General features: G+C 39.9%; 2 protein-coding genes across 2 annotated transcripts; both read left to right on the top strand.

Moving 5' to 3' along the window:
- Window positions 1-99,623: 99,623 nt before the first annotated feature.
- Window positions 99,624-112,638, top strand: srd5a3 (steroid 5 alpha-reductase 3). Its single transcript, XM_063043120.1, has 5 exons — window positions 99,624-100,207; window positions 106,992-107,143; window positions 107,820-108,011; window positions 109,587-109,718; window positions 110,981-112,638. The coding sequence occupies exons 1-5, from the start codon at window positions 99,639-99,641 to the stop codon at window positions 111,238-111,240; spliced, it is 1,305 nt and encodes a 434-aa protein (XP_062899190.1). The 5' UTR covers window positions 99,624-99,638; the 3' UTR covers window positions 111,241-112,638.
- A 3,812-nt stretch (window positions 112,639-116,450) lies between these two features.
- Window positions 116,451-143,056, top strand: tmem165 (transmembrane protein 165). Its single transcript, XM_063043119.1, has 6 exons — window positions 116,451-116,729; window positions 121,808-122,033; window positions 127,796-127,971; window positions 135,965-136,147; window positions 138,574-138,679; window positions 138,828-143,056. The coding sequence occupies exons 1-6, from the start codon at window positions 116,601-116,603 to the stop codon at window positions 138,902-138,904; spliced, it is 897 nt and encodes a 298-aa protein (XP_062899189.1). The 5' UTR covers window positions 116,451-116,600; the 3' UTR covers window positions 138,905-143,056.
- The last annotated feature ends 1,123 nt before the right edge of the window (window positions 143,057-144,179 follow it).

Here is a 144,179-nt window from a genome sequence, read left to right as displayed (position 1 = left end):
CGCCATCATCTGAACTCCACCAAAGTACTGCAATATTCAAAGACATCCTGGCAGGTTAACAAAAGTTTACAGGAAACAATATAGCTGTAAAAATTCTCAGAAAAAGTTCAGAATTTTAAAAAAAGTTGTTAATTTCGATATACTACCTGTGCTTCTAAATCTATTTTATGTATGTGTAGCTCAATTGAACAGATATTCATAATTATTTGCACAATATTATAACGTGAAGGCAGTAAATGGCAAGGGGGATGTATAAAAACTGGGTAGATATTTGCCATTTCCCAGTTATCCTCTGTCATATATGTTACTAAATGGCCAGTGCAAAATTCCTCCCCTGGCCTCCTGCCCAATCCAGGGCAGCATCTAGAGGTTTCACATTGGTCACCGTAGAACCCACAGAATCTGACTGGAAATGTCATCCATGACCTCAGTAGAAGGAAACAAACCTGCCTTTGAGCTAGGAAGTTTAGATCATATCATCTCAGCAATACCATGAAGGATCCCACTCACTCTGCTTAAGGGACTGTTTGTCCCACTCCTATCAGGGAAGAGACTGCACGTCATCCTCAACAGGACCAGTAGACTCAAAAACAGTTACATCCCCAAGCTGTCAGACTGATTGACACCTCCACTCAACCCACCCCACCAGCCGCCATCACCTAGCATGACTTACAATCAGTCTCTGTATATGACAGTTACTTGTACATTGTGCATTATAGGATTGCTTTTATATTTATGTTATATGTATATTTATTGTTTTTTTGTTTATTGTTGTGTTGTTTATACTTATTGTGTCTTTTTTATGCTGCATTAAATCTGGAGTAACAATCATTTCGTTCTACTTTACAGTGAAGAATGGTAATAAACAATCCTGAATTTTGAATCTAGCCCCTAGTCCAGGCGTCCTCAGTTAGCAGACAATGCACAACAGAGAAGTAGAATCCAAGCAACACACATCAAAGTTGATGGTGAACGCAGCAGGCCAGGCAGCATCTCTAGGAAGAGGCGCAGTCGACGTTTCATGCCTAGACCCTTCGTCAGGTCTCGGCCCGAAACGTCGACTATGCCTCCTCCTAGAGATGCTGCCTGGCCTGCTGCGTTCACCAGCAACTTTGATGTGTGTTGCTTGAATTTCCAGCATCTGCAGAAATCCTCGTGTTTAAGTAGAATCTGAATCAGATTGATTATCACTGTTATATGCCATGAACTGTGTTGTTTTCATGGCAGCAGTACAATGTAATATATTCAAAATTACTATAATTTACAATAAAAAATAATAAATGAACCGTGCAGAAGAAGATTAGTGAGATAGCATTCATGGGATCATGGACCATTCAGAAATTTAGTTCATAAAATGTTGTGTGTGTGACTTCAGACTCCTGTACCTCCTCCCCTGAAATTAGTCATGAGAAAAGGGTATGCCCTGGATGGTAAGGGTCCTTAATGACAGGTGCAGCTCTCTTAAGGCATGGTGTATGAAGATGTCCTCAATAGTGGGGAGACTTTAGCCTGTGATGGAGCTGGAGGAGTCTACAATGGTCTGCAGCCTCTTTCAATCCCGTGCAGTGGAGCCTCCATGTAACCAGTCAGAATGCTCTCCATGTATACCTGTAGAAATTTGCCTGAGTTTTTGGATCAAAAGTACATTTATTATCAAAGTTGTATAAATTATACAACCCTGAGATTTATCCGCTTACAAGCAGCCTCAAAGCAAGAAACCCAGAAGAACTCAATTAAAAAAAGAAAGGCCAACACCCAATATGCACAGACAGAAAAAAAACCATAAATCATATAAAAAAGCAGTTCCGTTTGACCATAGAAGCGAGTAACAACATTCCAAACCAAATTGAATCCTTAGATAACACCAAATCTCCTCAAACACCGAATGAAGTATTTCTGTTGGCATGTCCTTTTCATGATTTCATCAATATGTTGGGCCCAGATAGACCAGGTGAGATTTTGACACCCAGCAATTTGAAGAGCAGGATTTTGTTGGAACACACCGATGAGTGATAACAATAAGCATGCACCATCGGCATAGAAACGTCACAATCTAGTTTCAGAATTGCCCAGTAAGACTTTTGCAATTAACGTACAAAACAGCATGACATGGTTACAGATTAAGCCAGAATTTCAAAGTGATGGATAGCTGTGATTTGGCTTCTGTTTAAACCATGTTATATAGGAAACAGCTGTGATTTCATCTTACTCTTTTCATTATCTGATCAGATGCACAGCACGTTCAATTATAAATAATAGTCTACAGCTAATGGAAGAAATCTGTCCAGGTAGAAATAATTGTGAGAACAATTTCAGGAAAAAAAATTAGACCAAACCAAGTTTATTACAACATCTTACATCCCTATAATGTCATTATCCTGGGCAGTTCTTGATTCTGTGCCATAATTTTAGTGAACACCTTTCTTTCTATCTTATTGCTAAAGTGCGGAAAGTTAGGAGCTTTACCTCCAGTGTTTTGTTATTTTAAAGCTCAAATGATATATATTCAACAAGCATTAATCTTACCTGTTACAATAAACAAAGTTGACTTTTAACCTTCCCCATGCAGGTGTTGAGTAGATGTTTCTGTCTTAATCATGATTTAAAAGAATAACAGCCTGTGCCATGGGAAGGCCAGATTTAACTCATCACAATGCAAACCATTTGATTAGAAAGTAGACTTAAAGGAATCATTACATGCTCCCATTATTTTGAATGGGGAATGACTTCTTTTAAATTGTGAAGTGCTTTATGGCTGTATTTGGGGGTGAAAATACTTCCACATCACTTGGAAGCTTGTTGAATGCATGGCTGATCAGTTACATGTTATTCCAATGTGGCCTTATTCAAGGAGGAAGAAAGAGAAAGATACTTTTACTCTAGGGGGCCAGGAAGCCCCCAAGGCAGATAGTTAAACAGTAGAAAGAGGAGGACACAAATTCTAAGAGTAAAGTCCCAAGGCAAAGATTCATTAGAATAGAAGAATAATCACCTCATACCCATCATCAAATTTGGTGGATCTAATATCAAATCCTATTCCCCACTGCTATTCAAAAAGTTTCCCATGCAGTTTCACAGAATACAATACATTCTGTCATAACAATCAGGTATGGACTGAAGCATTCAAATGTCCAAACGCACAGTCACATACTAACACAGTAAATATGTACACATACACACACACACACACACACACACACACACACACACACACACAGATTCAATGAGATATTCCCCTCACTCTCGGTAGAGAAGACGCTGACACTGGCTGCAACAGGCCAGTTTAGAGGTTAGAGGAGGGAGTTAAGAGGCAAGCATAGAGCAATAATGATGCATGGAGCTGAGGTAATGAGAAGTCAGGGAAATGAAAGAGGTGACCGTCTCCATTTCAACAAGCTCAGACCCAACCATCATCATATACTTGATGACCGATCTCTCAACTTCGAATGCAATGCAAGCAGAAGCCACCAAGAGTCTGAGCATTACGGTCAAAACTCATTTCACACTACTGCCTGATATGTATGCCTGTACATCAGTTCAAAAAGTACCACAGCCCTTCAACAATCTGTCTTCTGACAAATTATTAAGACTAGATGCTCCAGTCATGGATTTCCTGCAGTTCATGGTAACAAATTAGCTGCTTTTTCTCACCACAACTGTTCAGCTGTTGATTTTGTGTTGTCAGTCAATCAGAATGCTTAGAATAATATTCCACCCCAATGTTTCTGATATGTTTCTTTTCATTTTCTTACACGGAAAATGCTCTCCATCATAGCTCACAGGCTTCTCAATCCCATTTCCTTACTATCACCTCTTTCCCACCTCTCCAGAATAACCGTGTTCCCCTTGATCTCACCTTCCATTCCACCAGCTTACATGTTCAACAGATCCTTTTCCATCATTTACTTTGCTTCCAGTGTGATGCCAGCAACATGTTACACACTCTAGTATCTAAATGACTTAGGAATTGGTATCACTTTATTATTGTCATATGTACCAGGATACAGTGAAAAGCTTCTGTTTCGTCTTCTGTCCAGGTGGATCATGCCATACAGTACATTGGCAGTACTTGATCTGCTTTCGTTTTGTATTTCTAGTACATTTATAATTGTTTAATGTATTTTGAATAGCTTTTGAATTTGTTCTCAAATGTTTAAAGGTGGATCTTGTTTGGGACTGACCACGAGGTAGAATTACATCACACAATGTTCTGTATTCACTCACCAAACCTTACCAAGCAAAGCTGGAGATAAACCTGTTTTAAGGTCCAGCATAAAGAAAATTGGAGAAAAGAAGGAAAGTTCTGTGATAAGGTAGGCAGACTAGAGAAAAGGAGTTAAAAGACAAAACTGACAGCACTTTATCTGAATGAATGCAGATTTCATAACAAGATAAACAATACATTGAAATAAAGAAGTATGATTAATGGGAATTCATCCTGATAGTCAGGCAGATATATAATTTTTGAAGTGGTGCACTCCTTCAAACACTAATGCAGGGCCTTTGTGTAGTCCCAGTGCATTGCCTCCTGGTTCTCAATTACATCCTGAATATTATGTGCCCATTTTGAGCCAAAGATTCCCAAGAGATGTTCCATTACTTTAAGGAGCCCATCTGATAATCTTTTTATCATAATATACTTAGGTGTTAACTGTCATTGTCTGAAGTTCAGGTCTCTTTCTGATTGTGCAATAATTTGAGAAATATACACTCAACAGAAAAGTTGTAGATCTTAATAATTGCTCATTGTTACCGACCTCTTATTTTTGTGGTTTCTTAAAGACTGAAGCTGGCATTACTTGCTCTTTGATAGTTCAGCTTAAATTCAATGTTTGCCATTGTATTTCTCCCCTGTGCTGGATTTGAGCCAAAAAATATTAAAATGATGAGTTAAGCTCCAGGCAGGGTGTAAACCATGGCCTTGATGTACTCCAGACACTCAACAATTCCAAATCATTATCTCTTGGTATTAACTTTCGGCAAGGAGAATGACCAATAAAATTTACCTTGCTTAAGGAACAGAGTGTTTGCTTATATTTTCCACACTATCGGATGACAGATAGAATATAACATCTGTTACAGGCACTTGCATTCACAAATATCCCTTTCTTTAAGTTTTATCTCCCTTTTGTCATTTTTTTTATAGATATGATTTGATCCTGCTATTTTTTTTTTTGGTGATTTAAAACAATCAAAACCATGGTGTTCTTTTAACCTTTTTAATCTGGCCTGGATAAAAAACATGGATGGGCTAGAATTAGTAGGAACATAAGATAAATCAGTTTTTTTTCTGCATGAATAAATTTTAAAATATGAAAACAGTATTATTTTAATCCAATGTCTTTAAGCATTATTTATTTTGGAAATAGAGCTATATGTTATTTTGTCCATCATAGTATTCACAGGTGACATGATGGAATTAGAATAAGAAATAACACGTTTTCAAGTGAAGTGAAAAAACTGACAATTACTTTCAAGAACATATCCCATTTTACGCCAACAAATGGAAACTTAAATAATATCTGATAACGGCAGCAAGACAGTTTGACTACTCTCCTACATTTAACAGTGCAAGTGCATGCTTTGAGAATTGTTGCAACATTTAAACAGCAGGATGCTAATACATTCTGTTTTGTTTCATTTTAATTGGTGACGCATGATCTCTGAATCTGGAGAGGGCAGACTGTCTTGTGTTGAGGTTGAATGTAGATAAGTGACTGTTGAGGTATGTTTTGATGAAGTGAAAGTGTGGTTAGTCTGCAGAAAAATCTAATCCCATACGTAAACTTTCTTAAAATTAACTAGAAGGCATCAGTTTTGAGTAATATACAATTGTTTCCAGTTAATTGGGACACAGCGGAACCAGAACATTTTGGGCCAATTAAGTGGCTGCCCCAATTAGCTGAAGTTTTATGAAAACAGTTAAAAAGGAATAATAAAGACAAAGTGTGATTATGTATTTAAATTAAATACAAAACAAATTAGAATACTACCAATAATACAGCAGTGCTATAAAACTGTGTATTAGTCCCGAATACTTATCAACAGAGGACTTCATCTGTGTTGTGTTCTTTTGATTTTAAATGAACAAAATCAGCACAAGCACCTAGTGTAGATAATGGACTGCCTTCATACAATGCAGTTGACGACTGCGTCTTCCAAATTTTCATATTCGAGATGTTACCTTCAAAGTAACATCTTGAATATTACTTCAATGGGCTGTACAACGCTTTATAGTACCAGCGACCCGGGTTCAATTCCTGCTGCTGTCCTGGAAGGAGATTGTATGTACTCCCCGTGACCGCATGGGTTTCCTCCAGCTGCTCTGGTTTTCTCCCGCAGTCGGAAGATGAACCAGTTGGTAGGTTAATTGGTCATTGCAAATTGTCCTGTGATTAGGCTAGGGCTAAATCGGGGGTGGCTAGGCAAAGCAGCTCAAAGGGTGTGAAGGGCCTATTCCATGCTGTTTCACAATAAATAAATAAATAGAAACTACAAAGAATATGATACCTTCAAATACTTCGCATTTTCTAACTTGTTCAAGTAGTAAAATCAGCCATTTCAAGCACCTCCAAGCCTGAATGGTTGAAACCACTGCTTATTTCTCGCTAACTATCAGTGACGAAAAGCACTGCTCTTTGAACATAAATGCACGCAAGTAACGTTATTTAAAACTGTTCCATCTAAGCACAGTGTAGTGTCAAACAGCCACACAATCTCCTGCCCCAATTCAGCGACATCGTGTCACAAATAAACGCAGGGAATCACAGCTATTTTCTTTATTTGTTCTCTAAAAGTTGTCCCATATAAGTAGCTGCATCGATTAATCAATAGCCCAATTATCTGGAATCCAATGTTATTTTTAAAATTGTTTCAGGAACTAAAGCTAAGAATAGTTCACTAATTCGGTATCTTTTGCGCTAAAATATTCACGTAATTATGATTTCATGCTCAAAAGTAAGCTAAGATATGTAATATAATTCACATTCTTTAATGTAACATGAAAATTTAACTATTTGTTTTACATTAGGCCTGCTCCTGACTTCTCAGTTTTTTAATGGTTACTCCTCAATTTTCTGGGCTATCACCTTTATTACATTCATAAAATTACAGTTTTAATTTATGCCTTCCTTTTCTGTTCCAAATTAATTCCTTTTATCTTTTGCTAGATAGCTGCTGCAACAAACAAAAATCCAAGTGAGAATTATGTGTTATAAATTATATCTTCTTAATGCTATATCCTCTGATACAACTGTAGAATTTTTACATGAATCACAGCTAGTTGAGATGAAATATATTGTTACTTTGTTTTGTTAACGGTACAGAAATGTGATAAGTTCCACTGTTCCTTGTCCTGAATTTGACATCATTACATATAGTCTCGTGTGAAGTTGAGATGGGTATAGATTTTCATTGGCCACACTTTCTCCTCTGGCCCCTCCAAATTCTGGGTCATCATTCAAAGGGCCTGACTGTTCCTTCCATTTTGCTGTCTTTTTTTCTAGTTGTTTACATTTGTTTTGCATCTGGACCTAAATTACAAAGAAAAAGAGAATTATGCAAATCCACTTTTACTGAGCTTTCTATAATAATGTGGAAATTTCTAATTTTAGTACTGTGGCAGTTGTCCCATCCAAATGACATTCTACATTTTCCAAGTGATGTTGATAGAAATTGCCTGTCAGAAAAGTTAAATAATGAGAATGAAAAGGATGCCAAATATCTCTGTCTGAGTGGGCTCACATACTTATCTAAAAGAGGTCCAAGAAAGCACTAAAAGCTAATTGTCCAAATGGTTTGCTGCTTCTGATTAGCAGGCAGTTTCTTGCATCAAAGTAAATCACACTGGGCCACTGAAGGAGAGGTTTTTTTTTACTCCTGTACAGGATGTGGGTGTAACTGGAAAGACCATCATTTATTGTGCATCCTTTAATGGTCCTTGCCAAACCAATTCAGAAGACAGTAAAGAGATAACCAGTTAACCATGGGAGTTGATTCCGAGCAACTTAACTGAGCAAAGATGGCAAAAATCCTTCCCTAAACAATACTTACAAAGCAGATGGGCTTTTGAAAGAATACAGTGGTTACATTCAAATTGTTACTGATATTAACTTTTATTCCAGTGTTTATAGTTTTGACTGAGATACTCCAGCATATGGTTTGAAATCAACAGCCTTATCATTATTTCAAGGCTCTACTACACCATATGCAGTACTGAGAAGTTTTGTATTGTAGATCACGTTTAATTGTGCAACTGTTTTACAATGCAACCTTGTTTTATAATGCAACTTTGTTTTATAATGCAGCTGTTTCATTATGCAGCCCTGTTTCATAATGCAGCCCTGTTTCTATTTGATGCAATTTATATTTATTTCCCCAGTCGCACTGTTGGGAGGATTCAAAGTCCACAATAAGTAAGAAGATTTTGTCACAGTGATCAGGGAGATATTTTTATGGGCAATATTATGGTTACAGTTGGTTTTGAAGAACGTTAGTTTGAATACTGATGCTCCACTATGTATACTTCCACTTTTGCTGACAGAGGCGGTCGAGAGGAATCAAAATCCTTGTCATCTAGCAACACACTTCCAATCCAAAAATTATCATCACGGTGACTATACATCCGTGTTCACTGGTAGTTTGAGTAGAGTGTTAATTGCATCACCTCAATAATCTATTAAACGTATCTTTACTCATTGATAACATATTAGAGCGTGTCAACTTGCCAAGCTAGTAGAGAAGGCAAGTCAAAAATTAAAATGGTCTAATCACTGTTCACTATTTGCATATTGCCTGAAGATAAGGCTCACGACTGCTTTGATATTTTTTAACTCTTCTCCTGTCATCATCCTCTCTTGAATTACCTGGACCACATACCCTCAGTGCCTGGTGTGAATGACTTAAGCACATCTGATTTTGGTGGAAGTCTTCTCAACCAGAATATTGCTTTTGGTTCTGGTTTGCCAAAAATGCAGAAATGAAAGCTCCAGGTGATCAGGTAGCAGATGTGTGTTCACTCTGGCTAATTTTACTCTCAAGTCCAACAAAGGATCAATCCTAAGAGTGGATGCAAAGTTTTATAAAAATACATTAAGCTGCTGGGAAAACTCATTTGATCCACAACCTCTGTCCACATTTTGCTTTTACAATATTAATCATCTAAAAGAGGTTCATGGGCTTTTAATCACATGTTCTTCAGGATGGCAAAGGTCAGTTTTGTGGTCATTATGTTAGAGAATCACGATCCATTTAATGGACACAAATCCTTCTTGGTATACATTACGTTTTCCATGTCACAGTTGATTGTAAACAGCAAATAAGTGCCACAAAGTGTACCACAGCTGAGTAGCACATTAGCACAGCTTGTCAGCATCTGCTGATCAATATTTTTAAGCTTGGATTAAAACTCTGATCTTGTTCTGAAAACATTTAAGAGTGAGGAAATTAAATGGAAGCATGTTTAATTCTTCATCAAAATAATTCTAGAATTTTTACCTTGGATTTGAAGGCTACTCCAGAAATGTAGAACATAAGGGATTTTATATTTTTCGACCAAACATGAAAAATTATTTATTCCTAAGTTGACAATTAGACCAACCAAAGTTGGGCACGTTCTGACAACCTCAAAAATCAAATCCAGCTGTTTTAGAATTGGACACCATGTTTAAATCCAGGCTTTCACCAGCAATCTTTAGCTTAATTATATTTTATACTGGCTGGAACAAGCCTGTGATTGACTAGGATTTATATCATATTTTTGAATATCCAGTTTGCACTTAACAGCATGTTGTTAACTGAAAGAACTATGAATGGGATAGAACCACCAATTTACAGCTTGTGACATGAAGTTTTTATGACATTCGCCACAGAAATAGGTTATTCAGCCCAAATGGTCAATCCTAGTATTTATACTCCACATAAACCTTCATTCCCATTCACTTAATATCAACTAAACAACATATACTGTACAGTGGATTCTGGTTAATTGGATCACCAAATAATTGGGACAACCACTTATTTGGGACAACTTTTAAAAAACTAACACTAATTGAGAAAATAGCGGGGACTCCCTTCCTTTATTTGGTTTATCATGCTGATTAATTGGGGCAGGAGAATGCTCAAGTTCAAGTTAAAGTTTAATTATTATTCAACCATACATGACTATGCCATGAATACAGCCAAATGTAACACGCGCTGATTTTGTTCATTACAGTCAATCAAAAGAATGCAGTGGCATACATGGAGTCCCTCCATCAATAACTATTCGGAACTAATACACAGTTTCATAGTATTGCAGTAGTATTGATAGTATTTTAATTTGTTCTGCATTTCAATTAAATACATAATTTGTTCCTCAGTTAAACAGTATTTTTATACTTTTTAAAATATTTCCATGAAACTTCAGCTAACTGGGACAGCTGCTTAATTGGCCCAAGAAATACTTGTCCCAATATGTCCCATTTAACTGGAATCCACTGTACTTCCATTTGTTTTATCCTCATTTTCTTATTTAGCTTCCTGTAAAATTGTTATCTGCCTATCCTGACACAAGGACTGGCCTTGGTTAAAGGAGGGTCAGTGGAATGCTCTCCCAGCAAAGCAAGCAATGCGACAATTAAATATGTTGACCACTTCAATGAGATTTATTAATATATTCTTGATCCAGTGCAGCTACAGTAATACTCCAAAGCATGACTTCCCAAAATCAGAAAGGCAGCATCTGTAATAAAGGTACTATGCCTTTATAAGATTCTCATCCCTCAGTATGTGCCTCGCTATCAATGAATCCCTCTTGCAGCCTTTTTGCTGTTATTTTAGACTCAAATCTCAAGCTAATCTACACAGCAAGCTCCAGACATAGCAAGGAGAGAAATGACCAACCTGGAAGTATTGGATAAATGAAGACTAAGCTAAGTTCCATGTTTACTTTTGGATAAAGCCACAGGGCCTCCTACTGAGTCAACCATGGTCTCAGCTCACTAAGTATTCATTCAAGTGTTACCCTGATTATTTAAGTCCTTGGATGGAACTTGAACTCATAAAGTATCTGAGTAAATGGCAGATCATCACTTCAGGGAGAAACTGGCAGTTTTCCTTGGATTCGTTGTATTCATTATAGCAGCAGGCAAAACAATGCATTAGAATTGATCAGTTATTGGGATATTGTCTTCTGTCATAGATGACAGTCTGTGAATCCAGCTAAAGTACTAATTTAGCTAAAAAGTGAAAATAAAGCCTAATGTGGTTTGTAACAACACAGTCTATGATTGTCTAACAGACTGCATTCACTTGTTAAAATGAGATAGGTCGTCTGCTTCAATTTTTAGCACGCTTGTTTGTGGATTCTCGATGCTATCCGGAAACTTGAGTATGGGCACTCCAGTGCTGCATAGAGGAACTGCAATTCTATGAGAGCTGCTGGGCTTCAGAAGAAATGTTAATCCTAAAACCTAAGTGTTTTCTCATGCAGACCCAAATTGATTTGAAGAAAAATATAAGACTGTTCACAGATCTCAGCCTTCATTAATCCTTCAGCCAGAGTCACATACGGGGAGATTGGTATGTACAGGTTGAGTGCGACTGATAGTAAATGTGTGAAAGTAACTACACCTCAGAAAACTACTTAATTAGCCAAACACCATTTTGAGATACCTTGGTTTCATCAAAATAAATAGTATGTGAAAGGGAAAGATGGACTACTTAGAATCTTTAAACCATTGCACCTATTATTTCTTACTACTTTCCCTTTATTTTCTTCACCAATTTAGCATCAATATTATAGGTGTCCTTTTGTCACACATTTCATGAACACTTACTGGATGGGAACCAAATTATATTGTTAATAGGGTTGAACAGAAACATTTTGGATTCACAATATGTTTATTTTTGCATTATAATTAAAGAAAGCTTAGTCCAAACTAAAGAGATGCAATCCACAAAGTAACTCGAAAATCTTTTCAAATGTTACAACATCATACACTGTCTGATAAAGATGTCTGGAGTAGCATATGCTTGATTCTGTCTAAAGAAATATTAGTAAAATGCTGTTTCTCTTTTTCAACTGAATTTATTTTTTCTTGCAAAATTGTCAGACTAGAGCTTTGGTTTTGCAATATCCTGTCTCTATATCACTGCGCATTTCTCAGTTTTATTATGTTATCCTGTACTGAACTCTAGGGAGGACATGAAATACAATCAAATTTCCTTTCATTGTACTGTGTAAGTGTAATTGGGAGTTTGAGTTATAGTTACTGCTGGCTGTGATGACACAGAGTGTAGGAGGTGCAGGAGAATTGGTTGTAGTTATCACCACAATGTGTCTGGCAGGAAGTCATGCAATGGGCCACTAATACATCTATAAACACACCGTTTTTTGGCACCTAAACTAGCCTCATTGCTGCTTGTCTCTCTTCATAGTGATAAAGTTGGCAATAAAATGTCAAAAAGACAAAATCATCTTTCAGCCTTCGTTTAATTTCAGTAAGGAATTTTACATTTCTTAAGGGGTTTTACATAACAAATCTTTCATAAATGGCAAACACACACAACTGTTTACTCTTTCACATTATTTTGTTACTTTATTTTAAAATTCTTAATATGTACAATTGAGACAATATATTTACTTCTCTGAGCAAAGAGCAAGGTGTCACTAGCCAGACTGGTACATGAGATTTTATGTTCAGTGGATAAAATGGTCTTGAAATTAAGCAGCAACAGCTTACTTATGTTATCTCCAATTATGTAGATACGGGGCATCATACAAGATTGGCTGGATTTGATAGGGAAAATCCAAGTTTTAAAATATTTCAGATATAATATTTTAGTTCATGCAAGCTGCTCATGCCAGAGTAAGAGGACTGGAACATGATGAATCCTCTGACAAATTTTAAACTAACCGAGTAGATTAAAGAACTAAGAAATAGAGATATGGACCGAGAAAGAGGGTGAATTGAACACAATAGAGAAATAGCAAATTAAGTTGTATGAATGGAAAGAGAGGGAAGAGATATTTTAAAATATCTAACATACCAACAGAAAATGCTCAAAATACTCAGTGAGTCAGGGAGTATTTGTGAGGAAGGCAGAATTACCAAACGAAGCAAAGGTACCAACTATAAAAATGCCTTCATCCCTAACGCTGCAATTCTGCCAAATAGTTCGGTTTTTCTAGCATTTTCTATTTAATTTCAGATTTCTAATATCTTGCTTTTTAAAATAAATAGAACTTGTAATATTTTAAATTGCTAGAAGTGAAGAGAAAGAATAATAAGGACACATGCAATTTTTCACTTTCTGGGCAAAAGAGGACAAGGGGGTTCTCATATCATTAAAAGGAGTTTACTCCATTGATTACTGAATGACAGGACAAATATAGCAGATGAAAAGTTTGCAGGGAGCATGGCCATTCAGGGTGAGGTGAGTGGGTCCTGTCATATCAGATCTCATTGCGAGGGTAGCAAAAGTATCACTAACCACTTATTACCAAATCCTTGAGGATTCTGTCAATGCAAGCACAGAATGCTTTTTTTTCATAATTGAAGCTTGAAATTGAATTAAAGACTCCCCAAAGATCCCCACTGCTCAGTGAATTCCAAACTTAGTGAATCAACTGAGGATGTACTAAACTGAGGATCTTCTGCTGTGATATTGCATCAGAGATAATCAAACTCCCATAGATAGAAATAATAGTTCTGGATAGGACACTAGACAGTGGAGAGTTCTCTCCTGAATATCATCAACATCAAAATCTTGATGCTATTCTTAATCAAGAGCTGTTATAACATCACTTCATGACGTGTAGAGTTCAGCCATTTTGTTCATTTTTAGACCAAAACTATTATGAGATCTGGGACTGAATGGCTCTTGACGATCCCAGAACATCAGAGTAACAGACATTCTGCTGGAGGAACACAGTTGGCTCTGCGGTATCCATCGGAGGAAAGGAATTGTCGATGTTTTGGATCAAACGGCTGCATTAGGGGTGTGGCACTTCTTTCTTCCCACAGATGCTACCCAACCTGCTGAGTTCCTCCAGCTGATTCCAGCATTTGCAGTCTCTTATGTCTCCAGAATTTCAGAGACAAGATTACTGGTACTTGTCATAGTGCTGTCAATTATGCTTTGTAGCATTTTGTTAAGAATTAAAAATATACTGTTGGCATGATAATTAGCCAGATTGAGTTTGCATATCAGAGTAATTTCCACCTGGTTAAGGGGTTCCTATTTTCATCTGTAGAGGAACAACCTGATAAGGATACATTAGTTTTGAAGACCTGGTTGTCACTGGTTTTGGTGGCTTCAGATTCATTAAGTTTTGTGACATGTAGTCCCCCCATTTGATTTTTGTTGAAATCACAGAGAAAGAATTGAACAAGCTAAATTCTAGCTTCTGTGATAAGGAAGAATTCAAGGTAGATTATCTAACTTTCACTGAAATGGTTGTACTTCCTTCATCCTCCAACTTTTGAACTAAGCTGTTCAGCTTCACCTTCAGTGAAGGTGGAGTTGTTTATAGAGCCTCTGTAACCACTTACCAACAACGGCAGAGCTTTGATCCATACAATGGCAGGGGATCATTTGGCTCTGCTTGTATCTCGCTGTTTGTACTGTTCAGCATAGACATGGACCTGTGTTCTAATGTCACCAGAAGGCTCCCTTATTCCTCCCTTCCTTACTCTGGCATGTTCCCTTTAATAAGCAAGTACTGATTGTGACAGCAGAGTGAACAAAGAAGCCTGCAATAGAATTGATTAAAAATATAAATATTCTGCAAAATAAAGACGTCAAATAAAAATCTTACCTAAGCTTGTCTTTTAAATAAAGGCTACTGAGCCAATCCAAGTAAAGTTGTCAGGCCTGCACAGGCAGGCACCTCCCAGTCTCCAATCAGCTAACAGGAGTCACCTGTCACTCATTTCCAAAGCAACACCTGCAACCTATTTAAACTCAACTCTCATTCACAGTCCTTTGTTTGTGGTCTAAAGTAGAGAACTCTAGGATATATTTGGTTGGAACACAAGAAGTCTAGCAGGTGGTGGTAATGCACAGAAAACTGGTTGCCAAATGCCATAAAACAAAAAAGAAGAAGAAGTAGACAGTCCTTTGTTCACCTGTTGAACCAGCCACCCTCATCCAGTTGCTCCTCGCCTTCAGTTGCCTTGTTGTGTTAAGTACCTATCTCTCTTGTTTCATGGCCCCTTGTGGGTTGTTATTTTGCAGAATATTAGTAAAATATTGTCTTCTGCTGAATTTTCTCCATTGCTCTGCTTTTGTGTCAAGCCTCCTCTACACCTCCTGATAAACCCATGGTTGACCCAGCAGAATTTGTTCACTGAAGGGAAGTCATTCATTGGCAGAAGCACACAATCCGGAAGTTGCAGGCAGTAATTGAGCATCTGCTCACCACTCTCGACCAACTCTCCGTCTTGATACAGCAACCCCACGCCAGTCAACTTCCTCACTCGGAGTGCCAGATTCCAGTATCCCTAGCCTGTTGCAATAACTTGCTGTTCCAGTGCACCTTGCACTTCAAGGTCCTGCCAACTCTGTACTTTATGCAACGAGCCAAAATTACCTTTGTTATCTCTCTCCTGACTGGGTGAATTCTGACTTGGGCTGCCACTAACTGGGACAATAAGACTACCATTTGCGATAAGTATGAGCAATTCACTGCTGAGATATGCAAGGTTTTCAACCAGTTGAGAAGTGAAAGGGGGCAGCGGATCGGATACCTCATCTGTGTCAAAGTCCTGCTCAGTGCACCATGGAGTTTGGGACCCTCACAGTGGATTCTGAAAGCACTGTTGGCCCATTACCATCATGGCCTTTCAGAACATTTGAGAAACAAGAAGCAGTCTTCCATGGAGATGCCCACTGACCCTGAAAACTTCATCACTCCGGCCTTCCGAATTGACATGTATTTATGCAACTGACCTCGAAATGATCAAACAGAACCCATTTCTGTTCCCAGAACCATTTTAGGCTGCAGGACCCTCTTCGTCAAGGCCTCTAGAACCGATGCAGGTAGGAAGAGCTTCTTTAACCTCCCACCATGATTGTAGATGTGTGTCAGCTCATTACTGCCTACCCTTAATGTGCCCAGTCCAATTCCTCCAACCAATGATCCTGTGGCCACTACTTATCCCCGGATGCCCATGGTCCAACATCACCATGGATTTCATTACAGGCTTCATGGGACCATTGTGATCATGACAGTGGTGGACTAATTCTCCAAGGCAGCCCATTCATTGCCCTCCCCAAACTCTGTCAGCTACTGAGATGACGGACCTGTTTCTCCCATGGTTTCCCTCAGAACATTGTGTTGGACAAGGTTCCACAATTTGTCTCCCACTTCTGGCGAGGCTTCTGCTCCCTCCTCGTCACCTCAGTGAGTTTGTCCTCTGGCTACCATCCGCAGACCAGCAGTCAGTCAGAAAGAGCCAATCAGCAAGTGGAGAAGTTTCTGTGATGCTTCCCCACCTCTAACCCTTCCACGTGGAAGAAGTATCTGCTCTGGGCCAATCAGTCCCACAGTTCACAAGCCACCTCTGCCAAAGGTATGTCTCGCCTTGAAATGCTTCATGGCTACCAACTGATGCTGCTCCCTACAGATAAACCAATGGTGAAGGTTCCATCCACCAGGGGACTAGTTTGCCAATGCCAGAATGCATGGAAGAGGGTGGGGGGGGGGAATGGTGAGGTCCATCCTATCTACCAACCACATCTACTACCACCAAGCTAACCGTCATCGGTGCCCAACTAGAGTTCTCGGACCTGGGGACCGTGCTTGGCTGTCCAGTCTAGACTGGTCCCTGCGCACTGACTTCCACAAACTCTCATCCCAGTTCATTGGTCCCTTTAAGATTACCCATTGCCTCAACTCAGTCATTTACTGTCTCCAGCTGCCACCATCCCTTGGGATCAGACCTACTCTCCATGTGTCCTGCCTCAAGGCCCTTGTCCATGGACCAGTCAAACCACCTGAGTCTGCACCTCTGGAACCTCGGATGGTGGAAGGTGGTCCAGTGTACACAGGTTGCCGATTGATGGATTCACATCATCGTGGACAGGGTGTGTGCTACCTGGTCGGCTGGGAATGGTACAGTCCAGAGAAGAGGTATTGGGTGCCATCCAGTTTCATCTTGGAGTCGTCACTTACCAAGGAGTTCCACTGCACCCATCCGGATCATCCTGGGGTGTCAGTGCCAGTCGAAGGAGAGGGGTCCTGTCAGGCTTGCACAGGTAGACCCCTCTACCCAGCTAACAGAAATCACCTGCCACTTATTTCTAACTCATCACCTGCAGCCTATTTAAACCTGTCACTTCCAGTCTTATCCAGTCATTTGTTCACCCTTTGAACCAGCCGGCCTCAACCAGTTGCCCATAGCCTTCAGTTACCTTGTTGACTTGGCGAGTTAATTATTCGTTTTCTCTTGTTTACTGGACCCTTGTGGCTTGTTATTTTGGAGTGTATTAGTAAAATATCATTTACTGCTAAATCATCTCCATTGCTCTGCTTTTGTCTCAAGCCTCCTCTACACCTTCTGACTGAATGGGATAGCAAAGTTTGGAGTCATGCTGAGGAGGCTGGTATACAATAAACCTCCCCCTCGATGCACCATCAATAACTCCAAAAGACTGGAAGTAAACTACTGAAAGGCATTTATTAGCAGTAAAATGTGACCTTCACGATGCTGAGTATTTGCCCCTGGACTGAGAGGAGGAGCCATGGCCCAATCACCTTTATTCAGGGGTCTGTGGGAGAAGCCACAGAAGCAGTCAGCAGAGGGGCGTGTCCAGACAGTTAACCCAGTTACAACATATATACATGGTTTACCACACCCCCACCTCAGTAGGATGCAGACCGGCTGGTACGGCGATGAAGTGAAGGCACTCAGTGAAGTGACACCCAATCTGCGACGGGAAGGAAAATCAGATCAATAAATGGTTGTACGTATTGGGTAATGCCTCACCTAAAAGGACTGTTTAGGGTGCTGGAGGGTGGTGAGAGAGGAAGTATAGGGGTAGATGTAGCACTTAGCCTGGAAAGGTTTGAGGTGATGCATTTTGGAAGGTCAAATATGAAGGCAGAATGCAGGGTAAGTGGCAGTATTCTTAGCAGTGTGGATGAACAGAGGGTTCTTCGGGATCCACAGCCATAGATCCCCCAAAGTAGCCACGCATTGATGGGGTTGTTAAGGAGGTGCAAAAGGTGTTGGCCAGTCAGGCAAGTGAGTTCAAGAGCCGCGAGGTAATGTTACAGCTCTATAAAACCCTGTTAGACCACACCTGGAATACTATGTTCTGTTCTGGTTGCCTCATTACAGGAAGAACGCTGAAGCTTTCGAGAGTGCAGGGCAGATTTATGAGGATGCTGCCTGGATTAGAAAGCATGTCTTATGAGGATAGGTTGAGTGAGCTAAGTATTTTTCTCTAGAGCGAAGGGGGATGAGAGGTGACTTGGTGGAGGTGTACAAGATGACGATAAGAGGCAAAGATCAGGTGAGTAGCCTGAGACTTTTTTCTACTGCAGAAATGGCTAATGTGACGGTACAGAATTTTAAGATGATTGGAAGAAAGTATAGAGGGATTTCAGAAATTAACATAAGAAATAGGAGCAGGAGTCAGACTTCTGGCCCGTCGAGCCTGCTCCGCCATTCAATAAGATTATGGCTGATCTGGCCATGGACTCATCTCCACCTACCTGCCTTTTCCCCATAACTCTTAATTCCCCTACTATGCAAAAATTTATCTAATCTTGTCTTGAATATATTTAATGAGATAGCCTCTACTCCTTCACTGTTGGAACATGTGATCTACACTTTAGTGGTGTGTTTTCGGGCCACTTGGCCAGTCTGGCACATTGCTGTCTCTGAGGGGTTCGGTGAGGTTTCGAGCTAAGTGTGCCAACTGAAGATCAAGAAGTCCAGAGGCTCTCTGTCCCTGTCACTCGATGCTGCCAGAGGATGGTTCCAGAGTCCTGGGCAAAGTTTAATCGACGCAGTTTGTATATTGGACTCTGTAGTTCACATTATGATATGTTTCTGGTTTCAGATCACTCCTTTTTTTTTGTTGCCATTTTGTGCGATTTTGATTGGGGCAGAATGACTCTGCAGCCTGTAGATAATGAACGACACAGTGCTAGATTAATCTGAATTGAGACTGAACAGAATATGCCTGTACTCTGCCGATGACTTTGTGGTTTGGTGTTTTCTATCCTGTGTTTATCGCTCGATTTTCACCATTTGTGCAATTTGTTCTTTTTCTCACATGTCAGCAGTTTGACATTACACTGAATGGGTCCATGGTTTTCTTTGTTTCGTGGCTGCCTGTGGGAAGACGAATCTCAGAGTTGAATACTGCATATATACTTTGATAATAAATGTCCTTTCAATATTTGAATATTGAAACACTTAGGCACACCCTTAATATAAAAATGGAGGGCTCTGTGGGGAAAAAAAAGGATTAGGTTGATCTCAGAGGAGGTTAAAAGGTTGACACAGCATCATTGGCTGGAGGGACTGTATGGTTCTGATATGTTCTATGGTAGCATGGTTGCAGGGATAAATGTCAGGAGGAATATTGATGGGGAAGGATCAGAGACCACACATCTCGCCATCCTGTTGCTGGCAAAGATGCCATTTCCTTTTCTCGTTTCCTCCATCTTCACCGCATCAGTTCTCATGATGAGAACAGTCCACTGAAGAACCCTCCGAGATGGGGGAAGATTTAAAAAGGACCTGAGGGGCAATGTTTTCATGTAGTGGGTAGTGATTATATGTCAGAAGAAGTAGTTAAATCAGTTTTGATAGTATCATTTAAGAAGCACGTGGATAGGTACATGGAAGGGTGGGGTTCAAAGTAAATTTATTATCTAAGTACATACATATCACCATATACAACCCTGAGATTCATTGTCTTGCAAGCATATTAAATGAATAATTCCACAGAATAATAGCCTTAACAGAATTAATGAGAGACCACACTAACCAATGTGCAAAAGACGACAAACTCTGCAAATACTAAAAGAAAGAAAGAATATTAATAAATAAATAAATAAATAGGCCATAAGTATTGAGAACATGAAATGAAGAGTCCTTGAAAGTGAGTCCATTGGTTGTGATGGAGCAAGTGAAGTTGAGTGAAGTTACCTCGAGAGCCTGATGGTTGAGGGGTAATAACTGTTCCTGAACTGGTGGTGAGAGTCCTGAGGCTCAAGTACCTTCTTCCTGATGGCAGTAGCAAGAAGAGAGCATGTCCTGGGGAGGGGGGGGGGGTGGAATCCCTGATGATGGATACTGCTTTCCTGTGACATCGTATTGTGTAGATGCGCTCAATAGTGGGGGGAGAGGGGTTTACCTGACATTGACTGAATGTTTCCACTGCTTTTTGTAGGATTTTTTGTTTAAGGGTGTTGGTCTTTCCATACCAGGCTGTGATGAAGCCAGTCAATATACTTTCCACTACACATCTATGAAAGTTTGTCGAAGTTTAGATGTCATTCTGAATCTTCGCAAACTCCTAAGGAAGTAAAGGTGCTGGCATGCTTTCTTCATAATTGCACTTACTTTCCGGGCCCAGGACAGGTCCTGTGAAATGATACCAAGGGATTTGAAGTTATTGACCTTCTCCACCTCTGATCCACCAGTAATGTCTAGGTCATGGACCTCTGGTTTCTTCCTCCCAACGTCAATAATCAGCTCCTTTGTCTTGCTGACATTGAATGAGAAGTTGTTGATATGGTACCACTCAGTCAGATTTTCAAACTGTCTCCTACATGCTGATTCCTCACCAGCTTTGATTTAGCCTCTGACAGTGGTGTCATCAGGAAACATGAACATGGCATTGGAACTGTGCTGAGCCACCAAGTCGTAAGTGTAAATTGTGTAGAGCAGGGAGCTAAGCACATAGCCTCGTGGTGTACCTGTGCTCCTGGAGATTGTGGAGGAGATGTTGCCAATCCAACTGACTGGGATCTGCAATTGAGGAAATTGAGGGTCCAGCTGCACAAAGAGATATTGAGGCCAAGGTCTAGGAACTTATTGATTAGTTTTGAGGAGTGATAATATTGAATGCTGAGCTGTAGTCAAAAAAGAGCATCTTGAGGTATGCATCTTTGTTCTTCTGCCTCCATGACCACCTCTTTATTGTCCTAATCTCTGGAGCTTTTCTCTTTAGCCTCTGCCTGTATGCAGGTAGGAGAAGGTTCAAACTGAAATAGAATAGAAAAATTGGGACGAGCTGGTTGGCACTGTGGTCAATATGGATTTGTTGAGCTGAGTGACCGATATCTGAGCTGATTGCTTCTGTGCCTCTGTGTCCTCTATTTTCCACCAGTGCAATGCCTATCCATTCCTCCCACTGACTTCCCTCTCCACCTCCTTTCCATTCATTTTGCCAGCTTACATTTGTTTTGATAAGAAATAAAGAGGAGTTTAAAATGCACATACGTCCTCATGACTGGATGCTGATAAACTGTGTTGATAAACTATGTTATCAGAAGTTACAATTATGAGCAGCTTGCATGACTCATATTAAATCTAGTAGATGACAGACTAAACTTCTTTAAGAAAATGTACAATCATGTAATCTTGATGCCCAAATGTTTTGACATTTGGTGTTTCCTGCAACACTTAAAATAATAAATACCTGTATATGGTATTTTATGGTTTGAGATTCTGGTTGTAAATATCAATGTATTATTTTATTCCTTCCAAACTCCCATTAATAATATTCTCCTGCATATCAGTGCAGTGTCAATGACAGCTAAGTCAGCAGAAATCATTTTAGCTGTAAAATGCAAAGAGTCGTTTTAGTTTCGATACCTGTGAAAGTTGGTTTCTGTCAGATTAAACACACATGGAAAATAATAATTCACGTATGTTAAATTAAACATCCCCTTTTTAATTACAGTTCCATTACTGATGTTTCTTGATGCTGTGAGTTTTGGTTATGAATTTGACTCAAAGTAATTTTTCATACTCCTTTTCCTTTAGCTAGTGTATAGTTTTTGTAATTATCAGTGCAATAATGGTGAAAAAAGAAAAAAATATTTAAGGATAGTTGCCTTCATGGATAAGTGTTCCTGGTGAAGTTTTTTGCAAATGGAAATAGCATGATTATATTAAGAACAACTTAATTTCTCAAGTGTTTTGAGATGCCATGGCAGTATGAGAGGTGTTTCAGGAATACTGTCTTTCCCCCCTCTGTGTGCCTGATTCAGAGTTAATACAACATTATATTCCACAGTTTGAATGGATCATTCAAGGTGCGAATTGAGAAAGTTACCCCCACACTGAAGTTATCAGTAAAACACTTTACAGCACTCATGATTGAAGTTCAACTCCCACCACTGTAGGTAAGAAGTTTGTAGAAGCTCCCTGTGACTGCATGGGTTTCCTCCCACATTCCAAAGATGTACAAGTTAGTAAAAGTTGGTCAGTTGTAGACATGCTATGTGTTGCTGGAAATATGGCGACTCTTGCAAGCTCTCCCCAGTACATCGTTGGGTTGTACTGTTCATTGACACAAATGATGCTTTTCACTGTATGTTTCAATGTAGAAATGACAAATAAAGCTAATCTTTAAAGATCTGTTTTCCATATAAGCAATGTTAGCTCAGCAAGCCTGAAAGAGGTAAAAATTAATGAACCTTCTTATAGCTGTCAGTCTTAGCTTAACAATAGTGTCCACCTGACCTGCCGAGCTCCTCTAGCATTGTGTGTATGTTGCTTGGATTTTTTTCCAGCATCTGCAGATTTTCCGTCGTTTGTGATTAGCAATAGTGTTCTTACTTTAAAGCCTTGAAATTATGAATACAAATCCTATTTTAAGGATTGCACCCATTATCTAGGCTGACACTGGGAGTGAAATCTTTCTGAATGAGTAGCCCAATCTGCCCTCACAGATAGGTCTGAGATCCTATCAGTATTTGGCAAAAGGTCAGGAAATTCTTTTAGTCTCCTGATCAAAATTTATCTTTTAAACAATAACATCAAAAAAGATAACCCAATGATATCTATCAGTGTAGGAGCTTTTAATATGTAAATTGACCACAATCTATTTCTGAACTCCAAAAATACTGTTTAGCTGCGGAGTGATTTGGACAGTCAATGCACAAGGCACAGTATTAACTGTCTAAATTAGTAGCATCCGAAGGGACTTAAAGAGTTCCATCCGCTTCCAGAAAAATAAAATCAATGAATCTGCATATTCCTTTGGTCCTGTCTTAATAAAATGAAAACGTCTCATGTACAATTCTATCTCAACAAGCAGATCTTTGAAACCTCAGAACCAGGTTTCACTATTTTTGAGGAGATTACACTTTGATTGACTCTTACTAAAGCAACTAAATCATTATTTAAGAAATAACAAATATATTCTTCAACTCCACGTTTTAGCATAGATTTTATTAAACCTCCTTTATCTTATTCGTTATCATAGGAATGGGTATTAAAAGAGAAATTAATGAACAATCTCTAAGATACTTCCCATCAGTCTGTTAACACCATAGAACAGCCATTTAATTTTGCATGTTTATATCATTTAAGACTTGTGTTCAATGTTCATTTTCAGTGAAGTTTGGCAGGCAATTAGCATGCCTCATACACCTCACTGAAGATATTAGCAAGCGACTAATCAATTATCATGAGTGAGCCTCACATGCATGGAGGGCATAGAAGACACAGAAAATGTTCAAAGGATTGACTGTAGATATGGCCAAAGAGGTGAGCATTTTAGGAGAAAAATGGTTAATCCTTTCTGTCCGATTTTTTTACCCCTCTTAAACTGAAATGCTTGAAAAATCAGAAATAAGAAATAGGTTCACATATGGCAGCTGATCCATGGATCTGTGCAAAAGGGAGTGAAATTTGATTTTAATGTTAAACCAGTGTGACCCTACATATGTCCATATTCCCAGTTTAATCTGTATATATCTGAGGAGTGAATGCCCATGACGGTATTAAATCAATAAAATGTTAACCCTTGGAATTAAGTCAATTTTTAATTTACAGCAATATCAACACCTAAATGATAAAGACCAGAGCTTTATTTTGTTTGGAATTTATTTTATTTTATTTTACAAAACACAGACTACATGAATGGAAAATGTATCCATGAATATTTCCAGTCCCATATATAGGTGCAGACTGACTGAAAACCAAGACATAAATTGTAACATCTCTGGTGGAAATCATGTCTATCTCGTGGGGTGAAACTAATTTATAGAAAATCTCAAATTCTGAACATGCAGGATGCTGCTACTGTAAACACACAAGGTAATCCTCTTGACTGGAATCTCCATATGGAGGTAATTAGTAATGCAAATGGAAGAGCTGTTTCAGCTGTTCTCTTATCAGTCTGTCACAATGAAATGAAGTCCTGCCGAAGGGTCTTGGCCCGAAACGTCGACTACTCTTTTCCATAGATGCTGCCTGGCCTGCTGAGTTCCTCCAGCATTTTGTGTGTGTTGCTTGGATTTCCAGTATCTGCAGATTTTCTCTTGTTTGTGAAATGAAGTTCTTTATGTTTTGTGCAACACACATGAACTCAAGATGTCAGGTAGTATCTACAGAGAGAAATAAACAGTTGACAGTCCTGATGAAGGGTCTTGGTCCAAAGTGATCTCCCTCCATAGATGCTGCCTGACTTTCTGAGTTCCTTTAGCATTTTCTACGTGTTTCTCAAGATTCCCAGCATCTGCAGAATCTCGAGTCTTCTTTATGTTTTGCAATAATTTTGTAGAATTAGTGAAATATTTTTGTTTATGCCCAATTGCCTATGCAGCAGGAAAATTCCAGCACATACTTCTGGGCAATGATAGTATACCAAAGTTGTGATGCTGACAAGTTACCTCAAAGAGTGGTCCTGACATGTACAGAAATGCATGAAGGGGAGTGGAGCACTGTAACCCAAACACAATATGGCAAAGCAGGACTGATGAATATAATGGTGAGGCATTTTTTCTTCTGTTTCCTGCCTGAGCCAACAGCAGGAACCCCAGCTGAAAACACTTGGAAGGAAAAATTGGATTTAGAAGGCGCCAGTCGCAAGAGGGGTTGTGTGTGGCACAGCGGTGATGTGGAACAGCTATGGTGAGCCAGGTTGATTCCTGTATCTGGTGCTATCAGTGTTGAGTTTACAGATTGACCCTGTGATATTTGCTTTGTTTCTGGTTGCTGTGGTTTCCTGCCTCATCCCAAAGTTGTGCATATTGGTGAGTTAGCTGGCTATTATAAGTTGCCTGCAGTGTGTTGCTGAGCTGTAGCATCTGAGGGAAAAATGGAACAGTGGGGACAATAGATTATGGAAAAATTTAGTGGCAGAATACGATCGCAATGTGAATGACATAGTTCACATGGACCAAAATGGTTTCCAATTTCATAAGGAAATATGGAATGACAGTCATCTGAGCTTACAGCAGATCTACATTTGTCAGAGGAGAGAAAAAGAGGTAATGATTAGCAGAGAATACTTGGTTGGAAAATTAAGGCACATTCCATCTTGGGCATAATATTCATGTAACCATATTTTACTTCAAGAATCCATAGACTTCAAATTAAACCATTATTCTATCATCAATCCACCTTTTCTATTTTTGCATGGGCACAAGTGGGATTGTTCAGATTTAGTTGATCTCCAGTGATGTCCTGGCCCAAGGTACAGAAGACTAGAATCAATAAAATGGCAACAATGACAATGTGACCAAGAAAGCTGATGAGGGCAGGGTGGTAGTAATGTTTTATATGGACCTCAGTAGGGCCATGGCAGGCTGCTGAGAAAGTCTAGATCACATGGAATCCAGGGAGAACAAGCAAACTGGTTAGATGGTAGAAAGTGGAGAGTTATGGTGGAAGGCTGTATCTCAGATTGGAGGCCTGAGTCTAGTGGTGTACCTCAGGGGTCAGCGCTGGGCCCATTGTTGTTTGTCATCTATAACAATGATTCAAATAACAACATATAAGGCATAGTCAGTAATTTGTTGATGAAGCCAAAAAGGAGGTAGAGTAGACAATGGAGAAGGTTGTTAAAAATTACAAGGGGATCTTGACCAGCTTAGTAAGTGAGCTGAGTGATAGCAAATGGAGATTCATTTGAATAAGGATGAGGCATTGCATTCTGGAGAGTCAGATCCAGGTAGATCTTTCACAGTGAATGGTAAGGTCCTGGGTAGTGTACAAGACAGGGTGGAGAAGAAGGCCTTTAGCTTGTTGAGTATAAAAGTTGGGAGGTTAGGGTGCAGTTGTACAGGATGCTGGTGAGGCCATACTTAAAATATTATGTCCAGTTTTGGGCATCCTGCTCTAGGAAGAATGCTGTTAAACTGGAAAGAGTGCAAAATAGGTTAACAAAGATAATACCAGGGCTTGAGGATCTAAGTTATAGAGAAAGGTTGGAGAGGGTAAGACTTTATTATTTAAGAGTGTAAGATACTGAGAGATGATCTTATGTAGTAGAAATGTATAAAATCACAAGAGGTTTTTGCCAGATTTGGGAACCAAGAATAAAGGACATAGGTTTAAAGTGAGAGAGGAAGAATTTCATAAGAACTTGAGGGACAATTTTTTTTACACTAATGATAGGTGGTACGAGCTCCCAGAAGAAGCAGTTGAGCTGGATACAATAACAAATTTTAAAAGACTGTTGGTTAGGTACATGGATTAGAAAGGTTCAGAAGATTATGGATCAAACGCGGCCTATGGAACTAGCTTGGGTGGGACATCTTAGATGGCTGTTTCCATGCTTTATAACTCTATGACTCTACAATGGATTATGGTCACAGGGGGAAATGGTTACGTTATTCACTAGTGTGCAATCTAACTGGTTCAAGTAGTGATCAGCAGCTTCAAAAGTGCCATCTGAGAATGAGAATGGCAATCCAGTAGCTGCTTTGAAAGAACAGATATTATCGTCTGAAAGACCAAGCTATCATATAAATCTGTCCAGCATAATCTCTTCCACCAGCTTTCTGTTAATCAGTCATTTTTCCCTCCTCTAACAAAGAGATTTCCTTCCAGCCCAGATAGCTATCATTCCATATGATATAGGAGATGTATAACTCATAAATAACAGGTATTATAATTAACAGGTATAGTTTTACAGAAGTGACCAATTCTGAAGGGTGAGATTTGCCCTGTTTTTCTCATGTGTAGTTTGGGATTCCACGCGATGAAACAGAAATCCACATATGTGTGGCATTCAAATTAGTGATCTTAAAAGGATTCTTGCAGTCTCCAGAAAGCCCTGTTTTTAATGATTTTCATTAGCCAAAGAAGAACATGAAGTGATTATTTGGCACGTCCTTTGTAATTAATGAGTAAATTATTAACCTTCTCTCCTCATTTAACATAAAGTGCAATGGGATATCTTTCAATATTTGAGGACCACGGACATAAGAAAATAGTTATGTCCTTTATTGGTTAATAATTGTTATTATTAAAAATGTTTTATTGATTGTTTCTATAACTTATGATGTTGTGAGACTACCTACAAACCATTATATTATATAATTAACTTTGTCATAGAGTAATGGAGAGATACAACTTTGCCCACAAAGTCCGTGCCAACCATTAATTACCCAGTTACACTATTCCTACATCAATCCTATATTTTTGAGAGAGATTTACCAGGATACTGCCAGAATTAGAGAGCATGTCTTATGAGGATAGGTTGAGTGAGCTAGGGTTTTTCCCTTTGGAAAGAAGGAGATGAGAGGAGTCTTATCATGCCACAATGACAACCTCTCACTCCATATCAGTAAAACCAAATTATTGAGTATGTGAGGAGTAAACAGGAGGTCCTTGAGCCAGTCCTCATGGGGGTTGAGAGAGTCAGTAACATTAAATTACTCATTGTTATCATTTCAGAGGATCTGTCTTGGGGCCAGCCTATAAGTGCCATCACAAAGGCAGCACTGCAGCACCTCTCCTTTCTTAGAAGTTTGTGAAGATTCAGAATGTCATCTAAAACTTTGAAAAGCTTCTATAGACAATGAATCTCTAGGTTATATGGTGACATATATACACATTGATAATAAATTTCATCTGAAATTTGAAGCGCAGAACATTGACTCTCCTGTTCTTAGTGAGTTCTTCTGAAACTTTGTTCCCTGGTTCTGCTTTCCACCACAACTCCCTTGTCGAGCCTCCTCTGACTCATTCATGTTTCATGAATGTATTCATACTTTTGCCTTCACTTCCATGTGATTTTTACTCACATTCTTAAGATATCAGCAAAAATAATTCTGTCATGGTAAACCATTTAATCTGTCTTTATTGCACTTAATACTGCCTGCACCCTGCCTCTCAGGACTTACTGTAATCCTCCTTGATCGCAACAACTTTGTTCACAATTTTTGCAGGGGACGCCAACCCAAAACAACTTTTGGAGGTCTTCATAATTTCAGATCTTTCATCTCATGAAGGAAAACAATCTCTAATTTATAGGAAGCAAGGTAACTGAGGCTTTTAGAGACTGGAAGTAGACTAGAAGGCACCAGTCCAGGGTTCAGTAACAAATTCCATAGCCCCCTTTATCTCTCATTAATTAACTACTAGCAAAACAATCTGTCATTCCTCTTTCTCTTTTGAAAGGTGTATGTTAAGGCTAACTCATCGGGGTACTTTTACAATCTGTCTTTCTCTTCTGTCTCTAGATGTGCCAGGATCCGGTGTCTCCAGCACACAGCAAACTACTCTCCACCTCTTAAACATCACATCACACAGATACACTTTGAGAATGAGCTGGAAAACATTGATCGAGGCATTGGGATTCAATGGGAGCAGCCACTGATGTTATAGGAGGAGCTGGACCCTCATCCACATGGCTGGCCTGGATATTATGGATTCAGTGTTTATCCAGGAGAATAGAGCCTTAGGAATCATGTGAACAATGTGATGCAGCTTGTGTTTGGGGGCAAAAGAATCTGCCTCTGACCATCTAGTAACAAAGTTGAGTGTGGTGTATCTATGTATTCTAATTAAATTATTGATTGTTGTATGATGTAATATCATCATATAACAAAACGTCACTCTATTTTGAAACTTCTGGTATCCTGAAGATGTCAATCTCATTAGCCCAGCATGCCCAATACAATCAAAGTTGCATCCTGACGTATACAACAGTGTGATTACAGCATTATTTGGAATTTAAAGGTGATGCTGAAATCTCTTCTTTTGATGCTTAATTTGCCACTGAGATGCCACCGGAGAACAATCTAATTGTTCTAACCTGAACTGCCTCATGAATGAATCTGAGATTTTGAATTTACTATTGGAATTATTAAATGGTGTTTGCCACGATCACTGTGCGTGACACGACAGCGCACTGCACGAAGAACCAGCTGGATGGCTACAAATGACAATGGTGTCTCACAAGATACCATTACATATAATCACCCTTACAGTCTTCTTCTCATCTGTGTCTAGCCTCAAGCAAGCGCACGTAGTCAAACTGCCCGCGCAGAAACAGAATGTGTTATAGCTCATAACAGCTCAATCTCAGGTTTCAACTTTGATCCCAGAAGCCAGCTATTGACAGGGCAGCCTTGTGTGCCTGCCATTGCACTGGCAGCTAAATGAAGCATAAGATTTAGGTCATGAGGTTATATTGCATATAATTTCACCAAATACAAATGGCAGTCATGCACAAATGAATCCATATGTACATAGACATCCACACACAAACATATTCCCACCTTCATGAGGAGACCACAGATACTTAAGAAAGGCTTTGCTGAATAAATATGATGATCTGGGACTTTATGAAAGTGCAGCCAAGTAAGCAGAGTGTAAAATAAAGTCGCCACAGTAGTGCTGCTAATGAAGCCATTGTCCGGCAGCAGCAGATGCCCGAGCTCTGTCTTGACCCTGGGGTGCAGTCTGTGTAGATTTTGCATGTCCCCCTGTAATGGCATGTATTTCCTTTGGGTGCTGCAGTATCCTCTCACGTCTCAATGATGTGAGGGTTTGTAGGCTAATTGTCCCGGAGGTGTAGGCGAGTGGAGAATCTGGGCAAGTTGATGAGTATGTACAACAGAGAACACAGAGCTTTCTCGGCATTTATGTTGAATAAACTATTCTCAGGCTTCCGGCCAAGTACAAGTATTGATTTTAATGAACATTTCAATAAAAAGCTCTGCTGTCTTCATCAGGGATGATGCCGTATCAAACCTAGTATGGTGGCATATATACCCACAACATCTGTCCCTCTTAGTTGGTTAGTCCTCAACTTTTTTCTATGTTTCTAATCAGGTTTCTGCTGTTCCACCTTGTTTACAATAGAACATGGAACATGAAGCACTATGGCACAGCACAGGCCAATTGGCCCACAGTGTTGTGCTGACCTTTGAACCTACTCTAAGATAAATCTAACCTTGGCCTTCCATTTTTCTATCATCCAGCTGCCTGTCTAAGACTTCCTTAAATGGCCCTAATGTACCTGTCTCTCCCACCTCCCCTGCCAGGGAGTTCCATGGACTTACCATTGTCTTGACATCCCCATACTTTCTTCTAATCATCTTAACTTTATGCTCCCTGGTATTGGGCATTTCCACCCTGGGGAAAAATGTCTCTGGCTATTCACTCAATCTTTGCCTCTTATCATCTTGTACAGATGGGGTCTATACTAGATTCCAATAATTAATAGTACAGCAGGTCTATTGCATCAGTGAGCTGCTTGTTATTCAGAGTAGCTGGCCGGGGTGTCGTAGTAGAGCTGGCTGGCAGTTCAGAGAAGGGGAGGCCTGCTGTCAGGCTGCAGGATGAGAGTTGGGCCTCCGGGCTGCGATGGGAGAGTCGGGCCACCAGGCTGCGACGGGAGAGTTGGGCAGGCAGGCGGGCTGTGTGAGGAGCCAGACTGGGCTCTGAGGAGCTGACCTGAAGATTGTACCTAGACCTCTTGGTCAATCCTCCCCAAGATCCAATTTGTTCCTTTCAACCTTCAACCACTTATGCGTTGGTGCAACTTTTTCCAGCATAAACCTACTTCTCTTATAGGTTAGAGAACCAGGAACCAACAACACAGGGAGTCCTCACCCCATGCCACCTCCTGCTGATAAACTGGCTTTGCAACTACAGAACGAAGGTTGCATTCGAACCCAACGAGTTCAAACTGAAATTGGAGCCCAGCATATCATGTCCAAAGTTGTTCAGGCCAATTCCTCAGACTCCCACTGGAATTAGTGGTCTAAACCACCGAGTAAGATGAGAAAAAATGATAAAGGAATCCTATCATAAGCACAAGAGAAACAATGTTGCACATTTACAAAGTGGCATGATAAGTAGCAAAGCTCAAGGCCAGTTCGTGCTCAGTGGGATAAGAATTTGTGTGGAGAGGTTCTATTTTAATAAGGACTTATATGTAAGTCAACATAGATAGCAGTATGCCTAGCTTAGCTTTCAGCACGTTCAAGCAGCTTATATAATCATAGGGTAAGGCTCAGTAACGTCTTTGGCTTCTTCATTTCTATGATCCAGGTTTATTATGTCTAGGATGCACAGAAACCTCACTCTGCATCACAGGATACACACTAATGGAAGCAAAGAGTTCCACATAATTTCATTCCCTTTATGGAAAATGTCAAATTTAAGTGATGGTTTAAGTTAGTGAAACTTCCTTGAACCCCTATTTATAAAAGGGGTCACTGGCTCTTTCAGAGCTGCCTCTGGTACATTGTGACTGATGACTTCAGCAACAAAGAACTGCCATGATAGGTCCAATGTCTACTTCTAAAGGTTGACAAGATTAGGGATTCAAATATTCCTGCTTTACAGAGCTTACCCCATTATTCCCTTCCTTCGACTTTTTGAGGCTGCAGCATTGACAGTTACAGTGGATTCCAGCTAACTGGGATACGTCAAGAGCAGTCCATTTTGGCCCAATTAAGTGGCTGTCCCAAATAGCCCAAGTTTCATAGAAATAGTAAAAAAGGTATAAGAAAGGAGAAACTGAGTAACAAATTATGTATTTAAATGAAATGCAGAACAAATCAGAACACTACCAAAATTATTACAGGGCATTAAAACTGAATGAGTTGTTAGTCTATTGATGGAAGAATTCATCCAGTGTACACTGCCATGTTCTTTAATAGACTGTAAATGAACAAAATCAGTGCAGATACCTAGTGCAGATAAAGGGCTTCCTTCTTACAAATAAATCGACAATTGCATCCTCCAAATCCTCATTTTCATTGCAACATTCAAGATGATTGTAGATACCTACAAATTCCTCGAAGTTCCTAACTTGTTGAAGCAGTGAAATCATTTCATTTTCACTCCCAGCCATTTCTGGCAGCTCCAGGCCTGAATGCCTGAAACCGCAGTGAGTAAAACAGTTCTGAATTGTCCTACTCTTTATTTCTTGCCAACTATCAGTGACAAAAATCACTACTTTTTGAACTTTGACTCACACAACAGATGTATTGTATATGGATTTCAGCAAGGCATTTGACAAGGTACTCAATGCAAGGCTTATTGAGAAAGTAAGGAGGCATGGGATCCAAGGGGACCTTGCTCTGTGGATCCAGAATTGGCTTGCCCACAGAAGGCTGTAGATGGATCATATTCTGCATGGAGGTTGGTGACCAGTGGTGTGCCTCAGGGATCTGTTCTGGGATCTCTCCTCTTTGTGATTTTTATGAATGGCCTGGATGAGGAAGTTGAGGGATGGGTTAGTAAATTTGCTGATAACAACAAGGTTGGGGGTGTAGTGGATAGTGTGGAGGGTTGTCAGAGGTTACAGTGGGATATTGATAAGATGCAAAACTGGGCTGAGAACTGGCAGATGGAGTTCAACCCAGATAAGTGTGAGGTGGTTCATTTTGGTAGGTCAAATATGATGGCAGAATATAGCATTAATGGTAAGATTCTTGGCAGTGTGGAGGATCAGAGGGATATTGGGCTACGTATCCATAGGACACTCAAAGCAGCTGCGCAAGTTGACTCTGTGGTTAAGAAGGCTTGCATCAACCGAGGGATTGAGTTCAAGAGCAGAGAGGAAATGTTACAGCTGTATAGGACCCTGGTCAGACCTCACTTGGAGTACTGTGCTCAGTTCTGATCACCTCACTATGGGAATGATGTGGAAACTATGGAAAGGGTGCAGAGGAGATTTACAAGGATATTGCCTGGATTGGGGAGAATGCCTTACGAGAATAGGTTGAGCAAACTCCAGCACCCAGGGCATACCCTTTTCTCACTGTTACCATCAGATAGGAGGTACAAAAGCCTGAAGGCACACACCCAGTGATTCAGGAACAGCTTCTTCCCCTCTGCCATCCGATTCCTAAATGGCCATTGAAGCTTTGGACACTACCTCACTTTTTTTTAATATAATGTATTCCTGCTTTTGCACATTTTAAAAAATCTATTCAATATATGTAATTGATTTATTTATTATTGTGTTTTATTTTATTTATTATTATTATTATTTTCTCTCTCTGCTAGATTATGTACTGCATTGAACTGCTGCTGCTAAGCTAATAAATTTCACGTTACATTCCGGTGATAATAAATTTGATTCTGATTCTGAACTTGGTCTTTTCTCCTTAGAGGGACAAAGGATGAGAGGTGACCTGATAGAGGTATATAAGATGACGAGAGGCATTGATCAGGTGGATAGTCAGAGGCCTTTTCCCAGGGCTGAAATGGTTTTAAGATGCCTGGAAGTAGGTACAGAGGGGATGTCAGGGATACGTTTTTTTACCCAAAAGTGGAATGGGCTGCTGGCGACTGTGGTGGAGGCGTATACAATAGGGTCTTTTAAGAGGCTCCTGGGTAGGTACATGGAGTTTAGAAAAATAGAGGGCTATGGGTAACCCTTGGTAATTTCTAAAGTATGTACATGTTCAGCACAGCATTGTGGGCCGAAGGGCCTGTATTGTGCTGTAGGTTTTCTATGTTCTTATTGGTGCTATTTAAAAACTGTCCTCTTTAGGCCTGGTGTAGGGCCACACAAGTGCACGTGACTGACGCTAGGTAAAAACCTTTCGACAACAGTCTCTTGTTCCAATCCAAATTAAGCGGCATAGAGTCCCAAATAAATGAAGGGCATCCCGACTATTTTCTTGATTAGTTTTTGTTCTTTAAGAGTTGTCCCAAATAAGCAGCTGCCCCGATTAACAAATTGCCCAACTGGAATACACTGTATTTTATGGCATCACTTCCATTGAATGTTCTCACACAATTGTTTAAATTGTTTCATTGCTTCACCTCTTTCCATCTCTGTAGCCTCTTGCCCTACAATTGTTTCTCTGTTCCTTAACCCACTAGAACACTTTGCCACAGTGTGTGACTACCACAAGAGCTGCAGTTAAGGCTTAGACATTAGATAGAACAATGAAAGAAGACAATGCCATTGAAGCTTTAGCAAAGTTAGACTTCGCTGGCTCTGAGCTTTGGGATGTTCAGTCTGCCAGAATTTGTGAATTATTGTGTCTTTTTTGACTAGTTAGGAAGCCTAGACTATATTTGGTAAATGTTATATAACTTGAATTTTGGTTCAGGTAAAATGATTAGGTGCAAAGGCAAATTTCATTTCCTTACCTTTTCCAGTGCATCCATAATTCATGTCCATTCAGGTTTAAATCAATGCACTTATGCCAACGAACCATATTTAAACTAATAGCACATAGCAGTAGAGCACTGGATAGGCCAATCACCCCATGATGTTGTAGTGATATTGATGTCAACTTATATTAATTGTTCTTTTCCTGTACATCATCAAAGTCCGTCCATTTCATCATATTCACGTATCTATCTAAAAGTCTCCTAAACTCCACCCATTCCACTACTACCCATGGTATCCTATTTCAGGCACCTATCACTCTGTGTATATGAAAAAAAAACTTGCCCCTCACATTGCCTTTAAACTTCTCTGCTCTAACTTTAAAAATATTTTCTCTGGTGTTTGATGTTTCTACCCCAGGGACAAGATTCTCATTGTCTACCGTAATGTGCTTTGATTTACCACCAAGTGTGAAGCAGTGAATATTCCTACTCCAAAATAACATTGGAGTGAAGAAATCTATTTATCTTCCAGACCACATTTTAACTCAGAGCAGCTGTAAGTTTGGAACAAAGGCAAATTTCAAGTTCCTGTTTGCAAAGTGTCCAAGAGGAAGGTGAGCATAAGCAAACTTCTGAGCTAGAAACACATCACCAAGAGGGTGGCATTTCAACTCCTGCTGAGGAAGTGATGGTACTTGACTTGGTGACAGTGCTAAAGCAGACACTGTTTATTGTTTATTCACAGTTAAGTACTCATTAGATAATCAAGAAGTCGAGAAAAGGAGAAGCAGTCATTATGGTATTAACATTTATCCAATCAAATAATATTTGTATTTGAGCAAGGCTACAATGCTTTGCTAATTATTAATTAACATGAATTTTAAACTCTGATTTGTCCTACTGTCATCTTGGTTAACTCACAAACGCAATTAGTAAGTATCCAGTTTTCCCATGAAATGAAAATATTAAAATATATGCCCAAATTCAAGTGGAATTATTAATCAAATGTAGCAGTAAAAATGTAAGAATTTATGTAAAGAGCAAGAGTAAAAAACCTTTTAACCAAGTGACTTCTTGCTTTGTGTTTCCTTCACTGCTGAGAAAACAGGCATATGAGGTTTATCCATCTGTGACTGAATAAAATGAACAGGAAAAAATATATTTTAATTTTGATTGATCCATCCAATAAAATTAGAAGCTAAGATCTGTTTTAAGATCAGCAAGAGATGGGGCAAGATCTTATATTTTTATGTCTTTCTACTGGCTTCTCATTCTCCAGTTCATGTAGCCAATTGAAGGATGCCTTCTTGTGTCACAAAGAGCTCCTGAGTGGTCGGTGACTACTCGGTGTCCATGGGTTCTACCTTCCTGCTTTTGTGACCTTAACTAAGGAGGGATTCATTTCAAACTGCAATAAAATATGAAAATAAATATAAATGTGGTGGTAAAGGGAAAATATCATTTCTACAACTCAGGCAAAGTGGTCTGGAAGTATCTAAACACAAGAAATTCTGAAAATGCTGTAAGCCTTGAGCAGCACACACAAAACGGTGAAGGAACTCAGCAAGTCAGGCAGCAACTATGGAAGGGAAAAAGCAGTTGATATTTGAGGCCAAAACGTCAATTGTTCATTCCCTGCCGTAGGTGCTGCTTGACTTGCTGAGTTCCTCCAGGAGCTTCTCTCTGAACTGAAACATTGTCCTGGACATTGCTGGTTGATCAAGCCTTTGATCAAGCCTTTGATCAAGCCTTGAATTTGTCTTCTCTGATTTTTTCACATATTTAATTGCCAGATACAGATCCTGCTGGCCTATCTCACTGACTAAATATGACAAGGCCTGAATGTCAAAAGGATACCATCAGAATACTGACGAGGATCCGAAGATCTTCCCAATATACCCTGAAAACTTTGACAGCCAACCAAGCCTTATAACTTGCTCTGCCAGTTATAAAAGCTGTGATGGATTTTTAATAGGTTTGAAATGTCTTAGTCATTCAGAGATATGATAGGAAGTAAATTATACTAAGTATAATTTGTGGAGGACAAAGTCACTTCTATATTTATTGCAGACTGCTGATAAAATAATCTTATTGTTCAGTGATAAAAATGAGACTTACTAAAATATTGGTCAGACCACATTTCGAGTATTATGAGCAGCTTTAGACCTTGTATCTAAGAAAAGCTGTCTCGCCACTGTCTGTAAGGAGTTTGTACATTCTCCCTGTGATGGAGGCAGCTTCCTTTGGATTCTCTGACTTCCTCCCATAGTCCAAAGATGTTCTGTTTGGGAGGTTAACTGATCATTGTAAATTGTCCCGTGATTAGGCTAGGGTTAAATCAGGAGTTGCTGGGTGGCGTGGCTCGAAGGGCCAGAAGAGTCCACTCTACATGTCATCTCAATAAATAAAAATAAAATCAATAAAAGACGTGCTGGCATTGGAGAGGATCCAGAGGAAGTTTATGAGATTGCTTTCAGGAATTAAAGGGTTAATGCAGAAGAAGCATTGATGGCCTGTACCGACTGGAGTTTAAAAGAATGAGGAGGGATCACATTGAAACCTACCAAATATTGAAAGACCTGAATAAAGTGGAAATGGAGAGAATGTTTTCAATAGAGGTAGGGTCTCAGACCAGAGGGCACAGCCTCAGAACTGAAGAATATCCCTTTAGAATAGAGATGAGAAGGAATTTCTTTAGCTAGAGCATGGAAACCATTGCCACGGATAGTTGTGGAGGCGAAGCCATTGGGTTTATTTAAAGTGGAGATTGCTAGGCTCTTGATTAGTAAGGGTATCAATGGTTATGGAGAGAAGATGAAAGAGTAAGACCTTAAGATATAGCAGAATTAGTTCATTTGGCCCTTTAAGTCTGCTCTGCCATTTCATCCTGGCTGATCCATTTTCCATCCCAGCTTCAATCTCCTGCCTTCTCCCTGTATTCCTGTATTCATTTATGCCCTGTCTAATCAAGAATCTACCAACCTCTGCCTCAAATATACTAAATGGTTTGGACACCATAGGTGCCCGTGGCAATGAATTCCACCGGGTCACCACACTCTTGCTAAGGAAATTCCTCCTCATCTCCCTTCTAAATGGACACCCCTCTATTCTGAGGATGTGTCCTCTGGTCCTAGATGCTCCCACCATAGAAAACATCCTTTCCACATCCTCTCTAGCGAAGCTTTTCAACATCTGGTAGGTTTCAATGAGGTCGTCTTCCCCTCATTCTTCTGAATTCTCGTAAATACAGGTCCAGAGCCATCAAACACCCCTTATATAACAAGCTATTCAATCCTAGAATCATTTGAACCCTCTGAAATGTTAGTACATCCTTTCTTAAATAAAGGGCCCAAAACTACACACAATAATCCAATGAAGCCTCACCAGTGCTTTATATAGCTTTAACATTTGCTTGTATATTCCAGTCCTCTCGAAATGAATGCTAACATCGCATTTACTTTCCTTATCACCAACTCAACTTTCAAGTAGGCCTGTAGGGAATCCTGCATGAGGACTCCCAAGTCCCTTTGCATCTCAGATTTTTGAATTTTCTCTCCATGTAGAAAATAATCTATACTTTTGTTAAATACCAAAGTGTATGGCCATATATTTCCTGACACTGTATTTCATCTGCCACTTCTTTGGCCATTCTCCTAATCTTTCTGTCCTTCTGTAGCCTCTCTGCTTCCTCAAAACCACCTGCTCCTCTACCTATCTTCGTATCTGCAAACATGGCCACAAAGCCATCAATTCCATCATCCAAGTCATTGACCTACATATAAAAAAAAAGCAGTCTGTGTTGGGACCCTGTGGAACACCAATAGTAACCGGCAGCCAACCAGAAAAGGTTCCCATTATTCTCACTCTTTGCCCCCTGCCAATCAGCTAATGCCTTTTCCATGCTAATATCTTTCCTGTAATACCATGGGCTCTCAACTTCTTAAGCAGACTCATGTGTGGCGCCTTGTCAAAGGCCTTCTGAAAATCTAAGTATACAAGATCCACTGAAGAACGCTCCTTTGTCTATCCTGCTTGTTACTTCTTCAAAGAATTCCAACAGACTTGTCAGGCAAGGTTTTCCCTTAACGAAACCATGTTGACAACAGCCTATTTTGTCATGTGCCTCAAAGTACCCCGAGACAACATCCTTAACAATTGACTCCAACACCTTCCCAACCACTGACGTCAGAGTAACTGGCCTATAACTTCCTTTCTTCTGCTTCTCTCCTTTCTTGAATAGTGGGCTGAGATTTGCAATTTTCCAGTTCTCTGGAACCATGCCAGGATTAATTGTTTCTTGAAAGATCTTTACGAATGCCTCTGCAATCTCTTCAGGCCCCTCTTTCAGAACCCTGGTATACCATCTGGTCCGTGTGACTTATCTACCTTCAGACCTTTCAGTTTCTCAAGAACCTTTTCCCTGGTAAAGGAGACTTCACATTATTCTGTCCCCCGATACTCGAAATTCAGGCATACTGCTAGTGTCTTTCATAGTACAGACTGATGCAAAATGCTTATTCAGTTCATCTGCCATTTCCTTGTCTTCCATTACTGGCAAGATTACTACCCTGGTGGCCCAGTCTTTCAGCTTTCTACCTAGCTCCCTAAAATCTCTCTTCAGGACCTCCTCAACTTTCCTATCTATGTCATTGCTACCAATATGTAGCAAGACTTCTGGCTGCTGACCCTCCCCCTTTAGAATGCCATGGACCCAATCTGACACATCCCTGACTCTGGCGCCCAAGAGGGAGCAACATACCATCTGGGTATCTCCATCACACCCACAGAATCTCATCTCTCTTCCTCTGACTATGGAATCTCCTATCACCAGTGCAGTCCACTCCACCTCTCTTCTCTTCCAAGCCACAACACCAGAGACCCAGTATACATCTCCATCAACAGCCTTCAAAGTGGTATACTTATTACTGAGTGTTGGCGCGTGGCCAAGTGGTTAAGGCATTGGACTAGTGATCTGAAGGTCGCGAGTTCGCATGTTGTGTCCTTGAGTAAGGCACTTAACCACACATTGCTCCTGCACATTTATAGCCCAGTGGCAGTGGTTGGTGCAGTATGGACAAGACAAGAGGGGGAACGGCCACAGGAGTGGTCTATGCTGGCAGCCCATTTCCCTTCCTTCTCCTGACAGTCACCCAGTTACCTGCCTCCTACAACCTAGGGATGACTACCTCCAAGTATCTCCTATCAGTCATCTCCTCATTCTCCCATATGAGCCAAAGGTCATCTAGTTATAGCTCCATTTCCTTAAGACATTCTCAGAGAGGCTGCAGCTCGGTTCACCTGGTGGAAATGTGGTTATCCAAGAGGCTGGAGGTCTCCCAGATTTCCCACATAGTCGTAGAGAAGTACAGCACAGAAACAGGCCCTTTGGCCCATCTCCTCCATGTCAAAGTTATTTAAACTGCCTACAGTCATCGGCTTGTACCAGGACCATAGCCCTCCATACATCTACCATCTGTGTACCTATCTAAACTTTGCTTAAATGTTGAATTCAAGGTTGCATGCACCACTTGTGCTGGCAGCTCATCTCACACTCTCATAACTCTCTGAGTGAAGAAGTTTTCCCTCAAGTTCCGCTTAAACTTATCACTTTGAACCCCTTACCCACGACTTCTAGTTTTAGTTGCAACCAACCTCAGTGGAAAAAGCTTGCTTGCATTTACCCTATCTATACCCCAAATATTTTTCTATACCTCTATCAAATCTCCACTCAATCTTCCACATTCTAAAGAATAAAGTCCTAACCTAATCAGTCTTTCCTTATAACTCAGGTCCTCCAGACCTGGCAACATCCTTGTAAGTTTTCTCTGTATTCTTCCAACCTTGTTTATATCTTTCCTGTAGGTAGGTGACTAAAACTGCACAGAATATTCCAAATTAGGCCTCACCAACATCTTATACAACTTCAACATATTATCCCATCTCCTGTACACACTATTTTGATTTATGAAGGCTACACACAGAACAAAACTTTGTCCCTGGAACCATTTTCACTGCACTAGCTGTGCCCTAACAGGTGAGGAATGAAGAATTAAGTAGAAAAAAATAAAAAGAGAAACTTACCTTGCCTGATGAGCCAAAGCAACTTCAACACTGGACCATTCACAACAATGGCCGCTCCACTCGCGCCTGCCTTATTTTTATTCACCCTTTCTAATGAATCCTGCTCAGTGATTGGTCACAGGCCAACTCTGAAAAACTGCTGCGAAATTCTGCTTTTTTAATCCTGAGTGTGAATCTAAATGAAAAGGTAGCTCTCTTTCTCATGCTCCTGCTCAGTTCAATGTCCCTTTATTTCCACATTAGGTCATCTGGTATCAGAAACTTTCCCGTTGCTCCACACATCTCCCTACCCTATCTTCTCTGCTACCAGAACTAGCTTCTTTCCTCTCTTTCTCAGTCCTATTGAAGGATCCCAGACCTGAAATAAAGGCAGTTCCTCTTTCCACAGATGCTGCCCGACATGCTGAATGTTTCCAGCATTTTGTTTTATTTCGATAATGATTAACTATTAGTTCTAGCTGAAAATATCACATCCTAAACAAGATTTCACAATTCGTTCACCTCTATCTTTGATTATCTGTACCTTGTACACTAATGTCTGCAATTTAAATGTCATCATCTGTTAGTAATATTGCTTTTTCAACCACTTTTGTGTTGGGCACGTGGCCAAGTGGTTAAGGTGTTCGTCTAGTTATCTCAAGGTCGCTAGTTCGAGCCTCAGCTGTGGCAGCGTGTTTGTGCCCTTGAGCAAGGCACTTAACCACACATTGCTCTAGCCTGTGCGAGGAGTGGCGCCCCACACAGACTTCCAATCTGTGCCTTGTGAGGCATAAAAATGCCCGACGCAGGCCTCTCATTGTCTGAGTCGATGTTCCCTCCCTTCAACCACTCACAAATAATCTCTTTAGGCCTGTGGCCCTCTCTGAAGTCTCAGCTCCTCTACTCTGACCACTTTTGGATCCCACCCTGCCATCTTTTTTTCACCTTTGACTGCTAGGTCATTCACAATTTAACATCACACTGAACTGTTCACCTCTTCACCTCTATCCCTCCCATTAATATCCGACAATTGAAATTTATCTTCAATAGTTTGTACTAATCATACAATATTAGCATTATTAAGAGAACTGAATTTTGGACAACAACACACAGCTATGGAATAAGTACAACTAATAAGGATGAATATCTGCTTCCTCATTTAAAGTACACCTCTGATCAAGTTCCTGGTCACCACTCCTACTAACTTCTTTATTCTTTCATTCAGTCACAATGAATAAACTTAATCTGATTATATCTCCAGCAACTGCCTTGGGATATCTTACTAATTTAAAGATAATATAAAATGCAAATTGTTATGTTGCTTTTCATTTCTGCATTTAAGATGCATCTGAAGTTATTGTATTCAGTCCAGAGAGCAAATGGGAGGTATAGTACACCAAAAAGGTAATCATTTCTTCTTCCATTCAAAATGGATACATACGAGCAAAGACAACAAGCTATTTAATGGAAACCTGATGGCAATTGCAACAACATCTGGAAGGTGACCCCGACAGGTTATTTTCTGTTGCTCTTCCTTATCTCCAAAAACCAAAGATTCTGTGAAAATCGGAATAGTCATGAGGACCTGTAATGTGATACCAGATAATGGAGCATGAAAGTAAAAGTCAGTATATTGGTCCAATATGGGACATTTTATTTTAAGTAATTAATCAATTAATATTAGGACAATATTGTCCTTTGAGATCAAAAAATGGTTGGTTATCTGTTTCCAGACAAGCATCTGTGGATTTCACTTCATCTGTGAATTGTGGTCACACTTGGTGGAAGAAATACATTTTTTTTCTGAAGGAATTTCAAACTTCTGGCTGGCTCTATCAAACCTGATGATTGTGACTCTATCGGCTGTTTTGGCTGAAGTCTATTGTATTTGGAATCCTTGTATCCATTTTGATTATGGAATCAGGGTGAGAAACTGTGAAGTTTCAGCTGGTCATGTACCATTGTGCCCATATTTTTAAGACATTAGTATTGTGATTTCAGTGCCTGTTATAATTGCAATGTTGCCTGTAACAGTGAAGTCTTTCACATCTTGAGTATCTGTTTTAACGGTGATGTCAATCGGTTATGTAATGGCTGTCAGAACTGTAGAGTCTGCTGTGACTGCAATACCTGCCGATATCATGTTGTGTCTGTTCTGAAAATGATGGCTATTACGACATCAGCCTGTCTTCATTCCTGGAAGAAACTTTCCACCCAAGTAGTTCACAACCACATTCTCAAACACTTCATTGTCTTATTATTTCCTTAGTGCAGCCAGAAATGCTGTAAGATATCAACTATCTGCCTTGATCACAGCAAGCTACAGAGATAATTAAGCCATTCCATATATCGCTGGCCCCTTTTTCTTCACCTCTGATACTTAGGGTATTCTTTATTTCCTTCACTGCCAGGACAAATACTGAGCTCAGAGCTGACTCTGCTGTTTCCCTTCTCCTCCTTCAACAAACTAAATAGCATTTTGTTTTTCTTGCACTCTACTACTAAAATGCTTCCTAGTTTCTCATCCATCCCGCATGCCCCCCACCACCCACACACACACACACACACACACACACACACACACACACACCCACCACCCATCCCGCGTGCTCCCCACCCATCCCCACACACCAAATGTGACTTGCCCATTATGCCCACATTTTGCTCCTTCAATACCATTTCCCACCAAACATCTAAACATAGAGGGTCCCTGCCAAACATCTAAACATATAGGGTCCCTGCCAAATTATTTTCTAAACTGATGTCTCTTCCTCAGCTTGTCTTCCTCCATTTCAATCTCCTCAAAAAAAATCTACGGTCAACCCTCCATTTCTTGCTAGTTCCTGCCCAATGCTCAACATCCATTTTCACTATTTTGCTCCTAACTCCATGTCTATTTTTCTGCTAAAATAAATATATATATTTTCTAGAAAACTGCAGATGCTGAAACCAGAGAATGCTTGGACACCTGCTACCTGCCGACCCATCTCTCTGTTCTCTCCACTCCTTCCTCTCTCTGAAATTTTACATGCTCATTTGCTCACCTTTCCAGTTCTGATAAAAGGTCCTTGACCCTAATCATTGACTCATTTTCTCTCCTCACTGTTGCTGCTTGACCTGTGAGGTGCTCCCAGAATTTTCTTTAATGGTGTACAAAATGTTTACATAATACTGGGTGAGCAGCAGCAGAACATATTCAAATCTAAGCACCAATCACATAAAGAATCAAGGGTTAGGAAAGCTATAGAATAATTTTACTAGTACTGCCAGAAGTGATACCCTTCATTTACCTTAAGAGGTTGGAGACACTGGAATTGTTCTTTTTAGTACTCACAAAGAAGGGAGATTGGATAGCTTTCTTCAGAATAATGCAACATTAACTTGAGGTTTCCAAGATGTTGACCCAACCATTACCTGGGAACAATGATAGATTTTCAAGCTCTCTGATTCAATTTTGGACAAAGGCCGCAAGGCTGTCTGCAGTTGAATGGATATGACAAAACATCAATTGGGCATCTTTGGACATACAGTAAACTGGTGAACCACTTGTTAGAATTTCCATCAATATTTAATGATAGAGAGTAGGCTACATTGGTGGTAGTTGATTGGGTTGAATCAGTCTTGTTTTCATGGATGGAATTTTTCACATTATCGGATTTATGTCAATGTTGTTTACAGGAAACATGCAGCATTCTTATGGGACTGGATAGGTTAGATGCAGAGTTGAAATTCCCCTGGTTCGAGTTTCTAGATTCATAATTTGAAATTCTGCATTTCAGAGTAAGCATTCCATTCAGAAATTTTGGAACTCTCCATCAAAAATCTTTAGAGTCTTTGTTATTGAGTACATTCAAGATTAATATTCGTTGATTTTTAGATAGTAAGGGAATTAAGGGATATGGGGTTAGTGCAGGAAAATGTTGCTGAGGTAAAAGATCAGACATTAGTGCTAGATCAGGTGGGAAAGGCAAAATAGACTACCCTATCTTCTATTTCTTATTTTCTTAAATGTTTGACTAGAAGCAGGATAAGTACGGGTGTGCAAGTCTTCGGCAATACAGCTGGGATATTATCTGCTCCAGGGGGCTTGCTGTATCCCAGTGCTCTCAATCTTATTTTTCACAGTAAAATTCAAAGGAGAAGCAGAGCTGTGGATTCAACTAAAGGGTAGTTGAATCATTCCACTCAATACGCAGCACAAGAAAGCATAAGTGCAGACTCCTCCTTTAGTGAGATATCAATCTGTAATCTTACAGTTCCATGTTGACCTTGTTTCTGGTCCTCTTATCACAATCTGTGCTTCGATAGTGTCTCAGGATGAACCAGACTGTTCACAATCATAACATCCCATTTGATTTAATATTGAGTTTTGACCTTATATCTACAGCTTTAAAAAGTAACTTCACTTCTGGGATATCACCCACTCTGCCCATTAGGGCTGATTTGCTCTGAAATCCTCATTCATGCTCGAACCTGATCCAGACCTCCTTTCTCCATTTCTCCTATTATTGGTCTCCAATACTCTCCAAACTACAAAACCTCCAGCAGAGTTATATATCCATTGACATTATCATATCACACTGGCTGACTTCCCTTTCTTGCCGCAAATAAAATTTTGATTTTCAATGAAAATATTTGCTGGAATTCCTTTCCCTCCCTCTACCTATACAACTCCTTTCTTTCAATCTTTTCTACATCCACTGAAAGAGATCTACTTTGTTCATAGTTATGAAGCAACTTGGCACATTTTTCCACATTATGGAAGATTTATGAGGGAAATCCCAGGGCATTTTTGATAAGTGGTTTGATTATCTGACATATAGTTATATAATTAAGTCAAGTACGATGCCAAATTATTGGCATATTTTGAGACAAAATCTTATCTTAAAATAAAATATAATCAAAATGAATTCTAGAAAAAATGTTAGCTTAAATTATGCAAAACAGTCAAAGTTTAGTGTTAAATTATTCCTTTGGGGAAACATCTATATGTGTCTTTTGGCAAGCTAAGTTGTAATGAAAGTGACACAAGATCTGGCAAGCTCGCACAATCTGGTAAAATACCTCATGGAATTATATCCTGGTTCAAAAGGGCATCTAAAGAAAACAATAGGATCAGTATGGCCAGGCAGCGCAAAAACTCTGTTTGTGTGAGTGTTAGTCTTAAGATACCTGATCTTTGCTTTTGGATGTGTTTGATTGCTGCTCTTGGTCTCCCTGCCCTGGCCTATCCAGTCTTCTATCAATATTTTGCTAGTCACATATGTGCCAGAGTGCTGAAATGAGACCCAGATAGAAGTTAAACAGGAAAGGTTTGTACTTAGATTAGGTTTCATTGTTTTCCACATTAGGATTCGTCCTGCGTTTAAACTGTATATGGATTTAGTTGACATCACATGAAAGAATCTTTGACAGGTAGAATTAAATAAAAAGCTTTCTATCAGTTACTTAATCATAATTTCAGTTCTTTTGGGGCTTTAATAAGGCTCTAAGCCCATGTGAAATTTGTAATCTTCAGATTTTTCATTTTTCTTTTCAGAAACGAACCGATCATGAAATAGTTATCCTGTTTATTAAGTGCTCAAGGTGATGGGTCCACCATCACTGTATCATGTGGTGTATCAGTAATCTGACTTCATCCAGCTGTGCCTCCCATAAATAAAGCTTTTAAAATCACCAGATCTGAAAGATCCAAGCGATTTACAAAACAGTAGTAGTCTGCTACTCTCTTTTGATGTTTTGAAGAGATAATTTAGAAACTCGGAGATTATTCCATGCCAGCAAGCACCATAAAACCTTAAAGTTTATCAGAATGGATTCATTCTCAGCTGAATAGTTATATGTCAAGATTCTCTGTTATCAGGTGTTGGAAGGCCCTTTCCTGTCTTACACATTTCATTGACAGCTATCCAGACAGCCACATCTCTTTGTCAGTTGCTAGATTAACACAAGATAAGCTAAATATAATAAATAATACTGCTTACTACAATAGGGAAGCCATTTGTTCCTATCTTGTATAGGATTACTTTGAATTGTTTGACCTATTAGTCCATGCACCCTCATCCTGACAATAATTGGCAGTCACACCATTTGTGAAACCAAGAAATATGAAGATTGGGCCATAGCTATACTTCAAAAGTATGTATGCAAACACAATGATGAGCTATGTCAGACAAATCTCAAAAAATACAGCAGGTAATTCAGCAGCCATGAAGAAAATGGAAAAGTTAATGATTTTGGGATAAATGCTTAGTTAACAAAAAGTCTGCAGCCAGAATATTGACTTGCCTGTTTTCCCCACTAAGCCATTGAGTTTTTATCTGCATTTTTTTTATTATTGTTTCAATTTCCAGCGTCTATATCACTTTGCTTTTTACCATGCCACCTTTAAGTTTTGCATAAACTGAAGATCATAATACACTGTGATATGCTTATCATTGCTTCCATATCTACAGTAATTCTGAAGCTCAGATTCCTGCTGTTCCTTTCAAGTATATGATGACAAACAAAAGGAGCATAAAGTGAGACTAAGCCTAAGGTCAGGCAGTCATTCTATTTACAGGCACCTAAATTATCTCCTTAAACCATATGGAAGACTGATATGACATCTGTTCAATATATGATATAAATCTTTCTGCTCTATTGAGCAAAGAGTTTCATTTGGTATAAAAACACTCGGATGATTTATGGCTTCAATAAAATTCAATTGTAAATCAGATTTGTCACTATCCTCATTTTTTAATGACAATAAATCATGTTGCCTTCACATTTTTGTTGCCAGAGTGGGTTTGAATTTCCTTCATAGTGCAATAAATAGCTACATTAATATATGTATCTAAAAGCATTAAAAGACTTGAAGATAACATGGGATAAAAGTATATGGTGACTTTGGCTTTGGAAGCTGGAAGCTAAAGATACTGAAAAATCAAATATGAATATGAACTGTTTGGGATGCATGCAGCAAATTGCTTGCAAATTTTTCATCCGTATGAGTGAAAAGGGGCATCTAGTTACCTTATTCTTCATAAAATAGTCAACTTCGGGAAATCACAACATGTAGAATTGTAGGTTCCCAACAACATCATCCTCTCAGGCAGAAACACTGGCAGCACTTTCCCATGCTCTAAATCTTTATTAATATATTTTTTCTCTCTGTTCCCGCTATCATCATTTCTCATTTGTGCATTTTCCCACTTTTCCTTTATTTCATTTCAATATGGTTATGCTGTTCCTCTTTCCTCTTATACGACTCTCAGTTATTTCATCTGCACGTCCTCTCAAGGTTATGGCAGGGTTCTGCCCCTGTGGACTGTGAACTGCTCATAAATCAGACAGTCCATTACTTGGAAACGCAGTCGCAAACCAAGTTCACAATTGGCAGAAGATGTCACCCCACACTGCAGCAGCCAGCAAATTCATCCCACTCACACCTGCTTTTATATGTGGGCTGTACAGAAGTTCTGCATTCATAATTTGAGATGGAATTCATTTTACAGCCCTTAAATATCTCACTTTTCACCCTTAATCTCAGCGAAAAAACCCTGCGTTTGCCCTATCTAAACCCGTTATAATTTTGTATACCTCTATGAAATATCGCCTCATTCTCCTGTGCTCCAGGGAATGAAGTCCTAACCTACTCAATCTTCTCCGATAACTCTGGCCCTCAAATTCCGGCATTTTGATATCTTTCTTGTAGATAGGGACACAAAACTCTTAATTTGGCCTCATTTGTTGATTTATACAACTTCAACATAACACCCCAACTCCTGTACTCAATACTCTGATATATGAAGGCCAATGTGCCAAAAGCTCTCTTTACAAACTTATCCACCTGTGATGCCACTTTCAAGGAATAATGGATCTGTATTCCCGGATCGCTTTGTTCTACCGCACTCCTCAGTGCATTACTGTTCTTTGCATAAGCCCTATCCTGGCTTGTTCTCCCAAAGGGCAACACCTCATGCTTGGCTGCATGAAATCTCATCTACCGTTCGTCAGCTCACTTTTCCAGTTCAACCAAATCCAGCTGCTAGTTATGATAGCTTTCTTTGCTGTCCACTACGTCCCCAATCTTGATGTCATCTGTAAATTTGCTGATCCATCTATATTAATCATTAATATAGATGACCAAAGCAATGGACCCAGTTCAAATACCATCTATAAATTTGCTGACGATACAAAACTTTGTTGGTAGAGTCTCAGGTGGTGACGAGAGGGCATACAGGAGTGAGATATGCCAACTAGTAGAGTGGTGCCGCAGCAACAACCTGGCACAACATCATTAAGATGGAAGAGCTGATTGTGGACTTCAGGAAGGGTAAGACAAAGGAACACATACTATTCCTCATAGAGGGATCAGAAGTGGAGAGAGTGAGCAGCTTCAAGTTCCTGGGTGTCAAGATCTCTGAGGATCTAACCTGGTCCCAGCATATTGATGTAATTATAAAGAAGGCAAGACAGTGGCTATACATTATTGGGAGTTCGAAGAGATTTGGCATGTCAACAAATACATTCAAAAACTTTTATAGTTGTACTGTGGAGAGCATTCTGACAGGCTGTATCACTGTCTGGTATGGAGGGGCTACTGCACAGGATTGAAAGAAGCTGCAGAGGGTTGTAAATCTAGTCAACTCCAACTTGGGCACTAGCCTACAAAGTACCCAGGACATCTTCAAGGAGCGGTGTCTCAAAACGGCAGCATCCATTATTAAGGACCTCCAGCACCCAGGGCATGCCCTTTCTCACTGTTACCATCAGGTAGGAGGTACAGAAGCCTGAAGGCACACACTCAGCGATTCAGGAATAGCTTCTTCCCCTCTGCCATCCAATTCCTAAATGGACATTGAACCATTGGACACCACTTCACTTTTGGTTTAAACATACTGTATTTCTGTTTTTGCACCTTTTTTAAAAATCTATTCAACATATGTAATTGATTTACTTGTTTATTATTATTATTATTTTATTTTATTTCTTTTTCTCTGCTGGATTATGTACTGCATTGAACTGCTGCTGCTAAGTTAACAAATTTCACGTTACATGCCAGTGATAATAAACCTGATTCTGATTCTGATTCTAACCCCTACGGCACATTATGGTACTTAGACTACCAAGTAAGAAGCATTCCGATGCGGTTTTTCCGCTTCACATTTCCAGGGACCAACTTCAATCCAGACCTTTGCAGTTATCTGTGTAGAGTTTGAATATTCAATCCAAGCCCATTTGGGTCCCTTTTCTCACTGTTACCATCAGGTAGGAGGTACAGAAGCCTGAAGGCTCACACCCAGTGATTCAGGAACAGCTTCTTCCCCTCTGCCATCCGATTTCTAAATGGACTTTGAAGCTTTGGATACTACCTCACTTTCTAAAACTATACAGTATTTCTGTCTTTGCACGTTTTTAAATAAATTTATTCAATATACATAATTGATTTACTTGGTTATTTATTATTATTATGTTTTTAAATTTTTTTTTCTTCTTCTCTCTGCTAGATTATGTATTGCATTGAACTGCTGCTGCTAAATTGACAGATTTCATAACACATGCCAGTGATAATAAACCTGATTCTGAGTTTCCCCTTGCCTAAGAGATGTGCTAGTAGGTAAACTGTAAGTAAGACCTGTAGGTAAGTGACTTAATTACCAAAGTAAAAGTTACATAGGGGAGTTACACAGAAAATATGAGTAGGCCATTTAACCTATCAAACCTGCTCTACCATTCAGTATGATCATGGCTATCAAATACTCAGTTTCTGCTTTAATTCCATAGTCCTTGATCTCTTTAGCCTTTAGAACTATATTTGGCTCCTTTAATGTATTTATAACCACTGGCGTCAACTCCCTTCAATGGTGAAGAATTCCACAGGTTCATCACTTCTGGAATGAAAAGATTCCATGTCAGTACCAAATGGTTCAGCTCCATTCTTTGGCTGTAATCCCTAGTTCTGCGCTTTCCTATCATTTGGAACATCCTTACTCTGTGCAGTTTTGTCAATATTTCATATCGTTCTATGAAATTCCTTCTCATTCTTCTAAACTCTCATGAAAATTCATGGTCCAAGTCTCTTTGCATAGAGTCCTGTTCGCCCAAAAATCAGTCTGGTGAACATTTTCTGCACTTACTCCATTGCAAGAACATTCCTCCTTAGGTGAGGAGAATAAGAATGGACATAATATTCTGAGTGTGGTCTCCTCAAGACCATGCCAAGTGGCAACAAGAGATCCCTGCTCCTACACTCAAATCCTCTCACAACAGAGATCAGCATATCATTTGCCTTCTTAAATACCTGCTACACTTTCATGATCTGACATTCAGTGCCACCTCAGCTTCCCCTTTTATACACTTGCTGCTCAGATTAAAATTTTCTTTCCTACTTTTGCTACCAAAACAAGTAAGCCCATATTTATCCACTCCACATGTAATCTATCAAAAAATTCCACTAAACTTATAAAGTATGATTTTCTTTTTGGAAATCCATGCTGACTTTGACTGATGTTTTCCTGTTAATATTTTCCAAACTTGGTACTATTATATCTATAATAATGGATTATAACTTTGTGACCATCACTGAAATCACACAAGTGTTTTCTCTCTGCCTTCTTTTTTAAATAAATGGTGTTATTGTGCAATCTTACTGCATTGATGTCATGCAAACCATGGGAACTGATCTAAAGTCCAAAAACTGTTGGAAAGACACCTCCAGTACATTTGCTGTTTCTCAGGCCACTTCCATAAGCACTGTTGGATGTGAACTTTCAGATCCTGGAGATTCAATAGCCTTCAGACCCATTACTTTTCCTGAAACCAGCTCTCTACTAATACTGAATTCCTCCACTCTCCCTTCTGACTGGATCATACACTCCCTAACATTTCTACGAGGTTACTTGTATTTTCCTTTGTGAAGTCACACACAAAATATTTGTTCTATTGGTCTACCATTTCTTTGTTATCCATTATAATTTCCCCTGTTCCTGACCATCAGGGGACTTCATGTGTCTTCTTCAAATTGTTTTCTTACCATATATCTATAGTCGAATCAAATCGAGTTTAGTTGTGCAGAATTGATTGCCATATGCAGAAGTACATGTATGAACAGGTGTAATGAAAAACTTACTTGAAGCAGCATCACAGGCATGTAGCATCATATAAGCAGCAATCACAAGAAAAAGCATAAATTAGAGGGGTTCTCATTGAAATCTACTGAATATTGAAAGGCCTAGGTAGAGTGAACTTGGAGAGGATGTTCATAGTCATAGTCATAGTCATAGTCATAGTTTATTGATCCCGAGGGAAATTGGTTTTTGTTACAGTTGCACTATAAATAATTAAATAGTAATAAAACCATAAATAATTAAACAGTAATATGTAAATTATGCCAGGAAGTAAGTCCAGGACCAGGCTATTGGCTCAGGGTGTCTGACCCTCCAAGGGAGGAGTTGTAAAGTTTGATGGCCACAGGCAGGAATGACTTCTGACTTCCTATGACGCTCTGTGCTGCATCTCGGTGGAATGAGTCTCTGGCTGAATGTACTCCTGTGCCCAACCAGTACATTATGTAGTGGATGGGAGACACTGTCCAAGATGGCATGCAACTTGGACAGCATCCCCTTTTCAGACACCACCGTGAGAGAGTCCTGTTCCATCCCCACAACATCACTGGCCTTACGAATGAGTTTGTTGATTCTGTTGGTGTCTGCGACCCTCAGCCTGCTGCCCCAGCACGCAACAGTAAGCATGATAGCACTGGCCACCACAGACTCGTAGAACATCCTCAGCATCGTCCGATCTAGTTCAAACACTATATTGTTCAATATAGTGGGGAGTCTTGGACTAGAGGATAAAGCCACTGATTACTAGGATGTCCCTTATGACAGAGATGAGGAGGATTTTTTTTAGCCAGAGGGTGTTGAGTTTGTGGAATTCATTACTTTAAATGGCTGTGGAGGCCAAGTCTTGGGTGTATTTATGGCAGAGGTTGATAGGTTCTTGATTAGTAGAAACGTCATAGGTTACAGGGAAAAGGTAGGAGTATGGATTTGAGACGGATAATAAATTGGCCATGATGGAATAGTCCAGCAGATCCAATGGGCTGAATAGCCTAATTCTGTTCTTATATCTTATGGTCTTATAAAGCCATCAGGTTTGATTTTTAACATTCGTAATCCCTTTAGAATTATTTTGCACTGTAGCGCTGTTTGCCTTCATATTTGATTTATTTCCTTCCATTTTTGATTTTCCCCATCTTGGGTTTATGCCCTCACATCCCCTTTCCTCTGTCTCCTCGCATAGGTCGCCGTCTCTGCCATTTTCATTTAATCCCTCCCAAACACAACTCAGAGGGCAGCGGCTGAGGGCATGTAAGTTGTAAATCCACAGGAAAATAAAGAGAGAGGGAATGGAGCTAGTGTGATTACTTAGCTGGGAGCAATCATGGATTCATTGAGCCAAACAACCTCTTTCTCTGTCACAAAGGGAACATGAGGGAAGGCACCAGTTACTGGCTCCATGAGACTCGCTCTCTCTCTCCTCTTTGACTCACAGCAGGCTGAAGGAAATTTCTGGTTCCTCGTGTTAGCTTTGAAGTCTAATACACTGCAGGAGCAGGGTCAGGACATTTCATAATAACTTGATAATTTGTAGCTTGACTCTGCATCATTAATCATGCAACTTCACTTATAATTGCACGTTACTTAGTATCTCTCTTAGTTCTCAAAAATCCTGAATAGGACAATCTATACAATCTAAAGTACTCTGTGACAAACATTTTCTACTCACTTAACCAAAGGATATTCTGTAGACAAGGGATCAGAGTTGTAACAAAGCAATGCATTTCTGGTAAATTCATGATAAGGGTATGGATGCTCAAAGATATTGTGATGCAGCCCTTGATACATAGCAGGGTACGTTGATAATTGTAGAATAAAAATCAGCCTGAGCACAACAAGCTTGCTGCTGCAAAGGTGTGGTGTGACTTAAAGGTAGTCAAAACGATCAATAGCAGGGGTGTTCATGGATGTTCCTGGAATTACAAGAAACATCCTAGTTTAGTCTGCATGCCTTTGGGCGTTCATCTTCATCATGCCGTGCACCACTTTACACTAGTCCCCTTCACAAACACTACCGCATCATAATGTCTTGTCAAGCCTAGTCTGCCTCCTAATTTAACATGGCTGCTTACCTTAAAAGAACATGCTCATTTTCCTGATATCTACAACATCTTTCCAATCTACTTGATACCTCCTCAACATACACTACAAATCTATTTCATCAGCATTGTATACAAATATATTAAAAGAACAATCATAGAAAGACGACAAAATAGCTTTGTGATATACTGGCATGTCTTGCATGTGCTGAATCCACCATTGCAGAGACAATAATGGATGTCCCCCCCTTGTCTGAGTGTGCTGATGTCATAGGGCATTGCAAGGATGCACGGGCAGATTCTCTGTAACATCAGACATGGTAATCAACGAATCCACACAAGCCTTGGACAAGGCAGTCCAGAGTTGGATGGAAATATGTTGAGTAACTTAGTTGGGTTAGGAGCAGCTCTCTGTCAGAGGGTGATGAGCTAGTTATAGTTCACTTTATAATGCTCTTTTTCTAGATATTTCAACACAACTAGACTGCCAAATTGAGACAGTGTTATACTGACATATGTACCATCTTTCCAATGAAGTATTAAATCGAGATCCCATGGCATTACATTGTAAAAGAGCTGCAGATTTATCATTGCAATATTTTTGTTTATTTAACCTGCAACCAGAACAATTAAACTGCTGGTGATCATATTGCTGGTTGGTGAGGATGTTGTGTACAAACTGGCTCCAACATTACAACTGAGACTCCTCTCTAAGAATACTTTATTGGCTTTTGGGCATCCTAAAACTGATGCAAAACATGCAATATGAATTTTCTTTTTGAGGTGCGGCTAGCTGCTGAGAGGGATGTTGGTAAAAGAGGTCAGGAGACTGGGATTTCTACTAAGAGTACTCACAAGGATTTCATACATTTCATCGCCTTACAGAGAATGCCCAGTGTTCCAGTGGCTTGTCTGCCCCTGTATAGGTGCAGAGAGAGCCGTCTTAAGGCTGTGTTCATAGAGCTCAGTAGAGGCTGGATCTGAGCAAATGATAGGTACACACAAAGCTATGATCTGCAGTTAAATCACGGCATGGACATCGGCGTTTAATAAATCTGATGTTGGTAATGTTGCAATGATGATTGGAGTCACTAACGCTGATATTTTGTTTCAGTTTCCTATTGTCCATTCTTTGTTGCTAAATACCATGAATCCTTTTTGACCTCTATATTGATAAATGGGGAAACATGAATTGAAAGTGGTCAATGTCAGGCAGTGAAGGGTGAAATGGGTGGACAGTTAATTACCAGACTAGTTTAAGTTTGGCAGAGGGAGAATGGCTGTTAAGAAGAGAGTCATGAAATCTTTCAGCTTTTGGTGAATCAGTAGTACTGTAATGCCAATGTGAGCAGCCTCTGCTGCTAGAATGTTTGTTATCTTAAATCTTCCATTTGCTTTCATTTGATTCACCTGTGGAAACAGGGATTCAGCACCTCATTCATCATCATTGCGATGAGACCTAGGCGAGGATGGTGAGGACCCAAGTGCTGGAATATCTGAGACTAGAATCGAGACATGATATGAGACTGAAATGAAAACAGGGTTCTAAATTAGATGCTCAACAAGAATCCAAAGTAAAGTTGACAACTGAGCTCTGAATCTCAGTTCCGGCGCTCTAAAATTATTAAAATCCTTGTGCCAAAACACGGCTGCCAATTAAAGGAGCCAAGCCAACTATCCATTTTCAGGAGAGTTAGAGTGTCGAAACCCTGGAGGATGGTGCAGTTGGGTGCATGATGACAGGACCTCCTCCACTGTGGATGACTCCTGATGGCCATGACTGCTCAGAGAGATGACAATGGTAGACATGGATGAGCGATGGATCCAAGGTGTCCCTTTCAGGAACCCAGCTCTGTTCCTTGATCCAAATCCTTCCCAGTACACAAGGAACTGCTGAACATCCCAAACAGTTTGTGAATCCAGAGTTCTTTTTACAGTGAAGACCTGTTCCCCACTCACAAACCTGGGTGGTGCCAGGGCTGATGGTGGCAGGCCGAAGGATTGATACTTACAGGTTCTGGAAATGTGGAAAGTGGGATTGTGCTTGAGGGTCTTGGGGTGCTGCAAGGTGCAGGCCAATGGGTTTACTTTCTTGAGAACCAAAGGACAGTTTTTGGGAATCTCCTCTTCCACCTGGGCTTGTGAACAAGTGTGTAGATTCCCTAATGAATTGGCGCTATCATCATAGCCTGGGCTAAAATGGTGCTACGCTGCTCCTCTCTTTTGGGTTGTTTGAATTGATGTGACAAGGCATCCAATTTTTGTTTCTTTGACTCTGGTCAATAGGTCAGGACAAAATTGAAGTGGTTAAAGAAAAGAGACCACCTGGTCTGCCTGAAGTTCTGTTTTCTGGCCTCCTGAGTATGAGACAGATTCTTGTGATCTGTCCAAACAATAGAAGGGTCCTTGGTTCCCTCAAGCCAGTAATGCCATTCTTAAATGCCAACTTGACCACGAGCAGCTGTCTCTTTACAATGTCATAATTCATCTCTGCCGGAGATAGCCGCCTGGAGGAGAACGTACATGGGTTCGGTTTATTTGCTGGAGGAGTCCACTGAGACGACACAGCACCCATTCCGACGTCCAAGGTATCAACCTTCACGATGAAGGGAAGGTCCAGGCTAGGTGAAACCTAAATGGGGACTGTCATTAACTGCTGTTTGAGCCCTGTAAAAGCAAACTCCGCTTCGGTAGTTCAAACAGAAGGGTCCATGGATCTCTTAGTGCTGTCTGCGGAAAACCCACTGAGCTGATGAATTCTCTGTAAAAGTTGGCAAATCCCAGGAATCATTGGACTTATTTCATATTGGATGGTTGTGGCCAATCTCTGACTGCCTGTGTCTAAGTAGGATCCATCCTGAGATTGCCATTAGAGATGATAAAACCCAAAAATTAAACACTGGTTATGTGAAGTTCAGATTGCTCCAGATTGACATAAAGTCTGTCATCTAGAAGCCTCTCTAAGATATCTCTACCGTGAGCAACATGCCCCTCCATGGTCTTCGAGAAGATTAGGATATCATCCAAGTAGATGAAGGTGTACTTACGAAGAGAATCCCAGAGCATGGTGTTTATAAAGACCTGGAAAACTGCTGGTGCATTCCGAAGCTGAAGAGCAGGACCAGATACTCATAGTGCCCTGTCAGTTTGTTAAATGCTGTCTTCCACTCATTGCCCTCCTTTATGCAGACCAGATTGTACACACTCCATAAGTCTAGCTTTAAGAAAACCCTTGCCCCTTGGAGAATCTTGAAGGCAGTGTTCATGAGAGGAAAGGTGGGGTAACAATTTTTGGCCATTATTTGATTCAGCCCTCTATAATCAATGCAGGGTCACAGGCTCCCATTCCTTTTCTGTATGAAGAAGAAGTCTGCACTGGCTGGTGAGGTGGAGGCCCAAAAGAATCCCATGGAAAGAGCCTACTTTATGTCCCCCTCCATAGCGCTTCTCTGCAGGCCCAAGAGAGTGTATAATCGGCCTCGTGGAGGACAGGTACCTGGCTGTAGATCTGTAGCATAGTCGTAGGGCCAGTGCAGTGGAAGAGTCAAGGCCTTTCCATTACTGAAGACCTCTACCAAATTCTTGTAGATGGAAGCCATTTTGACCAGTTGGGATGTTGCAAGTACCCCTGAATCTCCCTCCAAGGACGACTCCTGAGGCTCCTTAGGTAGCGAGGGTGATTCGACAGATGACCGAATCTCCTCCATAGATTCACTGGAGTCCTTAGTTGAAATAGAGATCAAATCAAAATTCCTCATCAATATCCTCAGACAATGGCATTGAGGTGCTAGAGGTAACCTTTGTGCTCCTGGGACTAGGTTCCAAGGCTCTACGTTCAGAAGCCTTTCCCTCAGATGGGATCTGGTGACTGGATCCATTCGGGCTGGCTGCTAGAGCTCCAGACTGATTTGGCATCACCTTCACTTTGGTTTGCTCCTGAACTAGAGACCCCCTCTCTCCAGTTTCAGTACACCTCCGACTAGACAGGGTCAGGACTCGCACAGTCCTGTTGGCTGGAGCTAGCTTGTTTGTTTTTGGAGGCAGGACTGCGTCTCCTGCAGGTTCCAGGTTACCACGACCAACAGTCTGCCTCCTCGTCGGCGGCTCGTCTCAGGAGAGTCTGGGGGATGGAACTCCAAGACGAAGACATTCCCTCTTGCAACGACTGGACCAAGCAATAATCCTCCCTTCCTTCCAGTTCACAGAAGGGTGATGCTGGGACAGCCAAGGGTGCCCAAGGATCAGGGGTGTGTGAAGAGAATCGATGACATAGGAACAATTGTCCTCTACAAGTGCCTCTACCCTCATCTGCAAAACCTGTGTTTGCTGCAGGATCTCCCCACAACCAAGAGGACGACCATCCAGGACTGTTGCAGGCAAGGGCCGGCTCAACTCCTGCAGAGGTATCTTGAGCTGACAGGAGGTCTCCAAGTCTAGGAAATTACCAGCTGCCCCAGAGTCTGCAAAGGCATTCACCTCTTGTTGGTTCTTACCCCAGGAGATCTTGGCTTTCAGCATGACACCAAAATCAATAGGGTTGGGAGAAGTGGCTGCTACCATAACAGTCCTCCCGGCACTGGACAGTCTCGGCACTGACAGCCGCCAGGCTCGGACATTCGGCCCACTTCCCCTCAGTAATAGCAGCAGCCTCGACTCTGACGCTGGGACCTCTCGTTGGCAGACAGTCATGTGCAGCCGACTTGCAAGGGCTCAAGAGGATCTTGAGCAGGAGACATTGTCATTGTCTCAGTCATTATCCGAAATCGGGAAGTGGAACTGCGATGTGTTGAGTTGAGGCTCGGCTAGCCCTCTTCGACCTCTTGAGGTAGTCACTCTATCTCACTGCCAGACAATATTGAGGCAGATGGACTGATCAATCAGAGCCTTTAAGTCCTCTACCAGCTCTCCCAAGGCAAGGCCATCCTTTAGCTCACCTCAGAGGGCATGGCGGTACGGAGTGACCAATGCCTCCCCGTTCCAGCCACTTTCCTCAGCCAAAGTCCAAAATTCAATAGCGTAGTCGTCTGCTGACCGACTACCCAGAAACACATTCATCAGATGGTCTGAGGCTCTGCTTGTTCCGGTGGGATAATGGAACACCCTCTTCATGGTGTCCATGAATTCCTCCGGATCTGAGAAAATTCTCCGACTTCCACTCCCAATGCATGGTGACCTAGGCCAGTCTTTCCCGGTCAAGAGAGAGATCATGAAGACGACCATTCCGCGCTCGGTAGGGAGCCAGGACAGTTGGAGTTCAAACACCGATGAACACTGAGTGAGGAAGCTGAGGCAAGAACCCGCCTGGGTCACTGCCAAGTCCCTCCAGGGTGAGAAGATGGACTGACTCCGCAGAGTGACCTGCTGCTTCGCCCGGGTGACTCTGGTTTGCTCTTTGCAATAGTTGTCACACGGAAACTCGGAGGTTGTGTATCTCCAGGCTCTGTCTAGCAATTTTCTCGCTGTGACGGGCCATGGCTGATGAGAGGCTCCGATACCCCATTGGGTCCATATCAGGCTCAGTTGTACTGTGACGAGAGACCCAGGCAAGGACCCAGGTGCTGGAGTATCCGAGACTGGAATGGAGGCACGATACGAGACTGAAAGGAAGACAGGGTTCTAAATAGATGCTAGATGAGAATCAGAAGTAGAGCTGAAAATTGAGAACTGAACCTTAGTTCAGGTGCTCTTTAAGTACTAAAATCATGGCACCAAAACATGGCCGTCAATTAGCAGGGCTGGCTTGAATCCTTCAGGGGGCTGTGCCAGTTATCTATATTCGGACGAGTTAGAGCACCTAAACCCCAGAGGCTGGTGCAGTTGGGTGCATGTCACAACATTTGCAGCTCTATGTTATGTGTACATTGTGATCTTTCTAGTAACCCCCACATTGATGATAACATCCTTTTCTGCCAAGTACCCGAAAGAAAGATTTGCATTTTTAAGTGTTGTTCATCACTTCTAGACAGCCCGACTACTCTGCAGTATTTCTGAAGTCCAGTCTCTGCTATAATGTAGAAGCTAATTTCTAGAAGCGACAATAAATTGGTTAGGGAACCAGGGGGCAATATCGCTGCCCCTCTTTGAAATAATGCCACAGGGACCGTCTACCTGAGGGGGCAAACATGTTTAATATACTCACCTAAAAGATGCCAATACATTATATCTCAGTACTTCTTTGCAGTTACAGCCTAAATGTCTTTACATTAGTCATATTATACAACTTCTAGGTTTTATTACAGATGTACCTCATAGGACTTGTGAGTCATATTTGAAGAGAAAAAACCTGGGGTTATGTTAGCTAGTTTTATAATCTGCTTGCCAAACAGATCAGAGAGCCTGGCGTGCTGCAAGAATTAAACATGATGACAGCTCTCCTCCAAGTGACATACACATGCTAAAACCTATCCGTGAAGATGCATTATCAGTTACATATTGATCAAATGGAATACAGAACATCACAGTACAGTACAGGCCCTTTGGCCTACAATATTGTGGTGACCTTTTAACTATTCTGAAATCAATCTAACCCTTCTCTTCTGAAAAGCCATCCATTTTTCTATCATCTATGTGCCTATCTAAGAGTTTCTTAAATGTCCCGAATGTATCTGCCTCTACCGCCACCACTGTTGGGGCTTTCCATGTACCTACCACTCTCTGCGTAAAAAAACTTACATAGAGTGGAATAGTTAGCAGATACACCTGATTGATCTCGAAGGGATCAGATCATGACAAAGTCACCAGCTACCTTTCTGCCTTATGCATTTATGAGCCAATAGATGATCAATAATATCCTGGAAGTATCTGCAGACAAAAAAAAATGATGCCTCTGGGCATCTTCCAAGCCACCAGATTCAGCAGTAGTAGATCTAGAAGTTTGCACGTGCTTGTTTACAACATAACAATATAAGGAAGATTCAGACTCTACACCCTGTAACAAAACACATTGATGAAGGTAGAGCAGTGGATGTAATGGATTTCAGTAAGGCATTTGATAAGGTTCCCTATGCAAGGCTCCTTCAGAAGGGAAGGAGGATTGGGATCCACGGAGACCTTGCTCTGTGGATCCAGAACTGGCTTGCCCACAGAAGACAAAGGGTGGTTGCAGATGGTTCGTATTATGGATGGGGGTCGGTGACCAGTGGTGTTCCACAGGGATCTATTCTGGGACCCCTCTTCTTTGTGATTTTTATGAATGACCTTGATGAAGAAGTAAAATGGTGAGTTAGTAAGTTTGCTGATGACACAAAGGTTGGGGTGTTGTGGATATTCTGGAGGGTTGTCAGAGGTTTTCCAGGACATCAATAGGATGCAGAACTGGGCTGAGAAGTGGCAGATGGACTTCAATCTAGATAAGTATGAAGTGATTCATTTTTGGTAGGTCAAATTTGAAGACAGCATATAGTATTAATGGCAAGACTCTTGGCAGTGTAGAGCATCTAAGAGATCTTGTGGTCTGTGTCAAAAGGACGCTCAAAGCTGCTGTGGAGGTTGACAGTGTTGTTAAGAAGGTGTATGGTGTATTGGCATTCATCAACCATGGGATGAGTTCAAGAGCCATGGGTTAATTTTACAGCTATGTAAGACCTTGGTCAGACCCCACTTAGAGTACTGTGTTCAGTTTTGGTCACCTCACTACAGGAAGGATGTGGATACTATGGACAGTGCAGAGGAGATTTACAAGGATGTTGCCTGGATAGTAGGGTGTACCTAATGAGAATAGATTGAGTGTACTTGGCCTTTTCACCTTGAAGCGACTAAAGATGAGAGGTGACCTGACAGAGGTGTATAAGATGATAAGGGGCATTGATCGTGTGGATAGCCAGAGGCTTTTTCCCAGGGCTGAAATGGCTAACACGAGGAGACATAGTTTTAAGGTGCTTGGAAATAGGTATCGAGGAGATGTCAGGGGTAAGTTTTTCACACAGTGAGTGGTGGGTGCATGGAATGTACTGCTGGTGGCGGTGGTGGAAGCGGATTCAATAGGATCTTTTAAGAGCCTCTTAGGCAGGTACATGGAGCTTAGGAAAATAGAGGACTATGCACTAGGGAGATTCCAGGCAGCTTCTAGAGTAGGTTACATAGTCAGCGCAACATTGTGGGCTGAAGGGCCTGTAATGTGCCTAGATTTGTATGTTCTATGTTCTATGTTCACCCTGTTTGTCGGACAATGCTTCTTCTGAGCTCAGTAAACTGACCCCTGCCCTCTCTCCTACCTGTCCTCTCTCTGTCACTGCTCCATGCTGTAATACAGTTCCCCAATCTGCAGTTTTTTTCTCTCTCTTGCCATTTCTCCTCTGCCACTGCTCCATGCTCTATCACACTCTCATTCTGCACTTTCTCCACTCTCGGCTGCTTTCCCTTCAATGAATGTCTGCATTCCTCATCAGAGCTATCATTATATCTCACAATTATTTTGATTTTCAACTGAGGTCCAGTCCAAGGCAACCTTAATGTCAACCATCTTGATCTTTATTTTGTTCATGTATTTTCAATGCTCCATTTCCCAATGGTAAAGTCAAAAATTGCTTGTGAGCCATAGCCATTTATTCATGTCTGTTTTGCTTCCTGTGACAAGAAGCCTAGGCACGGATGGAAATGACCCAATGCTGGAGCATCCGAGAGTAGAACTGAGACACGATTTCAAGATGGAGACGAAAACAGGGTTCTTGACTCAGCTAGACAAGGATCCAAATGAGACAGACTGAACCAAAATTAAGCAACAATTGAACACTTGAAGCAGAGTTCAGGTGCTCTTTAAATATTCAAACTTCAGTACCAAAACATGACTGCCAATTAGTGGAGCAGGCCAGAATGTTCAATGGGACTCTGTCAGCTGTCCATACTCTGGAGAGTCAGCATGCAATGAAACACATTCTGATGAACCCAAAAGTGTGTGTGTCTCTGTCAGTTTCCAGACAGACATATCTTTGCCAACTTAGACAATCCTCCAGAAACAAAACCCATACTTAACATGAAAATTCGCCATTGAAATTCTTCTGTAATTATAATAATGTTTCTCTAACTTTGTAATTGAATATAATTTAATGTGAAGCAGAATACATTATCCCTCTTACATGATATGATATTAAATACAATTGTAATTACAGCACAATAAATTGACAACTTAAAATCTTCTTCAGTTGGAAGAAGATTTTTAATTCATAGAAAAGTATATCAAAATTGGTTAACTTGGTTAACTTTTCTGCTAACAATATCTGAATTAATATTTCAACCCTTGGGCACATGGCTAACTTAACTGGGGTCTAATTATGCCAAAATTAGAATTAGCATTAAATATAATATCACAGTGTAAATACAGCAACATCTTAAAACATGACGCAAGATTGGATTCCAAGTTCTCATTTTGGTAAAATATATTTAGGAAACAGGCTTGAGCACAAAGCAACGAACAGGGAGATTTGATTACAGATGCCATAAAAGCACAGTTATCTGACAATTCACTCACTGGTGAACCGTACTTCAGGCTGATCTCTTCCACGGTGCACTGTTGAGGGATCAGCCTCACCAATATCAGAGCGGCACTAACATCAGAGCAACACTGAAAGAAAATCTGTGCTGGCTGAGGCAGCCCTGAGGAAATCCATAAGCCAACACTAGGACAGCTTTGGGGTACAGTACTGTCCGGGTTGACACCTTGTTAGCCAGAAGTGTGGATAACCCAGCTTTCAATGTATTTCCTTGCAGACAAAATCACATTTCACAATCTTTCCATCCATCATTACATAGTAATGCTTTGATTGCAAATTTAAACTTTTGAATCATATATGAATATAAATGTTTTTGCAATGACAATTAAATCACAAGCTTTGAATATTGCAACTGTATATTAATGACAATACCGATCTGTAAACATATGAATAGGATGAACAGTAAAAAGCTTCTTTGGTGTAATTGACGGATCTCTATTGATTGTTTTTTTTACATTGTAACACAGACTGGAATCAGATTCAACAAATTCTGTAAAGTGAAAATGATAAACTAGAGAGCTGCGCAAGTTTCAAAGCTGAGCTGGAACTCGTCCATAAGGGGTCCCTTCCCATTAATGTACAGGAAAAAATTACAAATTTGGAACAGATTCAAACGTGCCTAATTTTTCAATATTGTTTATGTTCACATTCAGTTGCTCTGTTTCCTCTTCATTATATCCGGCTGGTAAGTTCTCTTTTGTCTGTCACATAAGCTGTAAATGGGTATGGGGCCTTGCCAACCCAGGCTATAATCTAATTGAGTGAGAAATATGAAATCAGTTTGTGTTTTGACATCTTAGAAGTAATGGAAAGGTTTTCAATTTATCTGAAGATCTTAGCACCATCGCAAGCTTGGACAGGGTAAAATATTCAGAATCGGGTTTAATATCAGAGGCCTACATCATGAAATTTGTTATGCTAGGCAGAATATTACATAATAACAAATTACAGTAAGAAGAAATAAATATTTTAAAAGTTAAGTTAAATCAGTAGTGTAAAGGGAGTAAAAATGAAACACTGAAGGTAGTGTTCATCGGTTCAATGTCCACTGAGAAATCTGATGGCAGAGAGGAAGAAGCTATTTCTGAATCATTGAGTGTGTGCCTTCAAGCTTCTACACCTCCCCTCTGATGGTAGCAATGAGAGGGGGGCATGTCCTGGGTGATGGGAGTCCTTAATGATGGATGCTGCCTTTTTCAGACATCGCTCCTTGAAGATGTACTCAATGCTGGGGTGGCTAGTACCCATGATGGAGCTGACTGAGTTCACAGCTTTCTGCAGCTTATTTCAATCTTGAGCAGTGCACCCCCTCCCATTCCAGGGTGGTGATCCAGCCAGTTAGAGTGCTCTCCACAGTACATCTGTAGAAATTTGCAAATGTCTTTGCTGACATACCAAATCTCCTCAAACTTCTAATGAAATATAGCCGCTGTTGTGCCTTCTTTGTAACTTCATGAATATGTTGGGCCCCAAGATATACCTTCAGAGATTTTGACACCCAGGAACTTGAAATTACTCACCCACCAGACACTCATCAAGAATAAAACTCAAATGTATTGCAAGATCACAGGAAATGATGTTCGGTTATTTGTTTGGTTATAAAGAAATTGGTTACAATTCACAGAGTGTTTATAATTTTATGAGCAGCTACAAAGAGGATTGACAGATTCAGATGCAGAACATAAAGGAAGTATTTCATATTCTGCAAATAGACTGCAAGTGCCCCCTAGAGGCCAGTACTATATGCTGGAAAAATAATTGCTCCTAGAAATTTTCGGGTGCCTGGAAAGGCATTTTAAATGGACAGTTTGAAAGAGGTCAATGAATGCTGTTTTCTCAAGACCAACTGTTGTAAATTCCCAAAGTGCTTTATGCAACAGGATAAGCTCAAAGCGCCTTCCTCTCCTGCTCCACCCTTATATATGAAAAAGGTCTTGCAATTGTTTGCTGGTGGGGTTTGTTTCAAGCTTGATTGACGACAGGCTCAACTTAAGTTTGACCACCGGCTCAAACTTCCCAGAAACATAACAAAAGGCAATTCCCAATAGTATTTCACTCTCAACAGAATCTCATCAAATTTGTGCTGTGATTAAGTGAAATACTTCAGTGAGAGCTGGTAGGAAATATAATGACAACAGTAACATTATCATCAGCATTATTTCCACATTTATTCCCCATCTGCCCACCAGAAAAAAAATCTTTGCTGCAATACAAAGTAAGATTTATACCACTTTACCTATGTTTTATTGAGACTATATTTGCACTTTCAAAAGTTAAATAATAATGAAATATTGAGAAGAATAAATTGTGCTCCAATCTGCACCACGACTTAACAGAATGCAAGTTTGAGCTTGTGTCTAGTAAATTTAAGATTTTGAACTGCAAACATTTAGAAACACTGATTGTTGCAGGTCAAAGGAAGCCATTCAGCATATCAACGAACACCAGCAGAAGACCAGAGCAACTGTCCAGTTTCACCCACTGGCAATTTCTCTATTGTCTAGTATTTCTTTTTTCTCCATTCTTATATTTATCCAGTTCCCTCCTGAAAACCACAATGGCCCATCATGTGCATTCCACCTTACATTAAGAAGTATTTTTTTTCATGTCACTCTTGAATCTATTCACCTTTATTTTACTCTGATGATCTCTAACCCTCAATCCCTTCACCAAAAGAAACAGCCACGAATTATCCATGGCCCATCATCTTATGTACCTCCACCAAATCCCACCCCAGTTTTCTTCAAAGAAAAAACAACCCCAGTCTCTCAAATCCATTCTCTTGCCAGGATGCATTGTTATAAGACTTTTCTTGTCCATTTCTGATGTGCTCCCAACCTTCCTGTGTATGTGAACCAGATCTGAACATAGTACGCTATCTGAGGCCAGTCCGATGTTTTATAAGATTTAGCACAGAAGCCCTGGCTTTATACCTTATGCTTCGATTGATAGAGCCCAGAATATGAGCCACACCACGGGAGGAATTAGTAAAGTGCTGCCCTGATATTGAACCATGGCAAAGAGCCATAGGCTTAGTAGGTATAAGGAGGAAAGAGATTATGGAATGATTTATGAAATTAATTGCAAACCTTGACTTTCTGGCTTTCAAAAGCATGGATGTTATCACCATGTAGTTAAAATAGGATGTTCATTAAGCCAGAAATGGAGGAGTATTGGAGCAGCATCTATCATTAAGGACCTCCATGACCCAGAACATCCCCGCTTCTCATTGCTACTTTCAAAGAGGAGGCACAAGAGCCTGACCATTTTAGAAACAGCTTCTTCATCACTGCCATCAGATTTCTGATTTCTGAATGGACAATGAACCCATGTACACAACTCATTTTTTCTTTTTTTTTGCTCTGTTTGCGCACAACTTATTTAATTATATTATATATACATTCTTATTGTAACTCATAGTTTTTTTTATTTTGTATTCCAATGTACAGTTGCCGCAAAACATCATATTTTATAGCATATGCCAGTGATATTAAACTTGCTTCTGATTTTAATAGGGCATCTCTTTACGTTTGGTTTAAAAGAACCATATTGGATGCTGAGTCAATTTTAATAATTGAAATTTTTGTTGGATTACAATGTCCTTACCTTGTATATTAATTCTTCTATCTTAAATATCCTGCTCAAAGGATTTTCTGTACAGCACAAACTGCAATCATATTCATTGGGCTCTCCTGCATTGAGCCCTGGAGACCACAACTTGTATTACTAAAAACAGCCTTAACCTGAGAAAGGTTTTAACACAGCTGTTCGCCTATTTATGTGTGTTTTCCTGTTCAGATAGAAATTCTACCCCACATTTCCTCATTGCTTTGCTGAAAACTTCCATGTTGATGAGTGTGAACTCAAAAGGTTAGAAGAAAACACACAAATGGAGGTGAAATAAAGACTATGAATGAATCCCGGCGAGAATGAGGGACATCAGAATGATATCAACATGCATAGTAGTAATAGCGCATGGTTTTTTCAGTCACCTGTAAGGAATGATTTCCATTTGCTTTGATTTGACCACTAATGAGTACAGAAAGTAATAGCTTTGTTGATTAAAGAGTTTCTTTGATTTCGGAGAAGTCTGCTCACTAATAGTACTTATCTATGAGGATTCAAATAGACATGAAGATTTTTTGTATCACAATCTACTTAATTTATCAATCATGAAATTGGATATGCAGATGGACATATTTAGGAAGCGAACTGTAGTTAATCTGATAGAAAGTTCTGTTGTGTCACTATACTAAGAACTCCAAAGAAGATTTGCCTGACAGATATTTTTAACCATAATGTTGTACTTATCATTTTATTTATGTTTTTGACAGGTCAAGTTCAAACTGAACTCATCAGTTCTTGGTGCTTCTCTGAAGACAACAGATTGTGTTTATCTTGTGGCTACACGCTCTCAATCTCCACTAGTCGTGTGCCAGATGTACTGGCAGCTGCAGGAAGTTATTTATCTAACCCCTCTGACCTGCACTAGGTGTTAGAAGATGTCAGAATGCTGTGTCAGTTCCTCAAGTTTTTTTCATAAGTCTTGGAAAACTCAGCACTCAGGCACCCAGTAAATGAACTGCAGATGCCAGTGGATAAAGTTACCACTGCAAACTGACATTTCATAGTGATCTTTTCTTATAAGTCGTCTGACTTAAGTATCAAGCTTTTTAATTGTCAATTAACTATAATGAATAGAGAATTATAAGAAAATTAATTTTCCTTTTAAAGCATCTAGAAAAAACTTACAGTGTCACTTTAGAAAAACAAAATTTTGTTTTAAAAGTTACCTAGTCCTGGAATTCTTTTTATTTTCATGTGTGATAAAAGTTGGTGATCAAATTGGCTGAATGGAATGCTGTCTTTGTCTTACAATGGCATAGGAAAGATCAGCCAAGGAGGAAATGGAGAGCAGATGCATGAATGGCCAGAAATGGTAAATACACACGGTGAAATGCAAACACATAAGATTATGATGGAGTAGGAATAACAAAACATCCCTGACTTAAATAAAATCCACCTTATTATCTCACTTTTTTGCTCTGTCTTGAACTATTTTTATATTTCTTATTGTCTTATGGTTTTTTTTTACTGTACTGCAGCTGCAGGCCAACAAATTACACCACACATGTTAGTGATTGTAAATCTAATCCTGAAGTAAGAGATTATTATATTGTATCCCTGTTACAGTGTATTCACACAAGAAAGAATGGGAGTCTGGGTGACAGAACTGATCAAACTGTATATACTGATAATGCTCTAGAGAAGGAGGCCATACTTGAGAACTTTAAGATAAATTATATGATAAAGATTAAGAAACTAGAGGATTCATGATGTTGTTCAATGTAAATTAAGAGCCTCCGGATACTGGGAATGACAATAATATTTTGGATAAATTGCAAAAAAATATAAGAAATTTGATGCAGTGATAATGTGAGACTTTAATATAGATGTATCATAAAGTCGATTAGGAAAGTGCATATAAGGAGCATAAAGGAGATGGAATTTCTAAAATGTAAAACAAAGAACTTTCTAATTAGTATATTTAAAACACAATGAAGGTTTAAGAGGTGCACATAAGTATTTTATGCTAAATTTTTCACTATGTTTAATATTTTGAGTATGTTGCCAGACAGGTGGTGGAATTAGGTACAAGGAGACAACATATTCTGCAGTTGCTGGAGATCTGGAACATCTCACGCAAAATGCTGGAGGAACTCAGCAAGTCAGGCAGCATCTATGGAGAAAAATGAACAGTTGATATTTTGGGGGGAGGTCCTTCATCAGGACTGTAAATTAAGATGTGAAAGCCAGAATAAAAGGGTTGATTTTGGTGGGGGGGAGGAGAGGGGAAGGAGCATGAGCTGGCAGGTAATAGCTGAATCTGAGTGAGAGGGCAAAGGTAGTTATATGGGGGAGGAAGGAAACTGGGAAAGATGTAATCAGCTGGGAAGTGATCGGTGAAAGATGCAAAGGGCTAAACAAGTTAGAATCTGACAGGAGAAGACAACAGATCATGGAATAAAGGGAAGGAGATGGGAAACATGAGGGAGGAAGGTGTGGGTCATGGGTTGGTCATGAGGGCGAGGGGGGAGAAAGAGAAGGGTGAAGGAGCAAACGGAATAATGGAAAACAGGGGTGGAGGAACAGGTGGCTTTGGTTACTGGAAGTTGAAGAAACCGATGTGGAAGACTACCAAGTCAAATATGAAGTGTTATTTCTCTAATATGCCTATAGCTTCATGCTGACAATAGAGGAGGCCATGGAAGACATGGTAATGTGGACATGTCAAATGCAACTAAAGTGACTGGCCACCATGAGTTCCTGGCTGTTACAGCAGATTGAGCTAAAATTTTCAATGAAGCAATTCCTCAATTTCTACTGGGTCTCACCAATACAGAGAAGGCTGCACCAGGAGCACCAAATGTAATAATTGACACTGATATTCTGATTGGCATGTGTGAATCAATTATGTATATTGAACAGATTACAAAAAAATGTGCAAAAGCAGAAATACTATATATATATATATTTTAGTATGCAATATTTCTGTTTTTGGACGTTTTTGTAATCTATTCAATATACTTAATTGACTTACTTGTTTATTTATTATTAATTTTCTCTGCTAGATTATGTATTTCATTGAACTACTGCTGCTAAGCTAACAAATTTCATGTCACAAGCTGATGATAATAAACCTGATTCTGATTCTGACTGTCATACCTGGAAGGGCCATGAATGGTGGTGAGGGAGAAGGTGTCAGGGCAGATCTTACACTTTGCATGGTTGCAGGGAAAAGTGGCTTGAAAGGGATTAGCAGGAAGAGATACTTCCCAATCCCGCCCTGACATGTCTGTTCATGACCGTCACTACTGCCAGGTTGAGGCTAAATGCATATTAGAGGAATTACACCTTGGATTCCACCTTGGAAGTCTCAAACCTGATGGCATGAACATTAATTTCTCCAGCTTCCAGTAGCCACTCCCTTCTCTACCCCATACTCCCGCCCTTATGTTTCCGCTTATTTCTCTGGTCTCCTTTATCCCTTCTCTTCTCCAACCTCACGACCTGCCCATCAGCCACACATTCTTCCCTCTTGTTCCCCATCTCCTCCACCTCATTCCCGTTATTCCATGGTCTACTGTTCCCTCCTATGAGATACAAAGAAGAGCACTTTGCCTCTTCCACCAATTATCTCCCAACTTCTCACATTATTCCCACTTCACACTTCCCCCTTCCAATCTGCCTGCTCTTTCCTCCCCTCTCACCCGGATTCACCTATCACCTGCCAGTCACATCCCTCCCTGTCCCCCATGCACTTTTATTCTGGACCTTTCCCTCTTTCTTTTCCACGTTGGTGAAGAGTCTTGGCCTGAAATGTTGACTGTTGATTTCGCTCCATAGGTGATGCCTGACTTGCTGAGTTCCTTCGGCATGTTGAGTGTATTCAGTGAAATCAGGTACAAGGCTTAACTTTACAAGACAGTTACACAATAGGCAAGATACAAAAGGATATGGTCCTAATCCAGCCATAGAAACCATACAAACTACAGCACAGAAACAGGCCTTTTGGCCCTTCTTGGCTGTGCCGAACCATTTTCTGCCTAGTCCCACTGACCTGCACACGGACCATATCCCTCCATACACCTCCCATCCATGTATCTGTCCAATTTATTCTTAAATGTTAAAAAAGAACCCGCATTTACCACCTCATCTGGCAGCTCATTCCATACTCCCACCACTCTCTGTGTGAAGAAGCCCCCCCTAATGTTCCCTTTAAACTTTTCCCCCCTCACCCTTGACCCATGTCCTCTGGTTTTTTTCTCCCCTTGCCTCAGTGGAAAAAGCCTGCTTGCATTCACTCTAGCTATATCCATCATAATTTTATATACCTCTATCAAATCTCCCCTCATTCTTCTACGCTCCAGGGAATAAAGTCCTAACCTATTCAACCTTTCTCTGTAACTGAGTTTCTCAAGTCCTGGCAACATCCTTGTAAACCTTCTCTGCACTCTTTCAACCTTATTTATATCCTTCCTGTAAGTTGGTGACCAAAACTGAACACAATACTCCATATTCGGCCTCACCAATGCCTTATACAACCTCATCATAACATTCCAGCTCTTATACTCAATACTTTGATTAATAAAGGCCAATGTACCAAAAGCTGTCTTTACGACCCTATCTACTTGTGACACCACTTTTAGGGAATTTTGTATCTGTATTCCCAGATCCCTCTGTTCTACTGCACTCCTCAGTGCCTTACCATTAACCCTGTATGTTCTACCTTGGTTTGTCCTTCCAACGTGCAATACATCACACTTGTCTGTATTAAACTCCATCTGCCATTTTTCAGCCCATTTTTCCAGCTGGTCCAAGTCCCTCTGCAGGCTCTGAAAACCTTCCTCACTGTCTACTACACCTCCAATCTTTGTATCATCAGCAAATTTGCTGATCCAATTTACCACATTATCATCCAGATCATTGATATAGATGACAAATAACAATGGACCCAGCACTGATCCCTGTGGCACACCACTAGTCACAGGCCTCCACTCAGAGAAGCAATCCCTACCACCACTCTTTGGCTTCTTCCATTGAGCCAATGTCTAATCCAATTTACCACCTCTCCATGTATACCTAGCGACTGAATTTTCTTAACTAACCTCCCATGCAGGACCTTGTCAAAGGCCTTACTGAAGTCCATGTAGACAATATCCACTGCCTTCCCTTCATCCACTTTCCTGGTAACCTCCTCAAAAAACTCCAATAGATTGGTCAAACATGACCTACTACGCACAAAGCGATGTTGACTCTCCCTAATAAGTCCCTGTCTATCCAAATGCTTGTAGATTCTGTCTCTTAGTACTCCCTCCAATAACTTACCCACTACCGACGTTAAATTCACCGGCCTATAATTTCCCGGATTACTTTTCGATCCTTTTTTAAACAACAGAACAACATGAGCCACTCTCCAATCCTCTGGCACCTCACCTGTAGACAGCGACATTTTAAATATTTCTGCCAGGGCCCCCGCAATTTTAACACTAGTCTCCTTCAAGGTCCGAGGGAACACTCTGTCAGGTCCCGGGGATTTATCCACTTTAATTTTCCTCAAGACAGCAAGCACCTCCTCCTTTTCAATCTGTAGTTTCCATGATCTCACTGCTTGATTCCCTCAATTCCATAGACTTCATGCCAGTTTCCTTAGTAAATACAGATGCAAAAAATCTATTTAAGATCTTCCCCATTTCCTTTGGTTCCGTACATAGCCGACCACTCTGATCTTCAAGAGGACCAATTTTATCCCTTACAATCCTTTTGCTCTTAATATACCTGTAAAAACTCTTTGGATTATCCTTCACTTTGACTGCCAAGGCAACCTCATGTCTTCTTTTACCTCTCCTGATTACTTTCTTAAGTATTTTCTTGCACTTCTTACACTCCTCAAGCACCTGATTTACCCCCTGTTTCCTATACATTTTATACAAATCCCCCTTCTTCTTTATCAGAGTTGCAATATCCCTTGAGAACCAAGGTTCCTTATTCCTATTCACCTTGCCTTTAATCCTGACAGGAACATACAAACTCTGCACTCTCAATATTTCCCCTTTGAAGGCTTCCCACCTACCAATCACATCTTTGCCAGAGAACAACCTGTCCCAATCCACACTTTTTAGATCCTTTCTCATTTCTTCAAATTTGGCCTTCTTCCAGTTCAGAACCTCAACCCTAGGACCAGATCTATCCTTGTCCATGATTAAATTGAAACTAATGGTGTTATGATCACTGGAACCAAAGTGCTCCCTACACAGACTTCCGTCACTTGTCCTAACTCGTTTCCTAACAGGAGATCCAATATTGCATTCCCTCTAGTTGGTCCCTCTATATATTGATTTAGAAAACTTTCCTGATCACATTTTACAAACTCTAAACCATCTAGACCCCTAACAGTATGGGAGACCCAATCAGTCAGTGGAGCCCAATTAGTAAATAGGTTAATGTTTATGTATAATACTCTTAATTCTGGAACCGCATTGAGACAAGTGAAATATGATACAAGGAGAATGCATCTGATTAACAGTGGTCATGATGCAACTGGTTTAATAACAGTTAGAAACTAAAAGAAGGATAAGATCAAATGTGAAACTATCCACTGAGTTCAGGGAGTTTTCAAGTGCATTGAAAAGGGATCTGACCCAAATGGATTGGCATTAATATTGGTCAAAAAAAAAGAATATGAGCTACAGGAGGCTTGTAAGGAGGTGCTAGCTCATGAGGGAAAGGAAAGATGGCAGAAAGAGAGCTCCCCAGATGAGTAAATCTGCAGATGCTGGAAATCCAAGCCACACTGTTATTGTTCTTGTTCTAGATTCAACACACACAAAATGCTGGAGGAACTCAGCAGGCCAGGTAGCACCTGTGGAAAAGAGTAAACATTTCTGGTTGAGACCCTTCAACGGGACTGGAAAAATGATGATGAGGAGTCAGAGTAAGAAGGTTGGGAGAGGGGAGGAAGAAGTACAAGGTGGTAGGTGATAGGTGACACCAGGAGAGGGGGAGGAGTGACGTAAAGAACTGGGAAGTTGATTGGAGAAAGAGATAAAGGACTGGAGAAGGGGGAATCTGATAGGAGAGGGCAGAAAACCATGGGAAAAAGGGAAGGGGGAGGAGCATCAGAGGGAAGTGATGGGCAGGTAAGGAGTTAAGGTGAGAGAAGGAAATGGGATAGGGGAATGGTGAAGTGGGGAAGGGCAATTACTAGAAGTTTGAGAAACTGTTGTTCATGCCACCAGGTTGGAGGCCTTCCAGATGGAATATAATGTGTTACTCCTCCAACCTGGAGTGTGGCCTCACTGCGACAGTAGAGGAGGGCATGGACTGACGTGTTGGAATGGGAGTGGGAATGGGAAGTGGAATTGAAATGAGTGGCTATCGGGAGATTCCACTTTTTCTGGCAGAATGTAGGTGCTCGGCGAAGTGGTCTCCCAATCTATTTTGCGTCTCACCACTACACCGCAGGCCACACTGGGAGCACCAGAAATGGGAGATGACCCCAGCAGTCTCACAGGTGAAGTGTTGCCTCACCCGGAAGGACTGTTTAGGGGCCTGAATGGTAGTGAGGGAGGAGGTGTAGGGGCAGGTGTAGCACTTGTTACGCTTGCAAGGATGAGTACCAGGAGGAAGATCAATGGGGAGGGGCAAGTAGACAAAGGAGTCACATAGGGAATGATCCCTATGGAAAGCAGAAAGTGGGGGGGGGGGCAGGGAGGGAAAGGTGCTTGCTGGTGGGATCCTCTTGATAGCTAATGGTTTACAGATTAAATGACAACAGAAAACTGTGTTAGAATAAATGTGGGCTTCATAATTCTGCAAGGGATCAAAATGAATGCAAAATTACAGTGGGGAACTGAAAAAGGAAATGAGGGTAACGAATAGATTCGAGAGTAGATTGGGGAATCATTTGAAAGGGAACATGAACATATTTTATGAATCTGAAAATAATAGAAAGGTGTCAATGGATGCTCCAGTTTAAGATGGCTCTGGTGAAGAACTGTGACAACTAGCTGGCAGCAAGCACAACTATTAACTACTTTATGATTCACGTATTTTCTCAAAAACAGTCACTGCAATCAATAGCCTGTAACTTCCCTTTTGGAGTTGAGCTTTTGATCCGCCTGTGCAACCTGGCATGTTTTGCCGTCTGAACCGAAGTCTTGAAGGTAAAGGATAGTTACATCATGGCAGGTATTGGCCAAATTGAGGCCAGGAGACCTGGTCCAGAGACCGAGAGAGAGGAACAATTCGCACTTTGGCCAACTTAAGCACCAGGCCAGGTTGGAGAGGTTGGCTACAGGCCAAATCGAGATGGTAGGGCCAGGCTTGAGAGTGTATCAAAGTGGCAGGGCCTGGGTCCACGAGCGATGTTTGGCACTGGGCTAGATTGAACAGGTCAGGGTGTCAGAACCGGAGGCGAAGGATAAGCTGGTGTTCAGCTCTCAGCTCCACAAGGTTTACTCATCTCTGCGCTGAAATGAGGCTGTGGCCTGCAACTAATGGGTTCAGCTGTGACTGGCTTCGTGACTGTGGATTTGCTTTCATGAACTTCAGTGCTGTAAGTTATTTGCTTACTTTTATTGTGCCGATTTGTTTTTTTTCTGCACATTGGGTGTTTTGAGGCCCTTCTTTTCTAAATAGGTTTCTTTGTTTAGTGGCAACCTGTAAGGAGATGAATCTATAATATACATACTTTGGTAATAAATGCCCTTTTAAATTTGAATTTTGATCAGAGTCCAACTGGTAAAGTGGAGCAAGTAAATGAATACTGTTGAAATTTCATAAAAACAAGAGGATGCTAATGTGACAAGGGGAGGAGATAACTGAGAAGTTAATTAGATCGAAAGGGGAGATAAAACTATCATTCCCTTCCCATCTGGTTCCACCTATCACCTACCAGCATCCATTGCACCTCCTTTCCCTTTGTACTGCTAGATACTAGCAAGCTTTCTTTTTCCTCCTCAGTCCTGATGCAGGATCTCAATGTGAAGTATTGATTTACATGTTTTGTCTCTACAGACACTGCTTGAACTGCTGAGTTCTTCAGGCATTCTGTTCTTGTTCTAGATTCAAGCATCTGCAAACTCTTTTGTCTTCAAATATAATAATATTTTTGTTGTCAAGCCATCCAGACTCTTAAAGGCATTTTTGCAAATGATGGACAAACTGGCGTTCTTTTCTATCATGCAAAGAAAAACCAGAAGAGATTTTAAAAAGATTGAGTAAGAGGAGACAGAGTAACAATGGAAAAATCATTTCCAATTGCAGAAGAGTAGGATTAGCAGAAGAACCAGAGGAAAAAGAGGAAGAAAACTTTTGACAGCACTTCATAGACATCTTAAAAGCATTGATATGACAATAGGAGGACATGTCATAACAGCTTTCAAAGAATTATGGAAGTACTTGAAAAGGAAAACTTTGCAGAGATTTGAGGTAAATACAAGGGAATAGAATTAAGTAGACAATTCTTCAGAAAGGTAGCATAGGCAAGATAGTCAAATGGCAATGCCTCAAAAAGGTGGAATCTGTCCTTAAAGACCCCTGTCACCCAGGACTGCTCTCTTCTCATTGTTACCATCGAGGACGAGGTACAGGAGCCAGAAGACACACACTCAATGCTTAAGGAACAGCTTCTTCCCCTCTGCCATCAGATTTCTGAATGGACAATAAACACATGAACACAACCTCAGTATTTTTTCCTCTCTCTTTGCAATAACTATTTAATTTAATTTTATACACACACACACACACACACACACACACATATATATATACAACTTATTGTATTTTATAGTTTTTATGATTATGTATTGCTATATACTACTGCAGTAAAACAACAAATTTCACTATATATATATATATATATATATATATATATATATATATATATACACAAGTGATATTAAACCTGATTCTGATCTGCTACTGTGCTGTTGCACTCCAAGTTGTCGTTAACCACTGTATGATTGATATTTTTAGGATCGTCATCTCAGTATTTATTTCTCTATATATTATTTTGAGTCTCAAAGATAACTTCACAATTAAATAACTGTAACTAAAATAAACTGCTCTTACAAAGAACGAATCAAGCTCCTTCAGGAAATTTCTGTGCAGGCACAAGCATACTAACTTGAATTCATGTGTTACATAATTTCTCTTTAGTAATGAGTTACAGGAAAAAAAGGAATTTATCTCAAGTGATTTCAACTCACAGAAACATAAACCAGCCGAAGTGTAAAACATTTTTGAGGTCTTGGCTGTAGTTTTCAACAGAATTGTCTGAACTTCTCTGCATAAATATTGGCCATGTTCAAGATTCCAAAGAAAATGTGGAAATGCTAAATTTGCTGACCTAACTCTGCATTCTGCCGCTGGAATCCAATGGCTGAGCAGATTGTGCTCAGATTTCCCAAAGATCATGTTGGGAAATATGCACAGTAGTCAGTTTGGAACTTGCACAGTATCAGTGAGATCATTCAATTTGGTTGAGTTTGTACAAGTGGGAGGATGAAAGTTTAGAATAAGGTAAAGTAGATTCTTGTAGTTATCTGCACGTTCTTTAACTTTATGTTTTTAAATGTTTTATGCTAGAAGTGATTTTATTTGTTTTAGAGAGAATAATCTTTAAATGTTTTAACTATGGATTTTACTTTAATCTTTTTAAATGTTTTTAATTAGAGACATTTAGAAGCATTGAATACCAAGACTTCTTGTAATGCCACTGCACAATTTTATTTTAAAGACATTTGAATACTGTTCAGTCTTCAAAACTCAATATAAAGGTGTATGAACCTGAACTTACCTCTGCAGTATAGAACCACATGAAGGGAAAGGTCTTCAACATGTAGGTTTTTTTTGGCATATGCATTCAGAACAGGCAACCAAAAGCTAATTTCTACCCCCCCCCCCACCAATACATTGAGCAGTGTAGAAGGGTACCATTTGTCCCATTGAACTTGCTGAGTAATTTGGAAGAACTACCCAATTCATCCCACTCTTCCACTGTTTCTCATTGCCCCTGCTGGTAAGCTTTCGTTGGATTGGGGTGTAGAATTGTTATGTTCCTTGTAGTTTAGCTTTCCTACGCTTGCTTGTATTTTTATGTAAACACCTGCGTACATGAAATTGTATAGTGAATTTTCCAGTAATTACAGTATAGTTGATTCTGTACTTTTCTAGAATCTTCTTCGTCAGGCCGCTTCAATCTGCCTATTTTATAAGATAATTGTTACCACTGTTACTTTGTTTATCCCTGTGGTCATGAAATGACCACAGGTGATTTTCTTCTTTCCTCTTTTGTTTTCCCTCTCATCTCCTTTCTCTTGTTCATTGTCCACTCTTGCAACATTTAATAAAATGACTGAAAGCAAAAAGTTTTACGCTTCATTCTTGATCTCCAGAGAGACTTTGGATCACAAAAGTATCAGGCGACTCTCTGATAAAGGTTTGGACAGTTACCAATGGGACCTAGTGTCTGCATCATAACTGTTGAGGTAGAGTACTGCACCTGCATAGAGTTGAGTAACTGCTAGAATCTTATGATGGATTCTTGCAAAGTTTCATGGAAAACCATCCTCCCGGAATTCCTTCTGTATACTCGATGAAGCATGATGGAATTGATATACTCTGAATAAAGGCTCTATGTCCGATTTGGTACATCTATGAAAGACATTTTGCTAATGCTCAAGTGTACAGAAGATGAGAAAAAGTCTGATGCTGAATCAGCTTTATGTGTAAGTTTGTCTGCTGGTCTGTCTGTCTGAAGCAAATGAAGTAGCCCTACAGCTACTCGTAAGCTAAACCGAATTGGTTGGGGCTGTAGCATTGCTCATTGCTTCTGAGCCAAGGCAACAGATCTCAACAGACACTTCTAGATCCTGCCTACAGTTCTGGCAGCTACTAGCTAAAGTGAGTCAAGTGCATTTTTTGAGCAACTCCAAACTTTATGGATATACATGTATTGTTAAACAGCAGCCGTCTCCTTCTGAATTTCCAGTTGGGTATGGATTTGTTTCAGATATTTGTTTTGCTGTTTCCACCTTCTATTGAAATACTTGATCCCATTGCACAGTCGTCCCTTGGAACAGACAAAATATGAGAATTACACATGTAAACAACAACTATGCCAAAACATATGTTTTTCTATGAGAGCTGGTTCGATTATCTGCAAAGCTATAAGCATCATGAGTTCCAGGAAACCCATTTTAATCTCAAAGGGATCCTTTCCTGGCTGCAAGTGGTATGGATCCATCAACCTAGTGAACTGGAAAGAAACATTTGTTTTTAAAAAGAATAGTAACAATGTCATTAGTAAAGTTTCCAAAACATTCCCATTTTCCTGTTTTGGAATACAATCTATCAGGATCAGGTTCAGCTTTGTTTTGACAACCTGTTAAAACATTTTGAGAATCCTCTGAGTGTTTTAAGACAGCAAAGGGAATCCTAAAACAATAACATAACAAAAAGGATAATAAAGTGAGAAATCATTAACCTGCATCCTTGGTGATATAACTATAAATTTCAGATGTAGTAACAACTTTACACTAAACATAGCAATCTTTGAATAAAATGTCAACTATTCTTACATAAACACCTATACAGCAATCCTTAATATATTAAAGAGATGTTATATATGAGACACACAAAGATAATTTCTTCTGCTTCCAAAATCAAGAACAGATGCAGGCTATTTGGAACAGAAATGAAGAAGCATAGTTTCTTCAGAAGTGTGTGAAATCTGCATCAGTTGCAAATTTCAAAAAGAATGTCATCAATTTGGATTGGGTAAAATTATTAATGTGTCAGCCATTGAGGGCTACCACAAGAAGGTGAGATACAGATCTAATGTGATCCAGTAGAATGATGAAGATGAATTGAGGAGCGATATGCCTATAACTATTCCCAAGTTACAAGAAATGCCAGAAATTTGACTCTTTGTGTCACATGAGATTTATGTATGGAAGGGCTGGTGCTTAGAGTGTGTGGAAGCAATAGATACGCATGAAATTGGGGTAGTTTTACAGAAGGCATAACCTTCTCAATTTCCCCCATCTTCAGAAAACACCCAGTTAGACAGGGACAGAATTATACATGGTCCAGTGCCCTGTGCACAACCCCTTTCTTTTCTCATTAAGTAGTTGTCGCAAACCTGCTCGAGTTCCAACTGAATTTAATGTTAATGTAGAGACTTTGAAGTTATGTTGTAGAAATGGCAAGGATTATCGCAAAAGTGAGAAAACCAATAAAAATTGTAAATGGCCATGACTGAGTGAGATTGAGAGATTGTTGATTGAACTTTCAAAATGAGAAGTCAGAAACAGGTGAACAGATTAGAAAATGAAATCTTGAGATATTGAGGTAGGTACAACAGCATCATACAGGAAACATTTGGATAGGTACATGGAGAAGCTGCAAAAGTCAGTTTTGTTGATGAATATTTCCCCTACTCTCGCTCTACCTTTGATGTTCTTATAAAATGGAACCTAAGTTGGATTGGTCACGAATTACGTTGCTTGATTCATGTTCCTTTAACTTCATATTCTACATTTTTGGTTTATTTTTGTGATATAGGGATATTGTCCCCATCATCAGCTAAGTCTGATAAAGTCTGCATTCATTATCTATCATTAGTTTGATAGTAGACATCAGACATTTAAATGGAAATTATAACACGGGGTTCTTGAACTAATCAGTTCATGTTGTACATCCTCATTACCAACATTTCTAAATGAAAACATTTTCCCTATTTGAATTATATTCCTTTATTCACAATGAGCATTCCAAGTCATTTTTAAATTTTTACAAGACTATATCCACAAAACAACAAATTTCATGATTTAGGTCAGTGAAAATAAACAAGAGAAAATCTGGAGACGCTGGAAATGCGTATGACAGACACAAAATGCTGGAGGAATTCAGCAGGCTGGGCAGCATCTAGGAAAGGAGTACAATCGACAGTGAAAATAAACCTGATTCTGATTCTAATTCATTACAGCAGCAGCCAAGTGATACGGCTTGCCCAAATATTCAACGTAGTTGCAATTGCCTTAGAAGGTAAACAGGAAACTAAGTTGTAATAGAGACTTCAAAAGATTTTCCATTACAAACTGAGCAGGCAAAAAGATGGCAGATGGTGTATAATGTGAGGAAACTATAGAATTATAGAACTGTTATGGTGAGTCCTCCATAGATTCTGGAATGGTTCTTGCAAATTGGAGGATAACAAACATGACCCCACTATTTAAGAAAGGAGGGAGTAAGAACTCATAGAACTAGACCTGCTAGACCTGTTAATTTGACAGCAGTAATACTGGATCTATAACAAAAGATATAATACCAGGCCACTTAGATTTGAGTCCAAGAGCCAAGATTTCTCATTGCAGTCTTGAGCTACTGCATTTCTATAAACTCTCCTGTCAACTTTTGCTTGAAAGAAAATAACATTTCTGGAGCAACACACAGAAAATGCTGGAGGAACTCAGCAATGTGGCAGCATCTATGAAGGGAAATAAACAGTCAACATTTCGGGCCGCGATCCTTCATCAGGACTCTTTATCCCCGGAGCCATGCTTGTAAATCGTTTTCTATGCTGTCTTTACAACCTTCATATCCTAGCTAAAGTATGGTGATCAGAACTAGATGCAATATTACGCAGATTAAACGTAACTTACCAGCTTTTGTGTGTGAATGTTTGGACGCTGCATAACTTCTCTCTCACTGTATCTTTTAACTTTCAAGGATTTATGTGCAGGGACATCACATTCCTCTATTCACGTACATTCTCTGGAACTCTGATATTTAATCATTTCTTACTTTTCTATATTTCTTTTGATATTATCCATCTTTGAAGAAGAGACCAGCAAAACATTATCTGAATGGTGCAAAGCTATGAAATGCTGGTGCTTAGAGAGATAAGACATAACATCACGTGACCATTGAGCATGAGTAGGCGGAGCAGCATCCTTCCATTGAAGCAAGAGCACCCTCCTAGCTATAAGAGAGATAAAAGCCAAAATATGCACATCAGGTGTCTCCAAAATAAAGTCTTTTCCTCTCGCAATACCAAATAATGTGATCAAAGGGTTAGCCTTAAAATTTACCTTGAAAAGTACCAAGAAAGTTTGAAATACTTCCTTCCAATATCTTTCAAGGCTCGAACATGTCCAACACATGTGAATTAATGAAGCTTCTCCATTATTACATCTATGGCAGAAAGGAGATATATCGGAATAAAAACGAGATAGCTTATCTTTAGACATGTGACCCCTATGAACCACTTTAAATTGTAAGAGGGAATGACGGGCACATAACGATAAAGTGTTCACCAATTTAAAGTTTCCTCGGAGATTGAAGTCTGTAAATCTTGTTCCCAAAGATTTTTAATTTTGTCTATAGGAACACTTCTCATTCATAGAACACAGAACATAGAACAGTACAGTACAGGCCCTTTGGCCCACAATGTTGTGCCGACCCTTAAACCCTACCTCCCATATAACCCCCCCCCCACCTTAAATGCCTCCATATACCTGTCTAGCAGTCTCTTAAATTTCACTAGTGTATCTACCTCCACCACTGACTCAGGCAGTGCATTCCACACACCAACCACTCTCTGAGTAAAAAGCCTTCCTCTAATATCCCCCTTGAACTTCCCACCCCTTACCTTAAGGCCATGTCCTCTTGTACTGAGCAGTGGTGCCCTGGGGAAGAGGCACTGGCTATCCACTCTATCTATTCCTCTTAATATCTTGTATCCTCTATCATGTCCTCTCTCATCCTCCTTCTCTCCAAATAGTATAGCCCTAGCTTCCTTAATCTCTGATCATAATCCATACTCTCTAAACCAGGCAGCATCCTGGTAAATCTCCTCTGTACCCTTTCCAATGCTTCCACATCCTTCCTATAGTGAGGCAACCAGAACTGGACACAGTACTCCAAGTGTGGCCTAACTAAAGTTTTATAGATATGCATCGTTACCTCGCGACTCTTAAACTCTATCCCTCGACTTATGAAAGCTAACACCCCATAAGCTTTTTAACTACCCTATCTACCTGTGAAGCAACTTTCAGGGATCTCTGGACATGTACCCCCAGATCCCTCTGCTCCTCCACACTACCAACTATCCTGCCATTTACTTTGTACTCTGTCTTTGAGTTTGTCCTTCCAAAGTGTACCACCTCACACTTCTCTGGGTTGAACACCATCTGCCACTTCTCAGCCCACTTCTGCATCTTATCAATGTCTCTCTGCAACCTTCGACAATCCTCTACACTATCTACAACACCACCAACCTTTGTGTCGTCTGCAAACTTGCCAACCCACCCTTCTACCCCAACATCCAGGTCATTAATAAAAAAAAACAAAAAGCAGAGGTCCCAGAACTGATCCTTGTGGAACACCACTAGTCACAACCCTCCAATCCAAATGTACTGCCTCCACCACGACCCTCTGCTTTCTGCAAGTGAGCCAATTCTGAATCCACCTGGCCAAACTTCCCTGGATTCCATGCCTTCTGACTTTCTGAATAAGCCTACCTTGTGGAACCTTGTCAAATGCCTTACTAAAATCCATGTAGATCACATCCACTGCACTACCCTCATTTATATGCCTGGTGACCTCCTCAAATTACTGACAGATCGTGTCTAACAAGCCTGATAGAGTTCTTTGAGGAGGTGACCAGGCACATAGATGAGGGTAGTGCAGTGGATGTGATCTACATGGATTTTCGTAACGCATTTGACAAGGTCCCACACAGTTCCTAGCAACATACCATAAATATTGGATATTGAACCATTATAAAAAGATTTCAGATTGAAAATTACATCTAGTAAGTCCTTACCGGAACTTAAAGGAAATGGTTACGTGATGTTATGTCATGCTTAAACTTAGAGAAAATCCGTTCTTCAGTTTTTGAATCTAGCCAAGACTTTTATACATTGTGGGGACCATTTTTGAGTTATTTTAAAACCTTTGATTTGTTGTAAAAGTACAGATTGTGGCTAATAATATATTTAACTACATGACAAGGGTTTTTTCCCCTTTTTTCTTCTTTTCCTAACAGCTCTGACTTTGGTAGTGGGTTTTTTTTTTGTATAACAGAATTATTATATTTCAATATTACGATTCAATCTTTTTTATGAATACAGGGTTTTGTGATTGTAACTGTATTTTTAATATAATGTATTTGGTACTATTTTATTTTTTTCTCTTGACTTATAATATATATCTTCTTGGACTCTGTATTCCTTTATGCAGTAACTAATAAAAATATTGAAAGAGAGGGATATGAGTCTTCAAACAAGAAAGATGTAAGGAATATGTCAATATAGCAAGTAATTAAGAAGGCAAGTTGAATTATGGCTTTTGTTGCCAGAGAACAAATGCACAAGAATAAGGAAGCTTTCACAATTTTACAGACATATGATAAATTCTTATTTACAGTGATAGATAGACTTATAGTCTCCATTAAAGGAAGGATAAATCTGCCTTGGAGGCAGTGCAGCAAAAGATAACTTGAATAATTCCTGGAATAAGGAGTTTGCACCATGCAGAAATACTGGCCAGTTGGCTGTATGCTTTCAGGGATTTAAAAAGAAAAGTGATGAAACATATAGGATCCTGAATAGACTTAACAGGACAGATGTTCTGAAGATGTTTCCCTGGCAAGAGAGCCTAGAATTAGGGGCAGGCTCTCAGGGATGGGGATAGGTCAATTATGATCAAAATAAGTTGACATTACTTCTTGCTAAGAATACTTATTTATTGTCAATACACATTACCAAGAGCGAAAGATTTTTGAATAGGGGGTTCTAGGGTAATTGGGAATGTGCAAGAAAGAGAAGATGAGCCATATGTTCTTTTTTTTCTTAAATTCATTACCCCTACTGGGGTAAAGGCCACTGACAGCAGTTCGCCATAGTCCTCTGTCCTGCGACATAGGTGGATCAGCCCTGTGGCTTCCGCGTTCACCGAATGACTTCATTCACCTCTCGGCGAAGATCCTTCCTTTTCCCAGGGGTGAGTTCTTTGGAGCTTCTGTTGGCTTCTCTGTAGCTCTGGGCTTTTATGGGATGGGATTGCTAGTGCCGTGTCCAACACTCCTTTCTCAGCCAGGTCTGGGACTGTCCTTGACGGAGTTGAGGTCAGTAATGGATTTGGAAGTTGAAGAATCCCTTTGAAAGTTGAAGAAAGATTCGAAGGGGAAAAACTGCAAGATAAAAATCTATAGATGTTGGAAGTCTGGAGATACTCAGCAGGTCAAGCAGCATCTGTAGAGAAGGAAAAACAAGGCTAAAGTTTCAGTTCAATAACCCTTCTCAGGAATGTATGGACAACTCACTCTAACATTTTTGACTAAGAATGATTGACTTGAACATTAACTCTGTTTCTTTCTCCACACATATTGCCTGATCAGCGGAGTCTTCTTTCCATTGTTTTCTTTAATGCCATAGGACCTCCTCCTGCCCCTACTTCTTAAGCCTTATGTGTTATAATTGCCAACTTTCCCATATATGTATTATTCCTGGGCCTCTCAGCATCACTGATATCTATATTTATTCTAAAAGATGCACAATCTTTGCTACTGCAAATCCCATATATCATGTTAGGAGGTATTTCCAATTCTCTGGCCATAAACTTACATTGGAACTCCAGTTCAATACTGTACATTTGTACATCTAAGAATAAACTGTGTTCTATGAATAGTATATTACTGCTTTCAGAATATTAATATAGCTTGACTTCTTTCAGTGAAGTAGAAAAATGTTAGTTACAAATTTTGGGCACAGCAATTCCTGAGAGTGCTCGCACATCTTAACAGATAGTTGCAGGCCATTAATGTAACAATTGCTGTACTGTTGATGTGACAGGACATGACTCATGTAACCACAAAGAACCATTCTGAATTCATGCTTCATTGCACTGCATTCTAGCCCCATTTCTTTCATCTTTAGGTAAGTACTGCAGGCATATAAACCATGCAGTTTGCTTATTCCATTGACCTGTAACAGCAGTTAACCTTCCCCATAGGAAACAATAAAACTAAATCAATGCTATTATATTATCATTTATTATATTGCTGCTTTGCACAGTATCGTGAGGACAATGTCAGTTCACACTGTTGGACCTCTGTGACTTATCACCTTGTCCATGATGTCAAGCATAACTCTGAGCCATGGAAACAGTATCCGGTCAAATTCTAAGGTCAATTGTCTAGAATCTTGAGGCATAATATAATCTTAAGCAAAACAAGAAATTTTAAGGCATCCAAAAATAAGTTAATTTAAATGTTTGTTACTAAAGGTAAAGATTTAAAAAATTTTAAAGAGTAATAGGTTAATCAAAAAGTTCTTAAAAATTACATGGGAACTCTTCGCATTGCTTCATTGCTTTGAGAACTCTCCATCGCCAAACATTTTTGAAAATTTTGTTATAGAAGGTTGGGAGAATCTAATTCAAAATCATACCCACCCAAAACGTTGATATTATTCTAGATTGCTTTAGAAGTTCTTCTGTAGACTTCCTGCTTCCTCAGTACTCCTGCTCCTACCCTATTGTATCTTTGTATCATCCACAAAGTTATCAATTCCATCAGCAAAATAATTGACATACAACATGGAGACAAGAGGTCCCAACACAGACCTCATTGGAACACCAATAGTCATCAGCAGCCAACCAGAAAAAGCCCCCTCTTTTCCAGCTCTTTGCCTCCTGTCAATCACTTATCCATGCTAATATCTTTCCAATAATACCATAAGCTGTATGGTGCCTTGCCAAAGGGCTTCTGAAAATCCAAGTAAACAACATCCAATGACTCTCCAAACAAGAGAAAATCTGCAGATGCTGCAAATCTGAGCAACACACACAAACTGCTGGAGGAACTCAGCTTGGCTGGCCTGTTATTTCCTCAAGGAACTCCAACAGATTTTCAGGCAAGATTTTCCCTTTAAAAAAATCATGCTGATTTTAGCCATTCTTATCATGTGCCTCCAAATACCCAGAGCCCCATCCTTAATAATGGACTCCAACATCTTCCCAACCACTGCTGTCAGGCTACAGGCCTATAATTTCCTTTCTTTTGCCTTCCTTTCTTCTTACAGAGTCAAGTGACATTTGCAATTTTCCAGTCCTCTGGAAACATTCCAAGAATCCACTGATTCTTAAAAGATCACTGCATAATGTCTCCATAATCTCTTCAGTTACCTCTTTCAGAACCCCGGGATGTACTCCATCAGGTCCAGTGATATATCTACTTTCAGCTTCCCAAGCAGCTTCTCCTTAGTAATAGCAACTATATTTACTTCTGCTCCCGGACACTCTTGAATTTCTGGTATACTGCTGGTGTCTTCCACAGTGAAGACTGATGCAAAATACTTATAAAGTTTGTCTGCCATTTCTTTGTCCCCCATTTTTACCTCTCTAGTGTAATTTTTTAGCAGTCTGATATCTATTCTTGCCTCCCTTTTACTCTTCTGCTTTTATTTTATTGGCTGGCTTACCTTCAAATTTCATCTTTTTCCTCCTTATGGCTGTTTTTAGTTGCCTGAGCAGCTTCAAGTTCCTGGGTGTCAAGATCTCAGAGGATCTAACCTGGTCGCAGCATATTGATGTAGTCATAAAGAAGGCAAGACAGCGGCTATACTTTATCAGGAGTTTGAAGCAATTTGGCATGTCAACAAATACGCTAAAAAAACTTCTATAGTTGCACCGTGGAGAGCATTTCAACAGGCTGCATCACTGTCTGGTATGGAGGGGCTACTGCACGGGATCGAAAGAAGCTGCAGATAGTTGTAAATCTAGTCAGTTCCATCTTGGGCACTAGCCTACAAAGTATCCAGGACATCTTACGAAGCGGCGTCTCAGAAAGGCAGTGTACATTATTAAAGACCTCCAGTACCCAGGGCATGCATTTTTCTCACTGTTACCATCAGGTAGGAGATACAGAAGCCTGAAGGCACACACTCAGCCATTCAGGACCAGCTTCTTCCCCTCTGCCATCTGATTCCTAAATGGACTTTGAAGCTTTGGACACAACCTCACTTTTTTAATATACAGTATTTCTGTTTTTGCACGTTTTTAAATAATCTATTCAATATACGTAATTGATTTACTTGTTTATTTATTATGTTTTATTTTATTTATTATTACTTTTTTCTCTCTCTCTCTGCTAGATTATGTATTGCATTGAACTGCTGCTGTTAAGTTAACAAATTTCACGTCACATGCCAGTGATAATAAACCTGATTCTGATTCTGATTCCTTCTGTTGGTTTTTAAAAGCTTCCTAATCCTCCTCCTTCCCACTAATGTTTGCTATATTATATGCCCTCTCTTTTGCTTTTATGCTGTCTTTAATTTCCCTTGTCAGTCACGGTTGGCTCATCCTCCCATTAGAGTACTTCTTCTTTGGGATGTTCCTAGTCTTCACCTTCTAAATTGCTCTGAGAAACTTTAGCTATTTCTGTTCTGCAATCATCCCTGCTAGTGTCCCCTTGCAATCAACTTTGACTGGCTCCTCTCATACCTCTGTAATTCCCTTTACTGTGCCGTAACACTGATACTTCTAACATTAGCTTCTCCCTCTCAAACTGCAGGGTGAATTATATCATATTGTGATCCCTGCTTCCTCAGGGGCCTTTACATTAAACTCCCTAATCAAATCTTGTTCATTATACAACATGCAATCCAGAATTGCTTCTTCTCTAGTGGGCTCAACCACAAGCTGCTCTAAAAAGCCATCTTGTTTTGATTTCTACAAACTCCTTCTCTCAAGATCCAGTGCCAACTTAATTTTCCCAACCTATCTGCATATTAAAATCCCCCATGACTATCATAACATTAGATTTTTTTACACGTCTTTTATATCTCCTGTTGTAATTTGCAGCTCATATCCTGGCTACTGTTTGGAAGTCTGTATATAAATCCCATCAGAGTCTTTTCACCCTTGCAGTTTATTAACTCTACCCACAAGGATTCTACATCTTTCGATGGTATGTCACCTCCTTCTGATGATTTGATATACTATTTTACCAACAGAACCTCCTCAGCCTCTCTGCCTACCTGCCTGTCCTTTTGGGACAATGTATATCCTTGGATGTTAAGTTTCAAACTATGATCTTCTTTCAGCCACAACTCAGTGGTGCCTACAATACCTTCTAATCTCTCACCGCCCTACAAGACTATCTACCTTATTCCGTATACTGCGTCCACACCTTCCATCCTGCATCCATCACACTTTTCAAATTTGTCCTCATGTTACACTTCAACTCATTCCACTGTCTGCAATTTTGCCCCGTCCTCTGCCCATCCTTCCTCACGGTCTCACTATGTACTACATCTGCTTGTATACCAACTACCTTATCCTCAGCCCTATCACTCCAGTTCCTATCCTCCTGCCAAATTAGTTTGAACCCCTCCCAGCAGCTGCAGAAAAACTGCCCACAAGGATATTAGTCCCTCTTGTGTTCAGGTGAACCCCTCCTTTTTATAGAGGTCATACTTTCCCCAGAAGAGATTGCAAGTTTCCAGACAAACAAGCAAATAAAAAAGGTTATTATCCACTGTACTTCTGGGTAACCTTTCCAGTTAAAAGTGCAATATCAACATTGCAATCAGATTGCTTTGTTTAATTAACTAAGGAATTTGACTTGGAGCCTACACATTGGTGTCACTGTAACATTTAGTCTTGATTCAGAAAGATTATTTGCCTCCCACAAAATGATCAAACTGAGATTGTACAATGTTGTGCATGTTAGCATGTTGACATAACCTGATCTACCCTCATTGCAGGTGAACCCTCTTTCTTCTCTTTAGGTGTCCCCTTGGTGCTCCTCTTCCACCCACATGCATGTACAGATATATAGAAGTAAAGCTTAATCCTGAGTAGTACATGGCTTGAGGTGCAGGTGTGATATTATATTCGTACAGGTCATGTCCAGAACTCCTGGTTTAAGGCGGACAAATCTTGCTTCCCAGTCAGGCTGTGGATTCCAAAGACTTCAGGACAAAATTCTGAGAGAGTTCTGCAGTGTCATAGGTCATTTCTTTCAGATGAAACTTTAAATCAATGTTACGTCTACATTCCCTTGTGACTATAAAAATACCAAAGCTATATTTCAATGAAGGCAATTCCAAATCACTAGTTATTTCTTATTTGACACTGCTTGTGCAGTTTATTTGATTATTACTGCAACCTATGTGATATTAGTTGGAGCCATTTCAAAAACTCTAGCAGGTGGCCAACTCTTTGCTGCACATTGCTACCGATGCTTCCAGAGGCAGAATATTTTAGGAAAGCCACTGAAAGAAATCCAGCTTTGTATGTACAATGTAGAAACTCAATGGCTCATGACCCTCTCTCAGAGTGAAAAAAATCTCCCCATTTTAGTCCGCACCTAGCACTCTCTGTGTGAAAAACTTACCCTGGCAGCCCCTCTGAACCTATTTCCAAGCAATTTAAAACTATGCCCCCTCATGTTAGCCATTTCAGCCCTGGTTATCCACACGATCAATGCCTCTCATCATCTTATACAACTCTATCAGGTCACCTCTCATCCTCCATCACTCCAAGGAGAAATGGCCAAGTTCACTCAACTTATCCTCATAAGGCATGCTCTCCAATCGAGGCAACATCCTTGTAAATCTCCTCTGCACCGTCCATAGTATCCACATCCTTCCTGTAGTGAGGTGACCAGAACTGAACACAGTACTTCAAGTGGGGTCTGACCAAGGTCTTATATAGCTGTAACATTACTTCACAACTCTTGAACTCAATCCCATGGCTGATGAATGCCAACACACCATACACCTTCTTAACAAAACTGTCAACCTGCGTAGCAGCTTTGAGTGTCCTATGGACACAGACTCCAAGATCCCTCTGATCCTCCACACTGCCAAGAGTCTTACCATTAATACTATATTCTGCCATCGTATTTGACCTACCAAAATGAACCGCTTCACATTTATCTGGGTTTAACTCGATCCACCACTTCTTAGCCCAGTTCTGCAACCTATCGATGTCCCACTGTAACCTCTGACAACCCTCCAGACTATCCACAACATCCCCAACCTTTGTGCCATCAGCAAAGTTACTAACCCACCCTTTGACTTCTTCATCCAGGTCTTTTATAAAAATCACAAAGAGGAGGGGTCCCAGAATAGATCCCAATAGACAATAGACAATAGGTGCAGGAGTAGGCCATTCAGCCCTTCGAGCCAGCACCGCCATTCACTGTGATCATGGCTGATCATCCACAATCAGTATCCAGTTCCTGCCTTATCCCCATAACCTTTGATTCTGCTATCTTTAAGAGCTCTATCCATCTCTTTCTTGAAAGCATCCAGAGACTTGGCCTCCACAGCCTTCTGGGGCCGAGCATTCCATATATCCACCACTCTCTGGGTGAAAAAGTTTTTCCACAACTCCCTTCTAAATGGCCTACCCCTTATTCTTAAACAGTGGCCTCTGGTTCTGGACTCACCCATCAGCGGGAACATGCTTCCTGCCTCCAGCATGTCCAATCCCTTAATAATCTTATATGTTTCAATAAGATCCCCTCTCAGCCTTCTAAATTCCAGGGTATACAAGCCCGGTCGTTCCAATCTTTCGACATATGATAGTCCCGCCATTCCGGGAATTAACCTTGTGAACCTATGCTGCACTCCCTCAATAGCAAGAATGTCCTTCCTCAAATTTGGAGACCAAAACTGCACACAGTACTCCAGGTGTGGTCTCACCAGGGCCCTGTACAGCTGCAGAAGGACCTCTTTGCTCTTATACTCAATTCCCCTTGTTATAAAGGCCAGCATGCCATTAGCTTTCTTCACTGCCTGCTGTACTTGCATGCTTACTTTCAGTGACTGATGTACAAGAACACCTAGATCTCGTTGTGGAACACCACTGGCCAGTGATCTCAATGCAGAATACGAACTATCTTCTGTGGGCAAGCCAATTCTGGATCCACAAAGCAAGGTCTCCCATGCTTCCTTACTTTCTGAATGATAAGGGGAATCTTATCAAATACCTTACTGAAATTCATATACACTACATCCACTGCTCTACTTTCATCAATGTGTTTTGTTACATCCTCAAAGAATTCAGTCAGGCTCGTGGGGTACAACCTGCCCTTAGCAAGATCATGCTGACTATCCCTAATCAGATTATGTTTCTCCAAATGCTCATAATTCCTGCCTCTCAGGATCTTCTCCAATAACTTGCCCACACTGAAGTAAGACTCCCTGGTCTATAATTTCCTTGGTTATCTCTACTCCCTTTCTTGAACAAAGGAATATTTGCAACACTCCGATCCTCCAGTACTTCTCTCGTCCCCATTGATGATGCAAACATCATCACCAGAGGCTCAGCAATCTCCTCCCTCATTTCTCAGAGTAGCCTGGGGTACATCTCATCCAGTCCCAGTAACCTATCTAACTTGATGTTTTTCAAAAGCTCCAGCACATCCTCTTTCTTAATGTTTATATGCTCAAGCGTTTCAGTCCACTGTAAGTCATCCCCACAATTACGAAGTTCTGCTTCTCTAGTGAATACTGGAGCAAAGTATTCATTAAGTACATCCACCACCTCCTCCAACTCCACGCACACATTTCCACTGACACTGCACAAGGGCTCCACTCAAACTTGGAAAGAATTCCTGCAGCATCCACGTGATCTAGATCACTGGCTACTTTATCACAGACGGCATAAGAAACTGGATAGGCTTTGTAAAACTTTGGTGTGGCATTTTCATTTAACACTATTTTACCCTTGATATGTTCAAGTTTTCTAATGCCATTCTTAAACACTACTGTGACATCATCCTATATTTTTCTTAATTTGCTCTCCATTGACTCTGATACAGGGGATGCAAATGGTGGATGGATCGCCAATCAAGTTGTTGTCTCAACCAATCGTGGCCTCAAAATGTTGGCCCTCTTGTTTTTACCACATACAAACACAATTTTGGATTTTTGTTAGTTGTATTTCACTGTAATGAATGCCATTCCTCCAGGAGTTATCTTTTCTCCAGTATAAGTGCTTAGTTGGATATCTGCAGGCTTCAGTTTAGTATCTTTGAAATGCTGTTCAAACTCATTTTGTGGAATGACTGAAATAGCTCAGCCAGTGTCAAATTCCATATGAATTAATTCGGCATTCACTTCTGATTTAAGCCATATTGCTTGTCTCTTGCTAGTTTTCACATTGTCAAACTCAAGGCTACCTAGTTCTTTCACTCTCATCATTATCAGAGTTTTCATCTACAGCATGCAGATTAGTGCTCTTTTTGAAAGCGCAACTTGACTTCTTATCTTTTTCTCTTTCCTGTGCAGTTCATTTATTTTTGTCTATCCAACACGATCTTTGTATGTGCCCTACTTTGTAACATTTTTGCCTAGTTTTGCCTTTAAACCTGCATTGGTCGGGTGTATGTGGACCCCTGCCACAACAGTAATACAATTTATTTGGCCAAGCCAGTCTCTGTTTAGACGTAACAATTTTGTGCACTTTCACTTTCATTCCCAACTGCTACTCAATTGTGTCTCTGGCTGCTGTTTCCATTGATAAAACAACTTCAAATGTTCTTTTAAATGTGAGTTGCAATTCAGTTAGGAGCTTTTTTTCCGAATGCTTTCTTGTAAGATTCCACAAACTAAACAATCTCTCAGTGAATCATTAAGCCCGTCACTGAACTGACAATTTGCCACGTAAGTTGAAATGGACACCCCTTTCTTTTGAATCCATGTATGAAAGCTAAAGTGTTCTGCAATCAACAATGGTTTCTGTTTCTAAATGTTCCTGCATTACGTTCACGCTTTCAGCAAAGCTAATTCGGCTGGTTTGGTTGGAATAGTTAAACTTCTGAGCAAACTGCATGTGTTTCCACCTATTGCACCCAGCAACACTGGCACTCCTTTGCCATCAGTTATTTCATTTACTTCAAAATACTGCTCAATTCATTTAATATATATCCAGTTACTTGTAATGCAATCGAACACTTCTATCTTTCCCATGTAGTCAGTCAATTCCTCTTTTTGTAAAACTTATTATTATCACCCAGTACTTACTGTTTATGAACCCACTGCCGTTCACGTTGTTTGTTAATTTTGTCTGTTTTCTGGCTTTTTGTATCTTGAACATTTCTCCCCTTCTGAGGAGAAATGTTCTGTGCTTCAACAGGTCGGTAGTCGTTGCATGTTTGTTTTAAAACTTCTTCATTGCTACTGTTATGCTTTGAAACTCCAGAAACTAATAAGAAGTACAACACAGGAGCCGCGAAGAACTGGTCTACTCAGTTACACTCACAACACGCTGGAGGAACTCAGCAGGTCGGGCAGCATCCGTGGAAACGATGAGTCGACATTTCGGGCCAGAGCCCTTCGTCAGGACTGAAGAGGGAAGGGGCAGAGGCCCTATAAAGAAGGTGGGGGGAGGGTGGGAAGGAGAAGGCTGGTAGGTTCCAGGTGAAAAACCAGTAAGGGGAAAGATAAAGGGGTAGGGGAAGGGAGGCAGGGAGGTGATAGGCAGGAAAGGTGAAGAAAGAATAGGGGAAAACACAATGGGTAGTAGAAGGAGGCGGGAACATGAGGGAGGTGGTAGGCAGCTGAGGGAGGGGGCAGAGTGACATAGGGATAGGGGAAGGGAATTACCAGAATTTGGAGAATTCTATGCTCATACCAAGGGGCTAGAGACTACCTAGACGGTATATGAGGTGTTGCTCCTCCAACCTGAGTTTAGCCTCATCATGGCAGTAGAGGAGGCCATGTATGGACATATCTGAATGGGAGTGGGAAGCAGAGTTGAAATGGGTGGCCACTGGGAGATCCTGTCTGTTTTGGCAGACGGAGCGGAGGCCGCACCGGATGCAACAGATGACCCCAACAGACTCACAAGTGAAGTGTTGCCTCACTTGGAAGTACCGTTTGGGGCCCTGAATGGTGGCAAGAGAGGAGGTGTAGGGACAGGTGTAGCACTTGCAAGTCTACTACTCAGTTGTTCTCTAGTAAGGGGCTCACATATAACATGGTGGTGTAGTGATGTAAGTCTTTCATGTGCTCCTTACATATAACCCATAATTAATTATATATTCATTTTAATAAGTCTGAGTCTGAGGCCTCCATCGGTTAGTTGACCAGGGATATTGCATCCTAGCCGTCTAGATACGCAAGCCTGGCAGTATGATATGGAGAGTAAGCTGTTGCCTATGTAGCAAGTTCCCCCTCACACAACTGATGAACCCAAAGGAACGGCAGAGACTGATAGTCTGGTACCAGCAGCGTTGCAGGAGTTGCTAGTCAGCATTAAATTCAATGTAGCACTGCCTTAGGGACTCTCCCTCAGGATTTTACCTTGGGGTTTACTCCCAAAGCCTTCCTCATGAGTGGGTATAGCCGCAAGGCAGCGGAGGTTTGAAATCAGAGTTTTCCTTCTAGGTGAGCTGTCAACCATGGCCCCATCTGTTTAAGGCACCAGTAACCCATCTTTGCCCCTTCTCCTGTCAGTAGAAACAGTTCCGTCTGGCTTACTAGCTAAGCCACATGTGAAGGCCAGGAGCTCAACTTCGTTGTCAGAGGCTATTTGAAGCACACGCCATTGGGAGCATTTAATAGGTAATGGGAGCTTGACCCATTACTACCCCTGACTATAACCTTAAGGAACCTTATGAATTATATAATCAATATATTTACAATATTAGTCAAATATCAGGGAGATTTCAGGATCTTTTCTCGATCTAAATTCCAGATTGGGAAATGATCAGTTCCTGAGCACTTGTAATGAGGAACTACCAGGATGGATAGAGGAAAAACTGATCTTGCTACAGCTGGAGCCAAGGTTCAAAAAAATCATATTAAGACTTTTGTTTGCAGAAAGAATTCTGTGAAAACTGTCCTGCACTGTGGAAAAGGCCAAGAAGTTCTTCTTTATTACCTTTCCAACATCATATTTACTGGAGCACGTTTTCAGTGCAGTCGGCCAACTTCATTCTAAGCAACGAAACAGATTGCAGATTATTGAACATGGGGATCTGGGACTCCTTCTGAGCAACATTCAGCCTGACGTTGAAAAGCTGATATCACTGCACAAAGCTCATCCATCTCATTGAAAGTTGAAAAAGGAGTGAAATAGTGAATAGTTTGGACTACTACTGTACACTCTGAAATTGTCGATGAAAATTGTTTTTACTTAATTAAATAAAAAAATCATTTGTAGCTTTATATATTTGCAATTATTTGTCACTGATTTGCATCTGCAGTTCCTGTTTTCCTTCACTGTGCATCATAAATCAAAACTGTGTTTTCATTGTGTAGTGTCCAGAAAGACAGATGGGGCTGCTAGAGCTGTGGTTTGGGAGCCAAGGGGGCAGTAACCCTAAGAAGTTTGAAAAGCACTGCTCTTGCTGATGGAAATCAAGATTATTTCAGCCCACAATGTCTGTGCTGAGTTAAACTAATCCATTCGTATCCCTCAATCCTCTGTGTGTTCATGTGCCCATCTAAATTGATTTATTTTATTTAGCAATACGGAGCACGGAACAGGCCCTACTGGCTCTTCAGGCTGTACCAACCAGCAACTCACTGACTTAACCCTAGTCTACTCACGGGCCGGTTTACAATAATCAATTAACATACTAGCAGGTACATATTGGGACTCTGGGAGGAAACTGGAGCATCTGGGGGAAACCACACGCGTACAGGAAGGAACATACAAACTTGCTTAGAGGATGCCGGAATTGACTTCCAATGCCCTGAGCTGCTGAATGCCATTATTGTGTCTGCTTCCACTACCATCCCTGACAGTGCATTTGAAGCACCCACTACTCTGTGTGAAAAAAACCTTGTCCCACACAACTCCTTCAACTTGTTGATTCCATTAAAGTTATACCCTCTAGCACAGGGGTTCCCAATCTTCCTTATGCCATGGCCCCTACCGTTAATCGAGGGGTCAGTGGACCCCGGGTTGGGAACCTCTGCTCTAGCATCATCGTTTCTAGCGCCACACACAAATGCTGGAGGAACCAGGGTTACCAGATTGGCTTTTTTGGCGCCAAATTCCAGACATCCGGCTTTTTCCTAATTTGGTTGGCATCAGAAAATTCATTTGGCTTTTATACTTTATTGTCACCAAACAATTGATACTAGAACGTACAATAATCACAGCGATATTCAATTCTGCGCTTCGCGTTTTTGGCTTTTTCCTGGCTTTTCTACATGCTAAGATTATCTGCATGAAAATTACATACCATCCTTTTTCTAAAACATTTTCCTTTAAGAAAAATGTTTTTTGGTCAGTTACATTTGGCAATATTTCTGCCGCCAAGAGTCTGGGCAAGAAGGCGCCAACTGGCAAGTCGACAACACGATCACGTGCCGAACCGTCTGGACAGGTGCAGTTTTTCTCAGACCTCCGGAGTGTTTGGTTGTGATTTATAATCGTACAAATCCACCGTGAAGTGTATCTTCTATGCTTAATAACGTTTTGTGGTGAAACTGTAACGCCTTCGGCCGTTTTTAGAAATCATTTATTGTCAACACCCATGGCCATGTCATTAAAGTAATGGAAAGCTTCTTACGATAGCAATCGTAAGTACAATAGCAAATGGGAAGAAACATTTGTATGGGTCCAAAAGGCTGCTAATGGATCGGAGGCAGCTTATTGTAAATTGTGCCACAGCACCATTGTACCAAGAGCTAGCAACCTTTCAAATCATGAAAAATGGGAGAAACACAAGCGGAGAACTCCATCAAAAGGCCAGACATAACTTAATGTAACAAAAACTCCTAGGCAAGATAACGGTAAGGTTCAGGCAGCAGAGCTGCAAATTGCTGCAAGCATGACCTGCCATTGTGCGATACGTACAGTTGACCACCTGAGTGAAATCATGATAGCACATGGGCATGGGAGCACACTGGAGCACATGAAGTTACATAAAACTAAATGTGCATGCTTACTGAAAAACATCATTTCGCCTGCACTGAAAACTGATCTCATTGATGACTTTCAGAACAAGAAATATGCCATCATTATAGATGAATCTACTGACATTTCAACACAAAAATATTTGTGTACTTTAGTTCGATTTTTAAGTGATAGGACAAAGGAAATTGTAACTGGGCCAGAGTCTTGCAAATTGCATTGGTTTTGCATCAGATGGTGCATCAAACATGGTTGGGTGCAACAACTCTATGTGGTCTAGACTAAAAGATGTGTCTCCTTTCTGTGTGCAACTCAAATCTATCTGTCATTCGCTGGCACTGTTCATTCAAGCCACAGTGAATTACGACGAGAAGCATACAAAGAAGTGTTTAGAGTGATGAACACAACTACAGAATTTGAGATAACCCGAACTGCCCCCTCCCCTTCGAAAAGCCGTCACCTACTTGGTGGCTTGTGCGTGGAAAGGTCATGTTTAATATTCTGATGAACTGGGAAGAGCTAAAGGCTTATTTCACTTCTGCTGAACTAGCCCAATTAAAGTTTGATACAAAATTCAAAGCAAGACACCTAAAGGAAATGTTGTCAGACTACAAAAACTACTTGTTCTTTGAGTTTGCAACATCTTTTGTGCAGGAATTTGAAAGACTGAACAGCCTTTTTTAGCGAACCAAAGCTGATCCTCATGAATTGTACCAACAAATATTCTTATACCAGAAGAGTCTTCAGAACAGACTGTATGATGCCAAAAGACAGAAAAAAATATTCAAGAAGTTGATTTTGGTATCAAATTCTCAACAGCATGTAATAAGTTCCTACAGCAGAACAACAGTGCTGAGGCCCATCTGGAAATAAAAACTGTCAAAGAAAGATGTATGTCTATGCTAGAAGTTGTTCTGAGTCAAGTTACATGTAGACTTGCATCAGCGAGAGATACATTTGAAAGTTTATCAAAATTGAGCCCTGTGATAATTTTAAATCAAGCTTCAAGGCCCATGTTTTCCGAGTTAACCCTTTATACACCTTGCTGGAAACAATGTCAGCGCTATTGAAGAAGAATAGAGAAAAATGCCTTTTGTGGATTGGAAAGAAGAAGCTCCATTTAAGAAAGATGTGGACTCTCTACAGACACTGAACAGTTTTGAATTGGTGTACTTCACCATCAGACATTTAAAGAGATTGCCACCTTTGCCCTTACTTGCCTAATAACCCCTGTCAGCAACGCTGTAGTTCAGAGGATATTTTCTCTTGTATCCTCCGTTAAAAGGAAGGCAAGAAACAGAATGCAGCTGAATCTTCTTGATGCTATTGTGAGAATGTGGGCAGAACTATTGCTTTCAAGCAAACGTTGCAAAGACTTTACTGCATCTCCAGAAATGCTAAAAAAAACTTCACATCCGACAAGGTTTATGTCGTATGTTCCACTGATTGCAGTGAAAAGGATAGTAATGAGTTGGATCTGGAACTTTTCATGTGATGGGAGTATGAAAAATATATTGTCCCCCATCTGGCTTTTTCCTGGCCTTTTTCAAGTAATGTTTGGCTTTAAATTAAAATTTCAATCTGGCAACCCTGGGACGAACTCAGTGGGCCAGGCAGCATCTACAGACATATAGGAATAGTCGATGTTTTGGGTGAAGACCCTTCATCACGATGGAGTTCCTCCAGTATTTTATGTGTTGCTCCAGATTCCCAAACGTCTGCAATTTCACTTGCATCTCCACCTGAAATTTCTACCCTGCGAGAAATATTTTTTCTATGCAATACCATATATGCCTCTCTTGAACATTAGAACTAATTCCCCTCCTCTATCAAATTTATAACGGCCCATGAACCCATTACACGACCTTATTAATTGTCTTTTGCACTATTTATGTTTATAGCATACAATTTTTTTTGGTCTTGCCACAAAACCAATTTCACGACATACATCAGCGGGATAAACGGGATTCTGATGATTTCATGAACTTGTATCAGGTGTCACTTCTCCACTTTTTTTCGCCCGTCTCCACCCACCCAAGCACCCAATTCCCCTCCCAAACGACGGCTACATTTGGGAGACTGTTCCCTACCAGCAGAAGGTCATCCCCCGTTCAAGGCTATGATTACCCAGCAGCTGACCGCCCGGAGCCGCAAGCCCTGGTGCAAAACCAAAGCTGTGCAGACGCCGGCCTGTTATGTTCCGCTCTGCTGCGGGATTTCACGGCAGCTACAAAGCGGTCCTATCCGCCTCTGGTGCCGCCGGCGATTACTTCAGCCTCGCCTCTCTCCCCTCCTCCTCGCCTCGCCTCGCCTCTCTCCCCTCCTCCTCCTCACCGTGGCAAGATGTTCGTAGGATCTGACTTGGGGATCTTGGCCATCGCCTGGCTAGTTGTCGCCGCGCTATTTCTGATCTTTATTGTTTTCCCCGATCTATGTTCCGGTTCGGGTATCTGGCGCGTTGTACTTAAAGACGCCATGTGCTATGGTAAAAGCAAACAGTATTTCTTCCAGCGGCCGCCGTGGCTCCAGCGCCTAGATATCCCGAAGAGGTAAGAGCAGCAGCTTACAAAGTCTTTGTTTCCTTTTCTGATGTGATTGGCAGATCAAGATGCCCAAGGAACCTGGTGTCAAGTATTATTCGGCATGCCGACAATGTATCCGGACCAGTATAGTTGACAGTGAGTAAGCAGGCCCTGTAAAAAAAAAGGCCCTCCTTGCGGAAGTTGGCCTGAACGAGGGCGGTACTGTCTGTTTGCTTATCCTCCCAGTGATTTGCTGTGTTGTGCTTTGGTGTCAATGCATGTACTGCAACCAGAAGCCCTTGGATGAGGCCATAGAAGGCATACTCCAAATTTGAAATAATTTCGGTTTGCATGTCAGAAACCGCAGGGTGATTTCTGGCCTGGGTGAGAAGGAATACAGCCCCACCCCAGTGATCAGCAAGGATTGACCAGGGCAGACTAACTCACAACAGCGTTGTATATGATGACATATATGTCCTTTGATAATACATTTATTTTGACTTTGACTTAGTTCATCAGCACACCAAGACAAGGACAAATTGCTGGAAAAACTCAACGGTTCAGACAACATCAGTGGAGGCCAAAGAAATGTTGATTTTTTTTTTCGCTGATTCCCTGCATCAGGACAATGTTGGAATTAGTCTGCCCTGTTTCTTCCTTGTCAATATGCTTGGGCCAAACACTACAATGTATATGTTAGGGAATATAATTGTTCAAGCATAGGGATCACAAGTCTGTTTATACCATGTCAAAGGTTCATTTATTATCAAAACATACAACTCTGAAATTCTTCTCCAGATGGCCACAAAATCATGGAGAAAAGAATGGCAACACGATCACCATCCCCGAACCGCCCCCCCCCCCCGCCCCGGCACGAAAAAACGAGAAGATGTGACTCCAAAAAAGTCCATAGTCCAAATCCATATCCATAAATGCAGAAAACCTCGGTGACATTCTGGCACAGCGGCAGGCCACACAGTCTCCCCTCTCCGGCAGCAGAGTGATCCCACCAGCGATCAAAGGCAGGCAGCCAGTGCACGCTCACCTTCCACACTCACCTCGATTTTCAATCTCATCTGTCCCACAATAGGCATTGATGTCTGCTGGGCTGACCACATCCTAGTCTGCTCCGTTACCTCAGTCAGTCTAGAGTCAGAACATCAATGTCAACAGAAGCATTGCCACAAGACAATCACTGTTAAAGACTTGGGTACTGAGAGAGTGCTGCTATATCGAAATGTCTAAATGCATTCTTTTGGGGGGTGGGGATTAAATGGAAGCTTGGTTCATCCTTACAAATGTGCATTAAGGGCCGCAGTTCACTTCTCGGAATTCATTCATCCAACCTTGCCAGTAGCTCAGTACTGCAATGAGATCAAAAGAGAAAATGCACCTAAAACCCTAGGTTCTAGTGGGGAAATCACAGCCGTGGTTTTTTTACTTAGCCATTTATTATTTTTAAGACCAGTAGATACTTTGTTAGACAATTAAAGGCTCTTTTTAAAATCAGAATGCTGGAGGTACTCGGGACAGGCAGCATCTGTGGAGAGAGGAGAAGTAGAATTAAAATTTCAGGTTAATAATTTTATGAATTTGTAAAAGTGTGAAGCGTGTGTGTTGTAAGGAATGATTGGGATTTTTGAGAGAACAATGGAAATGACTATGTTGGGATAGAAACCTGGACCGTTAATTGCTGTTGGTACTGCTTTGAAGAGGTTCTTAATTGTAGCTGATTTGTATGGAGGAATGCAAAAAGAATAATAAAGCAATTACAATTGCAGAGAAGCTGAGTGCCAGAGGAACTCAGCAGGCCAGGCAGCATTAGTGGAAAAGAGTAAACAGTTGACGTTTTGGGCCAAGTCCTGATGAAGGGCCTCGCCCTGGTAATCAAAAGGAATTTGTGAGCATATTTGACAGACAGCAAGTTAAGCAAGAGCATAGAATTTAGGAGAGAGGTAATGGAACTAATGAGATTGTTGTCTGGAGACCCACCTTGGCCAGTTGAGCCAAATGGCCTCACTCAGTGGGGTTTTAACTATAGAATAAGTTACAATGATCTGTTTATATAGACTGTGTAAACATACAATTTCCAAAGATTGAGATGAAGCGATAATATAGAAATGTATTGTGTATTCTGCAAAATAATTAGGATTTGATGAAAACAACAGGAATTCTGCAGATGCTGGAAATTCAAGCAACACACATCAAAGTTGCTGGTGAACGCAGCAGGCCAGGCAGCATCTATAGGAAGAGGCGCAGTCGACGTTTCAGGCCGAGACCCTTCGTCAGGACTAACTGAAGGAAGAGTGAGTAAGGGATTTGAAAGCTGGAGGGGGAGGGGGAGATGCAAAATGATAGGAGAAGACAGGAGGGGGAGGGATGGAGCCGAGAGCTGGACAGGTGATAGGCAGAAGGGAATACGAGAGGATCATGGGACAGGAGGTCCGGGAAGAAAGACGGGGGGGGGGTGACCCAGAGGATGGGCAAGAGGTATATTCAGAGGGACAGAGGGAGAAAATGAGAAAAAGGAGAGTGAGAGAAAGAATGTGTGCATAAAAAGGAGTAACAGATGGGGTACGAGGGGGAGGTGGGGCCTAGCGGAAGTTAGAGAAGTCAATGTTCATGCCATCAGGTTGGAGGCTACCCATACGGAATATAAGGTGTTGTTCCTCCAACCTGAGTGTGGCCTCATCTTTACAGTAGAGGAGGCCGTGGATAGACATGTCAGAATGGGAATGGGATGTGGAATTAAAATGTGTGGCCACTGGGAGATCCTGCTTTCTCTGGCGGACAGAGCGTAGATGTTCAGCGAAGCGGTCTCCCAGTCTGCGTCGGGTCTCACCAATATATAAAAGGCCACATCGGGAGCACCGGACGCAGTATATCACCCCAGTCGACTCACAGGTGAAGTGATGCCTCACCTGGAAGGACTGTTTGGGGCCCTGAATGGTGGTAAGGGAGGAAGTGTAAGGGCATGTGTAGCACTTGTTCCGCTTACACGGATAAGTGCCAGGAGGGAGATCAGTGGGGAGGGATGGGGGGGACGAATGGACAAGGGAGTTGTGTAGGGAGCGATCCCTGCGGAATGCAGAGAGAGGGGGGGAGGGAAAGATATGCTTAGTGGTGGGATCCCGTTGGAGGTGGCGGAAGTTACGGAGAATAATATGTTGGACCCGGAGGCTGGTGGGGTGGTAGGTGAGGACCAGGGGAACCCTATTCCTAGTGGGGTGGTGGGAGGATGGAGTGAGAGCAGATGTACGTGAAATGGGGGAGATGCGTTTAAGAGCAGAGTTGATAGTGGAGGAAGGGAAGCCCCTTTCTTTAAAAAATGAAGACATCTCCCTCGTCCTAGAATGAAAAGCCTCATCCTGAGAGCAGATGCGGCGGAGACGGAGGAATTGCGAGAAGGGGATGGCGTTTTTGCAAGAGACAGGGTGAGAAGAGGAATAGTCCAGATAGCTGTGAGAGTCAGTAGGCTTATAGTAGACATCAGTGGATAAGCTGTCTCCAGAGACAGAGACAGAAAGATCTAGAAAGGGGAGGGAGGTGTTGGAAATGGACCAGGTAAACTTGAGGGCAGGGTGAAAGTTGGAGGCAAAGTTAATAAAGTCAACGAGTTCTGCATGCGTGCAGGAAGCAGCGCCAATGCAGTCGTCGATGTAGCGAAGGAAAAGTGGGGGACAGATACCAGAATAGGCACGGAACATAGATTGTTCCACAAACCCAACAAAAAGGCAGGCATAGCTAGGACCCATACGGGTGCCCATAGCTACACCTTTAGTTTGGAGGAAATGGGAGGAGCAAAAGGAGAAATTATTAAGAGTAAGGACCAATTCTGCTAGACGGAGCAGAGTGGTGATAGAGGGGAACTGATTAGGTCTGGAATCCAAAAAGAAGCGTAGAGCTTTGAGACCTTCCTGATGGGGGATGGAAGTATATAGGGTCTGGACATCCATTCCATCCCCCATCAGAAAGGTCTCAAAGCTCTATGCTTCTTTTTGGATTCCAGACCTAATCAGTTCCCCTCTACCACCACTCTGCTCCGTCTAGCAGAATTGGTCCTTACTCTTAATAATTTCTCCTTTTGCTCCTCCCATTTCCTCCAAACTAAAGGTGTAGCTATGGGCACCCGTATGGGTCCTAGCTATGCCTGCCTTTTTGTTGGGTTTGTGGAACAATCTATGTTCCGTGCCTATTCTGGTATCTGTCCCCCACTTTTCCTTCGCTACATCGACGACTGCATTGGCGCTGCTTCCTGCACGCATGCAGAACTCGTTGACTTTATTAACTTTGCCTCCAACTTTCACCCTGCCCTCAAGTTTACCTGGTCCATTTCCGACACCTCCCTCCCCTTTCTAGATCTTTCTGTCTCTGTCTCTGGAGACAGCTTATCCACTGATGTCTACTATAAGCCTACTGACTCTCACAGCTATCTGGACTATTCCTCTTCTCACCCTATCTCTTGCAAAAACGCCATCCCCTTCTCGCAATTCCTCCGTCTCCGCCACATCTGCTCTCAGGATGAGGCTTTTCATTCTAGGACGAGGGAGATGTCTTCATTTTTTAAAGAAAGGGGCTTCCCTTCCTCCACTATCAACTCTGCTCTTAAACGCATCTCCCCCATTTCACGTACATCTGCTCTCACTCCATCCTCCCACCACCCCACTAGGAATAGGGTTCCCCTGGTCCTCACCTACCACCCCACCAGCCTCCGGGTCCAACATATTATTCTCCGTAACTTCCGCCACCTCCAACGGGATCCCACCACTAAGCATATCTTTCCCTCTCCCCCTCTCTCTGCATTCCGCAGGGATCGCTCCCTACACAACTCCCTTGTCCATTCGTCCCCCCCATCCCTCCCCACTGATCTCCCTCCTGGCACTTATCCGTGTAAGCGGAACAAGTGCTACACATGCCCTTACACTTCCTCCCTTACCACCATTCAGGGCCCCAAACAGTCCTTCCAGGTGAGGCATCACTTCACCTGTGAGTCGACTGGGGTGATATACTGCGTCCGGTGCTCCCGATGTGGCCTTTTATATATTGGTGAGACCCGACGCAGACTGGGAGACCGCTTCGCTGAACATCTACACTCTGTCCGCCAGAGAAAGCAGGATCTCCCAGTGGCCACACATTTTAATTCCACATCCCATTCCCATTCTGACATGTCTATCCACGGCCTCCTCTACTGTAAAGATGAGGCCACACTCAGGTTGGAGGAACAACACCTTATATTCCGTATGGGTAGCCTCCAACCTGATGGCATGAACATTGACTTCTCTAACTTCCGCTAGGCCCCACCTCCCCCTCGTACCCCATCTGTTACTCCTTTTTATGCACACATTCTTTCTCTCACTCTCCTTTTTCTCCCTCTGTCCCTCTGAATATACCTCTTGCCCATCCTCTGGGTCACCCCCCCCCCCGTCTTTCTTCCCGGACCTCCTGTCCCATGATCCTCTCGTATCCCCTTTTGCCTATCACCTGTCCAGCTCTCGGCTCCATCCCTCCCCCTCCTGTCTTCTCCTATCATTTTGCATCTCCCCCTCCCCCTCCAGCTTTCAAATCCCTTACTCACTCTTCCTTCAGTTAGTCCTGACGAAGGGTCTCGGCCTGAAACGTCGACTGCGCCTCTTCCTATAGATGCTGCCTGGCCTGCTGCGTTCACCAGCAACTTTGATGTGTGTTGCTAGGATTTGATGAATAAACTTCTCAGGCTTCCAGCTAGTATAGGTGTTGATTATAACCGATGTTTCAATGGCAAACCCTGCCATCTTCTTCAGGGATGATGCCTGGGAATGTCTAGTCTGGTGGTATATATACCCCTGTAGTTTATCCCTCCTGATTGGTTAGTCCTTATCCAGTCAGGTTTCCGTTCTCCCACCTTGTTTATAATCGAATTCTAGTTCTTATTTAGAGCGAGACCTTTGTCTTTGTTAAAATTGTTTTCCTCTAGTTTTATTTCAATGTCTTCCTTTCTCAAGTGGTCCCAAAAGCCATTGGTGTGGCACAGTGGTTTTGTGCCATTGAAGTCAATCCTATGGCCATTGCGAATTCAGTGGTCTGCTACCGCCAATTTCTCTGAGTAACCCAAAAAGATAGACCTCCTGTGCTCTTTGATGTGGGTTTCCGCCATGCATTCTGTCTGGCTGATTTTTTTAAAATTAAGATTTAGTTCTGATTCTTGCCTATGCTGCACCTGAACTGAAAGCATTGAGGTGAAAAGTTATTCAAAATCTCTTTTTTTCAAGCATTTTGAAAAACTTTTAACCTCAATTTAAAGTATGATTTTCTCCCTCTTAATTTAACAAGATAGATGCAATAACAAAGCAGCACAAGCTTTCCTAAAATAGGGTAGGTTAAAAGCATGATATGGTACAAAACTGATCAGTGTTACATTTCTTGGCTCTGAATTGGAATTGGCAATTTCTGAGGCAGTCTTGTGTAAAGTGGTTCAAGAAGCTGGTCCACCGCTGCTTACTCAAGGGCAATTAGGATGGACAATAAATGCTGGTTTTGCCAATTATGTCCACAACTTGGAAATCAATGATCACTGTGGAAATAAGTAAATAAATCTAACTTAGCAATATAAAATTTTATCTAAGTCTGTTTGTAACCTCAGAGCAAAATATACTGTTCCAGGTTAAAATAAAGTTGTTAGAAGAAGTGTTCTCTGAAACTAGGTGCAAAAATCAGACAATGCCCCATTCCACTTCATATCAGCTCTTGAACACAGTAATTATTCTGAAGAAAGAATGTTTTTGGAGACAGTTATGGTTAATAGGATGACAATGTTTTTTCTTTTTTTTTGCAGGTGGTTTTCTCATTTCTATGTGGTTTCAATGATGTGGAATAGTTTTCTACTTATAATTACTTGTCAAAATCTGTTTTTTGGTCAACCTTTCCCATTATGGTTTCAAAGACTGCTTAGTTTTCTTTCTGGAAGCGTGTCCCACTTAAAACCTGGTAAGATTTAGTTTTCACTTTCTACACAAGATAAGAGCAAATTACTGAATTGTGTATGAATGGAAATAATTATTTCTCAATTAGTGCAACCCCAGGTGAGAAGAAATAATTGTTCTCATGGAGCTGTACCCTTTTGAAACAAGCTTCCATGAGTTCAAATAAAATTAAGTGGTAGTGAAACATAAAGTTGATCATTTGATATTATCTTCCAACACTTAATAACCAAGTTTACCCTTATCAAACAATTTCAATAGTATTTAGGTAATCAAATATTAAGATGAATTCTTACATAATAAATCAGAAATCAATGTTCCTGAAGTTTGACAATGACAATCTTATAAGAATAGAAAAAAAACTTTAAAAACTGTCTTTTATGAAATACATTTGAAGAGCAGGTGCTGTTGTAATATCAGGAAGTAATATCCCACAAGACTTGATCTTGTGATTTTGAATTAACATTTCCATGTGATGTTCTTCCAAAATAGGAAGATTTAAAATACTGGTGAAAGGTTATCAATCTGAAATGCTATCTGTATTTCTCCAGCCATCTGTGCTGAATGATCTGTTGAGTATGTCTAGTTTTTACTACTACTGGAAACATGAATATTGGCAAGAGCAGTTTTTAGTGAATATTTAAAATATGCATTATTTTAAAGCTTTAATATTTCTTTTCCAGGTAATGAATTGTCTGTCCTGCTGGTTCAGATAATGTTGTTTGTGCAAGGTGTTCGACGCCTCAGAGAGTGCCTCATTGTCTCTGTGTTTTCGAATGGTAGCATTCATGTAGTACAGTATTGTTGGGGTCTGGTTTACTACATCCTTGTGGGTTTAACAGTGCATTGTGAAGGACTCCATGCTGGATCAAAAGGTAGTTTTTTATTTGCATAATTTAAATACATAGGCCTGATATATTTAATTGACCAGTTAATACGAAAAGTTATAAGAGTTATGAAACGTGTGAGAATAAGGAGCAAATACTTTAAGCCTTCATTGGCTGCGCTTTTTCCACTTGGGCATTACTGCTTTTATTATCCCTAGAAGTAAATGTTTGATACTCTTTTCGGCTTCCCAATTCCCCCCTTGTTAAAATTTAGTTTATCTAAAACTCTGCTGCCTGTATTATAACTTAACATAAATTTTACCAAGTAAGCCTATGCTCAATTATTGATTCAGCTGCATCCCAGCTGGAAAAAATCTCACTTTGAATTCAAGATGCTTTGTGTCTGCTCTTCAGCTTCAACAAATGGAAATTTATTTATTTGGAAATATTGTAAACCTGAAGTTTGTCTACCGTACAATCCTTATCATACAGCACTTTATTGGATACGGTTGTTTAGATGATGGATATTGAAATTTTTAATATCATTTCTCATGAATGTTTCATGATTGTGTATCCTGAAACCTTTACTTTTATTGCAACAATACATTTTATCCCTTAAATAATGTAATAAAGAAGGCTGAGGAAAATGGAGCATTTATGTATGCAGGCTTTCAAAAGGCTTTCTAGGAGTACCTCTCTACAAAACAGCAGTCCATGGATTGAAATGCAATGCCAACAATGATAAAAAGTTGCATAAGAGACAGAAAGTATTGTCTACTCTGGTTCCCCATTATCATTCAGGGTTCTGGAGTCCAAACACGTGTGTAGGTAATCCACTGTGCTTTTATTTGGGGGAAAAAAGACATCTGTTTAGCTGTGCTCTGCTGTCTCACTAATAGAACACCTCCAACAGCACTCAGGAATAACAATGCAAATGGACTCTGCACTGAAAAGGTTCATTATGAACATCATATATGAAGAGGTAGGCTGTTCTGCCATGAACACCTACACTTGTGCCTGTAACCTCTTGGAGCCCTATGTTGACTTTGACAACTCTGAAATAGGAATTGGATTGCAAGATCTTGGACAAGGAGCAGCAGAGATGAGCTCGTTGGAAAGCCTTGTAAGAAGCTGGTCTGGGCTCATTTGTCTAAATATGTCCTTCGTTGCTGCAATATTCTGTTTGGTATTGGTTTATCTGCTGTTTTTGTAGAATGGGGTACAGAGAAATTTCTGTTAGATCATACCATTAGGAAAAAAAAAAGTCACATTATAATTGTGGATGTGCAACAATATTAAAGTAGTAGTACAACTTAAAGATCATGCCTGATTTGATTTTCAAGCACATCTGATTCCGTTGTACATGAGAATCAAATTAGGATATGATCCCTAAGTTGTATATGCAATAAGAAAGTCAATATGCACAGCCTTGAGTTTGCACCAATTTGCTTTATTTAAAAAAAATGTCCATTTGAACGGATATATGTTACTCAGCAATTTAATATTAGAGTCTTCTTGGACAGTGGAATAGTTTCACTGAGCCGAGGCAATCTGGTTCTGTGTTTAATGTATGCACGTAAAATGTTTGGAAACTTTTTGTTAATTTTTTGCTTTATTGTGTAGTATTCACCATTCGTGATCTGATCGCACAAGGACAGTGGTACCATATAGCTGGAATAGCACTGTTTTTGTGGGCAACAATTCATCAGCACAAGAGTCATATGATCCTTGCCAATTTGAGGAAAAACAAATCAGGTAAGAGATTATTTCCATGACACATTATTTGTGTAAGTAAGTCAATGGTGCACAAACATATCAGCTGATGCATAACTAAGATTTAGCAAATCATAATGATTAACAAGGGGGACAAAATGTAGCATATGAAAACCTGCTATTTGATATCTTAAAAGGTGCTTTGTGCAATTAGAGTATATATTATTCAGATTGCTCTTTCAGTTGAAAAAATGGGTCATTTCTGCTGGTGGTCTTGAGATAATTATTCATTTGACCTCATTAGAGCAGAAGGTTTAAAAGGAGCTTTTTTTTTAACTGAAGGTGAGTCAGGATGGATTTCTGCCTCCAATGGCAAATGGATTGTAGTTGTTATGGGATGGTTTGCCTCTTAAGAATTGGGTTCCTCTTCTGTTTTGCAATCAAGCAGCAATTATGTACTGACTTTTTTGCATCTCCTTTCATCTATTAAGATGTGGGATGCAATTCTTGATACTCTCTGTATCTTTCTTTCTTTCTTTAATTCAGCATGGTTTAATAGGCTTCCTTCAGGACATTATCTAGTTATTATATTTCAGTTGTAAACATAAACATTCCACATTGACAGTGTTATTGTGTTTAAAGCATCACAACCAAACAATGTTCAATATTCATGCAAAGGCAGTTTCCAGCTCATTCCAGTCTACGACTACCTGCGTTGGAAGCCCAACTATTCTTGCAACATGGATCAATCACACTGGCTCACCCTACCCTTCTCACTGGGATCTGTTAATTCAGCAGTGCGGGTCAATGGATTCTGGCCTTCTGATGTGATTTCCATTGTACCATATTAAATGGTATCTTCACTCACAGTGCATTCCAATTTAATTGAATATGTACCGGCTCACAGATGGGACTTTTGAAAATAATGCCCACCTGCTGTTGTAATTCACTTTTGTTGCAAATATGTTTTTTCAGTGTGCTTTTCTTTCCAATATTCAGGCTGAGGAATGTATGTGGGTAAAGTTCATAATTAACAGTAGGTGCACATTGGTTAATTTTCATATTGCCAGATAAATCCCTGAAAATATTTTCCTTCCAAAATCCATGTTTCAATCTATGTTTCATCTCAGCTCCTATCATTATTTCCCCCAATCTTTCCCCCATGCCATTACTTCTAATGTGGGATAGTAATTAAGCATTTACATCATTTTATTTAAATATTATTGAAATTTGTATGCAAGAAATGATGCTGTTTGATTATACTTTTCTCTTTTAGTTAATTAACAGTTTCTGTTCCTATATAGGTGAAGTGATCAACTACAGGCATAGCATCCCATATGGTGACTGGTTTGAATTCGTTTCTTGTCCACACTATTTCGCCGAACTGCTGATCTACTTTGCTTTAAGTGTAACCTTTAAAGGACAGCACTTTACATGGTGGTTTGTAGTATTGTATGTATTATGCAGCCATGTATTGATGGCAATTCAATCCCATGAATTCTATGTCAAAAAATTTGACAATTATCCCAAAACACGAAAAGCATTCATACCTTACATATTTTAAATTTTCATAAAATACAGTATACTTTTCCATCAGTGTGTCGTGAGTTTTTTAAAAAATTGTACCTGATCCTATAAAATTCGCTGAAATTAACTTCAATGTGTATTGTACAGCTTGGGTACCCCTTATCCAAAATGATTGGGACCAGAAGTATTTTGGATTTTTTTATATGTTTGAATATATAATGAAATAGCTTGGGATAGCCATCGTTTCTGACTCTGAATTTATGTGCTACCATTAAGCTACCTTTGTCTTACACTTATTCAATGCTTCAGGTTCTGTGAACAAAAAAATGTGTAACAGGCCATTGAATTCATCAAAAAATTATATAATCTTCCAGATCCTATTTCTATATAATGTCTAATGTTAATGCTAATGTGATGCAATATGTCATAAAGCTGCCAGATGGCATCCCAAGATGCTATATTCAGTTCAAAAGCCAAGTCAAGTTTATTGTCATTTAACTACATACATGAATATAACATATATAACCATATAATATATATGTAGAAATGAGACAATGTTTCTTCAAACCAGGTAGAAAGCAGAGTAGTACACATAACTGTTACATACCTCATGGATATCTTGTGACTGTCTTATGACCATGATGTAATTGAGTAGCTGATGAGCATGATGGAATGGTCTTTTGGAGGTCACGTGATGACATGTTCACCTCGGGTATAAAAGGAGACCCCTGGGGTGACGCAGTTAGTTTTCCAGTTAGAACGTCAGCCAGAGACTCCGCTCCGCTGCGTATTTGCCTTATGACGCAGTTTTGATTTAAAAGGGAGTTTTACGTTCTATTATGAGGTACAAAAGTGTTGGGCTGGCAGTTTAACTAATCGCTGCCAGGTTTGTTGATGTATCTTTTCAGTAATATTGGAGAGTGAAGACAGGAGCCTGAAGGAGTCGTTCAGCGGATTTGGATAGGATCAACCATTATTGAATTCGTTCAAGAAAGAGTGATCTGCATGAGATAGCCTCTGCTAAAAGCAGCAGAAAAGGCTGTGCAGTATCTAGTATCCAGAGGGAAAAGTCAGTGCCGTTAAACTGTTTTATTTCCTTTGTTGTGAATCCTGTGGACAAGGCAGGATCCGGCTGGGTTTGGCAGTAATGTCGTGTCTTCAAGGAATTCTTTACTTCAGAAAAGTCTCTCCTAATTGACTGTATAAACCTCTTGGACTTTTGAATTTACCATTCTAAGAACTGTGTTTGAATTTACCACCTTAAGAATTGTTTTCGCATTTATCGCTTTAAGAACTAGTACTGAGTGGCAGTTTGTTGAATGGCCACATAGCAGTTTACTTCCAGTTAAGATTTTCGTTTGTTTATTTTTTTTAATATTGAGCAGAGTTTAATAAATGTTTGATCATCGTTATAAAACCTGACCCGATTGATATTCATTGTTGCCGATCACGTGACATAACACATGATAATTTATGAAGGTATGGATAAAATCTATAGACGAATCACACATAAATAACAAACTGGTGCATTAATACTAAATATTATAACGTACAGAACAGATTAACTAGTGACACTTCGAATATGATGTGGCAGAGAGCTCAGAGGCTTAATGGCCTGGGGGAAGAAACTGTTTCTCATCCTGACTGTTCTTGTTTTTACGCATTGTAGTCTCCCTCCTGATGGTAGAAAGTCAAAGAGGATGCTGGATCCTTAACAGCACTGAGGGCCCTGCGTACACAGCACTCCTGATAAGTGATCTGGATGAATGGTAGGGCGACCCCTATGATCCTCTCTGCTCTTCTCACAATCCTTTTTAGGGACTTCTGGTCCACTACTGAACTGCTCCTGTACCAGATTGACATGCAGCTCATCAGGATGCTCTCAATGGTGCTCCTGTAAAACACAGTTAAGATGGGGGGGGGGAGGGGGGTGGGGGGTGGGGAAGCCTGTGTTGCCTCAATCTTCTTAGGAAGTGGAGGTGCTGCTGTGCCGCCTTGTTCAGGGAGGTGATATTAAGGGACCAGGTGAGGTAGTCCATGATGTGAACTCCCAGGAACTTGGTGTACTTAACACTCTCTACGAAGGAGCCATGTATTCCCAAAGGGGGATAGTTTGTCTGCACCTTCCTGAAGTCTATAATGATTTCCTTTGTCTTCAGGCTTAGTTTGTTTTTCTCACACCAATCCTCCAGCCACTCCACTTCCTCTCAATACTCTGTCTCATCGTAGTTCTTGATGAGGCCAGCTACTGTTGTGACATCCACAAACTTGTTGACACAGTTTGAGCTGGCTCCTGTGAGACTGTCGTTCGTCAGCAGTGGGCTGAGCATACAGCCTTGGGGAGCGCCAGTGCTCAGCATAATGGGTCAAGAGATGTTGCTGCCCACGTGGACTGACTGTGGCCTTACTGTCGAGAAGTCCAATATCCAAATGCAGAGGGAGGTGTTGAGACCCAGCGAGGAGTTTCCCCACCAGTTACTGGGGTATGATGGTGCTGAACACTGAAATGAAGTCTATAAACATATGAGACGCCACTTTCCAGGTGGGACAGGACAAGTGGGGGGCAGAGGCTATTGCAGCATCAGTGGACTGACTTGAGTGATAAGCGAACTGGAAAGGGTCCAGTGTAGCCAGGAGAAAGGCGGTAATGTGCTCCATGACCAGCCGCTCAAAAACATTTCATAATGGTTGATGATAATGCCATTGGACAGTAGCCATCTAGACAGGTTACTGTCAAACTTCTTTAGCATTGGAATGATGAATGATGGAAAATCGGAACCAGTTTAATTATTACTGTCTAATATGATTTGAAATCTTATTTTGCAGCAGTACAGTGCAAAGACATAAAATTACTATAAATTACACAATAGTGCAAAATAAGGATGTTAAGGTAGTGTTTATGGGTCTTTCATAAATCTGATGGCAGAGAAGAAGCTGTTTCTGAATTATTGAGTTGGTCTTTAGGCTTCTGTACCTCCCCCTGATGGCGGTAACAAGAAAAAGGCATTCAAGATTACAGTATTATTACATGTACATATATCAAAACATACAGTGAAATGCGCTGTTTGCTTTAACAACCGTCCCAGGATGGTGAGGGTCCGCAATGTGGATGCTGCCTGCTTGAAGATGTCCTCTGTGATGGGGAGGCTTGTGCCCATGATGGATCTGGCTGAGTCCATGACCCTCTGCAGCCTCTTCCGATCGTGTGCACTGGGGTCTCCATGTCAGGCTGCGATGCATCGGTTAGAGTGATCTCCTTCGTACGTCGAGAGAAGTTTGCAAGAGTCTTTGGTGATGTACGAAATCTCCTCGAACTCCTTAATGGTCACATCAGTGTGGTAAGCCCACGACAGGTCCACTGCGATGTTGACACCTAGTAACTTAAAGCTGCTCACTCTTTCCAGCGCTGATTCCTCAAAAAGGGCTGCTGCATATTCCAGAGTAGATGAGTACGAAAGGAGGCTGAAAAACGACACTCAACTTTTCATGTGCAGCTCCCAAAAGAATTATCAAATATTCCCATTTGGAATTATACAGATAACATTTCCAGCCACACAGATTGCAGTAAGTATCATTGTTTCAAAGAACGAATGGTTTTCAGAACCGACAGACCCTGGAACTCCAGGGGATGGGTGCAGCAGCTGGAAGCTCAGGAAATATCTCCATTGTCTCAGAGATGTGGCTGCCAGAGACTCCGGGTAAAACTGAATCACAGGGCCTTAATGTCCTCTCTCTATCATCCTTACTAAATACCACTGAAGACCTCTGACATAAGAGATTCTGCAGATCCTTGAGCAACACACACAAAATGCTGGAGAAACTCTGCAGGTCTGTGTCAGACCTGCTCCCCCCACCTAGAATATCTGGTGGTCAAGTGTCATCCGTTCAATCTGCCGAAGGAGTTCGCAACTGTCAACCTGGTAGTAGTACACTCTGACAGATATCAAGCTGGCACTGGAGGGGGTAAGCACTGTGATCAACAGTGACAAAGCACTGCACCCTGAGGCTTTCCTGATAATTTTGGGGAACTCCAATCAGACCAGCTTGAAGAAGTGTCTGACAGATGTCACCAAGACGTAACCTGCAGAACCAGAGGAGCCAACTGGCTTAGGTTACCGTTACACCACCATCAAGAATGTTTACTGTGTTATCCCCTGCTTGATTGGGCAATCCAATCACCTGGCTATAGTCCTCCTCCTGGCACGCATGAGGACCACAGCACCAGAGGTGAGAACCACAAAGATAGAGTGGGGGGGGGGTAGAGGAGTATTTGCGGGACAGCTGTGAATCTGTAGACTCGATCATATTTAGGGAGTCATCTTTGGATCTGAATGAATATATCACCAAACTCATTAAAACATGCATGATTGCTGCCCTTTTGAAGTAGATGGGAACCTCAGACACAGACCCACAGTAACTTTTTTTTGTGGGCCACTCACAAAGAAATCATCAAATACTCCCGGGCATGGCAGTTCGGATAATGCACCCACGATAGCATCCCGTTTGGATACATGGTATTCAATATCACAAACCTTTTAGGTGAGAAGGATGACCCATCACTGTAAACCCGAAGCTGGCATTGTGGAAACTGGCAATATCATAATATTAGCACAGCCTCCACTGCTAACTTTCTGCCAATATGAATATCTGCTCAGCATCGCTACCTTATGTAACACTCACAACACGCTGGAGGAACTGAGCAGGTCGGGCAGCATCCGTGGAAACGAACAGTCAACGTTTTTTGCCTAGCAAAATAGGTTGGCTCCTCAGATTTGGCTGCAGTAAACTAATGATTTTAAAGTTATAGTTCATTTCTAGTATTGTAGAAAGAACACAATGCTATGTTTAAGTAATGGATGGAAAGGGCATTTGATAAAATCACTCGTTTTATTTTAAAGGATTGAGCTTTTTCTTACACATATAAAGCAATACTATAAAACAGATCTGATCGAGGAGACCTATCGAATCCAAAGTGCAGGGAATTATGATTTAATTTATATTAAGCTATATCCCCAAATTACATTAAGATGCAGTTAGTAAATTGTAAATAAATTGCGTCCATTCACCTTTCTCGCAGGCGCAGAGATTGCACTTCCCTATGTCGGAATCGCGTTGTTACGAGCAATGCCTGGCCCGGAAGCCTCGTCCGAACCGGTAGCGACGTCACATAGGAAGTTGCAACGGAACTTGATGGTCAAAGGGGGAGGATTGACTGCCTTGTCATCCTATCGAGAGTGAGAACATTTAGAGGGGGGGGCTAAGAAATAGAGTTAGGTTGAGAGTCCTTTGGTTCGGTGGCTGAGCCATGGCGGGTGTAGTTTCCTAACGGCGGTGCGGTTGGAATTGCGACTTCGGCCTCCGGTTACCCGCATTTGGTCTGGCCGCATTCCCCCGGACATGTCTCCGATCTATCTGCCACTGACAGTGGGCGTCGCCGCCGTTCTCCTGAGTTGCTACTGTACGGTGGCGTCGGCAACCGGCGTGCAGGATGAGGAGAAAGCGGCCAAGGTGGATCCAGCAGTGCGGGTAATGTTAAGGCCCCAAACCTGGCCTGAGAAGGGAAGCTCTGGGTATGGGGCGGGTGATGGAAGACTCCCGAGGCCGCGAATACTACGGTTCCTGTGCCATGGTCCGATCTCGTCCTTTTCCGAACATCTTTACTTTAACCCCCGCCCCCGACCAATGTCAAATGGAAGGAAATTACAAATAAGTTTGTTATTTTAACAAAATCGGTTTGTGGCATGGTTTAAAGGCACCTGAAATGCAATTCGATCATGTCTGTCAATCATAGAATGGATGATACTTAGTTCGGTTCATCGTGTACGTGTCCATTCAAAAAATGCTGCCCAGCCTTCTGCCAATTCCATTATTTGGGCCATGACCTTTAAGTTATAGCTTTTTAAATGCAGTTCATCCTCGAGAAACGGCAGGGTTCCCAGCAAGTCGGAATTTGGCTGCGAGCCCAGTTGCTTAAGAAATAGGAGTAGACCATTTGACTTGTCGAGACTGCTGTGCCATTCAACAAGATCATGGTAGATGTGAAGGTGAACTCTGTTCCACTTGCCAGCCTTTTCTCCATTATCTTTAAATCCCCTGCTATGCAACAGCAAACTCCTCCGGTCTGCCAAATGTTGGTATGGACGTTCGTATGGTATATATAAATCGGGTTTTCGTAACCTGGGGAAGATCTGTTACTTTTGAAAACTGAGTTCCACAACCCCGTCTCATGAAATCCTTCTAATTTTACAACTAGTTATGCCAAATTTATCCTCAATGGGTTTTGAACCCTTCAGTCAAGATCATAGAGGCTTCTCATTTATTCTATCTAGGCTAGTGATCATTTTACACACTTCAAATGTCTCCTTTCCAAGATAAACAAACTCAGCCTATTCTATCCAATCATACATCAAAGTTCAAAATTTCTGGGCCTGGCGACATCCTCGTAAATTTCTTATTCAGGCTCACAAATACAAAAAAGTTTTTCCTATAATATGTTGACTGGAACTATTTGTCATATAAGTTATTAATGCTTCTAGTTGCTATTGCTGCTGTTGTTTCTGTGTCTTGACCAGTAAAAGAAACCATTTATTTTAAATGTTCTTATTTAAAAAGGCTCTTTAAATTTTAAACATTTAAATAATAGAACATAGAACAGTACAGCACAGTACAGGCCCTTCGGCCCACAATGTTGTGCCGACCCCTAAACCCCACCTCCCATATAACCCCCCACCTTAAATTCCTCCATATACCTGTCTAGTAGTCCCTTAAATTTCACTAGTGTATCTGCCTCCACCACTGACACAGGCAGTGCATTCCACGCACCAACCACACTCTGAGTAAAATAATGAAATGATTAAGCTGACTTGCATTTTGTTTAATAGAGAATTCAGTATAGTAACTATTGAACACAATTAATTTATTGTAAGTGAACAGAGTTTTGGATCTATAAGTGCAAAACGTTGCCCATACATCTCCTATTAACCGCAGAGAGGTGCGGGTTTTTTTTGGCGAGGTGGGAAGTGACACAGCTTGATTAAAATAGTTATGTTGCTGGAATCCCAAGGAGCTGCTGCCCCTTGAATTAATCTGAAGTATTAAAGAGCTGCTGTGACTGGAGTTATTGGCTTTCAGAAACAATTACCCAATATTTCTGTAATGTAAGCATAGCACAGATACATGCAGTTCATGTGTGGCTGTGGCGTTGTTGATAGTCTGTGAATATTCTGTGGGTCATCAGTATGTCAGAAATAGATGTGCAGAGGAGTGTTCATTAATAGGAGAGAAACTGCTGTGATGAAAGTTAAAACTTCTGTGACCGGAAAGTTTAACAATATTGGAAAACAAGTACATTGGATTTAACTAAGGTCTTTGGTTAGGTCAGGATACCATTTTTTACATTTTAAATGATTCTTTAAAATCTCTTCGGTGTTGAAAGGTGATATTTCTGGTCACAAGATTAAAAATAAATGATGAGTTACTAAAAAGACTGGCAGTCACCAGATGAGATGCATCTTGGATTACTGAGAAGTAAGAGTGGAAATTAAAGTTTCTTTGACCACATTCTTCTGAGTATCCTTGGATATGGATAAGTTAAAATTAGTTGGAGTGTTATACATTTGGTTCAGAATTGCCAAGGGATTTAATTCATCAAATATCAGTAGTTAGGAAAACTTCAGACAATAATCTGAACCCAATTTTAATTTGTTTAAACATATGCTATTGAGTGAAATCCAACACAGATTAACAAATTTGATTGAGTTATTTGAAATAATGTTGAGGATTCTGTGGTGGATGAAAATTACTAATTGTTTTATATACATATAATATGTTACAAAATTCCCATGTGTTAAAATTAAAAGCAATGAACTGTGATGATAAGTGTGTAAAATGGTTTAAGGGAAATAATTGTTTGTAAAGGGAGCTCATATTTTTCAGACTGGAGGAAGGTTTCCAGTGAGTCACCAATATTTAGTATTTATCTACTTTTCATAGTTTTGGTTTGCAAATGATGACCCAATTTGGAAATAAGCTGAGAAATGGGAAGTATAAGATTTCCAAATGACAGTGGTAGACAGGTGAAATAATTCAGTTCAATCCGTGTTGACATCCTTATGAGATCTCTACCTTCTGTCTTCTGCAAGTTTGATTCACTCTACATGATATCAAGAAAAAGCTGTGAGCACTGGATATAGCAAAAGCTGTGGGATGGGGCTGTAGTACTGTGAATATTTTCTCCAGAACCAGATATGCCTGTAACCAATCTGTTCCAGTACAGTTACAGCGCTGCATCTGCCTGACAATATGGAAGTTATCCAGGAATATACTGTTCATTAAACATTGGACAAATCCAATAATTACTACCCAGTATGTCTACTAAAAATCACCAAACAAATGATGGACATTGTTGCTGACAGTACAGTTGAACAGCTTGCATGCCACTCACTCAAGGCACATATGGGCTTGGAAGTAGAGGTAATTTAAATAGCTACTTTTTTTATTTCCATGGACTTGAAGAGACTTCTGAGAAAGGCTGCAACATATCACATAGGAAATGGTGAATTGGATTTTCTAAACTTTAAGAGAGATAACCATAAGCCGACATATTGTGGAAGCAGAAAAGGGATCCTATGTTCATAAGTCATTGGAAGTAGTAGCAGATATTAACGAGGCTGCACAAGGGAAATAGTCTGTGCACTGGGGATCATTTCCAGAAGGTAGAATATTAAGTGGTAATATTAGCAAATTATATTTGAAATTTAGATTTTAGATTATGAAGACACGCAGTCCGCTTTTATTGGCATTTAGTAATGCGTGCATTAAGAAATGATACAATATTTCCTCCAGTGTGAAATCACCAAACACAGGACAGACTAAGACTGAATAAAACAACAAAGCCACATAATTATAACATATAGTTACAACAGTGCAACAATACCATAACTTGATGAAGAAGTCCATGAGCACAGTAAATAGTTCAAAGATATTACCAGAGCTGATGGAATATTATACACATATTCCGTTAAAACCTAGTATTTTACCAGGAAAGAAAAGGCTGAGGTTTAATTTGGAGTGTTTAATAAACTATGAAAAGGTTTAACCTAGTGGACGAAGTTTTATTTTTAGTTGTGGACAGAGTAAAGGAGATTCTATAAAAATAAGTCATCCTAAAAATTCATAAAGGAGTTTAGTTGAACCTTAAATGAAGGATAGTTGGTGTGGAATATGGCCTAGTTGTGCTGATTTAGCTCATTTCAAAGGAATGCTAGCTGTGTATTGGGAAGAACAGAATTGGGCATGCAAGTAGAGTGAAATGAAATAAAATTTGGTAGATAGTTTATATGAAGCATAAGCACCATCATAGACTTGTTGAGAGGGGTAGCCAGCTTTTTAAGGATACTGCCATTTCTAGTATCAGGAGCAGAATTATGCTATTTGATAGGAGCAGAATTATGTTATTTTGCTCATCTGCTCTGCCATTCCATCATGGCTGATTTATTATCCCTCTCAACCCCATTCTCCTGTCTTTTTGTAATCTTTGGCAGCCTTACTATCAACTTCCGTTTTAAATATACCCAGACTCTGCCTCCATAGCTGTATGTGGTAATGAATTCCACAGATTAACTACCCCATGGCTAAAGAAATACTTCCTCTTCTCTGTTCTAAAGGGACGTCCTTCTAAGGCTGTGCTGTGTGGTCCTAGACTCTCCCACTATTTGAACCATCCTCTCCACCTGGGGCTTCCAATATTCGTTAGGTTTCCATTTTACCATTTTATTAATGGTTCAGTTTGGTAGCTTATTTTTAAGAGCTCAGCAAAAGAGGTAATTTTGAGATGCATCAACTTTTGATCTCTTTAAAGAAAAGTAACCCAAAATTGCAATCTCTAATAGCATGCACATTTCTAATTTTGCTCTATCCATAATGGTGCCTGAGGAATGACTTTATAAAATTTTAGCAGCATAGTGTCCTACAGCACAGAAACAGGCCCTTTGTCCAACTTGTTCATGCTGACCATGGTGCCTACCAAACTAGTCCCATTTGCCTGCATTTGGCCGGTATCCCTAAACACTTCCTATCTACGTACTCATTCAAATGTCTTTTGAGGAGATCTGTGGGTAGGTTTTTCACACAGGGTGATAGTTATCTGGAATGAGCTGCCGGAGGAGATATTGGGGCATATACAGTTACAATGTTTAAAATGCATTGACAGGAAAGGATTAGAGTAGATCAGTACTGTAGACAGCAAGGAAAGGACATGTCCTCCGTTGTAGGATTCTACTGTATGTTCAATATTGTGTTCAGAAAATGTGTATTCTTTTGATATTTAAAGGTTTATTCTGATTCAGAAGGTTTTGTGTTTCTGTGTCAATTGTGAGCAATTTGTAAGAAGCCTATGCAATGAAGCAAAGTATTTCCTGTGGGCCTTTTGAAAACTTATCAAGGGTTCTTTGTTAATATAATACTTTAGAATTTGAGTAGAAAGTAATAATTTATTATGAATAAATAGTAGTTTAAGATTGTAGTTTGGAATACCAGAAGTTAGGAATGTGGATTAAGCTTTTGAAATTTTGTTTGTACTAATGCTTAACTTTATCTTAATACAGAAAATAACTTCTCCACATCCTGTGAATAATGTTGTAAGTGATGAATCCATTACCAAAACAAACCTGGGTTTCATACATGCCTTCATTGCATCTATATCAGTCATTATCGTCTCTGAGCTGGGTGACAAGACGTTCTTCATAGCAGCAATTATGGCCATGCGCTACAATCGCCTGACTGTGCTTGCTGGGGCTATGCTGGCTTTGGGATTGATGACCTGTTTGTCTGGTTAGTGACTTTTTAAAATACATTATTATTTGTTTGATAAATTAAGAATTAGGTCAATGAGTTGATAAGTAGGCACTGATATGCATTTCACTATTCAAAATTAATATTTTATATTCAATCTTAAAGCAACACTATTAACAAGTATTTCACGACGTGGACGAGCAATTAAAGTAATCTAGTGTTTACATTCTTGAAATTCTCTTCCAGCCTTTTTTATTAGAAATTCCTGATTTTATTTGGATCCTCTCCTCTGCTTTTATTTCCCCATTATTCTATTATATCCACTTCCTCTCTTTGTGCTTCTTTTTTTGGTCTTTATTTTCTCTATCATATAATCTCTCCCACCATTTTCTTCTGATTGTTCCTAAGTATGGTGACAAAGTCTAAATCACAGTCATAAAATTGGTAACATTTCTGATTTTCAAGCCAATAAATTTTTAGAATTGGCTTCATAAGATCAAAAAATTCTGGTGGTTACAGTAACTTTTAATTGAAAAAAATTCCATCATTGCTGTCCCTTTTAGTATTTTCTACTCTTTCATCTAGCATTATTATCAGCTATGGCATGTGGAACTCTGGACCCAGGAACACCCTTATCATGTGCAATCGGAAATGCTGAGTTATACTTTAGCACGGGTCGCCAACCTTTTTGCCTCTGTGGGCCAGATCGCGTATTAATGAGCAGACGGTGGGCCAAATAAATGCCATAAAAAAACTTGAAGTATGGGAATTATCCTTTTAAATACATCTAGTTATGTTTTGCCTCAAATTAATGAATAACATGCTAGAAAATCATTTGTGTTTAACCAAGAATGCCAATTAGTAATCAAAGAGCTCAGTTTAGTTTTTCTGTCCCACCATTGCTGGTGCCCCATCAATTGTGATGCCAATTAGCTTCAACACATTAAGTTTCATTTCTGACATTATTTTCAGCAAAGCTTCAAAAATGTCTGCTCCAGTAACCGTGTCCTTCATAGGAATTAATTGAATAAACTTCAAAAATTTGAAAAGTTGAGGTCACTCCTTGCACAAACACCAAGTTGAGCAGTGTCTCTCAAGTCCGTACACTCATCAAGCGCAATTGGAAAAAAAAATGCAATTCGTTGCAGGCATCCCTTAAACAAATGTAAACATCAGCTGACATTTCTTCAACTCGCTGTGTGATTGTTCTTGCTGACAGGCTGATAGATGCAAATAAAGATTTCTTTTCAGGACAAACAATATCCACCACTGTCAGTAAACATTCTTTGACAAACTCTCCATTTGTAAAAGGCCTCATCTTTTCTGCAATACGTTTTGCGACTTCGTAGCTGGCACAGGTATTTCCTCCATTTTCACTGCTTTTTTGGCACTCAGCGTCTACCTTCCTGCATTTTGCATTAATTGCCATTGGAATTTTTTTCTTTGATTTTATTTCGAAACGCGAGTTATTCAACAAGTATCGTAGCACATGTAAATATCTGGATATTTAGCGTGGATTTCTTGTTAAAACACAGTGATGCTGTTTCTGTTCACAAATTTGAATGAGCCCATCTGAAAACCTGTGCGTGTACAGAGAGTATCTAATACATATTATTAGGGTACTCTGCCTTCCCATCATTCGTATATACCAGTGTTTGGTTTGGAGCAAAACAGAACCTGGGGCCAGTGTAACAAGAGGCCATGCACGTCCATCAGTGTGGTCATGTGAAACACTCAGAATAAGGAAAAATCGCTCGCGGGCCAGATAAGCCTAGTATCTCAATATTTGCTCGCGGGCCTGACAAAATACCTTTGTGGGCCAGATCTGACCCGCGGGCTGTAGGTTACCTACCCCTGCTTTAACACGAGCCAAATACTGAAGATGCTAGAAATAAATTTTAAAAGGTATTAGCTGAAGTACTCAGCAGGTCATGGATTTTCTTTGGAGAGCGTAATGAAGTCAGCATTTCAAAACCTTTCATTAGCGGTGCAGTGGATATTTTTGCAACTTGATGTTTATCAGCCACGCCCTTGATGGGACTTCACTGCTATTTGAGTTGAGAAAATGAGTATATTTCTTTTGGCCAATATTGAGAGATTCCCACAATAATCATTTTAAATAAGAATTATACCCTTGCAGTAAATTACAGATTCTCTACAAAAATACTTTCTGCATGTGGAAAGTAGAATGAATAAGAGACATAGGAAAAGTAAGAAAATACACATTTTTTAAAAAACTAATGATATTTTTATGTATAAATTTCAATTTGAGAGAAGTGGGTCCGAAATAATTAAACATTCATTTGCAGCTGAGTAACCAGACCTAACTTCTGTGTACTTGGGCAGTAATAAGTACCAAAACTGTGCATTGCATGCATTTTGAAGCCAATTATGCAGAACAGAACATATTGCATAGAAGTTTCCTAATGTTCTCATTTAACTGTGAACTTGCCCCAGGTTCCTTCTGTTTCTCATCTGCAAACTCTTGTTGAGAACTGATTTCATTAGTTTTATGTAAGTGTTGACAATAACTGCAATAAAGGTGGTGAATTTATGCAGTGCTGCCCAATATTCCTGTTGGAAATATAAAAATGTTCTCTGTTAATATGAAGAGTTGGATGGCAGTGTGCTTCTACATTAGGACTATATTTTTGAGCTCCTTAAATGGATGCATCCTTGCCATTGAAGCATTGATTTTAACATGTAATTTTAGATTGTCCTCCAGTATTTAGTGCGCTAGCTTTGCATGATACATATAATTTGCACACCAGCCAAGGAACTAATCAGGATGATTTTAGGGCATTGTTATTGTAAGGTATCTGCATCTCTCCTGGTCTCAAGTGAAGTCCAACATTAGAGCAGTTAACCGTACTGGAGAAATTAAGCCACAGATAGATAAAGTTTGAAACCTTTTTGTCTTGCATTTGTCTCAAAGCTCAAACACTGAAGATGAATTGGGATATAAAGGTCAAAGTTTACAAAATAAAAGCTAGAATGGTGATGAAATAATTGTTAAATGGAAATATGCATAAATGTGGCTGTAAAACTACAGCTATTTTAAGGAACTAATTATTTTCAGTAACTTTTTAAAAAAATCTACAATATTCAAATATCTTTATACCTTTTAATCATGATGCTGATGAGAGCTTGCTTTCATCAGCTTCAATTATTATTCTTGCATTTTATGTACTTCATTAAAATACTGTTTTAGAAAACAGTCCTAGGCTAATTATTGAACCTCTCTTCAACTATCCATAATATGATGATAACTTGATCTTCATTTGATGAATAAAAATGCTTACTCTTGTGGCTCTGTTCCAGGCATGCTTCTCTAATTTGTTTATGTATCCTATTTTCTACCTCTTGTACCTTGAAAAGGCTCCCAGTAGAGTAATTGCTCCTTTCTTCAAAATTATTTAATTTCCCACAGCTGATTATATCCTTGAAGTCTTATGATAGAATAAATTTCTTCTTTAAATCTACATGGTCTGTCATTCTTAACTAGATGTCTGCAGCCTGTGCTCGAAGTGTTACCCGAGTATAGATGCTGTATGTAAGATGACCCATACAGATATCAAACTATTCTAATTTGAACAGTAAGGGGATTAGGAGGTATGCATTATTAACTTTCTGGTTCAGTCCTGAGTGTCTCTGTACAAATGCTCCCTGACCAGATTCTTTCCAGCTTTTTGCTTTTATTACAAGAACGTGAGGTACAAAAGTATTTAAATAGACTATGCTTTATCTTTGATAGCAAGTTTGACAGCTGTATATTACATTAATAAATGCAAATTTTCAACCATACCTGCTGTCAGCTGTTAAATCTGATTTAATTCTCTTGTGCATTTAGTGACTGAATGTACATCAAACAAAAAGAATGTTTCATCTTGTTAGTTTCAACTGTGTATAGATTTACAGTGGCATGCAAAATTTTGGGCACCCCGGTCAAAATTTCTGTTACTGTAAATGTTACTGTAAGCAAGTAAAAGTTGACCTGATTCCCAAAAGGCATAAAGTTAAAGATGACACATTTCTTTAATATTTTAAGTGAGATTGCTTTTTTACTTCCATCTTTTACAGTTTCAAAATAACAAAAAAGCAGAAGTTTGGGCACCCTGCATGGTCAGTACTTAGTAACACCCTCTTTGGCAAGTATCACAGCTTGTAAATGCTGTTGCCAGCTAACAGTCTTTCAGTTCTTGTTTGGGGGATTTTCACCCATTCTTCCTTGCAAAAGGCTTCTAGTTCTGTAAGATTCTTGGGCCATCTTTCATGCACTGCTCTTTTGAGGTCTATCCACAGATTTTCGATGATGTTTAGGTCGGGGGACTGTAAGGGCCATTGCAAAACTTTCAGCTTGTGCCTCTTGAGGTAGTCCGTTGTGAATCTTGAGGTATGTTTAGGATCATTATCCTGTTGTAGAAGCCATCCTCTTTTCATCGTCAGCTTTTTTACAGACGGTGTGATGTTTGCTTCCAGAATTTGCTGGTATTTAATTGAATTCATTCTTCCCTCTACCAGTGAAATGTTCCCCGTGCCACTAGCTGCAACACAAGCCCAAAGCATGATTGATCCACCCCCGTGCTTAACAGTTGGAGAGGTGTTCTTTTCATGAAATTCTGCACCCTTTTTTCTCCAAACATACCTTTGCTCATTGCGGCCAAAAAGTTCTATTTTAATTTCATCATTCCACGGGACTTGTTTCCAAAATGCATCAGGCTTGTTTAGATGTTCATTTGCAAACTTCTGATGCTGAATTTTGTGGTGAGGACGCAGGAAAGGTTTTCTTCTGATGACTGTTCCATGAAGGTCATATTTGTGCAGGTGTTGATGCACAGTAGAACAGTGCACCACCATTCCAGAGTCTGCTAAATCTTCCTGAAGGTCTTTTGCAGTCAAACGGGGGTTTTGATTTGCCTTTCTAGCAATCCTACGAGCAGTTCTCTCGGAAAGTTTTCTTGGTCTTCCAGACCTCAACTTGACCTCCACCATTCCTGTTAACTGCCATTTCTTAATTACATTACGAACTGAGGAAACAGCTACCTGAAAACGCTTTGCGATCTTCTTATAGCCTTCTGCTGCTCTGTGGGCATCATTTATTTTAATTTTCAGAGTGCTAGGTAGCTGATTAGAGGAGCCCATGGCTGCTGATTGTTGGGACAAGGTTTGAGGAGTCAGTGTATTTATAAAGCTTTGAAATTTGCATCACCTGGCCTTTCCTAACGATGACTGTGAACAAGCCATAGCCCTAACAAGCTAATTAAGGTCTGAGACCTTGGTAAAAGTTATGAGAACCGAAATCTTTTGGGGTGCCCAAAATTTTGCATGGTGCTCCTTTTTTTCACGCTAAAATTATGCAAAACAAAAATAATACACTAATCGTGCTTAAAATGTTGAAAAGAATGTTTCATCTTTAACTATGACTTTTGGAGATCAGTTCATCTTCTACTCAGTTAACTATTCACAGTAACAGAAATTTTGACCGGGGTGCCCAAACTTTTGCATGCTACTGTATAAAGGACCTTATAAAATTATCAAAATGATTTTAGTTATCATTGAGCTCTGAGAAGGATGATAAAACATTCCTTGGTTCTTAATTATTTGTACAAAACTATTAATAATACAAAGATTTAAGTTTGAGGGATGTTAATTCCATACATAATTTGAAAAGAGTTTTTAAAGGTTATACATATTTGTTTTCTGGTGTGATTCAAATGAGTTCATGTTCTTCATTTGAGCAAAGTGGAGAAATCAAATACAGCATCACTAAGTTTGAGGGCTGGTTTTGTGCTTAATTGCAGTTCTCTTTGGCTATGCTACTACAATAATACCCCGGAAGTATACGTACTATGTATCAACTGCACTATTTGCAATATTTGGCTTCCGAATGCTTTGGGAAGGCTTGAAGATGAGTCCTAATGAAGGTCAAGAAGAACTGGAAGAAGTGCAAGCAGAAATCAAGAAGAAAGATGAGGATGTATGTATTATCGTATATATGCAATACAAGACCATCTGTAAAGCTAAAGATTTTTGCTAGGTTAATGACAATCCATTGATTAGAATTTTAATAAGGGAATAACGTCATTACCTGAAAACCATGACTTAAAGGAGGCAAATAAGTTGACAAAACTTCAAAGGAAAGGGTTTTATTTTTAGAGAGTGTGGTTATTTTTAAGAATTTCATCAGTGGGTTAGCACTTATTTTTTGTGATATAATGGCTATACAACTGATTCTTTCTCTAAAATATATATATCATCTTAAATGTTACGATGGAAATTATGGTTTGGAGGATGCAATCATCTACAACATTGTTTGATGGCAGTCCACCATCTGCACTAGGTGTCTGCGCTGATTTTATTCATTTATAGTCAATCATAAGAATGGGGCACATGAATTCCTCCACTGATATGTATTAATTAGGAACTAATTAATAAGTTATAGTATGGCAGAGGTATTGGTAGTCAATAGAGTCAAATAAAACTACAGCATAGAAACAGGTTGTTCAGCCCATCCGGTCCATGATGAACTGCCTAGTGCCACTGACCTGTACCTGAACCATAGCCCTCATACCCCTCCCATCCATGTACCTATCCAAACTTCTCTTAAATGTTAAAATCAAGCTTGCATGCACCACTTGCACTGGCAGCTCGTTCCACACTCACCACACACTGAGTGAAGAAATTTCCCCTCATGTTCCTTTTAAACATTTCACCTTTTACCCTTAACTTTTGATCTCCATTTGTTGTCTCACCAAACCTCAGTGGAAAAAGCCTGCTGGCATTTCCCCTTCAAATATACCTCATAACTTTGTATATTGTACCTCTATCAAATCTGTCCTCAGTCTTTGATATTCTAGGGAATAAAGCCCTAACCTGTTTAACCTTTCCTTATAACTCAGGACAGCATCTTTGTAAAATTTCTTGGTACACTTTTAATCCTATTTACATCTTTCTTGTAAGTGGGTAACCAAAATTGCACACAATGCTCCAAATTAGGCTTCACCAGCATCCTGTACAACATTAACATAACATCCCAACTCCTGTACTCAGTCCTTTGACCTATGAAGGCCAGGGTGTCTACAGCTGTCTTACTGACCCTATCTACTTGTAACATCTCTTTCATCAAATTATGGACCTGTATTCACAGATCCCTTTGTTCTACCACACTCAGTGCTCTGCCACTCACTGTGTAAGACCTACCCTGGTTGGTCCACCCAAAGTGCAATTCTTCACACTTGTCTGCATTAAATTCCATCTGACATTTTTCAGCCCATTCTTCCAGTTGGTCCAGATACCATTTCAAGCTTTGATAGTTTTCCTCACTGTCCGCCACAGCCCCCAATCTTGGTGTCATCCGCAGTTTGCTGATCCAGATAAGCACATTATCATCCAAGTCGTTGATAAGGATGAGAAACAGCAACAGACCTAGCACCGATCCCTGTGGTCTCTACTAGTCCTAGGCTCACAGTCAAGAGAGGCAACATTCTCTCTTGGCCAATGTCTCATCCAGTTTACTACCTCATCTTGAAGGCCAAGCGACTGAACCTTCTTGACTAACCTCCCACTGGGGAACCTGATAACTACCTTGTTGAAGTCTATGTAGACAACATTCACTGCTTTGCCTTTATCAACTTTTCTGGTAACATCTTCAAAAAGCTCTATAAGATTAGACACGACATACCATGCACAAGGCCATGCTGACTATCCCTAATCAATCTGTCTGTTCAAATACTCGTATATTCAGTCTCGTAGAATACCTTCCAATAACTTTCCCACTACTAATGTCAGGCTCACTGGCCTTCAACTTCGTGGTTTGTTTTTAGAGCCTTTCTCAAACAATGGAAGAACTTCAGTTAACCCCCAATGTTCTGGTAACTCACCTGTCGCTAAAGATAATTTAAATATCTCTACATTTGTCTCCCACAGGGTCTGAGGGAGCACCTTATAAGGCCCTGGGTATTTGTCCACCTTAGGGCCTAAATTGCCTTAAGACAGCAAACACCTGCTCCTCTGTAATCTATATAATGTCCATGACCTCACTACTAATTTGCCACACTTCTATAGAATCTGCCTGTTTTCTGAGTGAATACAGAAACAAAAAATCCATTGAAGATCTCTCCCATTTCTTTTGGCTCCACGTATGAATTACCATTTTGATTTTCCAGCAGACCAAATTTGTCCCCTGCTATTTGCTGTTAATATATCTGTAGAAGTCCTTAGGACTCTCCTTCACCTTGTCAGCAAGAGCAACCTCATGGTGCCTTTTACCCATCCTGTTTTCTTAAGTGTTTTCTTGCAGTTCTTGTACTCTTCAATACCTCATTTGTTCCTACCTGCCTATACGTACTATGCACCTCTTTTTTTCTTAACTAGGGCCTCAATATCTCTTGAAAACCAAGGTTTCCTAAACCTGTTATCTTTACCTTCTATTCTGACAGGTTCATGCATGCTTTGTACACTCAAAAATATAATTCCATGTGTTGGTCCATCCCCTAAGCTCATCTGGTTTTTCTACGATATTTCTTGCATTGAAATATATGCAAAGATTTGGATTGTCACCCAAAACACTTGAAAACTTCTATCGGTGTATAGTGGAGAGCATTCTGACAGGCTGTATCACTGTCTGGTATTGGGGGGGTGGGGTGGAGGGCCACTGCACGGGACTGAAAGAAGCTACAGAAAGTTGTAAGATTAGTCAGCTTTATCTTCATAGTATCCATGACATCTTCAAGGATTGGAGCCTCAGAAAGGCAATATCCATTATTAAGGACCCCCACCACCCCAGGGCATGCCCTCTTCTCATTGTTACCATCAGGAAAGAGGTACAGAAGCTTGAAGGCAAATACTCAATAATTTAGGAACAGCTTCTTCCCCTCTGCCATACGATCCTTAAATAGATATTGAACCCATGAACACTACTTCACTTCTTAAAAAAATGTTCGTTATTTCTGTTTTTGCACTATTTTAAATCTATTTAATATACATATGCTTACTGTAATTGATTTATTTTTTTCTTTCCATGTTATCATGTTCTGCTGCTGCTAAATTAACAGATTTCATTTAACCTCTGGTGATAATAAACCTGATTCTGATTCTGAAATCTGAACATTAGTCGCACCATGACTTTTGATTCCCGACTCTGAGGTCTTAACAACATGTCTCGACAACCTCCCAACTATCTGTTCTGGCATTCTGGTTCCCATCCCCTGGAAACTCCAGTTTTAACCCCAACCCCCCCACCCAGCAAACCTTCACACCAGGATATTAGTCTCCCTACAGTTTCATGGAAGAGAGCCCTATCATCCAAAAATCTGAAGCCCTGCATCCTGCACCAACCCCTTAGCCACATGTTATACTGTATGATCTTCCTATTTCTGGCCTCACTAGCACGTAGAATGGGTAGCAATCCTGAGATCACAGCCTCGGAGGTCCTGTCCTTTAACTTAGCACCTAACTCCCTGAACTCACTTTGCAGAACCTCATCATTCTTTCAACCTATTACATTGGTACCAAGGTGGACCACAACCTCTGGCTGCTCACCCTCCCACTTAAGAATGTGGAGGAATCAATACTAGATGTCCAGACCCCTGGCACCCGGGAGGCAATATATCAGAATCTCTTTCTCATCCACAGAAGCTCCTTTCTGTTCCCTTAACAAATGAATCCCCAATTACCACATCTCATCTCTTCTCTTCCCCCCTCCCTCCCCCGCCCCCCCCCCCCCAAATTTCTGGGACACAGAGCCAGACTAAGTGCCAGAGAACTGACAGTTGTGTATTCCTCTGCTAGGTTATCTAATGGTATCCAAAGTTGTTGATGACAACATTGCACTGGCTGTTCAGTCCCTTTCACCCTCCTGACTGTCCAGTTTCCTTTGCCCTGCACCTTAGGTGTAACTCCCTATCTATATGTACTGTCTGTCATACCCTCAGCTTGCTGAATGATCCAGAGTGCATCCAGTTCCAGCTCCACCACTTTCATATGGAGTGTTAGAAGCTAGAGTTGGTTGCACTTCTTGCAGGTGAAGTCATCAGGGACACTAGAGGTCTCCCTAATTTCCCACATCCCGCAAGAGAAGCATTCAGCTATCCTGCCTGGCAATTTTACTGCTCTAACTACAATTATAAAGAAGGATACAATAAACTGGAAAAAAATCTACCTACAGCTTCTTGCCTTCTCTCACTGAAGCCTCAAGGAGCTAAAGCCTCAAAAATCCTACTCTAACACGGTCCACTCCAACAATAGCCATTCCACTTGTCCCTGCTTTATTTTTAATTTGTACTTGCTAATGAACCTCAGTCTCTGATTGGCTGCTGTTCAACCGCTGAAACTCCCGCGAAATGCTGCCTTTTAATGCTCATTCATTTGACCTGAGTAAGTCACCCCTTCTCTCGCACCTGATCTCTGATTCGCCACTGTTCAAACGCCAAAACTTCCACGAAGCGCTGCTTTTTAATACTTGCCAACCTGAGTGAGTCACCTCTTCTTTTAAATAATGCAGGACATAATACAACACCTAGTGTTCTAATTTGTTCTGTATTTCATTTAAATATATGATTTCTTACTTAATTAAACTGCAGTTTCTTTTTTATGCCTTTTAACTATTTCCAAGAAACTTCAGTTAATTGGGGCAGCCGCTTAATTGGGCCAAAATGTACTAGTCTTGATGCGTCCTAATTATCTGGAATCCACTGCATTTACAAAGCACAGAAGTATAAAGATTTGAAAATCATATTGAATATTCAAAAACAGTTGGTATATTTATAAATATATCTAACATTTTATTATATATCTATATTTTGAGTATACTCATATTTGACAGACTGCTTGTTTCTAAAGTATTCACGTTGAGTACCTTGCACTCTGTTTATAAAAGCACTATATTCTGCAGACTACTGAAGTATCTTGGTGTATTTGTTTTCTGCCTGCTGCCAAGTATTACGAGCTAAAACATTTTATGGGATTCTTTGATTTTTTTTTATATATCCTTATGAAATACTGTTGAGTGGGTAAAGTAGAATTCAAGCTGCTTTTTCACATAGTAACTTAATCACAATAAATAGATTCTTCGATGTTCAAAAGGTTCAGAAATTATTGCAGAAATGTTGATTGCAAATCCTACATTAATGCATGTTTTTAAAAGGGAGAATGAATACGTTTTTTTTTAAATGGATCCTACGTCAGTTTTAAACCAGGGCACTTTTTATTTCATACCAACTGGAACTAAAATTAACATTGTCAAAAATCTTAATTGGCAAATTTTATGTGAAAACAACAAAAAAGTAGCAAATTAAAGAAATCAATTCCACAATAGTGTAGTGGTTCCCATGATGATATTGCAGCTAGGAACTTTGGAGTTTGGAATTCAATTCCGGCACTGTCTGTAAGAACTTTGTGCATCCTTTCCATGAGCACGTGGATTTCCTCCAGTGCTCCGGTTTCCTCCCACAGTCCACAGAGGTTAATTGGTCATTCTCAATTATCTTGACGATTAGCCTAGGGTTAAATAGGTCTGTTGCTGGGTGGCACTTGTTGGGCCAGAGAGCCTGTCCTGTATCTCTAAATCATAAGTAAAACAGTTCTAAAGTCAGGGTTTCAACTTTGCATTTTATGGTTTTGTTAATCTTTTGAGACCTTGCATTGGTTCAGCTCTTTACTCTTGTACATTGTCTGCACCCGAGTTATAAGTCTGTGGCATCTCTCCAGTATCAGCACTATTAGGCTGATTCTCACGTGCTACTTCAGAAGCTGAGCTGCTTTCATTGCGAATTTTGCCAGACAACCTCCCTGGTCATCAAAACCATTTTAGATTTAATATTCAACATTGAAGTCTAACTTGCATTCTGTTGCTAGTCCACTGATGTACATCATGTCCCAATTTTTGAAATGCCTCAGAAGACATTTTCAAACTCATTGGCTTAGACATTTCTCAAGGATCTTAACCATTAATATATAGTACATGGGATTCAAAAGCTGAATTCCCAAAGATACGGCCTTGGGTGAGTTCATTTGTTAGCTTTCCATTTGTATTCAACTGAAAGTGCATATTCCTTTTGCAAGCACTTAGAGCATGTGGGTATAAATGTTGGAACTTGTGCTGTTCCTCCTTGAGCACCTTGCAGCAGTTCCAACTACTGTAAGGAACTGGTAAAGTTGAGAAAGGTGAAGATTGAAAGTTGATTAGTTATTAGCCGCAGCTCTACAGTTTCTGAGCATGGTTTCAAGTTTATTGAAAAACACTTGTAATACGATTTAAAATAACTTAAGCAAATGTGTTTGTGGTAATATCAGGTATTAATGGATAAGTATGTAAAGGAGCTGGTAAAGAGGAATTAGATTAGATTATAGGGTATTTATTTAAAAAGAAAGTGACAAACCAGCTTGGACAGTTTCTTGTTTGTGTCTCATCCTTTGTGAAGTACCTCTGTTTCATATAGACATCAAATCTATTTAGGGTTAAGCTAGATCATATTTTAGTAATGTACCTTTTCATTTATATGCAGAGTAATTAATATAGTACTACAGTGGCATTGAAAATAACTTTTAAAATTTTGCCTCATTTCAACCTTAAAGATTTTTCTGAAGTGAAAACACTAGTTTAATAAAGGCTCTTCAGTGAAATATCGTTGAAAGTAAATAAGTTGTAGTTGAAGGTAACAACTGGAATAGATATGGAGATATTTTGTAGGTGAAAATTCCTGCCAGGAAAATTCTCTTTAGTTCTGGGCATTTGTGAAAACATCTTTCCAGGAAGTGTCGTAGAATCCATAGATACTGTAATAGCTAGCAAATTTTTTTATTTTATTTGAATGAAATTCATTTCGGTCAGTACAAACATAACAAAAAGCATCATTTTCAACGATGATTTCATAGGACAAAATTACAACAAAAAAACATAGATATTCTTTAAAACAGACCAAAAGGGTGTAGGCTGTAGCTACAGCTTATTATGCCTACCCCACTTACTTATACAACAACATATTTAGCGTTAATCATCACATCAAAACAAATTTTATAATCTTTTAACACAAAATCCAATTCCAAGTATCATTTATTTACATTGCTCCCATTCAATTTAAATGATGTATTTTATATTCATTACATTATTTTAAAATTTTTTAAAAACTTGTTAAGTGTGGTGCATGTTTTTAAATTCTCACTACAACTGTTCCATAGATTCACCCCTCTGACTGAAACACAATTTTTTACATTTGTTCTTATCCTATGTTTTTGAAATATACATGTTCCTCTCAAATCATGTTGACTTTTTCCTCATTTTAAACAACCTTTGTGGTAGCTGTCCATTTTTTACATTATACATAATCTGTATTATTTTAAAATTTACGAAATCTCTGAATTTTGAAGTGTTTAGTTGAATAAATAGTGGATTGGTTAGCTCATAATAACTTGTCTTATTTACAATTCGTATGACTTCCTTTTGGAGTAGAAAAATTGAGTTTGTATTTGTTTTGTATGTATTTCCCCATACCTCTACACAGTAAGTCATGTAAGGGACTATAAGTGAACAGTATAATGTATACAAAGATTCCTAGCGAGTTTGGCTAGAAAGCTAGCCTCTAACAAGTTACATCTAATGTTCATTAAATTTTCACTTCTTCAATGCTCGCTTGATGTATTAACACTATCGGAACAGTGAGTCAGAATTGGTGTTTTGAAGGATCTGGCTTGTGGAGGTTTGAAATGTTTGTATATTGGCCTGTTTTCTAAATAAATCAAAGCATTTCAGTACATTCAATGAGCTGCTGCCAATTAAGTAGATTAATATATAGAATAAACGGGTAATTTTTTCCTGTTTGATGATATAATCTGGGAACAATAAATAAATGGTATAGTTCATATTGTTTCATGTTTGTCAACATCAGCCCATAATTACTGGACTGGCCTGTTTAGAAAATTTCAGGAATTAAAATTATTAATTTAACTTGTTCTTTTTTTTTAAACATCAAAAGCTTCAACGATCAAAAGTGGCAAATGGTCCACAGGATATTGAAACAGGCTCAACAACACATCTGCCACAAAAGAGGCGATTGCATTGTATTTCTCCAGTTTTCATTCAGGCATTGACTCTTACATTTCTGGCAGAGTGGGGAGATCGGTCGCAGTTAACTACCATTGTATTAGCTGCTCGGGAGGTAAGTTCAGTTGTTTAAAAAAAAATTGATAATGTTAGAATTATTGGAGGCCTAGATAGACAGCTAGTATCTTTTTCCCAGACTCAAAGTCTATTACTAAAGGCATGCATTTAAGGCAAAAGGAGGAAAATTCAAAGGAGATATGCGGAGAAAATTTTTTTTTAACAAAATGCTGGGTGCCTGACATGCATTGGAATCGAAAACGACAAAGCAATATGAACCATGTGCAGGGGGAAGTGGTTAAGTTTACTTAGGTGCCATTGACTTGATTAGTTCTGCATATCACTGAGGACCAAAAGGCCTGTTCCTGTGATACAGTTCTATATTAAGATTTACCATTATCTCATATATTTCATGAATATATACGTGCCTTTAAATGAGGCAGCCAATGCTCCACCAAATTGTGATGAATTCCAGGAGCATTTGTGCTATTAATAGAATATAGGAAACCCACAGCTCAATACAGGCCCTTCCGTCCGCAAAGCTGTGCAGAACATGTCCTTACCTTAGAAATTATCTAGGGTTATCCATAGCCCTCTACTTTTCTTAAAAGACCCTATTGTTTCCGCCTCCACGATATTCGGTATTGGGAATTCTTGGATAACTCCAGTTTATATGATTAAATCAATGCATGGTTGTTTACAGTGACCTTAGTGATGGTACTGTAGGTCTTTGGTGAGTTTTATATCCATATGGATGTGGTTCTTAATTTAAAACTTGTAAATCTTCAGTTAATTCTGTTGTCTTGGATGTTGTGGAAGAAGCGACTGCAGTCATTGAGATTTCTCAGTAAATTGGCTTATGTTAAGATTTTTAATGCATGTATAATATTTTGCTAGCAAATTTTTATATACTGTAACTTTATAAATGTACTTTTTGGATCATCAGTCTTGGTCACACGTAGAATCTGAGATTGCTGTTATCAATATTAACAAATTGGGATGGATCTGGCCTGCAGTGAGGCCTGAGGTGGAGAGCTTGGAGACCAGTGGTGACCAGGCTTTGCCAAGGCTCCTGACCCTCTTTGACACAAGAAAAAGTTGCTTATTGGAATTTTGCTTTGTATTAAGGCCTAGGTATTGATTGCAACAGCTTTGTTGATTGCAATATCTTTGTATTTTTATAAAAAGAAAAATAGAATGATAACTAAAAATTTTGAGTTAAAATCATTTATTTTAAAGAATTAAAAAGAATCTTTCACTTTTATACTTTCTAATCTGGAAGTCAAGAATTTTCACTGACCTTGTTGACCATGTGAATGGTGATTTACATTGGTCATTCAGCAAGGGTTGGAACTGTTCTTGGTTTTATTTCTGAACAGCCAGAAAGATTCGCACGTTACACAAAGAAAAGGAAACACCCGCTTATATAACATTAATTTTCACATTGACAATGTATATTATAAGGAAGGATTTTAAAATTATCAATTTTAAATCTTGTTAAATGTTGATCCATTTTATCACAAATCCTGAAGCTGTTTGAATAAGAAACACATCTGATGCAAACTTATTTTGGGTTAGCATTATCCAGATAGTCATTTTACCTTTATTGTTAAAAGATTATTAACATCAGAATTGTTTCCTAACTCTTGATTTGTACATGGGGCACGTGCATCGCTGGATTGTCAGTGTTCATTGCACACTACATTATTGCTTTGACAACATGACAGAAAGCCATTGTTACCCACCAGGGGTTTGATTAATGGATAGCTTCATGCACTGTTTGTTCTCTGATCCCTGATCTTCGTGTGCTGTTTGCCAAAAATGGTAATGAAAAAAGGTATCAAAATTCATGTATTCTCTTTTGCATGCTGGTGAGTTTACCATGTCCCTTGAATAAATTAAAAACTATATTCTTTTCAAGTTCATCTGTGGATGCTAATAGTGTAAGTTAATGTTCCTAATCCTAAGCTTTGTCGTGTCTGGAAATGTCAGTTTACCCCTTCCACAGATGTTGCTTAATTTTCTGAGTACTCCTGACATTCTGCTTTTATTGTTCCAGATTCCAGCATCAACTATTTTTATCTTCATACCCTTTCCAAGTTACAATTTCATGAGCCTCTCAGATGCCTTCATACTTTAACAACGAATTTAATAGTGTTTTACCTTGGTTTATTTACATATTTTATTTAAAAAAAAGCTTATTATATTTAATACAACTATCAAATTGTTTAGTAAAATGTTATACAAAGTACGAACATTGTAACCCTGGTTAAGTTGCCCCATTGCAATCAAATTTGTGATCATTGTGATCACTGACATTTTCAAATAGCAGCTGACAACTATTTTCTATATTGTTTTACTGCAGTGGAAAAAGAATTAAGTTGGAGCTGCATACTATATGAATGATCAATCTAGTTTTGGAATTCCATGAAATTGTACTATATGCTAATAATTGCTGTTCTTGTACTGCATTTCTTCTTCTAGGATCCCTTTGGTGTTGCTGTAGGTGGGACACTAGGACACTGCCTTTGTACTGGATTGGCAGTAATTGGAGGAAGGATGGTTGCTCAGAAAATTTCAGTTAGAACTGGTAAGAATTCACAAGTTTAGTTAATGATCTTTAATGTTTAGCATTGTGGTTTTGCTTGTTTGAAGCTTGTCCAAGTATCATGGATTTTTCTTTACAAATTATATAGGACAGAAATATTTTATTTAATTCTCCTTTTCTTTTATTTCAGTGACCATCATTGGTGGAATAGTTTTCTTGGCATTTGCACTCTCTGCCTTGTTCATCAGTCCTGACAGCGGATTTTAATGGCATGTTTTCGGATTGTTGACCAAGATTACCCATTTCTGATCCTGATTACTATTTTTGTAAATGTACGAAGTATCAACACACTGGAGGAGACTTGATATGGACCTGCACTTCCTGTACAGTTCATATTTTAGCTACAGAAGGCAGTCTTTTTGAGTTTTTTTCCAAATCAGACAACTTCTGTTTCCTGTATAAATATGTCAGTAAGTGGATGCCTTGCTGCTCACGGAACACAAATAGTTAAAGATGCATTGGAAATTTAACTTGGAAGAGGATTCTTTTAAATGATTTTTCATAAGCGGAATCTGAACATTAACAATGAAGTAAATGTTCCTACAATCCTCGGTCTCTGAAAAATGTTGCTGAGCTATTTTCCTGTTTAAAACACTCCTTTTGGTTTTTTCTCATGGACACTGTGCTTATTCATGTAAACAGTCAATTGAAAATGTCTTCTACCTCCCCCATCGACCAAAGGGCCTCCATTGCATTATTTAAAGGGATCATTTTGTCAAGCAATGCAAAACTCAGTACAGTAATAAGTTGAAGTAATCTGACATGGCTAGGAATGCTTTGTCAAATAAACAGATGATATTGAGGTTGTTTAAATCAATAGATGGCCCACAGTTATAAGATTTCTGTTTTATAATTCGAATACTTAGGTTGGTGAGATGCTTTTTAATGTGATCAGCATTTAATTTGTAACTTCTATATTGATCCTGCCAATTGGTCCTATTTCATTTGTTAATATCTGGTGAGTACAGTTCTATAAATACTTGCAACTTCCACTAAGTTTCCAATCAGACAACATAAAGATAATCAAATAGCATTTTCTAAAAGTTAAAAGCAGAGGGATTTATGAGGGATTTATACTGTCAATCTGTCAAATTATTAGGAGATCCGAAGGAATTTTTTTTATAAGGAGTTCTGTGCTGCAATTTACTTTTGATGTCCGCTCTATAAATGTCAGTGAATGCCACCTTTGTGCAAGGTAGTTGTTAAAGCTTGGTCTTTTAACTATTAAGTTCATACTGACACTATTTTTGCAATGCATTTAAGCCTGTTTTATGTGTAGATAGTGCAGACTCTTTGACATGGAATAGGATCAACAATTGATTAGTTACATAATTACTTACTGCTTTTTTTGCATTGTTCTGAAAGGGGAGCTTTCTGAATGCTGAAACTGCAAAGCAGCAAGACAGGCCTTGAAAAATGTGAATAGGTATAGCAGCAGCATGATTTATTCCACTGCAGCATTCCTTTTTGCGTTAAATAAGCACTTTTATTTTGCGATTGCGATGTGTGACAACTATTTAAATTATCGTTTAAACAGCTAAATTTATCTTCCATCTTATAAAATTATGTGAACAGTAAAGGTGATCATGCAGCCCACTAAATATAGTTAGCAAACACTCACAACATATTGTATGTACTGCTCTATCGTTTGTCTTGCTATGAAGATTCAAAAACAACTTCTACTCAGCTTTTTACAGAAAGTTAAATAGAGTAATGGTACACTTTGACATGACTATAACTGGAACTAAAATCTGGGATCCTTGAATCTCACTTGCCTGTGGCAAATCAACATGTGTCTTGGCAGGTAACTAAGACAATTTTATACAGTCAGAGGAAATATAAGAATTGTGTATGTGTATAATGTATGAAATCTTCAGATTAGCATATTGAAGAGCAATAGCAAGGAAATGGGAATTAAAGCAGAGATTACCCTAGTGTGCTAATAGAGGAATCTTTCCTGTGTTCGTTAAAGCATGTTTTGTAAAATGTTGTTTTTGATATACTGTTCCTCACCCCCTCTGGAGAAATCATGGTGGGGATGGGGTAGCCACCATTACTTGACAACTTATGCAATGTCTCAGTGTGGGAAATGATTTTTAATGCTTTTAACATCAGCAAGTTAATCAGTTGCATTATGATTGCTTGTCAGAGGACCAATACTACAGTATTGTTGCTGAACAACCACCTCAATTTCCATACTAGGAGGAAGAAATTTATAAATTTGCCCCTGAACTACAGACACTGACTTTTAATATGTACCCTTTTTAATTTCAAAGGTACCAGGGCAGCATTTTACTTGACTGTTCTATGGAAAAACAACTAACTTTTTTTGTTTCCAAAGCATGAACTTGAAATCTAATTGCTCTGCAATTCTGGTGCAGCTAATGCGGTTTTTCTGTTGGTATAAAGTTCAGATCTCAGCAGAGACACCACAAATGTAAGGTGTGACTTCATCTGTACTGAGTATCTCTTTCTCATGATTAAAGATTTTGTCTTTTGAGTTAAGAACTTGGAGAATTCTTGGTTTTGCAGCCATTCACCCGTGTGAGAGGAAAAAACACTGACAGAGTCTTAAATGATTTGAGAAACTGATCTTGTTGTAAAATAAGTTTCCTGAAAACCCATCTATTTGCATAATTTGTAGCAATTTTTTTTTCTTCGTTGTGCATTATTGTAACATGCCTTCAGTTTAGTTTGTGTTAAACGTTATAACTATTTAAACTCCCAGCATTAACTTAAATTGAATCAGTAATGCCAGTAATTACTATGTTTGCACTATTGGAGAAGTTGTACATTACGTAAAACCTAACCATTTTTGTCTAAGATTGTGAAGGAAGCTTTGAATTTTAAGAAACTGAGACCTTGACTGATAAGGGGTTTGCATTGTAATCTTTTATTTAATCTATTTCTAAATTGAATGGTCTTAACTTAATTATAATTGAATAACATAAATAGTACAGCACAGTACAGGCCCTTCGGCCCACAGTGTTGTGCCGACCCTTAAACCCTGCCTCCCATATAATCCCCCACCTTAAATTCCTCCAGATACCTGTCTAGTAGTCTCTTAAATTTCACTAGTGTATTTGCCTCCACCACTGATTCAGGCATTGCATTCCACACACCAACCACTCTCTGAGTAAAAAACCTTCCTCTAATATCCCCCTTGAACTTCCCACCCCTTACCTTAAAGCCATGTCCTCTTGTATTGAGCAGTGGTGCCCTGAGGAAGAGGCACTGGCTATCCACTCTATCTATTCCTGTTATCATCTTGTACACCTCTATCATGTCTCCTCTCATCCTCCTTCTCTCCAAAGAGTAAAGCCCTAGATGCCTTAATCTCTGATCATAATGCATACTCTCTAAACCAGGCAGCATCCTGGTAAATCTCCTCTGTACCCTTTCCAATGCTTCCACATCCTTCCTCTGTAATTGAAATAATAAACAATCGTACTCTTGCCACATACAGATTTGTATTTCAGTGACTGGGTGTATTGTAACAATCTGTTTTCAATGTGGGTGCAAACTTAATTGATGCAGGTAGATATTGTTTGTGTCCCCATGTGTTTAGTTTATTGGAAAAAGTACTGTATTTAACTATTATATATTTAGCACTTGAGACTTAAGGTAGAACTTCTACCCAATTAATCATCATAGCACCACCTGATTAAATCTAGCAAGAGAAAATGTGCAATAATTAAGTTCACCTTAATTCATCAAATTTTATTTGCCTGTGTTGTACAGATATATTTGCATGGTTAGCTTTAACATAGTATAATTTGATTTATGGAATATTTCTGGTGTAAAAATTAGTGTGCAACAGTGTAAGTCAATAACTATGGGAGAATTATTGGGTTTAACTTGATACAGGCTGAAACTTTAGTGCAGTTTTTTTGTGGTCTGGCAACTGGCGTAATCTGTCATGTTTTTAATCTGTAGTACAGATCTACATTAACTAATTATAACTAAGATTTAATTAGGATCTGTACAAGTCTATAGTTAACTGACATATAGTGCAACTTTTGTGATCCCAGCGGATGGTGTTTCTGTGATCTGGACAGCCCTGCCCTCTGAACCCTTGTATAGACATTCTCCAAGTTACACGTAGAAGAGTACTGTTTGGCTCAGGGTTGATTTTCTGTGATCTGGCACTAGTCAGGTTTCAAGGGTACTGAACTAGAAATTTTCAATCTATATAAGTGACTATGCAGCAAAAGCTTGATAATTTAATTTCTTATTGTTTCACTGGAGACTTAAAATTTGTGTGAAATATCAAAAGGTATGCACACAGAGTAGTATTAATGGGAAATAGTGCTCTGTAATTTGCTGCCAGACCAGCAAGATGTTTACATTAAATGCATTTTAATAGTAAAGCACTTGGAATTATTGATGCATTATTCCATTTGGTTATTTGTTATTATATATATTTATACGTGTGTGTGTGTGTGTGTATGTATATGTTATTTTATTAAGTTTTTTTTTACAGTACTTTAAGATTTGGCAAGGTACAAAGTATCCCACATACTATTATGGTAATGACTAGGTAATCTGGTTAAGTCATAATGGATAAATTTAGCTAAAAGCATGGGGGAGACTCTGCTAAGAAACATTGATGCTGATTTATATGTTTACTTACGAAATGAGGATGTCGTGGATTATGTCCAGTCATTATGTCTTGTTTTCAATGTCTGAAGATTTTGAGCTTTTAATGTACTTATCCTGAATGGTTTGTCAAATGGCTCATGCTGTCAGCTCATACCTCAAGTAAGCTATTTAATTCAACAGATTTCTGCCATAATCTGAGGAACTCATACTCATTATACAACAGATGCTGATCCTCTAACTCCAGTACAGCCAACTGCCATGTCATAAACTGGTGGTTAATACTCATACTATTAATAGTCTGAAGGTAAAGGGATTCCTATTTGTTTACTACCAAGCTAGTATATTGAGATGGCATAGGAGGAAGGCCACTAACATAGATGTTCAAACACTTTGCCATATACAGTACTGTGCAAATGTCTTAGGCATCCTAGACTTTTTATTTAAACTTTGTTTTCAGATGTTTATTTTTTGTGTTCTGCATTAGTGTGTCAGTAGAAAAGAGCAAACTTTAGATTTCCAAACATACTTTTTTTTAAAAAAAAATTGAATGTCAGAAAATTATATTTTGGTAAAGAAAATAACTTATTCAGAAATGGACTAGTTTTCGAAGAAAAACTTGATTACTTTGTGGGTACAGTATATAGCCCGGTGCATGATTAAACAAAGATAACAAACAGGATGCTAATAATCAATAACATAATGAGTTGAATGAACTAAGCTGATTAACTGAAACAGAAACTGGTGTGGGAAAAAAATTAAACTGGGTGAAGGATAACTAAACTAAATGGTGAAGGTGTGTCAGATGTGACAGTTGAACCTTCAAATCATTAATTCTTACACCATGGCAATAGTGAGCATACCAACAAGACACAAGATGGCC

The sequence above is a fragment of the Mobula hypostoma genome, chromosome 3 (genome assembly GCF_963921235.1).
Source record: "Mobula hypostoma chromosome 3, sMobHyp1.1, whole genome shotgun sequence".
NCBI lineage: Eukaryota > Metazoa > Chordata > Chondrichthyes > Myliobatiformes > Myliobatidae > Mobula > Mobula hypostoma.
This window is presented reverse-complemented; position numbering and strand designations above follow the sequence as displayed.

What these genes read in the sequence shown, in the direction of transcription:
- srd5a3 (XM_063043120.1), top strand. Translation starts at nt 99,639, where the DNA reads ATGAACTTGTATCAGGTGTCACTTCTCCACTTTTTTTCGCCCGTCTCC. An exon ending in ACTCCATGCTGGATCAAAAG is followed by an intron (nt 108,012 to 109,586) that starts GTAGTTTTTTAT and finishes TTTATTGTGTAG; the next exon opens with TATTCACCATTCGTGATCTG. An exon ending in TTTGAGGAAAAACAAATCAG is followed by an intron (nt 109,719 to 110,980) that starts GTAAGAGATTAT and finishes GTTCCTATATAG; the next exon opens with GTGAAGTGATCAACTACAGG.
- tmem165 (XM_063043119.1), top strand. Translation starts at nt 116,601, where the DNA reads ATGTCTCCGATCTATCTGCCACTGACAGTGGGCGTCGCCGCCGTTCTC. An exon ending in TTGTATTAGCTGCTCGGGAG is followed by an intron (nt 136,148 to 138,573) that starts GTAAGTTCAGTT and finishes TTCTTCTTCTAG; the next exon opens with GATCCCTTTGGTGTTGCTGT. An exon ending in GAAAATTTCAGTTAGAACTG is followed by an intron (nt 138,680 to 138,827) that starts GTAAGAATTCAC and finishes CTTTTATTTCAG; the next exon opens with TGACCATCATTGGTGGAATA.